This window comes from Mytilus trossulus, chromosome 5, assembly GCF_036588685.1.
Source record: "Mytilus trossulus isolate FHL-02 chromosome 5, PNRI_Mtr1.1.1.hap1, whole genome shotgun sequence".
NCBI lineage: Eukaryota > Metazoa > Mollusca > Bivalvia > Mytilida > Mytilidae > Mytilus > Mytilus trossulus.
The window spans coordinates 19,360,727-19,504,905 of NC_086377.1; the positions used below are offsets into that span (position 1 = coordinate 19,360,727).

At 31.7% G+C, this 144,179-nt stretch overlaps 4 protein-coding genes across 4 annotated transcripts; 3 read left to right on the forward strand and 1 right to left on the reverse strand.

Moving 5' to 3' along the window:
- Window positions 1–23,358: 23,358 nt before the first annotated feature.
- On the forward strand, window positions 23,359–26,896 carry LOC134718628 (uncharacterized). Its single transcript, XM_063581275.1, has 2 exons — window positions 23,359–23,698; window positions 25,857–26,896. Exons 1-2 carry the CDS (start codon window positions 23,372–23,374, stop codon window positions 26,577–26,579), a joined length of 1,050 nt encoding a protein of 349 aa, XP_063437345.1. The 5' UTR covers window positions 23,359–23,371; the 3' UTR covers window positions 26,580–26,896.
- Window positions 26,897–31,269: 4,373 nt separating this feature from the next.
- LOC134719487 (uncharacterized) lies at window positions 31,270–35,306 on the forward strand. Its single transcript, XM_063582477.1, has 3 exons — window positions 31,270–31,415; window positions 33,679–33,793; window positions 35,171–35,306. Exons 1-3 carry the CDS (start codon window positions 31,328–31,330, stop codon window positions 35,298–35,300), a joined length of 333 nt encoding a protein of 110 aa, XP_063438547.1. The 5' UTR covers window positions 31,270–31,327; the 3' UTR covers window positions 35,301–35,306.
- A 3,074-nt stretch (window positions 35,307–38,380) lies between these two features.
- Window positions 38,381–91,447, reverse strand: LOC134717703 (GTPase IMAP family member 8-like). The gene is made up of 7 exons (XM_063580196.1): window positions 91,417–91,447; window positions 84,092–84,129; window positions 77,180–77,696; window positions 44,022–44,054; window positions 41,336–41,373; window positions 38,803–39,319; window positions 38,381–38,388 (listed from the first exon to the last, which is right to left on the reverse strand). The coding sequence occupies exons 1-7, from the start codon at window positions 91,445–91,447 to the stop codon at window positions 38,381–38,383; spliced, it is 1,182 nt and encodes a 393-aa protein (XP_063436266.1).
- Window positions 91,448–117,598: 26,151 nt separating this feature from the next.
- Window positions 117,599–128,030, forward strand: LOC134717704 (GTPase IMAP family member 9-like). The gene is made up of 3 exons (XM_063580197.1): window positions 117,599–117,656; window positions 124,353–124,381; window positions 127,122–128,030. Exons 1-3 carry the CDS (start codon window positions 117,599–117,601, stop codon window positions 128,028–128,030), a joined length of 996 nt encoding a protein of 331 aa, XP_063436267.1.
- Window positions 128,031–144,179: the final 16,149 nt, after the last annotated feature.

Genomic DNA, 144,179 nt, shown 5'->3' on the forward strand with positions numbered 1-144,179 from the left:
TTTGTAATAAAATCTAAATGAACCAGAAAACTAAACGAGAACCTAAATTGGACTACCAATATTTCCAAAAATGCAACGTAGTCAAGAAGTCAAAATTAACACTAGGATTCCTGATAAGAAAGTTTTTCAGTGCTATAGAGCCAGACAATTAAAAAAAAAGCTCGTCCAAAAAATGACAATCAATTGCTGCCAAGGGCAAGGGCCCGATTGAACAATTATCAGTCAAGAAATGTATTGAAAAAAATTGCATATCAAGAACTTCATAAAGTGTTTTGAGATCTCAACGAGCAAAATACCACAATATTCCAACTTATTTTTCGTAAAAACAGTATTCGAGTGGAACCACCTTGAAGAAACTGTAGTGCGCAAACCGCGAGCGTTGACAGTCGTTCAGGAGCTGATCTCGTGCATCGTCAATACATCGACGGCTCTCTGTCTATCGTTATCCACAACGTTTTCCTACAGATACAGATACAAATCTAGATAATCATGGTACTAGATCGAAATATATTAGGAGGTTTTCCCTCTGGATAGTTTGTTAATGACCATGATCGTAAACCTATGAAACTGTTTATTTTTTACTACACGCGTCACCTACTTAAAATTGACAATGGAAATGGGGAATGTGTCAAAGGGACAACAACCCGACCTGGGATCATGGTTGACTGCTCGACAGAAGAGCCAGGCGGAATACAGCAAGGTTTGTCAATTGAGTTAGGATAATATTGTTACGAATTCATTGCAAATGATTTTTTTATTTTACATGACATGCACATTTAATTTTTTTTAGCTTTATTGATTAACCTCGTGAATCATTTCGGTTAATTAACGATCCGATCGACAAAATATAAGATTTGGTAAGGTTGCCGGGCTATAAGGAGGTGTGTCACCGGGTGGGGATCATATCGGGAATACTAGGCGTTAATAAGCAGCTGTTGCGATCGAGGGACTCGTGAATATTTTGATCTTTTTGGTTGTAGATTTTTATAGAACGGGAATCTGGTAGCGGCAATTTTTAAGCATCTTGACCAGAAAAATTCAGTAGGCATGTGTATCAATATATATATGTCAGCCCTTTTCCCTCCTGTCAGAATAAAATGAACCGATAATGGCATTTTAGGATTAATAGATACGTTTATTACTAGAACCTGGGTTTTCCAGTAATGATGTAGCCTTTTATAGGCGACTATTTGGTATTATGTTTTCTCATTGTTGAAGGCCGTATGTTGCCTATACTTGCTTACATCGACTTTATTTGAACTTTGGTTTGGTTGATAGTTGTCTCATTGGCAATCATACGGTTTATTACCACATTTCCTTATTGTATTTACCTGAATAATCCAGTCGTTATATTCCACGGACCAACGACTATTTCAATTACCTCGCAATTAGGAGAGATCGATTACGTCGAGGGACTTGACTAGACGGGATGTATTCTTATAGTTTCCATTCTCGAACGAAAGTCCACGTGAGTAAATAAAATAAAACTGGGATCCTGTAAACATGCAATTTTTGTTTTGCTTTCTTTTAGACGCATTTGCTGTAATTGATTGATTAAACTTACTTAGGTATATATATTCCATATGGAGGTGCTCCTACTTACAGAAGGCTTATACACCGAAGAAGAAACCGAGCGCCATCTGTCGTCATAATGATCGTTAGCATAATACAACGATGACATTTCACACATTGACAAATCACGCATTGACATTTAACGAATCGACAAGTTACAAAACATCAATATACAAATTGACAATTTACGAATCGACAAGTTTCAAAACATCAATACACAAGTTGACAATTTACAAATCGACATTTAACGAATCGACAAGTTACAAAACAGCAATATACAAATTGACAAATCACACAGTTACAAGTTACAAATTGACAAGTTACGAAGTAAGAATTTTGACCCCGTTGGCTTTCCATATGAGGTCACTCCGATGTGTTGTTATCGCTTAAATTTCCGTCATTCATAAATTATAGTCAAATTAGTTTTGGGTTTTCAACACCAGTGAAAAAAGTGCATTTTCATACCTGCGATTTCTGTTCTCCGGTTGTACGATGTTTCAACAAAATATGGAATCATTTCAGTTGTTGATTTAGTGGTGAAAATTTGACTGAATTATATTTTAATAAATACGATTTTACATGTTTAATTGGTGTTTCAGAAAGAGGTCAGGTGCTCTTGTTCAATAAAAATCACTACACAGGTTATACGTGTAGTGTAAATGACCACCTGTAATCTAAAAATAGCGGTCTCACTAATAACGACAAGAAGAATTTTAGCGACAAGAAGCGTCAAGAACGGACAAGAAGAATAAATTAAACGACAAGAAGACTATTTAGCGACATGAAAACCGTCTCGTATCGCATGAGGATGACACATATCAAATGAACAATTATGTGTGGGACTTAGTTTTAAGAAATGATGTCAAAGTAACACTATGAAAATATTTTTAGTAAGCTTAAATATATATTTATTTTTTACATGTTTATGTCTTGTAAGTTATTTTATTTCTGTCCCATTTTTCAACATTAGCGTCTCGAAAGGTGAAATGTTTTAATTGAATGGTCAATTTAAATTAATTATAAAAATTGTTAAAATTAAATAATTAAAAGTAATTATTGCCCAGTTACAAACACTACCAGGGGATAATCCATAATTACCCCCAAAACATTAACATGGCAGCAATTGCTTTTACAGCCTTTAAGGCTTTGATTTTTTTACAGAAGAGTGTCCACCATGCACTTGCACTGCACTATAATAATAGTAGAATAGAATTATCATATACAAATAGATGAAAATTATATATACATGCAATCGTAATATTAATAATATATATAACAACAAACCAGTGTATTCTCTACGACTATTCGATTATATAAGTATAATAGTCCAAGGTATACTGATTTCTTGCACTACAATATAATAGTTATTACGGTGAGGTTGAATTTCCTGTCATTTATTCATCATCCAAGCATGAACTTCTATCCGAAAAAAATATCTCTGTAAATTAACCCAAGTTTCAGGTATAGAGATGTGATCTGTTTCTGTGACATGCGCTTTTGACCATCCACAAGAACCTGCGGTCATCCGATGTTCAGTACTTCAGTACTTTGATTAAGACTATTTACACCGTCTACCGTTGACCAATTGGTGATTACATACATCAAGCATGTCTCTTTTAAAATGACAAAAAATAGATAGAGAAAGCTTTGTTTAAAACCTTTAGGTATTGAGGAAAGAATTAACGAAATAATACCCCGCCACTTCTATAGTCCATGTTTTGGAAAAAAATAAACCACCAGAAAAACTAAATTATAGGTACACAGGGGCATCATTTAATAACGAATATGAGAAAGTTTATACTTTTATTAATACTAGTACTAGTATATGGTAAGTTTTTGAAAGTTGCGTATAGTAAGCGGGTACCACCCAATAAGGTAGTGGAAAAGTCCATATCATGGAAATAAAAAACTGATGATTTTTCGAAAACCAAAATAAGAGGTACACAATTGAATTAAATGATAAGGAATCTGAAAAATATTCATTAATTTATGACAAGTGTCTTAAGGAAGTTGTGGATATAAAATAGGTACGCCCAATATGAGGTTATGACAAAGTCCGTATTTTAGATAGAGAAACATCAAAAATATTTTTACAAACAATTCGAAATAGAAGGTCCATAGTACATTAATAGATTAAAAATGGAGCGATTTTAGAAAAGTTTAATAATTCGTTTTGGAGGTCACAGTTGGAAATACCTGATGGGTGCCCCAATATAATGCAATGTTCAAGTCCGTATCTTATATAAAGAAACCCCTTAAAATATTTTTAATAAAATAAGAAATATATCCCTTTTTTTTTTATATAAATAAGGCCGTTAATTTTCTCGTTTGAATTGTTTTACATTGTCATTTCGGGGCTTTTTATAGCCGACTTTGTGGTATTGGCTTTGCTTATTGTTGAAGGCCATACGGTGGCCTATATTTGTTAATAGCTGTGTCATTTTGATCTCTTGTGGACGGTTGACTCATTGGCAATCATACCGCATCTTCTTTTTTATATTATAATTTATGATACGGAATCCAAGTAAAAAATAATTAATAGTTATACCAGTGACGGATTCAAGAAAATTGGGATCCGGCGGTTTGAAACTCTTTTTTAACTTTCAATGCATTTGTATGGGAACATATATTTGGAATCCTCTTTTCTCCTGGATTGGACCCCCTCTCCATTTAAAATTGTCTGGAAACCCCAATGTATATTAAATGGTTTATGAGGAGATGCGCTTGCAAAACCGGCGAAACATGTTGTTCCAGTCCAACGGACGAACGGAAGGACGGACATCATTATCACTATAAACCATCGCTTTACAAAGTGGTGTACAATTGAGTGTGAAAGAGACAGATCTACATCCAAAAACAAAGTGAAGGAACTGTGATCAATTATAGGCTACAGTACGGCCTCGAATGTTTGTAAATTAAGCATTTTTATATAGTAACAATTAAATCTGTGTGTTTGTACAATTTTAAGTATAACGGAGGACATTTCTGAAACTTCTATAAACAAACAAATGTTAACCTTCTTCTTATTTCAGCCACATTCAAACATCCTTATACTTAATGTAGTAAGTCGAGTACACCCTATCAAGCTAAAACATGTTTGAAAAGTTTACAGGATGTGCATTTATTAAAATATATTTGTGTTATTTAGAAAAATGACATCTTCTAATGTATAGTAAATAACTTTGAAATCACTACTAGAAAGACTGATCATACAGTTTCAAAATATACAAGCGAGACTGATCGTACAGTGAGAAATTCAAACAAGTGTAATTTTCTTATTTCTGGCTTCAAAGATCTGGCTGAAACTTTTACCATCACTTAAAATATACTCTATTTAGTAAATTAAGTCTGGATTTTACGTTAATTTGTACAGTAAGAGTGCAAAAAGATTGTATTTAGGTTCACCGACTGATTTTCCTTAGTGATGCACTTGGAAATCTCTTAATTAAGGCAAAGATACGAATAATGAATGTGCTAAATTTAATTATAAACCATTTGTGAATATCGATGTCAGCTGAATTAATCATTAAGCAATGTACAGATGAACATCTTACCGTTTAATATAGTATATCCGACAAATTTAAAATGTGATCCAAAACGTTCTCGCTTCGAAAATCGCGACTTCCGGAAAGCGTACAGAATAGTATCTACACTGTGTATAACAGTACAACATAAGAACAAACTATACAAATCAGTTCAAAATGACTTAACTCATCAAATGGACAAAAATACAAGTGGATGTGGCCAGGTACTTGTGTAAATTTTATGTATCTTTTGATGTACGAACACAGTTTGCAATTATGTTTTGTTTTCAATATTTCAAGCATTTGCATAGTTATATAATGTCATAATCTATGTTAAAGTGTCGGACCTAACACCCCACCTTAGGAAATTCCCGGCTAGCCTACGTATACCGACCTGCAGGTAAAGCTGTCAAGGCAGCAACCATTTGATTTTCGGGGGAAGGGGGGACGGGGTTATGGATTTTTGTTTGTGGACAAACTTGTTTCCTCCTTCGGCGAAAGACAATCTATTTATTTTGGCTACAAGTCGAAAACAATTTTTTTCTTTCAATTTTAGCATTACATATAGTGGCAGATGAGGGTGAAACAAGCAAATTTTTTTTCTCAGGGTTAAAAACAAATTATTTTTTCTCTCCAAAAACAGGAAACAAACTTTTTTTCCAAAAATATCCATAGCCCCCCTCCCCGAAAATCAAATGGTTGCTGCCTAAGTTTGCGAGAGGGCACGCTGTACTATGGTTGGTTGTGACAGTTTGGTTTGCCGAACAAGATGACGCTAAAGGGATATTGCGTAACTGTTTATTTGTTTTTCCTTATCGTGTGTTGATCTCAATGATTTTATTGAAACATAATGATTTATAACTTTAGGGGTCAAAATCTTTATAACCCAATAAACTAACCTGGTGTAAAATCATTTTAACACGATTATAACTGAAAATCTTATCGTTAAACCTCGTATTTTGAACATTTGTAATGGATATTTGCGAGATTGACAGGTAAATTGTCTAATTTACATGAGATCATGTTATTATAATGTCATTTCCGTAAATTTATTTAGAGGTAAATAATTTCTCTCAGTGGTTCACATTTCTTGTCGTTATTTTACTATAATTATTTAAAATATCTTTCGACTCTGATTTCTTGAGAAGAAGAGGAAAATGTCGCAGGATATTTATACCATCTGATACATATATGCAATTTCTTGTCATATTCAGACTCATTAGAGATGAAGTTATGATCCCTCTGGCTTCTTTCATAAAAGTTGCCCTAATTCCATTTTTTAGTGCCGGTTCTTGATTGTGTACATTTGTGTATACCGACGTCCGTGTCTGTATATGTTACACAATTGGTAACATTAATTAATTAACAAGGAGTATTAATTAGGAAATTTATTAAAAAGGAAATAAACAATTCAATGACAATCATGTACGCTTTGGACATTTAATAACTATCTGTTTTGTGTACCATTCATTAATCATCAGGAAGTTATTAATACGACAAATCCGAAACGTATATATAACCTTTAGACATTAATAACAATCCGTGTGCATATTATAGACATATATAGCCTGAAGCCAATAAATGACCAAGGTTACTATGAAATAACTTGTATCCGTCAGGGGTTAATTGCATAGTTTGACAATTAACCACAGATTAATATTACTCGAAAACCAGACGACTACGTAACCGGCCTACAGCTATGGACCGTGTGTATGAACCACTGGACTATATAAGATCTCTCAATGGACAACAAGGACACAATTCGAACACACAGAATTCGTCATATCTCGGCCAGTGTCTTAGTGAAAAACATTTATTTGAATTATTTAAATCGCTCTTTGAAACTTGTAAATTAAGCAATAAATTCTAATTGACAAGTATCACTTATTAACTTATTGATTGTGCCACATCAGTTAAATTGGTGCCGTGACCAGGATTTATCAGGACTAACCACTATACGATCCAAAGGAACCACGTAAGTTGCAATTACCATAGCTTTCATTCTTTTTTGATGGATAACCAAGATACTTCTATGTCAGCACAAAAAGTAGAATTAGCTTTCAATTCTGTCGCTAATGAAATACATGGGTTACGAGAGGTAGTTACGATTCAAGGCGATGTAGCCACGGAAATTAAAGGGTTAAAATCAGCCATTTGTTCTCAAAATGTAGTTCAAGGAATAACGCCTTTTGAAGGTAGTACGAAAGATTTTAAAGCCTGGATTAAGTCAATTGAAAAATATGCTTTACTTTTTAATGATAGGGATCGAATTAAGGAAATAGCTTTTCAAACATGTAAAGGGGCTTGTTCAGATTACATACAAAGGTATTTAAGAGACCATCAGGACACCACTTGGGAACAATTAAAAAAAGAATTAACTTCAAGGTTTGGGGAAATTACTGACCCTCAACATGCGTCGACACTTTTGAGACAATTAAAACAAAAAGGGGACGAATCTGTTCAAATTTATGCAGAAAATTTATTGAATTTGGCAAATGAGGCATATTCAGATTTAGATGGACATAACGAAGCTATAGAAAGGGAACTCGTAGGCATTTTTATAGATGGTTTAGCTCATTCGTATTTAAAAATGAAATTAATGCGAGAAAACCCAGCTACTTTTTCTTTGGCAGTTAAAAGTGCAATGACTGAACAAAATTTGAGAAAAAGATTTACTTTAAGAACGGAAAGGGTAGACGAACCAAGGTATAAAACGATACGACCAATGACATTAACAAGACCAAGACGGACTGAACCTTTGAACTCTCATGAACCAATGGAAATTGACCATTATCGTAACGCAAAACGTTGTCATTCTTGTGGTAAAATAGGTCATGTATCACGTGATTGTCGTTCTGGGGGAAATTTGAGACAAGTTAATGCCGTAGAAATGCAAACACATCACGGAAATTCGGGTAGAAACCGGGAATTTAATTGTTATTCTTGTGGTAGGGTAGGACATTTAGCACGAGATTGTCGTTCTAGGGGAAACTATAGACAAGTAAATGCAGTTGAAACGCAACAATATCAAGGGAATTCGGGAAGGAATAATGAGATAGTTTGTTATCAGTGTAATCAACGGGGACATATTAGGCCAAATTGCCCAAATAGAAAACCTAGGACTGTTAACATGGTCGAAAACTGGGGTGTATATCAGGAAAACTAAATCGCTCTTGTCACGTTGAAGCCGGTGATAAGAGTAAAATTGAAAAGAAATTACCTACTTATTCTATAAATGTTGCAGGGGCTCCAAATTCAACTTTAATTAAAATTCAAAATCAAAGATATAGAGCTCTTGTAGATTCAGGCGCTAGTGTTTCTTTGATACACAAAAGAATTTTTGAAACTTTGAGGGATAAACCAAAATTATTAAAGAAAACGGCTAATTTACAGTCCGTAAATGGGGGGTCTTTACATGTAGAAGGTTGTGCAAACCTTACTTTTAAAATAGGTAGTACAAAAGTTACTCAATTATTTTATGTTGTTAGAGACATGAACAGAAATGTTATTTTAGGAAAAGATTGGTTAGTACAAAATGGAGTTAGGTTATATTTTGATTTAGGATGTTTGAGAATTCAAAAAAATTATGTTCCATTAGAAGAAGATATTAATGTGGCTTCAGTTGTAAGATTAACCGTAAATGCCGTACTAAAACCACAATCAATTAATGTTTGTCCCGTAGGCCTTAAGAACAATCCAAGTTTTGGAAGTACTAAATTGTTGGAAATCTCACCTGTAGCTTCAGGGTATGTTAGTACAGAACCAGGCTTAATGATAAGTAATACGGTGGTTAATTTTAATAAAAATAGGAAGTTTCCTTTGATGATTGTAAATAACACAAACAAATCAATTAGGTTAAGAAGAGGTTGTGTAGTAGGTAAGGCTTCTCATTTGGCAGAAATAAATTTAGTCAATGTGAATCAATCTCAAGGAAATTCGGGGCTCAAAAAGTTAGATGAGTCTGAAATAAGTGTACCGCAAGAATTTAAAAAGGATATACTTAGAATGATAAGGGACAATGAAGATGTTTTCGCAACTTCAGATAAAGATTTGGGGTGCACTGATACAGTACAAATGACTATCGATACAGGGAATAACCCACCTATTAGATTAAAACCTTATAGGGCCCCACTCAATCAGAGAGAAATAATAGATAGGACAATTGAGGAACTATTAGAGGCTAAGATTATTAGGAAGTCTAGGTCGGCTTGGGCTGCGCCTATCATTATTGTTTCAAAAAAGGATAAAACTTCAAGGATGTGCGTTGACTATCGCAGGCTGAACGCAATTAGTAAAATTTATTCATTTCCGTTACCATTGATTGATGACTTGCTTGCTTCGGTAGGTAAAGCCAAAGTAATGACTTCGCTAGATTTAAAGTCAGGTTATTATCAGGTCAAGGTCAAGGAGTCAGATAAGGAAAAGACTGCTTTTGTATGTCACAAAGGATTATTTGAGTTCAATGTATTACCATTTGGTCTCGCCTCAGGGCCCAGTTTATTTAGTGAACTAGTTACAGAAGTATTACAAGGGTTAGAGCATTTTTCAACTGCTTATATAGATGATATTTTGATATTTTCCGAAACAGAGGAAGAACATTTAGGCCACATTCAACAAGTTTTTGATAGATTACGACAGCACAAACTAAAATTAAAATTGAAAAAATGTAATTTTTTGCAAAATGAAACCAACTATTTAGGCTTTATAATAAGTAAAGATGGATTAAAACCAGACCCTGAAAAGGTCAAGGCCATTCAAGGCATGAAAGCTCCCTCGAATGTAAGGGAAGTAAGAGGATTAATAGGTTGCTTGAGCTATTATCGCAGATTTGTACCTTCATTTTCAAAAATTGCAGAACCTATAGTTGCTTTAACTAGGAAAAACAAGGTTTTTAATTGGACCACAACTTGTCAGGTAGCTTTTGAAAAGTTAAGGGATGAACTAGTAAAAGTACCATTATTGGCATACCCAGATTTGAATAAACCCTATGTGCTGTACACGGACGCTAGCGATAGTTGTGTAGGGGCTTGTTTAACGCAATTACAAGAAAATCCAATCAAGGGTGAAAAGGAAGTGGAAAGACCGATTTATTTCCTATCTCATAAATTGAGTGATACGCAAACACGTTGGTCAACCATTGAAAAAGAAGCATTTGCTATTCATTATGCGTTACAAAAATTGAATCATTATTTGTATAATGCTGAATTTGTGATAAAGACAGATCACAAACCTTTGAAATACATTTTAGAATCCCCCATGCAAAATAAGAAAATTCAATTGTGGGCTTTGAACATAACGGGTTATAACTGTAAGATTCAGTATATTCCAGGGCCCCAAAACGTGTGTGCAGATTTCATGTCTAGATTACCTTCAGATGAAAAACCAAACAAAAATCCAGATCCTTATCCGGATATTAGTGACAATACTTACGAAATTAATGTGATTAACTCAAATAGATTTCATTTTACTGATTACGCAAATAATGACAAATTAGTTGAAGATATTCCAGAAAAAGAAAATTTTCAGTTTGAAGAATTTGATATGTCAATTGAACAAATGAAAGACAAAACATTACGCGAGTTAAAAGAACAACTTGTAGGTGATAAGGTACCCGAGGCAGTTCAAAACAAGTACATCATAATAGATGACATACTTTATTACATCTCAAATGTAGATAATGATCCTATTATAAGGTTGTACATACCTTCTCATATAAAACAAGCAGTTGTAGAACAGTATCATGATAAGAATGGGCACATGGGCATTGATAAAACATTTGATTCCATTCGTCAAAAATATTTTTGGCCAAACATGTTTAAGGAATTGTATAATTATGTCACTACTTGTGTACCTTGTCAATCACGCAATTTACAAAAAGTTAGAGCGCCAATTCAGGAAACAAAAATTCCGCCTTATCCTTTTTGTCATGTAGGGGTAGATTTGAGTGGACCGTATCCAACTACCATGTCAGGTAACAGGTACATTATAGGATTTATCGATTTATACTCAGGGTGGCCAGAAGCTTTTAGTGTCGCAACAAAAAGCACTGACAATGTCGCACATCTTTTGATTGAAGAAATTACTTCAAGGCATTCTGGGATTCAAATTCTAACAAGTGATAACGGAGGGGAAAACTGTTCTAAGGCGATGGAAGAAGTTTGTAAAGAACTTAATATAAAGCATATTAAAACTTCATTCTATCACCCTCAGGGTAATGCTAAAATAGAAAGATTTCATAGAACATTACATGATGTTTTGTCAAAATTAATAGACGATCATTCCACAACTTGGGATTTATACTTGAACCAAGCTTTAGCAGCAATTAGATTCAATATCAATGAGTCCACCCAACTTTCACCTTTTTATGCATTATATAACAGGGATCCAGTTTTACCCTTAGATAACATTTTACAGCCTAGGAGAAAATACAATGGGGAGGAATATCATAAAATTGCCTTACAACAACAACATAAATCATTTATGCTGGTTCATAAAACTATGAAAAAATCTAAACAGAAACAAGCTAAGTACGCAAACAAAAATAGCAAAGATATAAAGTTTGAGGTAGGAAACCCAGTTTTTTATAAAAATCATAGAAGAGCAAGCAAACTTTCAAAAAAATGGACTCCGTACTATAGGATTATAGAACAAACTTCACCTGTTAGTTTTATTTTAAAAAATCAGTTAGATGGGACAACCACAAAGGCTCATGCTGAACAAATTCGTTTGGCTAAGTTAGATTGGAAAATTCCTAACAACAATCAAGGTAGGACATTACGTAAAGCCGCGTATGTAGTTCCCATGGAGTCACAATCGGAAGACTCCTCTGATGATGAAAGCATAGATTCAGACACTCCGTTAAATCAAATTGCAAAAAGATATAAAAAAGAAAGGGAAAATTCTGAAGAAGAAGATGATATACCATTAATGGAATTATCTAAAAAATTAAGGGGAAAGAAATTTTTTTCAGAACAAGATAGTCAAATAGAAAATGATGATAATGATGATCAAGTCATTAAAGAAAAATTAGAAAATTCGCCTTCGGATTATGAAGTCTCTGACATTGATGATAACATGTCTAGCACTCATTCTTCGTCGGTAACATCTGAAAATTATGACATTGAAGATAACATGTCTGTAAATAGTGTTAAAATAAAAAATAATCAGAAATCTACTGATATTGGGGCTAATGAAACAAAATTAGTATCTAAGGAACATGTACAAAACTTAGTGAGGGCTTTAATAGGTATTATGTAGGTATCAATTGGCTTTATAGGTAGTATGTAGGATGCAAATCATTTAAGAATTTCTAAAACTTATAAAATATGTTATTTAAACCATTTGCAATTACAATTAAACATGTTGTCCTTAGGACACATGTCATCTAGTCTTATCTCACCCGGTAATTTAAGAGTACTATTGACTGACATAAAACGACGACTATCGGCGACATTAAAAATACCTTGTGACGAAATTAAAGATATTTGGAATTTTTTTATAACTTTTTGACTATTGCTGCAAACCAAAAAAAAAAAAAAAAACAACTAAATATATGCTGCTAATTACCAATGAAATTGACAAGTGTTCCAATCCTTTAGTTAATTTTTGTGAAATTAAAAGTCTAGTTTATCCAGTTAATTTAAGTAAATTATGTATCATAGCCTTATTTGCCAATAAAGAAAATTGGAAACCGAGATGTACAGTGAAGGTACGACCAAACACAATTTTGCCTATGGCAACTTATTTGACCGATAGTATATGGGCAGTTACTACCATTAATGAATTTAGAATCACTATTAGATGTGATGACAATACAAACATGTTGACGGATCAGATAATTAACCCTCCTACCACTATAATTAATTTAAAGCGAACTTGTACCGCTACGAGTGATCATTTGACCTTATTACCTACTTATCAAATGGAAAGTACATTTTTAACAGAAAAAAACGTTCGATAGGTTCTTAAATACCTTTCAAGTACTGAATACAAGTTTATGGGAACCCTTTCATGCTGCTTTACCAAATTTTACAAAGCTTGAACTACCAAGAGAACTAAAGGCGATTAAACAAATTCCTATGAACGCTTTGATTGAAAAACTTAGAAATTTAAGGGAAATTGAATCCATGTGTTTGGGTGCGATATTTATTGGAATAGCTATATTTTTGTACTGTAAGTTTTTTAGAAAAAAATCTTGGTTAGCCAAAAAGAAAGGTGTGAGTTCGGGTTCTAATGCCACGAACGATGGGTACCAAATGGTGACAACGCAAATGGTTGGGACAGATGTACCTGATTCCAGAGAGAAGCTTCCCTCTGCACCATTACTCAAAGACGATACAAGACCGAAGACCGATGCGACCAGTCTTTTGAGAAAGATGTACCCAGAGCTAGATACGTCGACTACTTCGTAAAAGGACTGGATTGTAAACCATACAACGTAGACGACCGAATCAACTAGCGGAAGACGAACCGTGTAAATAATTTTCAAAATGACTTTATGAACTGTGTAAATAGAATTGTATAAACATTTGCGTTCCTAATCAGTATTGAGGAACAACTTATTATGAGGGTGTTGGAAATAAAACATGAACTATGTATATCGAACTATTTTCAAATGAACTATGTGTAAATATATTCAGATGTTGGACTTGCCGAATTTTATGAACTATATATGTGGTGATGGTTACCAAAAAAAAACTTAACAATGGAACTACTGGATTTACAATAGCATAAATGAAGAAGGATTATCGTATTTTCCGAACTTTCGTTCTTATTGCGAGGGAAGGAATAATGTTACACAATTGGTAACATTAATTAATTATCAAGGAGTATTAATTAGGAAATTTATTAAAAAGGAAATAAACAATTCAATGACAATCATGTACGCTTTGGACATTTAATAACTATCTGTTTTGTGTACCATTCATTAATCATCAGGAAGTTATTAATACGACAAATCCGAAACGTATATATAACCTTTAGACATTAATAACAATCCGTGTGCATATTATAGACATATATAGCCTGAAGCCAATAAATGACCAAGGTTACTATGAAATAACTTGTATCCGTCAGGGGTTAATTGCATAGTTTGACAATTAACCACAGATTAATATTACTCGAAAACCAGACGACTACGTAACCGGCCTACAGCTATGGACCGTGTGTATGAACCACTGGACTATATAAGATCTCTCAATGGACAACAAGGACACAATTCGAACACACAGAATTCGTCATATCTCGGCCAGTGTCTTAGTGAAAAACATTTATTTGAATTATTTAAATCGCTCTTTGAAACTTGTAAATTAAGCAATAAATTCTAATTGACAAGTATCACTTATTAACTTATTGATTGTGCCACATATATATTTTGTAGTCTTGATCGAGTCGGTTCCCCAAAAAGGCTTATACTAACTGACTTACGATCAATCTTGAAGGTAATTTGTTGTATTTGTTGTTGTTTGATACTTCCTTAGCTTTGACGGAATATTTATGCATGGCCAAAGGTACTTTCCCAAAAATGACACCAAACATATCCTTGGGGACGTCCATGTTAGGTCAGAGCCCACTACCTTCAACACGTAGCCGTGGATCACACTGAACAGCAGGCTATTCATATGAAATTTATTACTTTATTGCAAAAAGTAAACACCACGACGAGTTAAAATGCAAGCATAATATACAAGAAACATTTTGGGAAAGGTTACATCATCATGCCACCGAAAGCTTTATTGGTTGGGTTATCTAGCGCGTCGGGCAAAATTCCATGTAAAAAAAAAATAATAAAAAAAAGAAAAAGCGCTTCGGGCACAGTGCAAGACGATTTAGTGCCACGATATCCCAGTAGCACGAGTTCGGAACCGGGAAGAACAAAACAACTGCAAAAGCAAATTTACAAATCTAACAATGTTGGGCTGATGTTAGACGAATACAAAGGGAGAAAAAAATATACATATATCGGATCGTTAAACAATACCCTCATATTCTGAGTGGAACGTAATATAGCCACAGCTTGTAATGATCGATTAGACTATAGATAATCATCTTTTAGGATCACATCCTTAATTGTTTTATTTATTGAATTTTGTGTACATAGAAACATGTGTACTTCATTAAGATAACAATGCTCAACTTTTCAGTAAAAACTGGTTATCATCTTCTACCTCGCCAGATGAGCAATGAACACAATATGTTTTGCCTGATAATACCTTGATATCTTCCTAACTCTCTATTTGAAGTTTATGAGCTGTTATTATGAATCCTATATTAAACTATATTCGTAAATTCATTCAGAGAAACGTGCCTGCATGTGGGTAGAGACTTCAAAAAAACTAAACGTCAAGTGTCCAGATTTTTCAGGATAATAAAAAAAAATTTTATATATGGAAAATCTATAAAAAACTCTGGTAGCCTCGAGCTCATTTTTGCTTAAAATTTCTAAAGAAGATTCAGATGAATTTTACATTTCTCGACACACATCTAAATGTTTGCTTATAACATAAGATCCTTGTAATATTCACGTAAGAGGAGACAAATTATAGGTCAAAATAATAAATGAAAACTTCAGAGAGGATCAGAGGTGCACTTCGATCTTTTGTGGTCGCGATACTGAAACAGCCGAGACATCGAGTACCCCTGGCAGCCTTTCATCCTTTAATTGCATTTACGACGGTAAAACCAAACTACATGCCATATTTTTACCACACAAATATACCTATAACATAGCTACACCGTAGCTATCATGCTTACTTTATTTCTTTGAAAATATCTGATGTATTTGTGAATATATGACAACTTTTAATCGCATCCAAAAAAATAGTAACAGTACTTTTGATACAATAAGGCACTCGGTCATATATTTCACCGTAAAAAAGTCTATACCACGCACACACATATCATCAGAACATATTTTGAAGCTGGGAAAACTACAAAATCCAGAGACGAACCCCTTTAACCACATAACGTAGAAAGTACCCCCCCCTTTTCACCGATGTAAATTTATTCACAGTACACTTTCACTTAATTATGATAACTATAAGTAATTTGGTGAAATATCAAATATCAGTACAATTTGGATTTTTGAACTGACATGACACTGCACGGCCTATACCAATTATATTAATGTATGCAAAAATCCAACACATAATTATTTTGTTTGTCCGTTAGGGGAAGAATGCCTTACGCCAATCGATTTCTGTGTAATGCGGTATATTTCTGCATGCATTGGTTTTTGTTGAGTGCGGTTGATTATTTATAGAATTCTACATCCTTCATACGAAAATGGTGTAATTTTTGTGTAACACTCACAGGGAAATAGCTAATTTAGAACATCATGTTATGTACATTGGATCGTGTACATGGTGTAAGTACACACATAATTATCTTTCTTAAATTTCACTTAGTATTCAATGATATCTTCAATGATTTATGGTATTGGGTTTTGGTTAAAACGATCTAAAAATGATAGGAATTTACTGCATGTACACAAAAGTTAAAGACAGTTAATAGTCTTGTGTATTGCAAACTAGTAGATTATTAAGAACATTTGTATTCATGATATTTATTTGCAAATTATCTTGAAGTCAGTGTGTTTATATATATACTATACAAGATATTTATTTTTCCAATTTAAAATCCACAGGGGAGAGGGGCATACACATATAACTAATGTTATCTTAATAGCATGCAGTATTTTGGTTATATAACATTTGTATAATACACACATATATATATATGTAAAGTAGTACATAAACAAGGCTTCATTTACATGCCGAAAGTTCAACGCCGGGAGAACATTTTTGAACATGTACATATCTTTGCCTGGAGACAACACACTATATTTATGATATTTGATTTAATATGACCATGATGACTCACAAATTAAGATTGATGACAAACTTAACCCTTTCAGTTGTTGTGAATGATGAAACTTAAAAGTATACAGTAGAAAAATGTTAGAGTATATATTGCATTGTGTGAACAAAAGATAACCTCACAAGGGGAGGGTAAAATCTTAATAAATATAATTGATTATCAGGTTAAAATCAGATCGGAATTTTCTCCCGACCCCAACCCTTTTCGCCCCAGAGTAACAGATGGTGATATACAATGGGTCAAACGGGGATGAGTAAGGGTGACAGGGGCGGATCCAGCTATGTTAAAGAGAGGGTTCCCAACCCAGGACAAAAAAGGGTGGTTATAACTAAATGTCCCCATTCAAATGCATTGATCGGCCAAAAAAAGAGGGGTTCCAACCCCCGGAACATCCCCCTCTCCCCTGGGTCCGTCAATGGGTGGCTACTCATCATTCACAAAAGTATGCATGTGTCGCTGTCATGCATTACCTTTAAGACATATCAATTATAATGAATGAATAAAATGAGAGAAATGTATAGGTCAAGTTGTTTAACGAAACTATCAACATTATCAAGGATTTGCATTAAATACTAGTTTGTTATGCAAAAAAATGTCTCAATTTCAAATGCCAAAAAGAGAACACAATATATATAAAACCAGGATTACTGGAAACAAGAAGGAACTTTTAAGAAAGCAAAATGTTCATTGACAAATTATTGTTTTGAATAATGGACCTAACAAATTTATGTCTTTTTCATTTATAGCTTCTTTGTGGGCTGAAATTGTTAGTTTGTGAATTTAAGTGTCAAATGATCCTTTCGCACTGAATATTTAATACAAAATGCAATGAGTTATTTATGCAAATAGCTAAACGACACGAGAATTTAGATAAGGCCAAAACAATAATAGTTGTTTACGGTTTCCCTAAATGCCCTTTACATATTGTTTAAAATCTCAAACACAACGTATATATATCTTGTTTGCAGTTTTGGTATTCAATTTATACAAACCAGGTGGTGTTTAATTGTCAAGGAAAACAATTTTAAAATAAGTAGAATCTACCAAATTACATTTGTACTATGCTACCCAGTTTAGACTGAGACTACTATAACACATGTGTTATAGAAGTCTCAGGTTTAGATTATCATTTGGTTGAAGGAGGAATTCCAAAACACCAAATTCACTGATTTTTAAAATGGATTCATAAACATGTTTAACCCCGCCGCATTTTTGCGCCTGTCCCAAGTCAGGAGCCTCTGGTCTTTGTTAGTCTGGTATTATTTTAATTTCTTCGGTTTATCACAACAAGATTAATACAAATGAATAATTAACTGTTTCGTGATAGAACAAATGAGATATAATGAATCGAATAAACATCCATTGGCGGATCCAGGTGAACGTTCCGGGGGTTGGAACCCACTTATTTTGGACGATCAATGCATTTGAAGTTGGACTAATAGTTGGACCCCCCTTTTTTGTCCTGGGTTGGGACCCCCTCCCTTTTTCAAATGGCTGGATCCGCCCCCGTGACATCACAATCAGTTCAACATTTATTAGGTCTTTCCACTTTTCGTGGAAAGACCTATTGTTTTTCTTCTGATTATTTTTTTTTTTTTTTTTTTTTTTTTTTTTCTTCTGCCGTCTGAGATGCTTTTTTGTTTTACAACATATCGAATGGATGTTTGGCCAATGATGTTGTTCAGTAATGGAGGTTTTAAAACTCACCCTGTGTGACCGAACACTTATTCTTATAGGAGTTATCTCCCCGCGTCCCCCTTTTCTTGTTATCGCTATATCTCAAAAACCGTATAAGATTTTTACAAACTGTTTTTCACCAAATTGTTCGTCTACTCTTCAGAATGATTTGTTTTACTTTGACTGGGGTGATCAGAAGACATCTTATGGGAGTTATTTCCCTTTGAAAATTTAAAATAAACGATATGTTGGGTTAATTCATACAGTATAAGTTGTAGAGGCCTACAGTCTTTTGATATGTAGTCCTTGGTTCATATAAAGGAAATTGAGGTCAAGGTCAAAGGTCAAGGTCATGTTATAAATTTTGAATTATGCTTGTTATCGTTATTCAAAAGAAACTGTAACAGTTGATGATATGATATGTTTGAAAAATAACTGTTTACAATAAGGCGCAACTTCAACTTATTCAGTCGAAGTGTTTTGATTAACCATTTTAGGAGTTTTCTCCCCTTATGTATTTGAAATCGTTATTTCTCAACAACCATACAAGTGATTGACCTCGGACCTTCTTATTTGAGTTCACTGACCCATGACCTTGAAATTGAGGTCAAGGTCAAAAGTCAAGGTCATGTTATAAATTTTGAGTTTTGCTTGTTATCGTTATTCATAAGAAACTGTAACAGTTAATGATACGATGTGTTTGCCTAATTACTGTTTACAACAAAGGGCAACTTCAACCCATTTAAGTCGAAGTGTTTTGGTCAAAACTTTTAGTAGTTTTCTCCCCTTTTGTTTTTGAAATCGATATTTCTCTACAACCATACAAGTGATTGACCTGGGGTCTTTTGATTTGAGATCAGTGACCTATGACCTTGAAATTGAGTTCAAGGTCAAAGGTCAACTTGACGTTCTAGATTTTGACCTTTGCTTTAAATTTGTTTTTGTTCATTATAAAAATAATTAAATCTTCTGTATATACCTATTAATCTTATTTTTCTATATCAGTTGAGGTACCAAATTACATAAACAAGTTTTTCTAATTTTCATTCTAATAATCGAGGTGGAAAGACCTTCAATTGTTCTCTGAAGAATTGGTTTTTAATTATATATAACTTTGGACTTAAAATAAACTTCTGCATGCCCTTCAACTACTTCTAGTCTTATTTTCGGACAATTCGATATAGGCTATAATAACTAAGCACGTTACGTTGCCAAATCATCAGAGGATGATAGAAGCTCGAATCGCCGAAATGCGAGTCACTACTTTTAGTAGGTTTCAGTCGATCCCGGCTTGTCTCTCCAAAACCAGAAATGTTCCACACCATCTAGGGCATTGTTACCAGTAAGTATAAAATGACGAGGTTTTGTTTCTACTTATAGCATTATGCTCACAGAAGTTGTTCTATTGTTGAGAGTCCGAGAGAAACACAAAGGCATACCATGTAACAACGATATCAATATAGATAATTCTTAGTACAATATAAGTTCTCTTCTGCCAAGCATGGACGACTTAATAACCGTATATTTGGCAAAACCTTTGTTTTGAAATTCAAGACCCTCAATCATGACACATTTTTGTTTAGCAAATTCCATCGCCAAAACATTGACCTGGCGACAGTATTGCAAGGGTTATATATTATATGGTAAAAAATAGCTTATACAAATTCACTAATAGTGCACCTTTTCAATATAATGTTAAATATGTTAATAAGAAAGTCGTGGATAAATGGTCGATGTCAGTGGTCCTGGTCAATGAAACACAACTAATTATGAATAACGTAGCATAATACGATTGCCATTTGGACTCGTTAAATTTCTTTAAATTTTCAGCCTGATAAACGGGACTACATCTGCTTCAATAACACCGGTTCATATCCTCGGTCATGACGTTATTCAAATATGTGGTAAGAATTTATTAAATCTTAAAATTAGCATGTTTACAGATAGGCCGAAATTGCTCTAAAGTGAAGGATCTTTTTTTTTTATTAGTGAGGACCTTAACAAGTTCCCTTAAATTTAAGACCACAAATATGAGAGCAAACGAAACACAGAACTGGCTTACACAATGATGATTTCGGGTGCATGGGTGGGCGGTGGAAAGTGTGTGTCAAAGTCCGAGAAAAAAAGAGAGGTTCAAACGCCGCACCATTTGAATCAACTATATATATACACGGAGAAAACCACCGACCATTGATAGGAACACTATTTAGATTGGAGACGGACGAACTAATAATGTTACCCCAAAGTTGTCAAGCTGGTGGTCACTGTAGATGACCATCATCTTGATGATGACATCATTGTAAAGTCAGAAACTGTGTTATTTATTTTGACGGTTTATATTTTTAGATTTAAAAGTAGAAAGACGATAATGCTGGTCACAATACAATATGTCCAATGAGATAATTGGTAAGATATATTTTATTAATTAATAATACTTAGACCAATTAACTAAAAACAAGATCGGTAACACATGTTTTATTTTTGATTTTATTTATTGATGCTAACTCCGACAATACTGACAATATAATACAGTATCGACTATTATTAAGGATGGAAAAGATTTCATTGAACCTAAAGATATTCCGTATGTAGTTTCTCGGCTTAAGATATTCAGAAACATACCACTGTGCCGATCGATGTCTCCTTGAGATATTTCCATTCGTCAAAAATGGCCTTGCTAAAAGCTAGAAATAAAGCATTAAGTATTGACCTCGCTGCGTTAAAGACCCATTGGTGGCCTTCGGCTGCTGTTTGTTGTTTGGTCGGGGTTGTCTCTTTGGTATATTCCCCATATATTCATTCTATATTTTTATTCATATCTTTATTCAAACTTGACGGAAGTTATTGACGTGGCCTAGGTTATTTCCAGTTTTATGTTGTAGGCTATAGTTAATTATTGCCAGATTATTTATTAAAATATCAATATATGTGCATGTAGAAATATAACGATACTGAACAGCCTTGCCGGGACTGTTTACAGCTCTATGCCGGTCGGGTTGTTCGATACTTCCGTTTTCAATTTGATGTAAATGTGTAATATTATCCGTACTTAATTAATGTAAGTTTGAAGAAGAAATATAAACGTCATTTAGATACTTCGTCTTCCATCAAGGTGGTAAACAAATGAAATCATTATAATCACGTCCATCTCGTTGAATCAAGGTTTCTATTATAGGCACTGCGTGGTCAGTATATTTATACTTAATCTTGCACTAATATTTGCGAATGGCAACTCGGTTGGTTCGACTCGAATAAAAACTCCACAAAAGACAACATGGTCAAATGCCAGTCTTATGTATCGCTTCCTCATGTCTTTTAAAAAACGCCAACTGAAATATACGGAAATGTTCTCGATGTTGGTCAAACTATTATACTTTTTGTTTACGACGTCATGAAGAAATCATTTCAGAAAATTGTTTTTAAACATAGGTAATGAACTGATGTCTGGTATTCAACTCTATTTAAAAGTATGATTTGACAAAGAACATAATCTGTATAACTGAAATTAAGATTAACATGACATGATTAAAGAGATAAAAACGTGCCAGAAAAATATCTAGCACGTCGACCCAAAGAAAATAAGATGCGGTATGCTTAAAGACCAAAGAGACAAAAGTGGAAACATATATGAAATCAAAATAAGTTAAATCAAAATATTAGAAAAATAACACGGAAAATAAAACATTGCTCTAAAGGTCATAAATGTTAAAGGACTAGATAAATTCTTAATTCATACATGTAACAACTAATTACGAAAAATATAAAAAGCAATGAACAACTAATGACGACCCCTACTGAGGCTAAGCTTAAATCCTACATTTGATTTTTTTTTATGATATTTGTTAAATTCATTTTATTATCCTGGAGCGTCTAATAGGCTAGCTAACTTCATTGTACTTTATGGTAATAAAAAAAAAGATTTTTGGTTTGAGTGTTGGAGGTTAAAATGAATATCCTACGATTTCGCCTAAAGGTAGGATGAACATGAAAAATCAGCAAAACAACATTCGGGAATTTACTGTGAACAAAATTAACTTTTCGCAAGATCCTGGCCACAGAGAAAAAGCGTAGCAAAAGATGTAAAGTTGAATAAATGGAAAAACCTCCTACACCAGAATTTACTTTATATAAATACCGGGCATTATACGCAGTAGCGGATCCAGGGGCAGGATTCCGGGGGTTGTAACCCCTTATTTTGGACGATCAATGAATTTGAATGGGGACATATAGCAGGAACCTCCCCTTATGTCCTGGGTTGAGCCCCACTTTTTTTTTAAAGTGCTGGATCCGCCCCTGATACGAACAGTGAATTCGTTTTAATTTTCAAACCACAAATTATTTTCATGTTCGGTACGCATCGTTGAAGACATAATAATTGACCTCTGGTGGATAGCGGATATTTGCCTCATTATTGTAATACATGTATTGATAAAGACATTATATAGTCCGTTGGTTTTCCCGTTTGAATGGTTTTACACTAGAAATTTTGGGGCCCTTTATAGCTTGTTGTTCAGTGTGAGCCAAGGCTCCGTGTTGAAGGCCGTACATTGACCTAAAATGGTTTACTTTTATAAATTGTTATTTCGATGGAGAGTTGTCTCATTGGCACTCACACCACATCTTCCTATATCTAATATCTGCATTACGTGACATAATTGCCAAATTTTATTGTTTATTTTGATTTCAGATTTAGTTTATCCATATCAGAACGGATATAAACCATGAGGCAACTAAAGTCATCAGTTCTGATTCTATTGGTGGTAGCAGTCGCTTTATTCTTAATGGCATACACCCTGCTGTTTGACGACAAAAGCTACCGTAATTCAGTTCAAAATGTCGTAAATTTTCCCGACGAAAATCAAAGAGATACCAACATTAAACCAACCTTCAACTCATCTATGCCTTTCGGACAAGAAATTGCTGATGTTCTAAATGTGGCGAGACAAATGAATGTTAAACCTTTACTGGTTACCCTGATTAATGGAGCTTACCTACAGTTTGCCTTGAGTTGGTTATGTAACACAGAACACATGGGAATTCACAAACAGGTAAGAATCAAGGGGATCTCATTGGGGGGTTCTGATCCGGGATCCCGCTTACTGTTTTGACAGATTCCCGTATCCCGCTTACATTATGTCATTTTTTTGGTAATTTTCCAGGTCCCGCTAGACTGGCCCTTTTCCGTTTTCACGGCACAATAATTCGACTTTTACGTGTCACGTTTACAAAAAATCGGTAATCTCGCGTCACGCTTGATAAGACCCCAATGAGACCTACAATCAACGTCAACCACTTCGGTTTGAACTTAGGTGGATAGTTTTTTCATTGGCAGGCATACCTTATCTTCTTATCTTTATAATGAATATCAAGCTTAGAGAGATATGTATTACTGTTATTATATATAACAATACTTTACAAATAATGTAAATGTTTTACATTTGTAGTTTCGTGAATCAATTCAAATGAGAAAAACAACGGCCTTATTCTTAAGACAATTATTGATTAACAAATATGACTACATGTAACAACGACGACCGCTATAAATGGACTCGAGCGTCACTGATGAGTCTTTTGTAGACGAAACGCGCGTCTGGCGTATACTTAATTTAGTCCTGGTATCTATGATGAGTTTATTTACAGGCTCATCAGGGATATAGCACATTCTTGAATATAACTTGCAAATTACAATTGTTTAATCCAAGTTATTGTCTCGTCAGCAGTACACGATGATTATTATGCATAGCAGAGTCAGTAAACACGTCTGTTTAAAACATGATACAAAAGAATGACAAAAATCATCACAGTTTGGAGAAAAAATCTAAATATTTATATAAACCACTGTATGATAAGTAGTCTACACAAAATATTTTTCAATGACAAATTGATTCGGGAGTAAAATCTTCTAAAAAATACGACGATACGATCACGGCTGTCGTCACATTGCCTTTGTGAAACATAATGAAAAATCAAAAGCAAATGATCTCATTTCAAATCGATATCTTATTTTGTGTTTATCAATCCTATAATTTCTATCTTGGATAAGAAACCAATTATATGTTCTTAGATTTTACTGACAATACACTCCAAACTATTTATATATAATCAATTTAAGAATCAACAAACTGGATGCCTAATTAGAGAGCACGGGAACCGTTTTATACATAAATATGCGTTGGCGGATCCAGGGGGTGGGGGTTCCGGGTGTTGGACCCCCCCTTTTTTGCCGATCAATGCATTTGAAATCTATATTTTCGCTGTTATTCTCGAACACTTCAAAACAATTTTTACTCCAGACGCTCGTCTTGTCTACAAAAGACTCACCAGTGACGTTCGAATCGATAAAGTTATAAGGTCAAAAAAGATTTTACCAAATAAAGCTAGGGTTATCTTTTCCTGGTTTAGAAAATCCTTAATATTTCGGACAATTCTAGGGATTGTAAACAGGTAATTTAGTGATAATTCATATCAATAAATTTATAAAAGTCGAGCTTCTTTTGAAACAAGTTTGGTCTATACTTTCATTAACAAAATATATATTTTATGAAACGAATTAAGTGAGTTATATATAGTTTGTAATTTGATTCGACTGTCATACAAGTGAGAGGTTTAGCTAGATTTAAAGTTAGGTTTTATCCACAACTTTCTTCATACGAAAATGCCTGTACCGAGTCGGGAATATGACAGTTCTTTTCCATTCGTTTGATGAGTTTGAGATTTTGATATTGCCATTTGATTAGGGACTATCCGTTTTGAATTTTCCTCGGAGTTCAGTATTTTTGTGATTTTTTTTGGTAAGACTTAGTTTTTAATTCGACACTGATAATTTCGGAATATTCAGTAACCACAAATTCATTGTCTTTAATTGACATGAAAGATCATGAAAAGTTCACAATAAGGTCCCCACTCAAAATAAGTCGAACTTGATTCAGTTAAAAAGGTTAACCTGTAAACGATAAGGCTACTTTGAACCCTTTGTTTGCGAGGACATAGGTCATTGTGGTTACTCCTTATGATATAATACTTTGACTATTTGTGGAGTCTATAATCCGCAAATAATTGAATAAGTCAAAAATATAATAAGGACATTATAAAAGTTACGGTTCCGCACTATGTGGTTTAACCAGAAGTCAATGAAAGCACGTGCAATGTATTTTGCATTTCAGTGTTGATACAATTTGCATTTAAATGATTTAATCTTTATTTTAGGTATTGATTATCAGTACAGACTTGGACACAAAAGATACGATAAAGAAGCAATGGCCGAATGTAAATGTAGTAGCTATTTCCGGTATGCCATTAAATGGCGACCAATCATATAGCCATGCAGGATACGTTAGGTTAACAAACTTTCGAGCACATGTATTGTTAGAATTATTGTTGATCAATCAAGAGGTTTTTTTATTTGAAGTGGACGCATTGTGGATAAACAATCCAGTTCCGGTTTTATCCAGTACTAAAAACGCCGATATTCTTGCAAATCCTGTGTCCGAGAGACCTGGTTTAACAGCCATTGGGTTTCTATATTTATTCCCAACAAACCCTACGATTCTAACATGGAAAGAATTGAACAGAAGATTGTATGAGTTGGATAAGAAAATTAAATCTCTACCCGCGGGAAAACTAATTTCTGAAGGAGACAATGACCAGATATATGTGTCTGGGATAATAAACAAACGACTGGGAGGATTAACAAAGAAAGAGTTACCGCTAGCTGATTATCCAGACGGGAAATGGTATGTGATGTCAGAAGCGAAACGGAAGGCATCACGACCATATGTAATCAACAATAACTGGGTGATTGGGAACAAAAATAAAATATTACGCGCCAAAAAATGGGGACATTGGTTTTTAAGTGACGAGGGTAATTGTAACATTTCAAATATCCAACGAATTACAGAAGACTTCTGGCATCCTCTAGAGAAAATCTGAATTCTCGAAAATATTGTAGCATGAGCTATTTTGATCCTTCAAGGAGTCCTTACCAAAGGCGAGAACGACCGTGATATGAGATTAATATGTGCGCACGAAACTGCGCACTGTCGCAAACAGTGTCGTTTAATGTTAATGATACATTATATTTCGAAAAGAAAGCTGTTTAATATGCGATTAGGATTGTACAACATAAAAGCTGAGCTCATTGACAGATCATATCAATGTCAAACTCTGTCAGATTTTATCTACATATACGTACATAAGTAATTAAAGTTTATTGAAGTAGTGACGTTTTTTTTTAGTTTTAATTTTTTTATTTTAGATTTTTAGTTCGTTTTGTTAATCATGTTTAAATTCATGATGTATAGTATAATCCTAGTTTTTCATTTATGACCATTCAATGTCTAATGAAGTTTGATTTTTCGTTATTTTGTCTCCACTACCAGATTGGTCTAATCATAAGTTAACATAAATTACATTACTACACATGGACTAATATATACACATGCTCTCTTGCAATTTTTACATACACATTTATATGATATTATTTTGACTGGCACCGCCCACTATATTTGTGAAAACTTAACTCTGTGTTGTCATTTATATGTTTGTGCAGGTGTTTACATATGCTATGTTTGTTGCCCAACCCAATTCAATTTATTTGAACAAAATATTGTTTGAACTAAATTAAACTGGCACCATATACTTTATTTTCATGTTTTGCTTGTATTCATTTAGGATTTAATTATTTGTTAATTTTTTTTTAAAACGCTATGTTAACCTGCATGCACTGAAATGCATTTCCTGGTTATTTTTTTGTGAACAATCTGAATTATTTGCTTACAATTAGCACATGATTATTATGGTGTTAAACACATACCTTTACACAAGAATTTAAGCATTTGTTTGATGAAACAACTATTACTTGATATGTGAAAAGCTGTAAGACGTATAACGTCTTTGTACCATATATTATCCCGTTGTAATGGGTTTTGTACAAAAAATCGCAATTGTTTTGTTGAACAATATGTATATATTTACAATAAAACAAAACACAAAATAAAGATCTTTTACACATTTAACGAATATTCATTGTTTTTAACTTTCTTGTTGAATTCGATAGAGCCACCCGAAAAAAGTTAACCTTTCAAGTTTGTTAAGATGCAAATTTGCAAAGTTTGGTATCAATTATTTATTGGTATTAAAATATTAGTTAAAACAACATTATCGATTATGAACAATGATGATACAAAATACATAATGTAGTATAAAACACATGTTTAACCCTGTCCTATCTTCCTTATTTATGAAACCATCGAATGTGGCATATCACAGGAAGTGTACCCGCCAGCAGCAATGTGGCCTATCACAGTAAGTGTACCCGCCAGCAGCAGTATCCGTATTCTGAGTATTATCACTTCCTGAGTATCTTGACTTTCAGATTATTTGCTCTTCCTGATTATTTTCTCTTCCGGAGTGTTTACTTCCTTCATGGGTCGCAGTAAGTTATTGAGTATCACTATCTCTTCCATAATCTGTGATCGTTCTATGAGTTATAAGCTAATTAAAATCATTGTTTCTGAGATATATTTATGTTCAGGTTATGCTAGCCTTGTGTAGCCTACCGTTTAAAAAAAAATTACTGAGACTTACAAAAATAGTTTACACTGCTACACAAGTCTACTTACACGTTTAAATATCCCTGTAGTGCTATAACAAGCCCAACGCCTGTTTTACAGTGGTTTCCGTTGGTTTTGTCTGTCGTACACATGAATTTGTTCTTATGCCCCCGCGTACTGGTAAGAGCTTTAAGTTTACCCCTGTCCGTCCGTACGTTCGTCCCAAAATTGGTTGCCGTTCATTACATAGACCTATAATGGTTTACCTTTATAAATTGTTATTTGGATGGAGAGTTGTCTCATTGGCACTCACACCACACCTTCCTATATCTATATAAGTTTAGTCTGGCTCGACCAAATGTTATTAAACTTATTCACAATGCTTATTCCGACAAAACGTAGATCAGGATTGAATTTTGGTGGCGTCACTTTTGCCGTTCTAGAGTTTAAATTCTTTGCAAATGGAAAAAAAAATGCTGAATTTCTCGTTTCCGTTCTCTTTCTTTAGTTTGCTTCAACCAAATCTTATTAGATTTTAATATCAGTAACTGAACCTACACATATAAAATCATTCCGTCATATATTCTAATATTGGTGACTGAACATGTTAATATACAACAATTCCGTCTTATATTCTTATACCAGGGACCGAACCTGGTAGTATGAAATCACTACGTTCTATATTTTAATAGCCTTGCCTTAGACTGCCCTTGGATAAAACAATTCTGTCCTACAGTATAATATAGGCGGCTGTACGTCCAAAACGATTTATACCAGAAAGTACTAAACAGTGATAACAGGACGATTGATTGATTGGTGTTTAACGCAATTGGCAGGATTAATGAGTATTTTGTGGCGGTCATTATTTCATTATTCATTGACGGAGGAAGCCTGAGTGCCCTTACTTAAACTCATTGTTGACAGGAAAGTGATTTGGGTAGTTTAACTTTTAATACCAATTAACCAACTACACAGCAACTTTTGCATAGGTACTATTTCTGTACTAAACATATGTAGTGCTGGAAAATTACTTTTAATATTCAGTACTATTTCTTAACGTGTTTTACAGTACTTGTCGATTTGTACTAAATAGTTTAGTACAGAAATAATACAATATTCCATGTTTGACAATCATGATTTTAAATGATTTGGCATATAAAAACTTTAAAAATGCTGAAAATGTAACGGTAGTAACAATAATTTTAAAGTAACAAAATAGTACTGAATATTTAAAGTAGATTTCCAGTACTACAGATTTTTAGTACAGATATAGGTACCTATGCAAAAGTAGCTGTGTAGGCCATCTTACAGAATGACATATCAGCATAACTTAGAGCAAACTACATCTTCTTTTTTATACAAAGAAATAAAAACTAAGAAATTAACAATCAAGTTGAAAAGCCAACATGCTATTAGCATTACTATCAATCAAAGAGTGAAGAGAAAAAGTAAAATAAAAAAAAACTTATCTCTAAGGAAAACTAAAAACGGAAAGTCCCTTATCAAATGGCAATGGCAAAGCTAAAATAAATCAAACGAATGAATAACAATAGTCATATACTTAGTACCTGATTTAGTACAGGAATTTGTATGTAGAAAATGGTGGATTAAACCTGGTTGTATAGCTAGATAAACCTTGCACTTGTATGACAGTCGAATAAAATTCCATTATATTGACAACGATATGTGAAAAAAAGACATATTAGGTAAAATGTCAAAATGGGGAAAAGCAGTCAACACTGTGTTATAATGTTAATCAATATAAAATAAAAAAAAAAATAAAAACCAACTATGTAACAAAGAGGCACAAAGTGGCATTTACACAAAGCAACAGTCGCAAATGCTAAAGACAATAATACAAAAATGTACCATAGCATAATAACACAATTGATGGAAATTTAGGAGGATAGTTTAATATAGATAGTTGTTTAATGTCCAGAGGCAAATAGTTGATGTATGTATAGAAAGACCACTGAGATACGAAAATTAAGTTTATCATATATATATATATATACTAGTATTCGCAAATCGATCAAATATTTTCATTGATTCTAGTATCAAGGTAAATTGAGAAAAAAACGTTTATGTTGGCAAGCGCTGTTGTTAAATTGTGATAGTTGCCTGACTTACTCCACAGCAGTAAAATAACATAAATTATTTGTGGTATGAAATATCGTAAAAGCACGACATCTCCACTCTCCGGCCAATTTCACATAAAGAAATTACCCACATGTAAAATGCAAAAACACCAATATTCGGTATGTTTGGTGTTTATTCATAACGTAAAAATTATGTGATATCTTTCTTTGATCATGCACACAGTAAAATATTAAAAATCAAAAAAAAAAAAAAAACACAGAAAATAGTTCTAACAGTACAGTAATACAAACTACACCAAAGAACTACTGGAATTACTATATTTGATGTGAATGAGATTTTTTGATAAACTTTAAATCTTGCTATGTGAAAAGTTCCCACGTTACTGACATCAAATAGATACTGGATAGTCACTACTGCTTAGCGGAGATGTGTTTCCTCAGGGGCGGATCCAGCAATTCTAAAGGGAGGTCTTAACCCTGGAAAAAGAGAGGGGTGTTCCAATTACATGCCCCCATTCAAATGCATTGATCTTCCAAAAAAAGGGAGTATTCCAAACCCCCAAATTGGAACATACAAAAGTACATTAAAAAATTAACGAGGGTGTGATGAGATCGTGCTATATTACCTGAAATACATGTAGTTTATTTACAGCATCTAACATGGTTGCATATCATCTGCCCCTCAAAAAGAGAACAACAACAGACAACGAAGGTCAAATTGAAACGTGGAAAAATACATACAAATAAAACCCAAATTAGGCATAAAATCAGGTACTACAAGTGAAATACATAGAAAAACTACTAACATAAGTAACGATTTTTATATATTTACAATCAACATACGCCCTTTGTTCTTGTAGAACGTATATTCATGTTTCTAATTACATCCGTTTTAAACTGTTTCAAAAGCTAATTTTATCTTAGTGACCATATAATTAAGTATTAGAATTTTAAGTGTTTTCATAAGTTTGTATTGAAAGGTTTAAACGACTTTATAATTTGATAGCTGTAGTACAGACGTATCACTATGGGGAATATTGTCAAATTAGTTTTCTTGGTGTATATCTTGACAACCTATAACTGTGAAGCGGGTTGCTACTACAAGAGAGTTAAATGTGAGTAGAATTCTGTTTACTTTGAAGAAAAATTCGCAAATTTTAGCAATGAATTAATTTTTGCGAAAATTGCGAGGGGATAGGCTTCGCGTATTCTATTTGAAATTTAGTGAATATATGATCTGCTTTGGATAAAAATAGACCTTTTTACATGTCCACGTATTCAAGTACGTGCATAATACTTTTGATTTTCAAATACGAAATAAATAATAAACTTCCGTCTGTTTTGTATGATTTTTATGTCAGCTCAATTTTCAAAAAGTTGCAGACTTTTAGCTCTCAGATGTTATGACATTGCGCATCTGCATAAGGTCAATTTCTATCCGATTACATTATTAATGCCCATGTAATAGCAGTACATATGAATGATGGTATGGATCATAGGTGATCTTTCATTCTGTATTCTTTACATTTCTTGCTCGTTATTCTCTATACCTTTAAAAGTGATGGCTATTCTACAATTACTTGAAAACTGTATTCTGGACATTATTATTTTCTGTAATCGGTATATATTTATCCAATTTCTTCATTTATAATTGTCTGTTATCTTACTATAGTAGGGCATATACTGTAAACCTACTAATTTTTGCGAGCGATTAATTTTTCAAAATTTCGCTAGTAGAAAAAAACGTGTATATAAATTGTGATGATAATGTTAAAAGGACTGAACATTTAATCTTTCCCTTTTTTTTTACTCCATGAAACAATTTGACAATCGCGAACTTATATATCGCTGCGAAAAGGGCTAGAAAGGGCTAAACGCGAAATAAAGTATCCTCGAAAGTAAGTTGGTTTACAATACCTTTATAAAAGTCACGAATAATACTTATCCCTAGTGTGATGCATGGTATGATGGTGTGAATAGACCACTTTCGAGTTCATCCGTCACCGGCAAAAACTCGTCAATTATGCACGCCTTTATGACGTCATTTACCAGATAGAGGGGGTCGCCTGTATCCCTGCACTATTTACGTTCATCAAGCTTCTTAGTGACCGTCTTTGTGCAGGATAAACTAGAAATAATGGTTGCTCTGTAGGTACTTACTGCCTAGACCACTTTCGAGTTCATCCGTCACCGGAAAAAACTCGTCAATTATACGCGCCTTTATCACCGTCATCTGTGCGTTTAGGGGCGTCGTCACTTCCTTACAATGTTGAGCGAGTGGTTGGAAAATTATAATTCTATATTGTACGAATTAATCGGCAAATTGAATTCTGAAAATAAACAATCAACACTGCTGTCATTAGGGAATTGTCAGTAAGTACCTACAGAGCAACCATTATTTCTAGTTTATACTGCACAAAAACGATCACTTAGACGCTTGATGAACGTAAATAGTGCAGGGATACAGGTGAGCCCCTCTATCTGGTAAATGACGTCATAAAGGCGTGTATAATTGACGAGTTTTTGCCGGTGACGGATGAACTCGAAAGTGGTCTATTCCCTAATGACAGCAGTGTTGATTGTCAATTTTGAGAATTCAATTTGCCGAATAATTCGTATAATATAGAATTATAGTTTTCCAACCACTCGCTCAACAATGGAAGGGACGTGACGACGCCCCTAAACGCACAAATGACGGGGATAAAGGCGCTTATAATTGACGAGTTTTTTCCGGTGACAGATGAACTCGAAAGTGGTCTAATGGTTAACATGATAGAGAATAATGGGCGAACACATAGGGAACAGAGAAAATGTTCCCGACAAATAAAGAATTTAGAATAATTGGATGCTACAGTATCAAGAAAACATGTAACTGATATGTCTTTTTTTTTGAATAGACAATGAGGCTTGATCACATCTATAAATGTCTGAGTATATCTTTTGCGATGTTATACCAAGGGAGATAATAGGAACTTTGAACAAAAACTGATTTGCAAGTTGCAGTTGTCTCCCATTTGATTCAATCGTAAATCGCTTTCTCCCTTTCAAATTTTTGCGTTTAGTTTTGTGAATGGTTTTACACTTATTATTTTGGGGCCCTTTATAGTTTGCTAGCCAAAGCTTCGTGTTGAATACCGTACCTTGACCTAAAGTATAATGACCTTTAATGGTTTACTTTTATCTCGCAGCTCATTGGCCTGAAATAAAATGATAAGTCTATTATTTCAATGCTAAGTTTAACATTGTTTTATTCTAAAGTGGAACAACGGTAGACTTTATGATGTTGTAATAAGTCATTGAAACTTATAAAAACAATGCTTATCCAGAGTATCTATTGACTGTTATTTATAAAACACATATTATCTATATATTTTGTAGCTGGTCAAGGATTAGGTTGTTCAGAAGGAAACCAGTTCATTGCACGTGGAGCCTCCGCACGTGTCGGATGTGACATTTGTAGATGTGTACTCCCTAGACTTGTTCAGTGTTGTTCGTAAGTATATGTTTAGCTTAAACCAGGGGCGATCAAAATACATCGTTTTAGCAGAGGCAGATTTAGGGGATGGTACGAGGATTCCTGAGATGCTTTTGCATAAATTAAACTATGATGGTTTGAATAAAACAATTTACAGGATGATACTATGATTCTCAAACCACATCTGCTTGTTCTTTGCTATTAAAAAAACTTATTGTACTAGTACGGTGAGTTTGTAAAGTCTTATTTATAAAAAAAATAATAATATAGTTTTCAGACATGGATGAGTGTCCCTCGTGTCTTTTGTACATTATAATATCGTTCTTTATGTTGTTGTTGTTTTTTTTTAATATTGTTTTTATGTGTATTATTTTTGGAGGAGGTATGGGGTTAAGGTTTTTGATATATTTTCATGCCTCTTTTCTCGGCAGGATTTGTTTTGAATGTTACATACAGATACAATCTTAGTGCGGTTCTCTTCCAATCAAGCCTTTTATTGTATCCCCTCCTGACGAGTTTTAAAAAGTTAACCTTTTGTATAATAGTATGACCCAGGAGTCTGTAATTCAGTGATTGTTGTGTATTGATGTATATCATATTTGTTTCTGTTCATTATTTTGTACCATAATCAGGTCGTTAATTTTTCGTTTAAATTGTTTTAATTAGACAATTGTCAATGTGTCACTTTTGGGGCCTTCATTACTGACTATGCGGTATTGGTATTACTCATTGTTGAAAGCCGAACAGTGACCTATAGTTGTTATAATTTCTGTGTCATTTAGTTTCTTCTGGAGAATTAGGCCATTCCAGTTATTTTCTAACAGGTGGGGATGGATGGGGAGATTTTTCATACCTATCAAATAAAAACATCGTGAAAAACTTCCTATCAGATCTATAAATTAAGACCTATAGAGATTCTGTTCATATTGGGTGGATGGGCTTTCATGGGAAAAAATTACCTATCAGAATTTTTTACTGCAAGGATTGTACCCATCAGAATTTCAAATACAATACCAGATAATGCATGATACGAAACTGTCTCCATTCCAAAACAAGCCTAAGATCTGAAATAGGTATTTTTTGTAACCCCTAAGATGTAATTATTTTTAATTATTTACTGCTGCAAGACCCTCAGAAATTTTTGTATATAAGTGTACGTGTCAGATGAAAAAAACTAAAATTTCACCCCTAAGATGTATAAATTTTACACCCCTCAGAAAGGACCATCCCTTTAGCAGATATTAACTGGAATGGCCCATTGTCTCATTGGCAATCATACCACACTTTTTTTTATATGAACATACCAAATCATCCAAGTGTAATATAAAGAAGTAGTAATTGTATAAAGATGAATATAAATAGATACCATGTTTAAAGTGATAATTTTTATTACAGAACGGGTATGAGAATAACAAGCCATCCAGATGATTGTAAAGTTATAGTACAGGGATGTACAGAAGTAGCGGTCAAGATTAACGACGAGTCCATTCACTGTGTAGAGGGGATAGCTGGAGTCGGACGATGATGGAATTTGTGTATACGTATGCGCGCATGCACATATGTAATAACACATAAAACTTGGAATTCTTTATTTTCTATAGACTTTGATATAAGGGAACGACAATGTGGTGTTAACTCAAACCTTAAAACTTTGGATTGTCATATGTACATGTGTATACAGGTACACACTCGCCTATGCACATATGTAATAAAACTTAAAAATTTGAATTGTCATATACATGTACACATTCGCCCATGCGCATATGTAATAAAACTTAAAACTTTGAATTCTTAACTGTCCTTAAGCTTTGAGATAAGGGAACAATTTGATAACTGCACTGGTGTTGAGCAAGAGGCCAGCATTAAAAGGCGAAACTGTAATGATGTATTTTATTTAGCAAAATGAAAAAAAATGCAGAATCTTGTCTGATCATTTATATCGTTTTCTTGATATTTTGTCTTAGATCTGTTGAAAATAGAATTGAGAATGGAAACGAGAGGAAGGCATCGACGAATCAAAAACCTAATCAAAGAGCAGACAACGGACTAAGGCCACAAACGGGTCTTCAACATAGAGAAAATATACTGCTACCTGAGGCGGGCTTAATCTGGCCCCTTAACAATAATACACTGTTAAGCGTAAATTGCAAAGCGATAACTAGCAAAGGCCAGCTGTGCTCATAAATTGTAATTAGATATAACCTAATTTGTATTTTTATGCTGGAGATCCCATTTCCGAGTTAAGAACTTACACCGCCGCAATTATGTTTAATGACACATCGTTGCATTGCTTTTCCTGTCACACACAAAACCGCTATACGAATAACTACTTGTTTAAATTTTAGTAACCTCGAATTTTATACAACCGCAATATTTTTAGCGTGATATTCAATTCTTTTTCATTGCAACCAATTTCAGATTTAAAATTAAACCGATTTTAGACTTTACGCTGTACATGATCACACTATACTTCCCTGACACTACACTGATACAACATAGTAATGATGACGAATGACTAAAATCGACACAACATACTTTTTGCGGTTACCATCACGATTTGATTGATCGATTGTATCATTCGATGTATCGGTGTATCATTGTACTTGTGATATATTTTCGCGGTCTAGGATTGTCATATACATAAACCACTACAGCCTCATGATTTCAAATTTTATTGATAGTGTCCTATTTAAGTTTGACAATTGCCAATACAATATCATAGGAAAGAAGTCAATATACAGTTATAACAAACCAAAAAACAAACTTTCAATTTTTCCATTTTCTGTGAAAAATTGCAAAGGAGAAGGTCCGATAAGACCCCTTTTTGGCCCCAAATTATAGCAGTTTTACAAAATTGTTAAACAATAAACTTTTAGTTATTTATTGAGCAGTAGAATGCTTCTGCTATATAAATATGGGCTGTTTTTGACGATAATTATAGATTATTTATGTTTTTTTAAACTCGATGCATTTTCTCATTCTCATCTCATCTCAGGGCTCCGCCCTTCGATGAGATGAGAATGATAAAATTCATCTCGTTTAAAAAAACATAAATAATCTATTTATCGCTATTATTTGTATTTTCGAATATCACTTAATTCAAATTTCAGTAAAAAAACGTATCTTATACGATTATAATGCATTTTCTTTTGTGGTACTATTTTTTTTGCGGAGGCTTATATGATATAAATTTGTAGTCGCTCAGGAAATTCATTCATTTGAAAAAAGATGTCTCATCTGACCATCCGGCATGTTCAAATATGGCAAAGACCATTTTCACTGTTCAAGTGTTGATAAGCTGTAATTTGGTGTTTCTACGTATCAAAATGAAGTGAACGGTTGAATATATAATGTATTTTCAAATCAGACGAAGAAATTTACATGCATGAAGAAATGTACATGCAGACAGACCTACGATGATTTGTCTAATTGAAATAGACATAATATGTAAAAAAGGACATTTTTTATTTGTTAAAAACATGATTTGATAACTTTTATTACCTTCCAATAAATTATTTAACGGCGAAATTCACGGTAATATATTAAAACGTGAAATCATCTTGTGTTGTTGACATTTCAACATTTTTTTGTATAGTTCCGGCTAATCTTTTCTGATTGGTCGACACTCTAGCGCATGAATTAGATTAATACGCTGTTGCTAAGGACCTTAGAAACTAGCGATAATTTTCATTCTCACTCTACACGAGTGATATGAAAATTATCACAAAAAAACATCAAAGGAAAAATACAGATAATAGCGATAAAGTGCACATATATCGGGTACTAGCACCATTAAGTCATGCTAAATCACTGAACTCTTCACAATTTTAGCATTTTAGTTAAATTTTATACGGTTTTCGTGTAAAGCGAAAGTGGCTGCATTCGTGTTCATCCTTCATATTAAAATGTAAGTTGTATTTGATGATTATACATAACAAATATAAAGGTTGAGGATGAATACGGATGCGGTCAATTTCATTTTTGACAAAAACCATCTGAAAAGTGACATTTTTCGGCATATTTTGTAGATTTTTTCTATTTGAGCTTGCATTGGATCGTTTTTTATGACAAAATCAGTAAAAATCTTTAACATAAACTAATAGAATCAAATAAAATAGACATTTAATTGTTTAAAAAGTGGTCAAAATCTTTTGTCAGATGAACCTGAAATTTGAGGCCAAAATCGGTCCTTACCGGACCTAGTCCTTTGTACATTTCCCGTATGTGTATATTAAGTTACATTATTTCTTGTTTCATTTTCATGATATCGAACATAAATATTTGGTTATTGCTATGGGAATTTGTAAGGGTCGAAAAACTTTTATGAATGAAGCACAAATCCATTTTGCAAGATCAAATAACACGTTTTGAAGACCTGATGTTGAAGGGTCATTCTCAGAAATTTTCCATTGTAGTAGTGCACGCGTTTCATTTACTACTGCTACTTGTGCATGTTGTGGCGACCCCGTATTTGTCGGTAGCATTTTTCTCTTTTCTAGGGTTTCCTGTATTGCTTGAAAAAGAACATTGCTGTAATAAGAACCATTATTTTGGTTATGAATTTTTTCAATAAAAGTATTTATTTGTTCCCATTGATCATCGATTTCACCTGGCTGTGTTAAAAAAAAAGTAAAATCACAAAAATACTGAACTCAGAGGAAAATCAATTTGGAAAGTCCATAATCACATGGCAAAATCAAAAAACAAAACGCATCAAAAACGAATGGACAAGAACTGTCATATTCCTGACTTGGTACAGGCATTTTAAAATGTAGAAAATGGTGGATTAAACCTGGTTCTATAGCGCTAACCCTCTCACTTTAATAACAGTCTCATCAAATTCCGTTACATTTACATGATGCGTTAAATAAACAGTCACAATCAATAAAATAGTCAAAATATGGGAACATCAGTCATCATCGTATAACAATTTAACAGGACACAACAACATCTACTATCTACGAACACATGGATTGATTTGAGTGTCTGACGTCAGAAAAATTATATACGTCACATAAATTTGTAACGATTATTTACAAATAATACATTTCCTTTGCACCGACTTATCAATCTTCCTAGATGACTAGTACAATCTTGCAAAAATTCGTTTTCGGTTACTCCATCAAATTTTAAATCATCTTTCCTAGTAAAGCATATGACCATATGACTGTAGGGACTTTCTTTCAACAGATCCATGACTTGATTAGTAGTCTTTATTTCTTCTTCTGTATACCTTTGTGCTTTTAGTACATATAAAATGACATGCGGTCCAGGTGACAACATACTAAAACACCTGACTAATTCTAATTTCAGTCTATCTTCTGTCATTTTAGTGTCAAATAATCCGGGGGTATCTACGACTGTATAGACTTTTCCTTTCCATCTCATTTTCCCCATTGTTGCTTCAGATGTAACTGAATTTGATGAAGATTTTGAGGAAAACCATTTCTGACCTAAAATAGTATTGCCTGTTGCACTTTTCCCGTTTCCTGTTTTGCCAACCAGTAAAATCCTTATTTCCTGAAGATTGGCATACGTGCTGACCTAAAGTATACAAAATAAAATCATGAAATAAAGAAAGATAAATAAAAAAAGTCAAATCAAAATGTGTTATATTTCCCACTAGACGTAAGATTTTGATAACACTGAAGAGCGATGATGGCATTATAACGCTATCGTGTTGACAGCTACGCCGAAGTGCGATGGTCTACACAAACAACGTTTCAAAATTGTTCAATGCAGAAGTCAATCTGTACTATGTTAGAAGCAGTTTCAAGGGTTTTTAGTTAATAAAGGGTTTACAAATTTTAAAACTACGAGAAACGGAGATAATTTGTAGATAGGGATAAACTAGTAACACACGAGAGAAACAAAGAAAAGTAACATGTTTACTTTGTTATGTCTAGATGACGATATCTTCATTTGTAAGCAACTGAACTTAAAAACAGACATTGGCTATTGTGAATTTAAATTTATATACTGCCTGCTAAATAATTCTCAATCTAATGAAATTGCACATCTGTAGATTTTGAACTAGCCATCATGCGTCAAATAGACCATCACACTTCAGTGAAGTCCTTCGAGCTGCAGCGTGACCATTGCATTTCAGCGTTTTCATCGTACCTCCTAGTGTTGCACATACACAAAGTTATCGGTAACCAATATTCCACGTGTTAAATTTGAACAGATTTGATTAGTAACACACGCAGCATGATTTTTGTTGATTGTTATTCTATGTTTGATTTTTTGCATTTATAGATTATCATTGTTTATCTCAACGAGATTGATTTTCTCGCTTGAGCCGGTCCTGGCGAAAGCGAGTTAAGCAATCGAGTTGAGATGACCAATGATAATCTGTTTATTGTTATTTTACCTATGACGATGTGTCAATTTCATGTCAATTTCATTAGCAACGCCACGTGGCTCCTAAGTTCCACAGGAAAAGAATAAAGCAAAAAATGCACAAAATAGCGATAATTATAGATTATCGTTGATTATCTCAACGAGATTGATTTTCTCACTTGAGCTGGTACAGCGAAAGTGAGAAAAGCAATCGAGTTGAGATGACCAATGATAATCTGTTTATCGCTATTTTACCTATGACGACGTTGTCAATTTCTATGTCAATTTTGTTAGCAACGCCACGTGTCTGCTTAGTTTCAAGCGATAATTTTCCATCTCAAGCGAGAAGCGTGATATGAAAAATCACAAAAAGATCAAAGGAAAACTGCACAAAATAGCGATAATATCAGTTCCGTCAAAAGTCTTCCATCTGGTAAGTATAATAAGTGAGTCCTTTGAAATTATTTAGTTTCGTAATCATTGTTTACAAAGACGAACTTTTGCCTTATCAAGGAGTATTGGATGTCGCGAAAAAACTACTACATATGTCTATAATGGTATAAAAAATTTGAAATTCAAGATATATGTCCAGCAAGATTGAAACATTTTTTACTTCATCAGCATCGGCATACCAATTGTAAATTAAAAAAACAAAAACACCAGTATAAAGAAAGATGTCGAGAAGACGAATTATAAATGCTGCATTAACGTATTTACGATTAAAAGGTAGACATGAGTGTTATTTTGAAATAATAATTGGTGTCACCGATTCACTTTATATTAACCTGCTAAAGAAGAATCAATAACATACACATACATAAACATATAATATCCGGGAAAAAATTGACAAACCTTTAGTAGATAGTTATCAAAGGTACCAGGATTATAATTTAGTACGCAAGACGCGCATTTAGTCTACACTCATGAGTGACGCTCATATCAAAATATTTATAAACCCAAACAAGAACAAAGTTGAAGAGCATTGTGGATCCAAAATTCCAAAAGGTTGTGCCAAATACGGATTAGGTAATCTATGTCTGGAACGTTGGCAACAAAACATCATGACACATGTAGTGATGTTCACTTCCATCGTGTGAACGATTCATGTGTATGCAGCAACAATAAATTTTCTTGTTGTCTTGTTAGGACTAGCGTGATTTAAAATGGTGAAAATAAAATTAGTCTAAATGTCAACGACAATTATCAATCAACTTTTACCTCAGTTTCTTTCGTGATTGGATATCGTCTTTCGTCACCTGAAAAAAAAACCGCCAATAGATGCTAAATATTAATAGAATATTAATTTAATATATGTATCAAAATATTGAAATTTAACATCCAAGTAAAAGCACACAAAATATTTTAGAAAAAGGAAGATAGATACAAATTGACCTTTTTAGCTCACCTGTCCCAAAGGGCCAAGTGAGCTTTTCTCATCACTTGGCGTCCGTCGTCCGTCGTTATCTTTTACAAAAATCTTCTCCTCTGAAACCACTAGGCCAAATTAAACCAAACTTGGCTACAATCATTTTTGGGGTATCTAGTTTAAAAAATGTGTCCGGTGACCCAGCCAACCATCCAAAATGGCCGCCATGGCTAAAAAAAGAACATAGGGATAAAATGCAGTTTTTGGCTTTAACTCAAAAACCAAAGCATTTAGAGCAAATCTGACATGGGATAAAATTGTTAATCAGGTCAAGATCTATCTGCCCTTAAATTTTCAGATGAATCAGACAACTCCTTGTTGGGTTGCTGCCCCTGAATTGGTAATTTTATGGAAATTTTGCTCTTTTTGGTTATTATCTTGAATATTATAATAGATAGAGATAAACTGTAAACAGCATTAATGTTCAGCAAAGTAAGATTTACAAAAAAGTCTGCAAGACCAAAATGGTCAGTTGACACCTTTAGGAGTTATTGCCCTTTATAGTCAATTTTTAACCATTTTTCGTAAATCTTAGTAATCTTTTACAAAAATCTTTTCTTATGAAACTACTGGGCCAAATAAATCCAAACTTGGCCACAATCATCTTTCGGGTATCTAGTTTGAAAAATGTGTCCGATTACCCAGCCATCCAACCAAGATGGCTGACACAGCTTGAAATAGAACATAGGGGTAAAATGCAGTTTTGGCTTATAAATCTGGCAAGGTTAAATTGTTTATAAGGTGAAGATCTATCTGCTGTGAAATTTTCAGATGGATCATACAATCTGTTGTTAGGTTGCTGCCCCTGAATTGGTTATTTTAAGGAAATTTAGCCGTTTTTGGTTATTATTTTGAATATTATTATAGATAGAGATAAATTGTAAACAGCAATAATGTACAGCAAAGTGATACCTTAAAATAAGTCAACATGACCAAAATGGTCAATTGACCCCCTAAGGAGTTATTGTCCTTTATAGCAAATTTTTAACAATTTTCATAAAATTTGTAAATTTTTACTAACATTTTCCACTGAAAGTACTGGGCCAAGTTCATTATAGATAGAGATAATTGTTATTTGCAAGAATGTTCAGTAAAGTAAGATGTACAAACACATCACCATCACCAAAACACAATTTTGTCATGAATACATCTGTCCTTTGTTTAATATTCACATAGACCAAGGTGAGCGACATAGGCTCTTTAGAGCCTCTAGTTATGATTACCAAGGACCGGATTTGTAAATTAACATGACAGTGTTTCGTGTCCAGATATTTTACTATTTTTGTCAGTACTTGTCATCTGAGAGCGGAAGAAAAAAACCCAATCTAAACAGAAATAAAATGTGTAATTGCAGTTATAAACAAAGACAGCAAGTTTTGATTTTTTTAATAGGTAAAAAAACTTTTAAACATCTATATTCATTTACCATGTTTTCCTCATAATGAACAGAGTAGGAAATAATCAATTTTCTGTGTATTTTAGTCAGCTTACTCAGATACATTTTATTATCGGAAATGGGAACAATTTTTGTTCGATCTTACTTATAATACATTCTAATATGACTTTCTTCTTTAGCTTTGGGTACAAAGCCATGTTCTAATTTGAATAGAACATGGGCTGCACGTGATTGACGTCACAATTGAAATTGCAACGTCAGATGAATTTTGAACAACGCCAGAGATCAAAATGGACATTTTTGTTGGTGTTGCTCGCTAGGAAATTAAATAAAAACATTTTAAAAGTAAGTTTATATGTGTCTGTTCTTTTTTTTTATTGATAAACTGTTGATTTTTCTAAAACGTTTTTGTTCATCAAATCAAAATGGCGACATTTCGAGCGTCACTATAGGTCCGCTTCGAAGAACAAAACTTCAAAATATTGCTATTAGAATCGAAATAATTCTATCATGCCATGCTCTATGCTCATTTTAACATGGGTAGGCATTATATTTGTAAACATTTAATACCTCGCTAACGCTCGGTATTAAGATATTAACAAATATAATGCCTACCCATGTTAAAATGAGCATAGAGCATGGCATGAAAGAATTATTTCTTATTTTTTTACGGTTATGGAATTGATTCTTGAAAATATTAAGTAATGACGTCACGAAGGGTTTGCTTGACATCCTTTCTGATCAAATCAATATTAGAGCAAAACCAAATAATCCTAAATATGAACACACAAATGTATTTTATGCATAAACATATGTTAAAAATTAACTGTTAAATAAGAAAAATTGAAACCGGAAGTTAACGTCTAGTACTAGCCCATATGCCAATTTTCCGTATTGGCACTGTACAAAAAGCAATATTATATCCTTAATTTTGGTACTTAATTGAACTTGATGACTAAAATATTTTTTTGCATGTATCAATATTTGCGCAAAAAAAAGATGATTTCCCATATATTTTACAAAGAAATTAAGATTATATGTTTTTTTTATTCAAATAAACATTAATTTACGAAGTAACTCACCTTTCATCGACTCTTTGTTATTTGACGCCATGCCTATAATTTACAATACGTAAAAGTTAACTGTTATAGGCGAGTGACATTCAGACCTAAAAAATATTTTTAATGCACCTATCTAACACACGGCTATATTATATATCATTCAAAAGGAAAAAATGTGTAGATTCCATTTTTCCCGGTCGTAAAAATGAAATATGGTGCAATTTTTTTTTAAATTGGAGTCAAAGGTCATTCATAAAAAATCGAAAGCAAAACACTTTTGTAGTATTGTTGTTTTATTTGAAGCAGCTGGTAATATAGCTTATCCCAATTTTACTTTACACGATACTGTGATAACGTCTCTCTGATTCTTAGTTGCATATCGTTCATGGTTTGGCGATAATTTACGTCATTTTGACGTTTTCACTCTGCTATAGGTAAAACGGTACTTTCAACAAAAACGACGTATAATAACAAATATTTGACCTTACATGTGTTAATATTTACTTAAATTGATGGTGTGCCATGCAAAATAAAAAAAATATGATGAAATATTTGTAAGTTGGACGAGTAAAAGGGAGAGAAAACAACGCAATAAAGAGAGTAAATAGTAGACGTCTTTGTCACACCAATAGTGACAATAGTCTTTTGTTTGTTAACAACCTACAAACCGTGTCAAGATCGGAAATCACTATCTTACATGTTTATACAACCACAAGCAAAGTTTAAAAGGATATATGAATCACATTTTAAGTCTGTCCGTCCGTCAGTCTCCACTTGTTTGCGGCCCGTGTCGAATTAAATCAGGTAACTTAAACATGTTTACAGATATACAGTTGATCCAAAAACCAATGATTTTAAACATAAAATGCATTGCCTTGAACTATAGAACTGATGTTTAACACACTTAGTTCAGAGATGTATTATGGGATGGCACGTGGTTCTTCGTAAATTAAATCAGTTCATTTTGACAGTGGCATTGACATTTGAGCCGTCAAGTTTTCAAACATTGTTTGATTCGTCCTTGTCTGGTTTGTGTCCGGTCCATATATTTTGAACCTTTGAACCAGTGTTTTCCAATCTAAGTATGCATATACATCATATAATAGGGGATGGTCATAAACTAAAATCAGGTCACTATGATATGGATCCAATCATAATGGAGTCCTGTCCACGACATACATAGCTGCAAAACTAAGGTTTTTACATTGTTAAGGGTTTTTTATAGCCGACTATGGAGTATGAGTTTTGCTCATTGTTGAAGGCCATACGGTGACCTATAGTTATTAAGGTATGTGTCATTTTGGTCTCTAAAGGACAGTTGTCTCATTGGCAATCATACCACATCTTCTTTTTTTTTATATTTACCAAACTTCAGATACAGAAGTCGGTTTTACCAAAAAACTGAAGACAAGATTAATCGCAGGTAAACTGAACTATTCCTGACTTGCGACCAGCTTAAGTCGTAAGATTTGTTGTGAAACTGATCACAGATGCAAAATTAGAATGCAGTGATTTATAAACTAATTTTAAGTCCCACGGTGACCTTTGTTTTGACACTTGGGATTATATACTTTACAAACACTTTAATTTCTTAACGTGTTTTTTTTTTTATTACGACTGCATTTATTTTCACTCACGTTTGTGCAGTCAAAAGTTTTGCAGTAAAAAATGCAAGCATTAATGTCTTACCAGTATTCAAAACTTAGATATATATAGATTTTCATCAATTAATACGAATTTGCGGGATATAGTTCGGCTAAACCTATATATAGTTTTTTTTGTCATTCTGGAGGATTTTCTGTGAATAATTTATTTCTTTAAAAGAAACGATGATGCACTTGCTGGTAGGCGTGACACGATGGCAATCTTTTGGTTAGAAGTCTAAAATTATGTAGCTTGCTCAAATCGTCTTGATTAGACTTATACATACGTATTTTTGGACACTAAAAAGTTTTCTTTCAGCACCGATTTAAATGTCAATATGAATTTTGTTTTACTTGTGAAAGACCCGCTATCTATTGATGATTTCGAAAGCGTTAAAAGAGAGTTTTCTTAAAAACACAGATAGATGATGAGCTATATAACTTGTAAAACATGAACTGCTGGTAAAGGTACATATATTTAATAAAAGAAACTATATATGCACAATAAACATGGTGCATCGCCACTGGTTATAGAACTCGTAAACACCACACAATTGTTCCATGTCTACAATACACTGAAGTATCAGGTCATCGTCGACCCTCTGACATTACTCCTTTTAAATTGTTAATCCGTATTTAGAATAAGAAGCCCGATGATATCATATTATAAGCCCGGTACCTTTGATAAGTATGATTAAACGGACACTATGATCTCTGTATACCAGAGGTAAACAACTATATATAGCTTATCGTATGGCCTAAAACAAGAAGCAATAGCCAACACCGTACAAGCTATAAAGGTTCTAACACAATTTTAATTAGATACCCAAAAGTTTGATTCATGCTCCAAACTTCAAACAAAAGCAAAAATCATCAAAAGCAACTAACGACAACCATAATGAATAACAAATCTATTTGCAAGATATTATGTATATGATCGCTTGTTTACGTTAGACACCTGTTTCGTCGACATAAGACTCATCAGTGACGCTCGAACCAAGTAAAACTTCGAGGAATATTTAAAAACACGTAATCCTATTCAAAATACAACTTAAGTAATATATACTCCTTGAGGTAGAACATTTATTGCATTTCAAATATATACGAAGAATTCAAAATTGTCAACTGAATGAATAGATATCTCCATATATTAAAGTATTTATATCATGTCAACATACAGGTTCTGGATGTGGCCCTAGCACATACGCTATGCTTCCTCTAAAATACTGACCAAATTTGCACCATCGATAAGTCTACCGTATACGATAGTTAAAACGGTAGGAAATTTAAACGGTGGACATATCTCACGTTCAAGTTTATGGTAACAATATCAAATTTGACACATTTTTGCGTACTTTTAGTTGCAAAACTAAAATGTGCATTGATCCAATTGAGAAAGAAGTATTTTTCAATAGTTATTCATAATCTCTGCTTTTTGTAATTGCAAATTGACTAAGAACAGTAAGATAATGGTTTTCTACCAAGAAAAAACGTTGACATCTCAGCTTCTATGGTCCTTTTAATTTATTTGTTTATACTTTGCGTAATATAAGTACCAAAAAAAAATGCCTTCATGGTTATTCATACTCTTTTTCGAAGCGTTTAGGTCCATTAACTTGAGGGAAATTAACAGATAAAGCGATTTCAGAAATTTGAATGAAAAGGGGGAGTGTGTAAAAAATGTATAAAATCCAGAATAATACTGTGATAATGATATGTATTGAAGAAGTAATGAACTCTTGAATAATACGAACAACATTAATTGTGGTTTCGAACTGAAAATATCTAAGAAATGAAAAAAAATATGAAAATTGGCACCATTTTTATAAAAAAAAATCCAATTTTTTTTTCGCAAAGATTACTTCTTTTATTTTTGAAATGTATTTTTTTATACATTGACATGTTCAACGTACATAATTTTTGCATTGTGACAACAGGAAATAAAGCTACATGTTAATTGTTTCACGCTTCAACACTGTTGGTCATTTTTCAATTTGGAATTATTTCTCGATTTTAATTCAATTTTTACAAAAATTGCACCGTACGATTTTTTTTACGACCGACCAAAAAAGGAAGTTCAGATAGTATACTATAACATATAAAAAAATCAACTGTGTGTTAGGTGGGTGCATTAAAGTCACTTACTAAGCGTCTTTTCTGAAAATGTCACTCGCCTATTAGCAGAACATGTATAAATATTCAAGTTTCAAAAAAACATTATGCGAAGAAGTTTGATAAAGGTTTTGTTGGCTTGTAAAATACAATAAATTGGCACAGAGGTGAAATAGTACATCATCTTCTTGAGAGAACATAATGATATATATATATATATATTATATTAAATTATATTATATATAATAAAAACTGTAACACAAATTCCCAAACGTTTCGGCCATTACGACCTTCTTCAAAATACTTTGGTTTCATTTATGTTTGAGCATTATGCATAATGTTTACCGCATGGTCCACATCCGTTAGTTTGTTTTATTACATCGGAATGGGAGCGGAGGGAATTTTTGTTTTATAATGTATACATGAACGATCATACATTGCCATGTCTGATCTTTCAGGTATACTTTCTTTCAAATCAGTTAACAATTATCTACGAAAAGATATAAAAGCATGCAAAAGATGCGGAATTTCCGTAGCGAATTGTTTAACCATCACGTGTTTAGTCTAAAAAATCATATTGCATTTTGTTTAAAATACTTTCTACATTTAGTTAAAACCATATGGACACAAAAATATTGAAAATAGAACCTATCCTTTTGTTCATTTGTTTATGATTTAGGCATATTTAAAGATGTTATATACTAGTACTCATTTCTTAATTTATAATGGATTTGTGTTGATGACCGTACGAGAAATATGTTATATGCAATTAATTTTTCTAGTGTGGTGGTATAAAAATACACAAATTGAATGTGAATATTTTTGTCTACTAGTATATATAACTGAATGATATGCTGCTGTTTCTGTTTCTAAGTGATCAACAATGTAGATGATGATTTATAATGGTTGCACAGAACAAATCAACATTTACAACATGTGTCCCGAAAGCTTTTTGCAGAAAAAAAAACACTTTTGTGTGATTATGTAATTTTCTAAAATTGTTACACTTATGCATGCTATCATTTGCATGAATGCAATTGTTGCTGAGTGAAATATATGTTTTAACCAACATAAGTACAAATTGTTTTAGAGTTAATATTCTACATACTATTTATATCTAATTGTTTTGATTATTGTAAGTTACAGTTATGTAACGATAATGTCAATCGGTTCATACGAGAATGCAGTTTAAGTAAACAAAAGCAAACAAAGCACACACATATCTTCCTTGACACGATGAAGTAATTTGTTTGCTTATCATTACAGCCAAATTACTTACGTGAGTAGGTTCAAACACAATATTTTGTTACCATATTTACTAGGTGAACCATGTTTACTACCCTACTTTGATAGTAGACCAGTCCGACAAATAACCAGTGTACAATGTACCTGTCCGTAGGACTAGAATACTCCGAAAGGAGGATAATATACATAACTTAATTATTGTTATGGTTCAGTAAGCAAGCAAGCCTTCCAATACATCACCTTTAACTGCAAACTCAAGTCATTTTGCTGTAACAAGCATTATAAATTCTAGAAGACGAGACAATCTCTTGTAGCTATTTTCATTACGTTCATTTTGCAGTATAAATGAAATTTGAAAATGTGAAATAAACACGTTAATTGAAAAAAAGGGTTTTTACTTTAAATTTATATATTTATATGGTTTTGAACTTTGAAATCTGATCGTTATCTTAGTTGTCCCCAGAGGATATCACCAATCGAGGTTAGCCATTTCTTCGGAAATGACATAAATAAACAGAATTTGTTCTAATTACATTTACTGTAAGATAATTTTCAAATGTTTCTACCACATGCATAATTAGGATAACTTTTTTTTAAATCATCTTTATTAACCAAAATTCACCTTTACACAGGGATGCTAGTTTTAAAAAAAATCGTTAAAACCCGATTTTGGTTATTTTCCCACGTTAATGTCGATGTATGAATACTTTTATACTATTGCGTAACAAAATATTACATAATAAGTTTCCAGATCATTTATTTATTTGTATTTGTGTATATTATTTATCTGTTATATGTAAAACATTGTCCTTTTTACTCTAAACTGATGTAAACGTTATTTGCTTTATCAAAGACGGATTTTGTTAGTAATTTTTTATTAATTTTCTGTTTCAAAATCTTTGAATTTTTCGAAAAACTAAGGATTTTCTTATTCTAGGCATATATTATCTTAGCCGTATTAGAAAAGACTTTTCGGAATTTTGGATCCTCAAAACTCTTCATCTTTGTAATTGTTTGGCTTTTCAAAAGATTTTGATTTAAGCGTCACTGATGAGTCTTATGTTGACGAAACGAGCATCTGGTTTACTAAATTATAATCCTTGTACCTTTGATAACTATTTGGCAAAATGAAAACGTACAAAGAGAGCAAACCAAATTTGCAAAATTTAAACATGTTAAAGGTAAGATAATTGACTGGTTGAGAAAAGGGCATGACAGAAGAATGTACTATCGTTGTATATTTGTTAAAATCCACCTAAAATAAAATCGACATATCCATTAACCTTTATATTTTTGTTGGTGAATGTCGGCTGATAACTTCTGAAATTGTTGAAACAAAACCGTCATTGTTACGATTGAACTATCCAGGATATTTTCAAATGTTATTTCAGAATACTTTTGTTTTTGTAATTTGATGTATATAAAACTTACCTAATTCTTCAAGCAGTAGTTTCGAGACATTCAAATTATCCAATTAAATGTTATATAAGAAGTACCTGTCAGTGAATTGATATGTCAGAATTTAGAGTGAAACGAAGGAATAAACAATGCCAAATTGGTTGGCAAAATACCAAAAGTACACGTATCGCTTAATTCCTGTCAGTCAAAAGATAACTTGAGATTTCAATAGAGTTTAGTTTTATTAAAGTCATAAGAAACCTCAAATCAAAATTGCATATGTTTTTTATAACTCAATGGATAGTTTTCATTGTTAAATTTATGTACATATACTTTTTTTTGAAGAAAATTCTTTAATTTATTCATATTTAGAAGAAGTTTACTTTATTTGAATTGCTTCCTTCCAGCAAGCAATTCCCCCGATATATTTTCCGTATGCAAGGTGACCTCAGTGTGACCCATCTCGTAAAAAGCCGGTGACCACAATACGCATGGATGTCCTTAACATAAACTATTATCTGAATTTACATGTTAAACACGTGCTCGATTTCCATGCTTTTTTGTTTATTTTTCGTCAATTGTTGACAAACAGGTGACAATCGTTAAACTTCGGCTTCAAAACACGAACTTTAATTACCTGCCATATTTTCACAACAACACTGACCGATTGATAAAAAAAATTGACGATATACGAAATCTACACGAAAAAAATGATATCTTCGAGCACAGAAGACTAAGTTTATGATGTTTGTATGCATTGGTTTAAGAATTGGAAGAACATTATTTTTCACCGATCACTCGTTTCTTATGACTTTAATAGTAAATAAGAAGCCAGTGAAATAATATGAAATATAAATCTATAACATGTATATCTTCTCATGATTATACATTTTAACCTAACCACTTATTGTCAAACGTTTACAAGGAAATGTGAGGTGTACATGTGTCAACTAAAAATAACACAGACACACAACAATTTGTGAATGTGTAACTGATATCATGTTGTCCCCAAATCGGATTCCGAATGTCGGTAATTAACTGTAATTAAAACTTTAAATTTTGAAAAAACTATGGCTTTTCTACTTAAGGAATAGATTACCTTAGCTGTATGTGGCATAACTTTTAGGTATTTCTAGTTCCCAATGCTCTTCAACATCGTACTTTATTTGGCTTTTTAATAACTTTTAGGTATTTCTAGTTCCCAATGCTCTTCATCGTCGTACTTTATTTGGCCTTTTAAAATTGTTTTGATAAGAGCATCACTAATGAGTCTTTTGTGTTACGTGCGTCTGGCGTAAATATAAAGTTTTGATCCTGGTATCTATGATGAGTTTATTTGAAACCACTGGGTCGATGCCTCTGTTGGTGGAGATTTATTTCTTCGAGTATATCACAAGCCCAGGAGTCAGCACTTCTTTTTTGACTTGTGTTATTTTTGATATGTTCACAATTATAAATCAACTGTAAACAAAACTATGATTTTTTGGAAAAAAAAAACTAAGGCTTTGCTACTACAGGAATAAAAGAGATTAGCCGTATTTGGCATAACTTTGAGGAATTTCTAGCCCTCAATGATCTTCAACTTCGTTTTTTGTTTGTCCTTTTGAATATTTGTTTTATTCGAGCTTCACTGATCAGTCTTTTGTAAACGTTACACGCATCTAGCGTTAATATAAAATGTTGGTCCTGGTATCTATGATGAGTTTATTATAAAGATTGATTTTAAATGGTCATTTAAGTATAATCCCATCTAATCGACGCCTTTCTTTCTCACTCTATCAAGTTACATGTATATGGTTACTTGACTTCGTTTATCCGGATTTTTTTGCAATGATGTCGTATTTGTCAACATTTTATTAGTGTTTAATTTATTTCAGTTTGATGACCTTAATATCGTCAACCAGTTAAATCACAGGACATTTACTTTCCATTAAAAAGACATATTTAACTATCAATATTTGATTATAACTTCTCAAATAGACACCAAGATCAACGACGATTCAATACACTGTGCAGAGAGGGTAGCTGGAGTCGGAATGTGACTGCGAACCTCAAACACATGCATGAGAGAAGACATAATTTTCTCTAACTGTTTGCCTTATATGGGGACGAAGTCCCCAATTACGATAGAAAATTAAAAAAAAAAAAAAAAAAAGAAAATCGGGAAAATTTCCCGAATTTTTCATTGTACTAATGAACTCAAAATCGTTTACTTTTTTTTTTCAGATCTAGTTCCTGTTCCGGTTTTCCCGCATTTGCGCAGAAATCTGTCTTGTTTGCATGAGACTTTGATTTTTTTTTTATATTTACCAGTCTAGTAAAACATAAGATTGGATCTCAATACAAATTCAATTTTAATAATTGTTTGATATGAAAAAAACCTTACGTTTCCTGATGAAAGCGTTTCTTTTGTTTACATCGAATATGACGTCATAACTTAAAGAACGTCACAGCTAATTCCCTAACAACAGAACCAAAATCGGGAACGTAACGCACGGTATTTCCTTCTCTTTTATCAACATTTTGAATTAAAAATATAATACATGCAGACTTCGTCCCCATTCACAGGTTATGCCTGCCTCATATTATTTCCTCTGAACAGTCCTTAGCCAAAACGATTTCAATTATATTTCCCTTTGATATCTTTTATTTAAAAGAAATATGAAAATGTTTGTTTTTGTTGTTGCCGTATTTGTTTGTTTTAAAGTGATCAAGATTATGATACAATATTGACTGCTGTATACCAATTCTTAACATTTTTTTCTTATTTGCCTGTTAATTTTGCATTCACATCTTAATAATTACATTCGATGTATGTTTCATTATAATACTTTAATTTGATTGGCCAACTGTTATTCCGTAAGCAGTTGCATCACTCAATAAAACTTTTCATTCATGATAACACGTGATCCCACAAAAAAGTGCACAGGTGAATAAAATAAAAAAAAATGTAAAATTCGTGTTTTTATGATCATAGCTTCCGCGCTTCATACAAAATGAACTTCGGTCAACGCTTTTAGACCCCAATAAATTTACAAAAAGAAGCATTCAATTCTTAAATATAAAAAAAATATTCTATACGACGTACATATAAATGAAAATTTATCTAGCTATAAAATAAAATTAAATCCAACATGTACTGCACACAGAAATATGACAATTGTTTTTCATTAATAGAGATTTACTTGATGAGTTTGACAGTTTAGATTTGCCTTTGAAAATAGAATGTCTGTTTTCGATCATTATTCACGTATTAGGAAAGTACCATGCTTCACATAACTTTATATTTAATACCAGGCAAAATGACGTACTTGCAGACCAGCAATATTGTTGAGCGATAATTGTTGATTTAAATACGATTCTCTTAAATTACAGTGTAATTCGTCCTCCCCCTTCTTTTTTTTTATAATTTCTCTGTTTTCATAGCGTGTAAATGACACATGTGTGCTACGATCGATTTTGGAAAGTGTTTTACAATCAATTTTGGCAGGTTTTTTTCCTAACTGAATTGATGTTATTATTTCTTGTTGTTCGATGCCTGTGCTTGATATCTTAATTTTGTTGTTTCAAGATGTATGTTTTGAAGTGATATACTCAGTGCAATTTTAAAATTAAAACCAGTGATTTTTATTGTTTTCATATGCTATTAGTCGTGTTTGTCAAATATATATTTTTTTAATATTAAACATATTTTATTAATAATCACATGTCACATCAACCCTCAGTTGCCCAGGGAAGCAACTAATAGGGTCCCGATTTATTCGGGAAGAAAGCAAATGAGAACAAAAAACCACTATAAATTATTCACATCAACGTTTATAAATCTATCCTCGTACAAATGTAAATGCAATTATTACCGATCTATATATATACCTCACACCATATACAATTATTTGAATAAATATTTTGTTTTATCTTTATTTATATCTCACAAAGATAACCTGTATTTATTAAGCAGTTTCCATTTTATCGTACATCATGTCGTTCTTTTGTTATGTTAATTTCAATTACATTCAAATAAAGGTTAATATAATCAATTTGCAATAAAATTACCTATTAAAAATATTTCCAGGATGCAATCTAAAACATCCCTATAGAACAATCATGAGCTCGTATAAACATTTATAGAGTCCTTGTATGATTGGTCATTAGTACGTAAACTATTATATTTTTCCAGCAACTATACACCATTTGTTTACAACGACTTTAAAAGTTTGCGGTTGTTATATCAATAGCACATAACTGGGAGGGTGAACAAGCAGTTTGTTACCCCGAGGACACATTTTCAACCTAGGCGAATGTTATGGTACTGATTTTCCTATCATAATTATCTTTTACAGATGAATTATATTTTGATTATTTTCTACGACGTTACGAGCATAACAAGGTTAAGGATATGAGAAAAATCAACAGAAGTAATATGTTTTATTTTTTATTTTGATAGTCAAATAATAAAATCTGACCCAAAACGTAGAACTTAAGCATTGTCTTAAATTACTTGATGTAAATTAAATCCATTGTACTTTATTTTATCGATATTTCATATCTAGCTATAAAATAAAATTAAATCCAACATGTACTGCACACAGAAATATAACAATTGTTTTTCATTAATATAGATTTACTTGATGAGTTTGACAGTTTGAATTTGCCTTTGAAAATAGAATGTCTGTTTTCGATCATTATTCACGTATTAGGAAAGTACCATGCTTCACATAACTTTATATTTAATACCAGGCAAAATGACGTACTTGCAGACCAGCAATATTGTTGAGCGATAATTGTTGATTTAAATACGATTCTCTTAAATTACAGTGTAATTCGTCCTCCCTCTCCTTTTTTTTTTTATAATTTCTCTGTTTTCATGGCGTGTAAATGACACATGTGTGCTACGATCGATTTTGGAAAGTGTTTTACAATCAATTTTGGCAGGTTTTTTTCCTAACTGAATTGATGTTATTATTTCTTGTTGTTCGATGCCTGTGCTTGATATCTTAATTTTGTTGTTTCACGATGTATGTTTTGAAGTGATATACTCAGTGCAATTCTAAAATTAAAACCAGTGATTTTTATTGTTTTCATATGCTATTAGTCGTGTTTGTCAAATATATATTTTTTTTAATATTAAACATATTTTATTAATAATCACATGTCACATCAACCCTCAGTTGCCCAGGGAAGCAACTAATAGGGTCCCGATTTATTCGGGAAGAAAGCAAATGAGAAAAAAAAACCACTATAAATTATTAACATCAACGTTTATAAATCCATCCTCGTACAAATGTAAATGCAATTATTATCGATCTATATATATACCTCACACCATATACAATTATTTGAATAAATATTTTGTTTTATCTTTATTTATATCTCACAAAGATAACCTGTATTTATTAAGCAGTTTCCATTTTATCGTACATCATGTCGTTCTTTTGTTATGTTAATTTCAATTACATTCAAATAAAGGTTAATATAATCAATTTGCAATAAAATTACCTATTAAAAATATTTCCAGGATGCAATCTAAAACATCCCTATAGAACAATCATGAGCTCGTATAAACATTTATAGAGTCCTTGTATGATTGGTCATTAGTACGTAAACTATTATATTTTTCCAGCAACTATACACCATTTGTTTACAACGACTTTAAAAGTTTGCGGTTGTTATATCAATAGCACATAACTGGGAGGGTGAAAAAGCAGTTTGTTACCCCGAGGACACATTTTCAACCTAGGCGAATGTTATGGTACTGATTTTCCTATCATAATTATCTTTTACAGATGAATTATATTTTGATTATTTTCTACGACGTTACGAGCATAACAAGGTTAAGGATATGAGAAAAATCAACAGAAGTAATATGTTTTATTTTTTATTTTGATAGTCAAATAATAAAATCTGACCCAAAACGTAGAACTTAAGCATTGTCTTAAATTACTTGATGTAAATTAAATCCATTGTACTTTATTTTATCGATATTTCATATCTAGCTATAAAATAAAATTAAATCCAACATGTACTGCACACAGATATATGACAATTGTTTTTCATTAATATAGATTTACTTGATGAGTTTGACAGTTTGAATTTGCCTTTGAAAATAGAATGTCTGTTTTCGATCATTATTCACGTATTAGGAAAGTACCATGCTTCACATAACTTTATATTTAATACCAGGCAAAATGACGTACTTGCAGACCAGCAATATTGTTGAGCGATAATTGTTGATTTAAATACGATTCTCTTAAATTACAGTGTAATTCGTCCTCCCCCTCCTTTTTTTTTTATAATTTCTCTGTTTTCATAGCGTGTAAATGACACATGTGTGCTACGATCGATTTTGGAAAGTGTTTTACAATCAATTTTGGCAGGTTTTTTTCCTAACTGAATTGATGTTATTATTTCTTGTTGTTCGATGCCTGTGCTTGATATCTTAATTTTGTTGTTTCACGATGTATGTTTTGAAGTGATATACTCAGTGCAATTCTAAAATTAAAACCAGTGATTTTTATTGTTTTCATATGCTATTAGTCGTGTTTGTCAAATATATATTTTTTTAATATTAAACATATTTTATTAATAATCACATGTCACATCAACCCTCAGTTGCCCAGGGAAGCAACTAATAGGGTCCCGATTTATTCGGGAAGAAAGCAAATGAGAAAAAAAAACCACTATAAATTATTAACATCAACGTTTATAAATCTATCCTCGTACAAATGTAAATGCAATTATTATCGATCTATATATATACCTCACACCATATACAATTATTTGAATAAATATTTTGTTTTATCTTTATTTATATCTCACAAAGATAACCTGTATTTATTAAGCAGTTTCCATTTTATCGTACATCATGTCGTTCTTTTGTTATGTTAATTTCAATTACATTCAAATAAAGGTTAATATAATCAATTTGCAATAAAATTACCTATTAAAAATATTTCCAGGATGCAATCTAAAACATCCCTATAGAACAATCATGAGCTCGTATAAACATTTATAGAGTCCTTGTATGATTGGTCATTAGTACGTAAACTATTATATTTTTCCAGCAACTATACACCATTTGTTTACAACGACTTTAAAAGTTTGCGGTTGTTATATCAATAGCACATAACTGGGAGGGTGAAAAAGCAGTTTGTTACCCCGAGGACACATTTTCAACCTAGGCGAATGTTATGGTACTGATTTTCCTATCATAATTATCTTTTACAGATGAATTATATTTTGATTATTTTCTACGACGTTACGAGCATAACAAGGTTAAGGATATGAGAAAAATCAACAGAAGTAATATGTTTTATTTTTTATTTTGATAGTCAAATAATAAAATCTGACCCAAAACGTAGAACTTAAGCATTGTCTTAAATTACTTGATGTAAATTAAATCCATTGTACTTTATTTTATCGATATTTCATATCTAGCTATAAAATAAAATTAAATCCAACATGTACTGCACACAGATATATGACAATTGTTTTTCATTAATATAGATTTACTTGATGAGTTTGACAGTTTGAATTTGCCTTTGAAAATAGAATGTCTGTTTTCGATCATTATTCACGTATTAGGAAAGTACCATGCTTCACATAACTTTATATTTAATACCAGGCAAAATGACGTACTTGCAGACCAGCAATATTGTTGAGCGATAATTGTTGATTTAAATACGATTCTCTTAAATTACAGTGTAATTCGTCCTCCCCCTCCTTTTTTTTTTATAATTTCTCTGTTTTCATAGCGTGTAAATGACACATGTGTGCTACGATCGATTTTGGAAAGTGTTTTACAATCAATTTTGGCAGGTTTTTTTCCTAACTGAATTGATGTTATTATTTCTTGTTGTTCGATGCCTGTGCTTGATATCTTAATTTTGTTGTTTCACGATGTATGTTTTGAAGTGATATACTCAGTGCAATTCTAAAATTAAAACCAGTGATTTTTATTGTTTTCATATGCTATTAGTCGTGTTTGTCAAATATATATTTTTTTAATATTAAACATATTTTATTAATAATCACATGTCACATCAACCCTCAGTTGCCCAGGGAAGCAACTAATAGGGTCCCGATTTATTCGGGAAGAAAGCAAATGAGAAAAAAAAAACACTATAAATTATTAACATCAACGTTTATAAATCTATCCTCGTACAAATGTAAATGCAATTATTATCGATCTATATATATACCTCACACCATATACAATTATTTGAATAAATATTTTGTTTTATCTTTATTTATATCTCACAAAGATAACCTGTATTTATTAAGCAGTTTCCATTTTATCGTACATCATGTCGTTCTTTTGTTATGTTAATTTCAATTACATTCAAATAAAGGTTAATATAATCAATTTGCAATAAAATTACCTATTAAAAATATTTCCAGGATGCAATCTAAAACATCCCTATAGAACAATCATGAGCTCGTATAAACATTTATAGAGTCCTTGTATGATTGGTCATTAGTACGTAAACTATTATATTTTTCCAGCAACTATACACCATTTGTTTACAACGACTTTAAAAGTTTGCGGTTGTTATATCAATAGCACATAACTGGGAGGGTGAAAAAGCAGTTTGTTACCCCGAGGACACCTTTTTAACCTAGGCGAATGTTATGGTACTGATTTTCCTATCATAATTATCTTTTACAGATGAATTATATTTTGATTATTTTCTACGACGTTACGAGCATAACAAGGTTAAGGATATGAGAAAAATCAACAGAAGTAATATGTTTTATTTTTTATTTTGATAGTCAAATAATAAAATCTGACCCAAAACGTAGAACTTAAGCATTGTCTTAAATTACTTGATGTAAATTAAATCCATTGTACTTTATTTTATCGATATTTCATTGGTCTAGACTAAAAGGTGATGTAAAAAAAAAAAACAGTTGTCCCCCGCTCAGCAATAGGATAGAGCCAATTTTCGCACTTGTATTAGCCAATCGTATATGGCATTTTAACGTTAAGTACAGTGAAGAGTAGTTAAATTGGATGTTTAAGCCTACTTGACACAATGTACTGAACATGCTAAATAAGAATTACAAATGAATTCGAACCTGAATGTATTAAGCCTTCGCTTTTAAATACATGTAACATGGCCTTTTGTATTCGAAAAAAAACCCATTGAAATCTGCAACATTTATCGTGATATGAAAAGTTGTTATATAGCGGTGTGTCAAATGTGTAAGATGCAGTAGTTTGCCACACGTTTTGTTAACGTCATATAGTAAAAGTCATATATTACAAACATGATACATTAACGTTTAAATTTAGATAAAAGTGTAAAATAATCAATGCAATATCAATATTTTAAAAATTGGAACGTTTTGATGACGAATTGCACTTTGTAAAGTGTGCCCATCATGATCAATTATAAATATTGACATAACCATAGCTATTAATACATCAGATAACATAATCTATATTGAATTGGTGGTCTTTTCTGCAGCGCAATAACACTCTTGCCAAAGTTTACCTAAAAGCTTTTAAATAAACTAGTTCAATTCTTTTACGTTTTTCACATTAGGTATATTTGGATTTATTAAAAAAAGGTAAGTTAGAATGACCAGTACAATACTTGGATTTAGATAAATAAGGATTGCAGTAAATTAAACAATCTTTAGATTTACAAGAATCTAAACACTTGAACTAAAAAAGGAAACTGACAAATAAAAACTAGCAAAGCATAACCAAAAAAGGACGTTAAACAGTAAGGCTTTACAATAACGATTGTTGACGAATTTGAATATGAAGTCTGCTCTTTGGTCGAGTTGGTGTCTTCTTAACACATTCCCGATTTCCATTTTCTATTTTAAAGATACAACCAAAGCGCTAAGTTATATTATAATGTTTTTAAGTATAGTTTTATTGAGCGTATAAGCGTTGTCTAGAATATATGTTCCATTCGGTACTGTCATATAATGTGTACGCGATCTTTGGTCGTTACAACTATATGGAACTAAAAAAGAAACATAATAGTATTAAAGGAACAATTTTTACACAACAGAACATATTGAACAATACAATTTTTTTTTATAATAATTAAAAAAAAGATTTTCGTAGTACTTTTTTTTGTGTTGTTTGTTTTAAAAAGTATCATTTATAGTACTAATCCTATCTTTTGAAATTGACTGTGTGTTAGTCGTCTTTCATTTATTACTTTCTGATAATGTTATTCGTTTTAACATATTGTAAGATTATTCATTTATATTGGTATTTGGTATAATATTTCGGTATTGTTTTAGTATAACACTCTTTGATGGGCTGTTTTGCAGTAAACATTTACATGGGATATGGGATTACATTAAGCTCATATGATACAGTATTATGCTTTCAGTGATTGTTATGAAATTTAGACATATGCTTACATGTATCTTCAAGATCTAAAAATAGGATCAACAGTTTTAATCTTATGCATAATTATTTGCTATTTTTTTTATGCTTATGTTTTGTACTCTTTTAATGCGTCTTTCAACTGCGAGTATGATGTAAAAAAAAATAAATAAAAAAAATAAAAAAAAATAAAACAGGCTATTATTTGAACTTGGAATTATTTCAATTATGGAATTTGCTTGATTTCTTGTTATTGATTTTTTTTTATAAATGCCATGTTTATTCTGTACTGAAATGTTCTGTGCTGTGCACAACACTTTCTATTACAAAGAAAATATTATATTTTCAATAGAATGTACTGTGCCGCGCACAACACTATCTAACCAAAATACAATGTATGGAAAATGTTATGAACCGCTCAAATGATCATAATACCAAATAAATATGGAATCTATTAAAAAATTTAAACACAAGAAATTATGCAAATTCCATAATTAAAATAATTCCAAGTTCAAATAATAGCCTGTTATAACTATTTTACTTAAGTTATATATCTATCAGATAATTGACGTCCTTCCATGATATTTGTACAAACACGTCTAACTTATGCCCAGAAAATACTAATTTATTTCGTTTATGAAATTAACATTCATGAGCCATTTTCAAATCAACGGTTATAATATCATTTCGTTATAACAATCGCAACATTCTTTCGAAAATTACCTTCAACGGTATTTCCTTATTTGAAATTATTTCCAACACATTTCAATGAAAGATTATTCGGATTGATATAACCAAAATCCATGCAAAACAATTTGATTTACTATGAAACTGACATTTTAAATTACTCATCTTTAACTATCATAACGATTTCAATTTTAGAGTTTCTTGGTTACAACCAATAAACTGCATAAGAATAAGGGCGTAGCATATGAATTTCAATATATTCAGTATTTTCTTTATATATATTTAAAAAAATGACAAAATGAATATAGACAAATTTGTTATTGTAAAAACGGTACTTGCATTTACGAAAGTGTTAATGGTCAATAAAGTTTATCAAAGTTTGTCAATATAGACAGCGTGGTCAAGTATTTATAGTTTGTCACGCCGTGGTCACATTGTTTGTCACGATAACAATTCATGATTCAAATATATGCGTTTGATAAAATGAGGTTAAATGTTATATTTTCAAAATAAATAATACATTGTTTTGATATCTTTATTCGGATAAAAAATATGTAGTATGTATCAAACACCAATTTAAACACCAACATAACTAGACAAAAAAATGTTCAATGACAATCAATATGAACAAATTAATGGATGTTTTAACATATGTACCTCATAAACCGTAAATTGAAGAAATGCTTATTTGCAATGGTGCAGTTCAATTTGCGGTGTTCATGCATGCTCATTAACAAAATACTGATTGATCATCAATGTAAAAAAAATATATACATGCAGGTTAGTTTACTTAAATGTCTTCCTATAACTTATAGAATTAAAAACCAATTGTTCAGAGAACAATTGAAGGTCTTTCCATTGAAAACAATGTATTTTAATATGAAAGTTGTAAAATTAAGTTTAAAATGTCATTTCAATCGTCAACTGATAGGTTATTGTACGCTGATTCCAGAAATATATGGTTTCTAAACAATATTTTTTTAAATAAGGGAGATAATTTGTTACTTCCGGTTTGAAAAATGTTACTACCGATAATATTTGAATATTTAATTGACACTGATTCCAAAATGATCTGGTTCTATATACTTTTTTATTAATAAAGTACAAAAAATAGCTACTTCCGGTTTACACAAGGTCACTTCCGGTTGTTTTTTTCAAGGTTAAATGGTTTGATACCTTTTGCCAAAAGTCTCATGGCTATATCATGTATACATATGAGCTGAAAGCAAAGGTCAAAAACTAGAACGTCAAATTAATTTATGACCTTGAGATCAATTTCAAGGTCATAAACCAAGGACTTCAAATCAAAAGACCATAGGTCTTAATAATATTTGATTAATCAGTTATATCACCAAACGCGTATTTTTAAATACAAGAGGGGAGAAAACTCACTTTTACGTTTAACGTACTCTTGCAATCAAAATTTATGTGTTACGACATGTCGCAACTAACAATTTAGAAAAAATAATATGTCGATATCTTATACGGTTTCTGGAAATTAGTGGAAATAAGCCAAATTCAAAAATTAAAATATGACCTTGACCTTTGACCTTGACCTAATTTTTATTTTTTTGGACCAAGGACCTCAATTCAAAAGATCCTTGGTCTCTAGCACTTATGGTTTACAAGATAGAAATGCATATCACTTATATCAAATGCATAAGGGGAAATAACTCTCATATGGAGCGTTCATATCACTTCGGTCAAAATAGGACAAATCATGCGAAGGATATAACGAGCAATTTTGTAAAATAAATTTGTCATAATATTTTACGGTTGCGAAGGAGATGCGCTAACAAGGAAAACAGTGTTTGGGGAGATAACTCCTACAAAGAAAAGTATTCGTTTACGCAGGGTAAATTTCAAAAGCGCATAAACTGTTCGATATCATATACCAAATATCTAAGCGACATATTGCGAAACAAATGTTTTAATCGCAAAAAGAAAATTAGGCGGAAGAAAAAAAAAAAAAAAAAAAAATAATCAGAAGAAAAACAATAGGTCTTTCCACAGAAAAGTGGAAAGACCTACTAATAAAGTAGTATTCACAAAAGTCTTACTGCAGATTTTGAGCAAGCATACTGTTAGATCTATTTTTTTTTCACACTGGATTGAAGAATCTTCCACAAAGTAATAAATGCTGATTCAGGAGATTTTGAAGATTTATTATGAAACACTGGTTTCTGACATCCAAGAAATATGAACGTCAGGACTAATATATCCGGAACAGTTGAAATGTTTTCTTTTGTAGAATGTATACTCCTACAGCTTTAGAATACGTTTAAAATACAAAAAATATTCTGTTTGAGGAAAGATAAAATCTATTCTGTCATAATGTAATGGTTGACTTGTGTTCACACACTCATAACCATTTTATATTAACATTGAACACAATAAAATGTCAAAATTTTAAATACATTGACTTTTAACCGGAACCAATATAATCAAGTTATTGTTCAAGGATCTCAGCTACGGAAATGTGCGATTTGAAATTTCTGACGAATTATATAGTTAGCGATGATAACTGTGTCGATGGATTAAGATCAATGTAATAATGATCTTCAAGTAGTTGAAGTTGAATCCACACTCTACATGGGTAAAAATGAAGGAGCTTGTCGTCTAGCTGCAAATATTACACACATTATACGATCAATATTTACTGCATCAACATAATTAGCACTGACAATTACCTGGTTTCAGCTACTTTATATATCATATAATCCAGCAAACGTAACGCAACAACAATATGAATCGTTTGATGAATATTTCTTTATCGTACTTATAAATGTCTTAAATGATAATCTATATCAGTGGCATATCCCTCGCTTGAACTGATATATCACTATTTATATAACAGTTCTTGAAAAACTGGTCATTATCGTGATATATAGGCTGTCAAAAAGTGAAGACCAGTCGTAGTAATACTGTCATTCATTTTAGTGCAACTTTTCAGTACATAAATACTCAATCAAGTTCTCTTTAATTTTAAAATAAACGAAAAAATAATATAATAAACAATTCAACAACTTAAATATAATTTTAAGAACAGGAAAATGTTTTGTAAAAGTTACATCTCTCTAAACAGAAAAACAACGCCCCGCCGTTAATTAACAGAGAAACCACGCCCCTATGGTAATTATCATGTAAAAGTTCGTTAACGACCGGTTTTCTTGTCGGTTGTGTTCTGTTAATGACCGATGGAATTTATTACTGAAGATTAATGAAAGTCATGTGACCCCTTTTTATCCAATAAGAGAATCTTATTCTCAACCGATATGAAATAAAATATGTTACAATTTCAAGATTCATCACACGAGTCATTAGAACGAAAAGCAAGGGTGTAATTTGTATCATAATCTAGTCCTGAACTGTTTAGTTTACCTGATAGTCATTCGTGTCAATATTTCAAAATTATACTTAATTATTTAGAGCTAATTCAAACCCAAGAAAAGTTTTTGATACGGATGTTCAAAGTATAAATATATACCACAATTTTATTATAAAGATTATAATCGTAATGTTAGTAGGAACTGGTAGGTATAACGTCGCGTATGGCGTTGGTAATAATACGGGTTTTGCTTCTCAGTACGGTTTTTGCATTTGTTCGAAGTTCGGAATTCACAACTACAGGAATGTATATATCAAAATGTACGTAATTTATGGAATATGCCTTAAAATCTATACTTTTATATATTTTGTTACTCGAATGATCCCTAATAGTCCAGTCAAACTAAGATGTAAAAAGTAAAATCACAAAAATACTGAACTCAGAGGAAAATCAATTTGGAAAGTCCATAATCACATGGCAAAATCAAAAAACAAAACGCATCAAAAACGAATGGACAAGAACTGTCATATTCCTGACTTGGTACACTTAGCAAATGAGACTTAGAATTATTGATTTTTTTTAACATCAAACATTTAGCAACAGAAAATGTGTTATTTCTGATCTATAGCATTATGCCCTTTATATACACAGAAAAAAGTCCCATAAAATCTAACTTGAGGAAAACTCAAAAACTCAAAAACAATGAAAGGGGAGATAACTCTTGCAAAAATGAGTCTATTTTGGTCAGGTTTTGGTTGTTTTTTCTTGCAATTTATGTAAAGTATGATACTTTGATGGGGCTATAAGTGTGTATTTCACTAAATTATATAACCTACTTCTCATGGTATGTACAAAACCCAATTGTCAAGAGTAGATTATTTTTTTTCGTGCATTTTTCATTGAACAAATTGCAAATTTGAAGCTTTGAAACCATATTTTAAAAAAAAGTGAAAATTTGGTATTGTTTATATGTGTATATTATATTTTTTCAGCAACTTACTTATCTAAAGAAACTTTAAACCACAAAGCAATGTAAAAGAATAATACACGCTTAATTATTTTTTTCAAAAAATTTGAGATTCTTTGACACATGTTGAAAAATTCAATAAATGGTTAACTAATGAATTACGAAATCTAGATTATAGCTTGAAAAAATATATGAAAACACCTTTAGAGTTGTTTGTTATAATCTAAAGACCGCTAAAAAATCAAGAATCAATTTATTCTGATTAATAGAAGCGGTGAAGTTACAATTTGTATCAACTCTTATTGATATTTCTGTTTTGTTTGCAAGAGTTATCTCCCTTTTCAATGTAAATCCCCATAGGAAATTTAAATGGTGATTTTTTTAAGTTTTCCTCAAGTTAGATTTTATGGGACTTTTTTCTGTGTGTATTTGGGGTATATTGATCAAGAGTAAAACTTAAAAATCTTTGTTGCAATTACTTACGGGTAAGGGTAAAATTTATGCTAGATTGACTGGACTATAATAACACAGATTTTGAACGTGTAGACAAGTAACACAGGGACATATGTTCAGCGTTGCTTTGCAGTTATTCTTTTTTAAAACTTATTTAGATGAAGTTGTACTCCTAGCAAGGGCAGTCTTTGGTGTTAGTTTTGTATGTTTTATTTACGACGTCATCGTTATCTGGAAGCGTCTGACCAGGACGAAAAGTTCACTTTGTTTTGTAGCCAAGCCGACAAAAGTAAAATATGGATAGGGCAGAAGTTACGATTGATTTTGAAAAGTAAATCAAATTGATTATTTCGAAAATGATATATCATTTTATTTCGTATATGACAAGAATAAAAAATAAAAAGTTTTTTCCCAATATTTCAAAAGATCGTGGCAGAATTATTGATTTTTTGAAATTTGTATTTCTGTCACAAAACCCAAATCTCGCATATTTAAAGAGCTCTTTAAAATTCAAACGAATGTTGCGGAATCAAAATTACAATTGACATATCCACCCTTCCTGTGTCATAATTATACAATAAATATATAACGTTATATGTCTTTAATTAGTACGTTTGGTTTAGATTTTGTCCTAAATAGTTCATTTGATTAAATCCGTTGAAATGTCACACTCGCCGTTTTCTGACGATTTTGCGTATTTGCTAAGTGTATTATGAAAAGCAATAGGCATTTGCAGCATTTTCTACGATCCAAAATTGTATTCTAAAATGAAAATGTCTTTTTTTAAGAGTATGAGAAAAAAATTGTGTCCAAGTTTCAAGAGAAAATTAAAAAAAAATAAATAAACGCGACCTTTTTTTTCTTCGCCTTTTTACATTTTTGTTACAAGTATGATAAGTCACATTATACAGTTTTGGAGTGGTGACAGTTTGAAATTATAATAGCATAAAAAACACTATATAACATTAAAATCTATTTTTAGGGATTTATTACTAAAATAAAAAGTCTGTCAAATAAAAACTAGCAAAGCATAACCAAAAAATTACGTTAAACAGATTCGCGGTAAGACTATATCATAACGATTCTGAACGAAGTAAAAGATGAAGGTTGCTCTTTGGTCAAATGGCGCTGTCTTCTTGACACATTCCCCATTTCCGTTTTCTATTTTAAAGATATAACCAAAGCACTAAGATATATTTTCATAAACACGGTACTTTCATTTTCGAAATAGATAATGGTCAATATATGTTATGAAAGTTTGCCAATACAGATAGCGTTATCACATATTTATAGCTTGTCACGCCGTGGTCACATAGTTTGTCATGAGAACAGTTCATGATTCAAATATATGCGTTGTATAAAATTCGGAAAAAGGTTATTTTCAAAAAAGAAAAGTATATTGTTTTGTTATCTTTATTCGATATTTTATCAAATACCAATTTAAACAACAACGTAACTAGAAAAAAAAAATAAACGTTCAATAAAAATCATTATGAACAATGGTTGAGTTCATAAACCGTAAATTGTAGAAATGTTTATCTGCAGTAGGGTTTTTTTACATGCTCATTACCAAATACTGAATGATCATAAATATTAAACAAAAACTACACAATATGTTAATTTATTTAAATGTCTTCCTGTTATTTATAAAAAAAATGAAGTGTTCATAAAATTCATTAATGCACATTTTGAGCTAGCATACTGTAAGAGCTATTTGCAAACTGATTTGAAAAATCTTCCAAAAAGTAATAAAAGCTGAATCAAGAGATTTTGAAGATTTATTATGAAAACACTGGTTTCTGACATCCAAGAAATATGAACGTGAGGGCTAATATCTCCGGAACAGTTGAAATGTGGTCTTTTATAGAATGTACACCCATACAGCTTTAGAAAACGTTTAAGTTAAAAAAAAAAATCTGTTTGAAGAAATGTGAAATCTATCCGGTCTTAATGTAACGGTTTACTTGCTTTCAAGCTATCATAACCATTTTAGAACAACATTGAACACAATAAAATGTCAAAATTAAAAAGACGTTGACTTTTTACCAGAACCAATATTATCAAGTTCTGGTTCAATGACCTCAGCTGTTGAAAATGTGCGATTTTCCATTTCTGACAAATTATATAGTAAGCGATGATAATAGTTATCAAAGGTACCAAGATTTAAATTTAGTACGCCAGACGCGCGTTTCCTCTACATAAGACTCATCAGTGACGCTCATATTCAAATAATCATAAGGCCAAACAAGTACAATGTACAAAGTTGAAGAGCATTGAGGATCCAAAATTCCAAAAAGTTGTGCTAAATACGGCTAAGGTTATCCATGCCTGCGATAAGAAAATCCTTAGTTTTTCGAAAAATTCAAAGTTTTGTGAACAGGAAATTTTTTAAAATGACCATATTATTGATATTCATGTCAACACCAAAGTGAATACCATAACCGTGGCGATGGATTAGGTCAATGTTTTAATGAACTTCAAGTAGTTGAAGTTGAATGCGTACTTTGAAAGGGTTGAAATGAAGGAGCTTTACGTCTAGCTGCAAATATTCCACGCATCATAAGATCAGTATTTACTGCACCAACATAATACGCACTGACATTTTCCTGGTTTTAGCTACTTTATAAATCATATAATCAAGCAAACGTAAAGCAACAACAGTATCAATCGATTTATTAATATTTCTTATAAATGCGATAAATTAGAATCTATATCAGTGACACAACCCTAGCTTGAACTTATAAGGCACTATAAAAGGTTACAATTTCAAGATTCTTCACATAAGTCTATAGAACGAGACATCTTTTTCTATCAATTTTTTTTTATAAATTCAATAAGCAAGGATGTAATTTGTATCGGAATCTTGTCATGAGCTGTTAATTTTATCTGACAGTCTTTCGTGGACCAATGGAAAGTTATGGATGTTCAATGTGTAAATATATACCACAATTTGATTAAACAGATTATAATCTTAATATAAGTAGAAACTGGTAAGTGTACGATTGCTTCCATTGCATCAATTGTGACAGTTCTTTTGGTGAATTGTCTTCTATGTACCAATAACATATATTTTATACAAAACTTGCATGTTTGTGTTCCTCTTATGGGCTTTACATGTGATTAAGGTTTTGAATTACATTGATAACAAACAGTTTGGTTTGATTCATCAATATTCTAAATTATTTCAGATATGGCCAGCAGTAATCAACCATTGGATGACAAAGGAGACAAATATGACAGAAATCATGGTAAGAACTTCTTTCCAATAGAATTGTATTGTACCGGTCGCTGTGAAATTACTATGTTTCGTTTGGTTTAACTGATGATGGGCGCTTTGAGCAAAACATATGTAAATGATATAAGAGCAGTTGCACAATATATTTGAAACTAAGATTTATCAACAGTGTTGTGATGAAATAAATATTTTCTTAAACACAAATGTTTGAATTATAATGTTGAATTTATACCCAACTTTAAAATTTGACGAAATATTCGTGCAGCAGCTGTGTTTTATTTGAGATTGAATGTGTATATGTCGATGTCTTTATGCTTTTGTCGTGAAGTGTTTCCTCTGTAAATGATATTTATCTCATAAGGATAATCAAAATTAATAATTCGAAATACTTTAACTTTAACTCCGCTATTTCTTTTGTTTATATTTTTATATCCTTTAAAAATTCTCCAGGAATGTGTTCATTTGATATTTGACTAGTCTTTGTTATGTACAATTTCATTGAACGAAATTTACTTGTTTTTTTTTTAAATTTATATACACAACTATGCTGTGCCTGTGCAATCTCTAATATTCTCATCATTCAAAGACAGAGCAATTTCAATTACCAACTATTTCCAATTACATATCGGTAATGCCCGCGTCACACTGTCCCGACTTTGATATACGATGGACACCCGAATGCGGAAATTGTAAGTTCGTACGAAGTTGGTCCCAATCTCGTTAACATACCAAAAAGTGACCGAAGCAAGTACGATAAATAACGAAGTCCATACGATGGTGCCGAAATTATATACGATAGCAAAAGATAGACATACGAAGATTAACCGAAGACGGGTATTTAAGCTTCATATCTCAGCCGAAGCCTACACGATGGATCACGAAGGCTACACAACGGATTACGATGATGGCGCGATGGCCATACGATGTATAAAAGACGTCGTGTACAGCTTATGATGCATTTGAATCATATGCCGAAGGCATCATGCGTTTTAAACAAGATAAATAAAGGTTAAATAAATGTATGTCCATATTACAAGTATACAAACGATCTAAAAATGCGTTCTACCTGTTTTGATTTTTTTTTATGATAAGAACAGAATTTCGACAACATATCGTTTCTGTACAATATAAAAAAGAAGATGTGGTATGATTGCCAATGAGACAACTATCCACAAAAGACCAACATGACACAAACATCGACAACTATAGGTCACCGTACGGCCTTCAACTATGAGCAAATTGCATACAGCATAGTCAGCTATTAAAGGGCCCGATAAAACAATGTAAAATAATTCAAACGAGAAAACTAACGGCCTCATTTATGTAAAAAATGAAATGAACGAAAAACAAGTATGTAACACATGAACAAACGACAACCCCTGAAACACAGGCTCCCGACTTGGGACAGGTGCATAAATAATGTGGCGGGGTTAAACATGTTAGTGGGATCCCAACCCTCCCCTAACCTGGGACAGTGGTATAACAGTACAACATAAGAACGAACTAAGTGGACGTGGTCGGGTACTTATACATTCCGACACAAAAAGACACTATGAACAGATCTGAGAGTACACGCAGTTATCTGACAGCTAGTTCAAAGCCACTAAAAACTAATAAAAATGCATGCCTCTAAGACTAAACGATCAATCCTTACACATCCAACATACAATGGATTTAGTGTAAAGACGTCATAAACAGCCAGAGAAAAACATGATCTTGTGCAATGCATGCATCGCGGGAAATCGATCTTTTTGTCTAATTCCTATAAAACTTAGTTTATTATCCCCTCGCCTACTACATGTAAGTTGCGTGTAGATGAAATTGTTCTGGACACTCCAGAACCAAATGCTCAAAACTTGGTATGGTGTTACTCGTTAAGAAAATCTTAAGCGCTATTGACTTTAAATTTTAAAGGTCAAGGTCATAGTGGCAGTTGTAATACAAGGCAATATCACCCTTGTGGACACTATGAAAACAATATGCTTCAAAAGATTTCAACCACATTTGGTATATTGTTCCTCCTTGTAATGATCTGACATTTTTTACGTTCAAGGCCAAAGGTCAAGGTCATGCAGATGGACTTGTTTTTTCTCCTTGAAATAGCATATTACACAGGAAGTTGGTTGATCCTTTTTTTACCTGCTGGTTCGAAAGACAATATTTAAGGTATTTTCAGTTACTAAATGTTTTGGCTGATTTCTAAAAAAAAAGGTTTATGCATCAAATATGCATATTCAATTTACCATTTTCTGTATGTGTCATATATAAATAAAGTGTCCGTATTTGTCCCCAATATGGTACATACAAGGGGATGCCATGCTCGGCATTGCATTGTTCGAACTGTAAAATGTGTGCCCTAGTCTTAATAATCACTCATAATTATGCCCATGTTTACTGATCTATCTTAAAGGTAAGGTAATGGGTTCGTTGATCCCTTTTATTCAAAAAGAGCTCTTTCCAGAAGAATATCATAATAATATAAACAAATGGAAGGATGCAGGGAAAGTAGCAACAATGCGGCAAAATTTGACATATAGAAAAACAAATGGTTATGGAGTAAACATCAGTGTGACAACAACTCAGACGATACATAAAAAAATCAGAATAAAGAAGAAAAGGTTGGTCTCCCTATATACGTGTACCTGCAGTGTTGGTGTACGAGGCGCGTTTACTTGATATGAAAAATTGACAAAAATTAATATTTTACTTGTAAAAGTAAATCCTGAGCCTGTAATAGCTGCTCTTCTTGTTCCATTTGAATAATAGAAACAACGCAGGTCTTTCTTGTTCTCATAGAATCCTATGATATGAGCTCCATGTTTTGTGAACCGTCTTTCTTAACTGTCGTATTAGACTGACCAGTGCATATCGCGCATGGTACATTAAATGTATTTTAGCGCGAAAATTAACTTACATATAGCTGAATTTATTGCTGTCGTTGTTCCATCTTGTCGTCTTCGTACCTATATTCGATGGCAACACGACGTGCTAACGAGAACTTCACGAAGTCGTGTTGCCATCGTAAGAACTTTGGGTAGGTTCGTGATTCATTCGGATAGACATCGTTATTGTAAAACTGCCCGATGTAGACGATGGAAACACGAATGCAATACGAAGTTCAAAGATGCATTTCCGGTGACATTACGATGGTGAGGATGGTGATACGAACTCGATACGAACCCTCAACATCGGACGCACCTTCGGGGATTTTTTAACATGTTAAAAAATGAAAAACCCTTCCCGAAGTTGTCCCCGAAGGCTAGAAAAAGTGGCCGACGTTTAAAGATTGTTAAATATGGCACTACGAATAGCCCGATCTGGATACGATCAGTGCCGATTTTGAAAATTTCCATAATCGTGTTGTCATCGGCGTTAAAATCGGGACAGTGTGACGCGGGCATAAATGGCTGCATGTTCAAGTATTGATAAATATAATTGTTTTTATCATATACTTAGCATTACTATGATAGCTTTTGCATATGTGTAACGAACGGAAGTACAAAAGCCATAATTTCCCACCCAGGCTGATAACCCATATCAGCCCGGTCTGATAACCCATATTAGGGGCGTCTCGTGCAAAAACCCATAACAGTGCTTCTCGTGCAAGTTACTATCGGTTTTCCGGTATCAATTGTTTACTTTTTCATTGTGACGTCAGATATTTTTTATGACGACGTCAAAATTTACGTGAACTTTTGTGGGGATAGTTCATAGTTAATTTAAAAGTACTTTCTAACAAATGCCATTGACAATTATGAGTCATTTTTTAATACAACAAATCTGGAAAAACTAATGATCATACAACTCTTCCAAAATTTCAATGTTTAAAAATGCCTCTATAGGAAATGTTACCATACATATATTTGGAGGTAGTGATGCTGTTGTTAGACAATTATAGTATATTTGATTCATAACTTAACTTCTTTATGAAGTTTTTGACTGTTTTAGTAGTTGCATTTGTCTATTTGACTTACATAAAACTACTGTCGGAAGTATGCGATCAATACATGGCCTTTTCCACTCTGTTTCGGGCTGATATGGGGTCTCGGGATGATACCCAGGCTAATATTGAAAAGGCAATGTATTAATCTCTATGTAGTTATCATCAGAAAAAAGTAAATCACAGCGATATAGGTATGGCTAAGATTGTAAATTATCGCACACAGAACAAGTAGTATTTCATCAACCATACAAAATAAAATATAGCAAAGTATCAACTAGATTCAACGTAATCATAAAAGGCTATTATGCATCTTTACTTCAACAAAAATGCTGAAAATTCTTATTTAACAAGCTAACAAGGATATTCATTGAATATACAACAATGATTATAAAAACTGCATTAACATATCAAACTAAAAATAATTAAAAGGATTTTTAAATACATTTTATACTCCAAATCGACATAACTAGAAAAACAACACGTATATAAGAATGATCCTTTTTTTCCAACCCTATTTCAAATTTGAGTTTAATTCAAATGAACCAAAGTCTCTCAGCATGTACTAGAATACCCGTTTAGCGGTAACCTACTTCAACACTTGAATAATGCATGTTAAGCATAAAAGCTGTGAGCTGGGAAACTACAATCTATATGTAACAGGGAATTCCCAGAAAAAAAAACATCTCACGTTTGAAAAGCAGTAGTTCAATTTTCTATAAAACTATACAAGCCCTGTGTAACATTTTAATTTCTTAACTCAACTTTCAAGCATCCTGATTAACCTTTTGCGTTTAAATAAGTGCTTGGCATTTTGAAGGAGCTTTATATCAGGAAAGCATATTGACAAGTATAATATTTAAAAAAAAAACAAAAAGAAAAAAAACCAGAACTGAATGAAAAATTCAATACGAAAGATACCATATCAAATGTTAATCAATTAGTTAATACTTTAGATTCATTATGCATATCTTTTATATTCGTTTGATAAAATTTACTGTTTGCAATAGCATTAATTGTTCTAAATAATAACGATGTTCTTATCCCATTAAAAACATAGACGTATTGACACAACCTTTTTCAACTTTTGATCTTCAGTGCTGTACAACTTTGTACTTTTTTTTCACTTTCTATCTTTTATATCTGGGCGTCACTGGTGAGTCTTGTGTGGACAAGGCGCGTTGTTGGCGTATTAAGTTTTAAACCTGATGTTTTTTGTTATCTATTAATCATGTGTTTGTTTGTCTACTACGTTCTCCTATTTATTTGTATTGTAGTCCTGTAATATTATGTTGTCATTTCAATGTAACGTTCTCCTATTTATTTGTATTGTAGTCCTGTATATTATGTTGTCATTTCAATGTTATATTTAACATTGCCATTAAAGTGCGAGGTTTGACATACCACAAAACCAGGTTCAACCCATCATTTTTATCATTTTAAAAATGTCCTGTACCAAGCCAGGAATATGGCCATTGTTATATTATTGTTCGTTTCTGTGTGTGTTACATTTTAACGTTGCGTCGTTTATTTTCTCTTATTTTTTAGTGTAAATTCACATTGCGATAAGGCGTGTCACGGTACTTCATGTATTTGGTGTTGATGTTATATTTGTTATTCTCGTGGGATTTTGTCTGATGCTTGGTCCGTGTGTTACATTTTAGTGTTGTGTCGTTATTCTCCTCTTATATTTAATGCGTTAACCTCTGTTTTAGTTTGTAAACCCGGTTTTGTTTTTTGTCCATGGATTCATGAGTTTGAACAGCGGTATACTACTGTTGCCTTTATTTAAATTCAAAAGCTCAAAAACATTAAGCTAATCGAAAACAGCTGTCATACTGCTAAATTGGTGCAGACATTCCTATGTAGAGTATTTTCGAATATCACTTAATTCAAATTTCAGTAAAAAAACGTATCTTATACGATTATAATGCATTTTCTTTTGTGGTACTATTTTTTTTGCGGAGGCTTATATGATATAAATTTGTAGTCGCTCAGGTAATTCATTCATTTGAAAAAAGATGTCTCATCTGACCATCCGGCATGTTCAAATATGGCAAAGACCATTTTCACTGTTCAAGTGTTGATAAGCTGTAATTTGGTGTTTCTACGTATCAAAATGAAGTGAACGGTTGAATATATAATGTATTTTCAAATCAGACGAAGAAATTTACATGCATGAAGAAATGTACATGCAGACAGACCTACGATGATTTGTCTAATTGAAATAGACATAATATGTAAAAAAGGACATTTTTTATTTGTTAAAAACATGATTTGATTACTTTTATTACCTTCCAATAAATTATTTAACGGCGAAATTCACGGTAATATATTAAAACGTGAAATCATCTTGTGTTGTTGACATTTCAACATTTTTTTGTATAGTTCCGGCTAATCTTTTCTGATTGGTCGACACTCTAGCGCATGAATTAGATTAATACGCTGTTGCTAAGGACCTTAGAAACTAGCGATAATTTTCATTCTCACTCTACACGAGTGATATGAAAATTATCACAAAAAAACATCAAAGGAAAAATACAGATAATAGCGATAAAGTGCACATATATCGGGTACTAGCACCATTAAGTCATGCTAAATCACTGAACTCTTCACAATTTTAGCATTTTAGTTAAATTTTATACGGTTTTCGTGTAAAGCGAAAGTGGCTGCATTCGTGTTCATCCTTCATATTAAAATGTAAGTTGTATTTGATGATTATACATAACAAATATAAAGGTTGAGGATGAATACGGATGCGGTCAATTTCATTTTTGACAAAAACCATCTGAAAAGTGACATTTTTCGGCATATTTTGTAGATTTTTTCTATTTGAGCTTGCATTGGATCGTTTTTTATGACAAAATCAGTAAAAATCTTTAACATAAACTAATAGAATCAAATAAAATAGACATTTAATTGTTTAAAAAGTGGTCAAAATCTTTTGTCAGATGAACCTGAAATTTGAGGCCAAAATCGGTCCTTACCGGACCTAGTCCTTTGTACATTTCACGTATGTGTATATTAAGTTACATTATTTCTTGTTTCATTTTCATGATATCGAACATAAATATTTGGTTATTGCTATGGGAATTTGTAAGGGTCGAAAAACTTTTATGAATGAAGCACAAATCCATTTTGCAAGATCAAATAACACGTTTTGAAGACCTGATGTTGAAGGGTCATTCTCAGAAATTTTCCATTGTAGTAGTGCACGCGTTTCATTTACTACTGCTACTTGTGCATGTTGTGGCGACCCCGTATTTGTCGGTAGCATTTTTCTCTTTTCTAGGGTTTCCTGTATTGCTTGAAAAAGAGCATTGCTGTAATAAGAACCATTATTTTGGTTATGAATTTTTTCAATAAAAGTATTTATTTGTTCCCATTGATCATCGATTTCACCTGGCTGTGTTAAAAAAAAAGTAAAATCACAAAAATACTGAACTCAGAGGAAAATCAATTTGGAAAGTCCATAATCACATGGCAAAATCAAAAAACAAAACGCATCAAAAACGAATGGACAAGAACTGTCATATTCCTGACTTGGTACAGGCATTTTAAAATGTAGAAAATGGTGGATTAAACCTGGTTCTATAGCGCTAACCCTCTCACTTTAATAACAGTCTCATCAAATTCCGTTACATTTACATGATGCGTTAAATAAACAGTCACAATCAATAAAATAGTCAAAATATGGGAACATCAGTCATCATCGTATAACAATTTAACAGGACACAACAACATCTACTATCTACGAACACATGGATTGATTTGAGTGTCTGACGTCAGAAAAATTATATACGTCACATAAATTTGTAACGATTATTTACAAATAATACATTTCCTTTGCACCGACTTATCAATCTTCCTAGATGACTAGTACAATCTTGCAAAAATTCGTTTTCGGTTACTCCATCAAATTTTAAATCATCTTTCCTAGTAAAGCATATGACCATATGACTGTAGGGACTTTCTTTCAACAGATCCATGACTTGATTAGTAGTCTTTATTTCTTCTTCTGTATACCTTTGTGCTTTTAGTACATATAAAATGACATGCGGTCCAGGTGACAACATACTAAAACACCTGACTAATTCTAATTTCAGTCTATCTTCTGTCATTTTAGTGTCAAATAATCCGGGGGTATCTACGACTGTATAGACTTTTCCTTTCCATCTCATTTTCCCCATTGTTGCTTCAGATGTAACTGAATTTGATGAAGATTTTGAGGAAAACCATTTCTGACCTAAAATAGTATTGCCTGTTGCACTTTTCCCGTTTCCTGTTTTGCCAACCAGTAAAATCCTTATTTCCTGAAGATTGGCATACGTGCTGACCTAAAGTATACAAAATAAAATCATGAAATAAAGAAAGATAAATAAAAAAAGTCAAATCAAAATGTGATATATTTCCCACTAGACGTAAGATTTTGATAACACTGAAGAGCGATGATGGCATTATAACGCTATCGTGTTGACAGCTACGCCGAAGTGCGATGGTCTACACAAACAACGTTTCAAAATTGTTCAATGCAGAAGTCAATCTGTACTATGTTAGAAGCAGTTTCAAGGGTTTTTAGTTAATAAAGGGCTTACAAATTTTAAAACTACGAGAAACGGAGATAATTTGTAGATAGGGATAAACTAGTAACACACGAGAGAAACAAAGAAAAGTAACATGTTTACTTTGTTATGTCTAGATGACGATCTCTTCATTAGTAAGCAACTGAACTTAAAAACAGACGTTGGCTATTGTGAATTTAAATTTATATACTGCCTGCTAAATAATTCTCAATCTAATGAAATTGCACATCTGTAGATTTTGAACTAGCCATCATGCGTCAAATAGACCATCACACTTCAGTGAAGTCCTTCGAGCTGCAGCGTGACCATTGCATTTCAGCGTTTTCATCGTACCTCCTAGTGTTGCACATACACAAAGTTATCGGTAACCAATATTCCACGTGTTAAATTTGAACAGATTTGATTAGTAACACACGCAGCATGATTTTTGTTGATTGTTATTCTATGTTTGATTTTTTGCATTTATAGATTATCATTGTTTATCTCAACGAGATTGATTTTCTCGCTTGAGCCGGTCCTGGCGAAAGCGAGTTAAGCAATCGAGTTGAGATGACCAATGATAATCTGTTTATTGTTATTTTACCTATGACGATGTGTCAATTTCATGTCAATTTCATTAGCAACGCCACGTGGCTCCTTAGTTCCACAGGAAAAGAATAAAGCAAAAAATGCACAAAATAGCGATAATTATAGATTATCGTTGATTATCTCAACGAGATTGATTTTCTCACTTGAGCTGGTACAGCGAAAGTGAGAAAAGCAATCGAGTTGAGATGACCAATGATAATCTGTTTATCGCTATTTTACCTATGACGACGTTGTCAATTTCTATGTCAATTTTGTTAGCAACGCCACGTGTCTGCTTAGTTTCAAGCGATAATTTTCCATCTCAAGCGAGAAGCGTGATATGAAAAATCACAAAAAGATCAAAGGAAAACTGCACAAAATAGCGATAATATCAGTTCCGTCAAAAGTCTTCCATCTGGTAAGTATAATAGAGGTTTCCAGATTTGCTACCGTACCAACCGTAGTACGAAGTGGGAGCCGTCATTTAACTTTTGAAAATTATTGATGTATACACTTTATATCAACAAATGTTTTAGGAATCATATGCAGAATTGTTTTGAGAATTTTTAGCTGTAATTTGGGACTTATTTCATGTGTTTTTTTCTTGTATTCGTAGGAAACAATAGTGTGTGCACTCGATTATGCTTTCAAGCAACCGTTGCAAGTAACCGTCGGTACGAAAGGTTTATAGTTAAGAGTTATTTCCCCGTGAAACTACATAGATACAAAGAAGCTAAATTACAAAACAAATTTAAAACTTTATAAATGTTGTTTGTAATAACTTTATGTATCATTATAAAATGTTAAAGTTTTGTATTATTTTGGTTAGTTTTTAGAAAACATGATCAAATAAAATGTATTTGAACAAAATAAATTGACCTTAATAACAAATGAAAAATGACGAAATTAATATAAAACCAAATCTTTGTTCAGGTAGTACGCGGGAAGTCAATAGCACTTGTCAAGGAATATAGAGAATAAAGATAAAAAAAACACTTGTCAAGGGATATAGTTTGAAGATTAAAAAAAGTCCAGGGAGACATACTTTCTATAAATTAATATTCTGTTACAAGAAACCGAAGGTGTCAAAACGTTTCATTTGTAATTACTGTACTGATTACATATGTCATTATACTTAAATAACATTGCCTTGTGATAATTTTGTGTTATATGTAATATATCTGTTGTATATATATATATATGTCCTGAAGAATTGAATAAAGATAAAATAAAAATAGACGTCCGGAATGAAGTTATAAAAAATACAAGGTCGTTTACATCTTCAATTGGAACAATTATTGCATAGAGATATGGCTGATATCGTATTTACTTGGCATCCTTCCTTTTTGGACAATTATCTTTACCGTTGGGTGAAGTTTTTCTTTATAAAAAATACCCTCATAAAATCAATATGCTCTTTAAATTTTAGAAACATGCCCTTTTTTAAAACACAACTGTTCATATATCTTTTTCGCAGTAAGCCGAGAGAGAAAACTCAGAAAAACTGGAGTTAAACTATTTTTAGTCCAGTCAATCTAGCATAAATTTGACCCTAACCTGAAAGTAATTGCAACAGAAGATTTTAAAGTTTTAATCTTTAGCATTATACCCCAAATATACACAGAAAAAAGTCCCATAAAATATAACTTGAGGAAAACTAAAAAAATCACCATTTAAAATTCCTATGGAGATTTGCATTGAAAAGGGAAATAACTCTTGCAAAAAAGGCAGAAATATCAATAAAAATTGATACAAAATTATAACTTTACCGCTTCTATTTATCAGAATGTATTGATTCTTGATTTTTTAGCAATCTTTAGAGTATTACAAACAACTCTAAAGGTGTTTTCATATATTTTATCAAGCTATACTCTAGATTTCGTAATTTATAAGTTGACCATTTATTGAAATTTTTAACATGTCAAGGTAAAGAATCTCAAATTTAATAAAAATAATTAAGCATGTATTCTTCTTTTTGTGGTTTAAAGTTTCTTTAGATAAGTAAGTTGCTGAAAATATATAATATACAGATATAAACAATACCAAATTTTCACATTATTTTTTCAAAATGGTTACAAAGCTTCAAATTTGCAATTTCTTTAATGAAAAATTCATGAAAAAAATTTAACTACCCATAACATTTCGGTTTTGTACATTTCATGAGCAGAAGATTATACAATTTAGTCAAATACAAACTTATAACCCCATCAAAGTATCATATTATACATAAATTTAAAGAAAAACAACAAAAAACTGACCCAAAAAGACTAATTTTTGCAAGAGTCATCTCCCCTCCCAATGTTAATTTCCATAGGAAATTTAAAATGCTGATTTTGAGTTTTCCTCACGTTAGATTATATGGGACTTTTTTCTGTGTATATAAAAGGCATAATACTATAGATTAGAACTAAAACATTTTCTGTTGCAATTAGTTTGAGGTTAAATCTTAGTTTGACTGGACTATTTAAGTAATATCGTATTCATGATACTATTACATATAAACCTGAATTAATTACATAGAAACATTCACCAACCGATGAAAATTATCCTTAATTTTATTTGAGTCCATAAATCAGTTGTAAATGGTGCAAAAGACATTTTATAGCAACATAGAATTTTCCGTAGAACATTACGAAGAGTTAGAAAGACATATTCATATTGCATTAGACTAAGTGTAAATATAGCGTCAAATTATTACCGTTATCAGTGAACAAAATACGCTGTGTTGTATGAAGTTTTTCTGGCAATGCTGTACGACAGAAGATTAAAGGATGGATATTGGTTTAACATTACCCCTCGTAGATTATATTATACTACTCGCAGGCACGTGCAATACACAATTTTACTCGCGACAATATTTGCAAATATTAATGTAATAACAATATCTAGTGACATAATAATAATAAGCGAACACGATGAAGTAACATCGTGATGATAAATATTTCGACTCAAAAAATGGTTTTCGTTAGTGTCATAAAATTTATATTCATTTTAAGTAATTAATAAGTGACAAAATATAAGGAAAAAGATAGACCGATAGTTTTATAATGTGTGTTGCGTTTTATGAAAAAATGATTCTCCAATGATCTAAAAGATAGCTTAATTAATAAAAATTTATTTTAATGAGAAATCAACACAATTTTGAACTTAATTTTGCCATTAACACGTGTACTAGTTTAGTGACGCATCCAGAACTTTTCATAAAAGGGGGGGGGGGTCCATTCATGCTTCAGTGATTCCCTATATAATCAACCAAATTTTTGCCACGAAAAGGGGGAGCGGGCCCTAAGCCCCCCTCCCCCTGGGTCCGTCTATGTAGTCATTAACGACACCAGTAAGGTACTAGTAAGATATTATTAATGAGTAATTTCTAATTATTCCAATTTATATTTAAGTATTAGAAAACATTCTTTATTCTAATCCTTTTCTTAATATACAGAAAACAAAAACATAGCCATGATACAGAAACGCAAATCTCAATCTATATTCAAAAAATAAAGGTCAAGGCAACTCAGTTCCAGTAAGGACTGTTTGATTCATTCTCTTGTGAACAAAATAGATTTTATCGTATAAAATCACGTGCAAGGTTTTCTAGAAGCAGTGAAATCGTAATAAAATGAAAGATTAAGGTTTTTATCACTGATATGCAATTTTGGTTCTCTTTTTTCATCATGATACATACAATAATCTCATGCATTAAATGAAACCTCCCAAACAGCACCAACGGTTGTGTTACGTACCAACCGTACCTGATACGTAGCAAATCTGGAAACCTCTAATAAGTGAGTCCTTTGAAATTATTTAGTTTCGTAATCATTGTTTACAAAGACGAACTTTTGCCTTATCAAGGAGTATTGGATGTCGCGAAAAAACTACTACATATGTCTATAATGGTATAAAAAATTTGAAATTCAAGATATATGTCCAGCAAGATTGAAACATTTTTTACTTCATCAGCATCGGCATACCAGTTGTAAATTAAAAAAACAAAAACACCAGTATAAAGAAAGATGTCGAGAAGACGAATTATAAATGCTGCATTAACGTATTTACGATTAAAAGGTAGACATGAGTGTTATTTTGAAATAATAATTGGTGTCACCGATTCACTTTATATTAACCTGCTAAAGAAGAATCAATAACATACACATACATAAACATATAATATCCGGGAAAAAATTGACAAACCTTTAGTAGATAGTTATCAAAGGTACCAGGATTATAATTTAGTACGCAAGACGCGCATTTAGTCTACACTCATGAGTGACGCTCATATCAAAATATTTATAAACCCAAACAAGAACAAAGTTGAAGAGCATTGTGGATCCAAACTTCCAAAAGGTTGTGCCAAATACGGATTAGGTAATCTATGTCTGGAATAAGAAAATGCTCAGTTTTTCGAAAAATTCAAAGTTTTGTAAACAGGAATTACACAAACAATTTACATCGGACAGGACATGGCATCATTATAAGAACGCATATTTATGAAAAGAAATGACACAGATTTTTGACGAAAAATTCAAAGTTTTGGAAATTTATAAAAATGACCACATTATAGATATTCATGTCAACACCGAGGTGTTGACTACTTGGCTGGTGATACTCATGGGGACGAAACGTCAGCCAGCAGTGGCATCGATTCAGTGGTGTAAATAGTTATCAAAGGTACCAGGACTACAATTTAATACGTCAGAGGCGTGTTTCGTCTACACAAGACCCATCAGTGACGCTCATATCAAAATATTTATAAAGCCAAACAAGTGCAAAGTTGTAAAGCATCGAGGATCAAATTTCCAAAACTTTGTGCCAAATACGGCTAAGTTAAGCTATGCCTGGGAAAATCCTTAGTTTTTCGAAAAATTCAAAGTTTTGGAAATTTATAAAAATGACCACGTTATAGATATTCATGTCAACACCGAGGTGTTGACTACTTGGCTAGTGATACTCATGGGGACGAAACGTCAGCCAGCAGTGGCATCGATTCAGTGGTGTAAATAGTTATCAAAGGTACCAGGACTACAATTTAGTACGTCAGACGCGCGTTTCGTCTACACAAGACCCATCAGTGACGCTCATATCAAAATATTTATAAAGCCAAACAAGTGCAAAGTTGTAAAGCATCGAGGATCCAAATTTCCAAAACGTTGTGCCAAATACGGCTAAGTTAAGCTATGCCTGGGAAAATCCTTAGTTTTTCGAAAAATTCAAAGTTTTGTAAACAGGACATTTATAAAAATGACCGCATTATTGATATTCATGTCAACACCGAAGTGTTGACTACTGGGCTGGTGATACTCTCGGGGACGAAACGTCCACCAAAAGTGGTATCGACCCAGTGGTGAGGATCCAAAATTCCAAAACGTTGTGCCAAATACGGCTAAGATAATCATACGCGACAATTAGGGAACGTTGGCAACAAAACATCATGACACATGTAGTGATGTTCACTTCCATCGTGTGAACGATTCATGTGTATGCAGCAACAATAAATTTTCTTGTTGTCTTGTTAGGACTAGCGTGATTTAAAATGGTGAAAATAAAATTAGTGTAAATGTCAACGACAATTATCAATCAACTTTTACCTCAGTTTCTTTCGTGATTGGATATCGTCTTTCGTCACCTGAAAAAAAACCGCCAATAGATGCTAAATATTAATAGAATATTAATTTAATATATGTATCAAAATATTGAAATTTAACATCCAAGTAAAAGCACACAAAATATTTTAGAAGAAGGAAGATAGATACAAATTGACCTTTTTAGCTCACCTGTCCCAAAGGGCCAAGTGAGCTTTTCTCATCACTTGGCGTCCGTCGTCCGTCGTTATCTTTTACAAAAATCTTCTCCTCTGAAACCACTAGGCCAAATTAAACCAAACTTGGCTACAATAATTTTTGGGGTATCTAGTTTAAAAAATGTGTCCGGTGACCCAGCCAACCATCCAAAATGGCCGCCATGGCTAAAAAAAGAACATAGGGGTAAAATGCAGTTTTTGGCTTTAACTCAAAAACCAAAGCATTTAGAGCAAATCTGACATGGGATAAAATTGTTAATCAGGTCAAGATCTATCTGCCCTTAAATTTTCAGATGAATCAGACAACTCCTTGTTGGGTTGCTGCCCCTGAATTGGTAATTTTATGGAAATTTTGCTCTTTTTGGTTATTATCTTGAATATTATAATAGATAGAGATAAACTGTAAACAGCATTAATGTTCAGCAAAGTAAGATTTACAAAAAAGTCTGCAAGACCAAAATGGTCAGTTGACACCTTTAGGAGTTATTGCCCTTTATAGTCAATTTTTAACCATTTTTCGTAAATCTTAGTAATCTTTTACAAAAATCTTTTCTTATGAAACTACTGGGCCAAATAAATCCAAACTTGGCCACAATCATCTTTCGGGTATCTAGTTTGAAAAATGTGTCCGATTACCCAGCCATCCAACCAAGATGGCTGACACAGCTTGAAATAGAACATAGGGGTAAAATGCAGTTTTGGCTTATAAATCTGGCAAGGTTAAATTGTTTATAAGGTGAAGATCTATCTGCTGTGAAATTTTCAGATGGATCATACAATCTGTTGTTAGGTTGCTGCCCCTGAATTGGTTATTTTAAGGAAATTTAGCCGTTTTTGGTTATTATTTTGAATATTATTATAGATAGAGATAAATTGTAAACAGCAATAATGTACAGCAAAGGGATACCTTAAAATAAGTCAACATGACCAAAATGGTCAATTGACCCCCTAAGGAGTTATTGTCCTTTATAGCAAATTTTTAACAATTTTCATAAAATTTGTAAATTTTTACTAACATTTTCCACTGAAAGTACTGGGCCAAGTTCATTATAGATAGAGATAATTGTTATTTGCAAGAATGTTCAGTAAAGTAAGATGTACAAACACATCACCATCACCAAAACACAATTTTGTCATGAATACATCTGTCCTTTGTTTAATATTCACATAGACCAAGGTGAGCGACATAGGCTCTTTAGAGCCTCTAGTTATGATTACCAGTGACCGGATTTGTAAATTAACATGACAGTGTTTCGTGTCCAGATATTTTACTATTTTTGTCAGTACTTGTCATCTGAGAGCGGAAGAAAAAAACCCAATCTAAACAGAAATAAAATGTGTAATTGCAGTTATAAACAAAGACAGCAAGTTTTGATTTTTTTAATAGGTAAAAAAACTTTTAAAATCATGAAATAAAGAAAGATAAATAAAAAAAGTCAAATCAAAATGTGATATATTTCCCACTAGACGTAAGATTTTGATAACACTGAAGAGCGATGATGGCATTATAACGCTATCGTGTTGACAGCTACGCCGAAGTGCGATGGTCTACACAAACAACGTTTCAAAATTGTTCAATGCAGAAGTCAATCTGTACTATGTTAGAAGCAGTTTCAAGGGTTTTTAGTTAATAAAGGGCTTACAAATTTTAAAACTACGAGAAACGGAGATAATTTGTAGATAGGGATAAACTAGTAACACACGAGAGAAACAAAGAAAAGTAACATGTTTACTTTGTTATGTCTAGATGACGATCTCTTCATTAGTAAGCAACTGAACTTAAAAACAGACATTGGCTATTGTGAATTTAAATTTATATACTGCCTGCTAAATAATTCTCAATCTAATGAAATTGCACATCTGTAGATTTTGAACTAGCCATCATGCGTCAAATAGACCATCACACTTTAGTGAAGTCCTTCGAGCTGCAGCGTGACCATTGCATTTCAGCGTTTTCATCGTACCTCCTAGTGTTGCACATACACAAAGTTATCGGTAACCAATATTCCACGTGTTAAATTTGAACAGATTTGATTAGTAACACACGCAGCATGATTTTTGTTGATTGTTATTCTATGTTTGATTTTTTGCATTTATAGATTATCATTGTTTATCTCAACGAGATTGATTTTCTCGCTTGAGCCGGTCCTGGCGAAAGCGAGTTAAGCAATCGAGTTGAGATGACCAATGATAATCTGTTTATTGTTATTTTACCTATGACGATGTGTCAATTTCATGTCAATTTCATTAGCAACGCCACGTGGCTCCTTAGTTCCACAGGAAAAGAATAAAGCAAAAAATGCACAAAATAGCGATAATTATAGATTATCGTTGATTATCTCAACGAGATTGATTTTCTCACTTGAGCTGGTACAGCGAAAGTGAGAAAAGCAATCGAGTTGAGATGACCAATGATAATCTGTTTATGGCTATTTTACCTATGACGACGTTGTCAATTTCTATGTCAATTTTGTTAGCAACGCCACGTGTCTGCTTAGTTTCAAGCGATAATTTTCCATCTCAAGCGAGAAGCGTGATATGAAAAATCACAAAAAGATCAAAGGAAAACTGCACAAAATAGCGATAATATCAGTTCCGTCAAAAGTCTTCCATCTGGTAAGTATAATAAGTGAGTCCTTTGAAATTATTTAGTTTCGTAATCATTGTTTACAAAGACGAACTTTTGCCTTATCAAGGAGTATTGGATGTCGCGAAAAAACTACTACATATGTCTATAATGGTATAAAAAATTTGAAATTCAAGATATATGTCCAGCAAGATTGAAACATTTTTTACTTCATCAGCATCGGCATACCAGTTGTAAATTAAAAAAACAAAAACACCAGTATAAAGAAAGATGTCGAGAAGACGAATTATAAATGCTGCATTAACGTATTTACGATTAAAAGGTAGACATGAGTGTTATTTTGAAATAATAATTGGTGTCACCGATTCACTTTATATTAACCTGCTAAAGAAGAATCAATAACATACACATACATAAACATATAATATCCGGGAAAAAATTGACAAACCTTTAGTAGATAGTTATCAAAGGTACCAGGATTATAATTTAGTACGCAAGACGCGCATTTAGTCTACACTCATGAGTGACGCTCATATCAAAATATTTATAAACCCAAACAAGAACAAAGTTGAAGAGCATTGTGGATCCAAAATTCCAAAAGGTTGTGCCAAATACGGATTAGGTAATCTATGTCTGGAATAAGAAAATGCTCAGTTTTTCGAAAAATTCAAAGTTTTGTAAACAGGAATTACACAAACAATTTACATCGGACAGGACATGGCATCATTATAAGAACGCATATTTATGAAAAGAAATGACACAGATTTTTGACGAAAAATTCAAAGTTTTGGAAATTTATAAAAATGACCACATTATAGATATTCATGTCAACACCGAGGTGTTGACTACTTGGCTGGTGATACTCATGGGGACGAAACGTCAGCCAGCAGTGGCATCGATTCAGTGGTGTAAATAGTTATCAAAGGTACCAGGACTACAATTTAATACGTCAGAGGCGTGTTTCGTCTACACAAGACCCATCAGTGACGCTCATATCAAAATATTTATAAAGCCAAACAAGTGCAAAGTTGTAAAGCATCGAGGATCAAATTTCCAAAACTTTGTGCCAAATACGGCTAAGTTAAGCTATGCCTGGGAAAATCCTTAGTTTTTCGAAAAATTCAAAGTTTTGGAAATTTATAAAAATGACCACGTTATAGATATTCATGTCAACACCGAGGTGTTGACTACTTGGCTAGTGATACTCATGGGGACGAAACGTCAGCCAGCAGTGGCATCGATTCAGTGGTGTAAATAGTTATCAAAGGTACCAGGACTACAATTTAGTACGTCAGACGCGCGTTTCGTCTACACAAGACCCATCAGTGACGCTCATATCAAAATATTTATAAAGCCAAACAAGTGCAAAGTTGTAAAGCATCGAGGATCCAAATTTCCAAAACGTTGTGCCAAATACGGCTAAGTTAAGCTATGCCTGGGAAAATCCTTAGTTTTTCGAAAAATTCAAAGTTTTGTAAACAGGACATTTATAAAAATGACCGCATTATTGATATTCATGTCAACACCGAAGTGTTGACTACTGGGCTGGTGATACTCTCGGGGACGAAACGTCCACCAAAAGTGGTATCGACCCAGTGGTGAGGATCCAAAATTCCAAAACGTTGTGCCAAATACGGCTAAGATAATCATACGCGACAATTAGGGAACGTTGGCAACAAAACATCATGACACATGTAGTGATGTTCACTTCCATCGTGTGAACGATTCATGTGTATGCAGCAACAATAAATTTTCTTGTTGTCTTGTTAGGACTAGCGTGATTTAAAATGGTGAAAATAAAATTAGTCTAAATGTCAACGACAATTATCAATCAACTTTTACCTCAGTTTCTTTCGTGATTGGATATCGTCTTTCGTCACCTGAAAAAAAACCGCCAATAGATGCTAAATATTAATAGAATATTAATTTAATATATGTATCAAAATATTGAAATTTAACATCCAAGTAAAAGCACACAAAATATTTTAGAAAAAGGAAGATAGATACAAATTGACCTTTTTAGCTCACCTGTCCCAAAGGGCCAAGTGAGCTTTTCTCATCACTTGGCGTCCGTCGTCCGTCGTTATCTTTTACAAAAATCTTCTCCTCTGAAACCACTAGGCCAAATTAAACCAAACTTGGCTACAATCATTTTTGGGGTATCTAGTTTAAAAAATTTGTCCGGTGACCCAGCCAACCATCCAAAATGGCCGCCATGGCTAAAAAAAGAACATAGGGGTAAAATGCAGTTTTTGGCTTTAACTCAAAAACCAAAGCATTTAGAGCAAATCTGACATGGGATAAAATTGTTAATCAGGTCAAGATCTATCTGCCCTTAAATTTTCAGATGAATCAGACAACTCCTTGTTGGGTTGCTGCCCCTGAATTGGTAATTTTATGGAAATTTTGCTCTTTTTGGTTATTATCTTGAATATTATAATAGATAGAGATAAACTGTAAACAGCATTAATGTTCAGCAAAGTAAGATTTACAAAAAAGTCTGCAAGACCAAAATGATCAGTTGACACCTTTAGGAGTTATTGCCCTTTATAGTCAATTTTTAACCATTTTTCGTAAATCTTAGTAATCTTTTACAAAAATCTTTTCTTATGAAACTACTGGGCCAAATAAATCCAAACTTGGCCACAATCATCTTTCGGGTATCTAGTTTGAAAAATGTGTCCGATTACCCAGCCATCCAACCAAGATGGCTGACACAGCTTGAAATAGAACATAGGGGTAAAATGCAGTTTTGGCTTATAAATCTGGCAAGGTTAAATTGTTTATAAGGTGAAGATCTATCTGCTGTGAAATTTTCAGATGGATCATACAATCTGTTGTTAGGTTGCTGCCCCTGAATTGGTTATTTTAAGGAAATTTAGCCGTTTTTGGTTATTATTTTGAATATTATTATAGATAGAGATAAATTGTAAACAGCAATAATGTACAGCAAAGTGATACCTTAAAATAAGTCAACATGACCAAAATGGTCAATTGACCCCCTAAGGAGTTATTGTCCTTTATAGCAAATTTTTAACAATTTTCATAAAATTTGTAAATTTTTACTAACATTTTCCACTGAAAGTACTGGGCCAAGTTCATTATAGATAGAGATAATTGTTATTTGCAAGAATGTTCAGTAAAGTAAGATGTACAAACACATCACCATCACCAAAACACAATTTTGTCATGAATACATCTGTCCTTTGTTTAATATTCACATAGACCAAGGTGAGCGACATAGGCTCTTTAGAGCCTCTAGTTATGATTACCAAGGACCGGATTTGTAAATTAACATGACAGTGTTTCGTGTCCAGATATTTTACTATTTTGTCAGTACTTGTCATCTGAGAGCGGAAGAAAAAAACCCAATCTAAACAGAAATAAAATGTGTAATTGCAGTTATAAACAAAGACAGCAAGTTTTGATTTTTTTAATAGGTAAAAAAACTTTTAAACATCTATATTCATTTACCATGTTTTCCTCATAATGAACCGAGTCGGAAATAATCAATTTTCTGTGTATTTTAGTCAGCTTACTCAGATACATTTTATTATCGGAAATGGGAACAATTTTTGTTCGATCTTACTTATAATACATTCTAATATGACTTTCTTCTTTAGCTTTAGGTACAAAGCCATGTTCTAATTTGAATAGAACATGGGCTGCACGTGATTGACGTCACAATTGAAATTGCAACGTCAGATGAATTTTGAACAACGCCAGAGATCAAAATGGACATTTTTGTTGGTGTTGCTCGCTAGGAAATTAAATAAAAACATTTTAAAAGTAAGTTTAAATGTGTCTGTTCTTTTTTTTTATTGATAAACTGTTGATTTTTCTAAAACGTTTTTGTTCATCAAATCAAAATGGCGACATTTCGAGCGTCACTATAGGTCCGCTTCGAAGAACAAAACTTCAAAATATTGCTATTAGAATCGAAATAATTCTATCATGCCATGCTCTATGCTCATTTTAACATGGGTAGGCATTATATTTGTAAACATTTAATACCTCGCTAACGCTCGGTATTAAGATATTAACAAATATAATGCCTACTCATGTTAAAATGAGCATAGAGCATGGCATGAAAGAATTATTTCTTATTTTTTTACGGTTATGGAATTGATTCTTGAAAATATTAAGTAATGACGTCACGAAGGGTTTGCTTGACATCCTTTCTGATCAAATCAATATTAGAGCAAAACCAAATAATCCTAAATATGAACACACAAATGTATTTTATGCATAAACATATGTTAAAAATTAACTGTTAAATAAGAAAAATTGAAACCGGAAGTTAACGTCTAGTACTAGCCCATATGCCAATTTTCCGTATTGGCACTGTACAAAAAGCAATATTATATCCTTAATTTTGGTACTTAATTGAACTTGATGACTAAAATATTTTTTTGCATGTATCAATATTTGCGCAAAAAAAAGATGATTTCCCATATATTTTACAAAGAAATTAAGATTATATGTTTTTTTTATTCAAATAAACATTAATTTACGAAGTAACTCACCTTTCATCGACTCTTTGTTATTTGACGCCATGCCTATAATTTACAATACGTAAAAGTTAACTGTTATAGGCGAGTGACATTCAGACCTAAAAAATATTTTTAATGCACCTATCTAACACACGGCTATATTATATATCATTCAAAAGGAAAAAATGTGTAGATTCCATTTTTCCCGGTCGTAAAAATGAAATATGGTGCAATTTTTTTTTAAATTGGAGTCAAAGGTCATTCATAAAAAATCGAAAGCAAAACACTTTTGTAGTATTGTTGTTTTATTTGAAGCAGCTGGTAATATAGCTTATCCCAATTTTACTTTACACGATACTGTGATAACGTCTCTCTGATTCTTAGTTGCATATCGTTCATGGTTTGGCGATAATTTACGTCATTTTGACGTTTTCACTCTGCTATAGGTGAAACGGTACTTTCAACAAAAACGACGTATAATAACAAATATTTGACCTTACATGTGTTAATATTTACTTAAATTGATGGTGTGCCATGCAAAATAAAAAAAATATGATGAAATATTTGTAAGTTGGACGAGTAAAAGGGAGAGAAAACAACGCAATAAAGAGAGTAAATAGTAGACGTCTTTGTCACACCAATAGTGACAATAGTCTTTTGTTTGTTAACAACCTACAAACCGTGTCAAGATCGGAAATCACTATCTTACATGTTTATACAACCACAAGCAAAGTTTAAAAGGATATATGAATCACATTTTAAGTCTGTCCGTCCGTCAGTCTCCACTTGTTTGCGGCCCGTGTCGAATTAAATCAGGTAACTTAAACATGTTTACAGATATACAGTTGATCCAAAAACCAATGATTTCAAACATAAAATGCATTGCCTTGAACTATAGAACTGATGTTTAACACACTTAGTTCAGAGATGTATTATGGGATGGCACGTGGTTCTTCGTAAATTAAATCAGTTCATTTTGACAGTGGCATTGACATTTGAGCCGTCAAGTTTTCAAACATTGTTTGATTCGTCCTTGTCTGGTTTGTGTCCGGTCCATATATTTTGAACCTTTGAACCAGTGTTTTCCAATCTAAGTATGCATATACATCATATAATAGGGGATGGTCATAAACTAAAATCAGGTCACTATGATATGGATCCAATCATAATGGAGTCCTGTCCACGACATACATAGCTGCAAAACTAAGGTTTTTACATTGTTAAGGGTTTTTTATAGCCGACTATGGAGTATGAGTTTTGCTCATTGTTGAAGGCCATACGGTGACCTATAGTTATTAAGGTATGTGTCATTTTGGTCTCTAAAGGACAGTTGTCTCATTGGCAATCATACCACATCTTCTTTTTTTTATATTTACCAAACTTCAGATACAGAAGTCGGTTTTACCAAAAAACTGAAGACAAGATTAATCGCAGGTAAACTGAACTATTCCTGACTTGCGACCAGCTTAAGTCGTAAGATTTGTTGTGAAACTGATCACAGATGCAAAATTAGAATGCAGTGATTTATAAACTAATTTTAAGTCCCACGGTGACCTTTGTTTTGACACTTGGGATTATATACTTTACAAACACTTTAATTTCTTAACGTGTTTTTTTTTTTATTACGACTGCATTTATTTTCACTCACGTTTGTGCAGTCAAAAGTTTTGCAGTAAAAAATGCAAGCATTAATGTCTTACCAGTATTCAAAACTTAGATATATATAGATTTTCATCAATTAATACGAATTTGCGGGATATAGTTCGGCTAAACCTATATATAGTTTTTTTTGTCATTCTGGAGGATTTTCTGTGAATAATTTATTTCTTTAAAAGAAACGATGATGCACTTGCTGGTAGGCGTGACACGATGGCAATCTTTTGGTTAGAAGTCTAAAATTATGTAGCTTGCTCAAATCGTCTTGATTAGACTTATACATACGTATTTTTGGACACTAAAAAGTTTTCTTTCAGCACCGATTTAAATGTCAATGTGAATTTTGTTTTACTTGTGAAAGACCCGCTATCTATTGATGATTTCGAAAGCGTTAAAAGAGAGTTTTCTTAAAAACACAGATAGATGATGAGCTATATAACTTGTAAAACATGAACTGCTGGTAAAGGTACATATATTTAATAAAAGAAACTATATATGCACAATAAACATGGTGCATCGCCACTGGTTATAGAACTCGTAAACACCACACAATTGTTCCATGTCTACAATACACTGAAGTATCAGGTCATCGTCGACCCTCTGACATTACTCCTTTTAAATTGTTAATCCGTATTTAGAATAAGAAGCCCGATGATATCATATTATAAGCCCGGTACCTTTGATAAGTATGATTAAACGGACACTATGATCTCTGTATACCAGAGGTAAACAACTATATATAGCTTATCGTATGGCCTAAAACAAGAAGCAATAGCCAACACCGTACAAGCTATAAAGGTTCTAACACAATTTTAATTAGATACCCAAAAGTTTGATTCATGCTCCAAACTTCAAACAAAAGCAAAAATCATCAAAAGCAACTAACGACAACCATAATGAATAACAAATCTATTTGCAAGATATTATGTATATGATCGTTTGTTTACGTTAGACACCTGTTTCGTCGACATAAGACTCATCAGTGACGCTCGAACCAAGTAAAACTTCGAGGAATATTTAAAAACACGTAATCCTATTCAAAATACAACTTAAGTAATATATACTCCTTGAGGTAGAACATTTATTGCATTTCAAATATATACGAAGAATTCAAAATTGTCAACTGAATGAATAGATATCTCCATATATTAAAGTATTTATAGCATGTCAACATACAGGTTCTGGATGTGGCCCTAGCACATACGCTATGCTTCCTCTAAAATACTGACCAAATTTGCACCATCGATAAGTCTACCGTATACGATAGTTAAAACGGTAGGAAATTTAAACGGTGGACATATCTCACGTTCAAGTTTATGGTAACAATATCAAATTTGACACATTTTTGCGTACTTTTAGTTGCAAAACTAAAATGTGCATTGATCCAATTGAGAAAGAAGTATTTTTCAATAGTTATTCATTATCTCTGCTTTTTGTAATTGCAAATTGACTAAGAACAGTAAGATAATGGTTTTCTACCAAGAAAAAACGTTGACATCTCAGCTTCTATGGTCCTTTTAATTTATTTTTTTATACTTTGCGTAATATAAGTACCAAAAAAAAAATGCCTTCATGGTTATTCATACTCTTTTTCGAAGCGTTTAGGTCCATTAACTTGAGGGAAATTAACAGATAAAGCGATTTCAGAAATTTGAATGAAAAGGGGGAGTGTGTAAAAAATGTATAAAATCCAGAATAATACTGTGATAATGATATGTATTGAAGAAGTAATGAACTCTTGAATAATACGAACAACATTAATTGTGGTTTCGAACTGAAAATATCTAAGAAATGAAAAAAAATATGAAAATTGGCACCATTTTTATAAAAAAAAATCCATTTTTTTTTTCGCAAAGATTACTTCTTTTATTTTTGAAATGTATTTTTTTATACATTGACATGTTCAACGTACATAATTTTTGCATTGTGACAACAGGAAATAAAGCTACATGTTAATTGTTTCACGCTTCAACACTGTTGGTCATTTTTCAATTTGGAATTATTTCTCGATTTTAATTCAATTTTTACAAAAATTGCACCGTACGATTTTTTTTACGACCGACCAAAAAAGGAAGTTCAGATAGTATACTATAACATATAAAAAAATCAACTGTGTGTTAGGTGGGTGCATTAAAGTCACTTACTAAGCGTCTTTTCTGAAAATGTCACTCGCCTATTAGCAGAACATGTATAAATATTCAAGTTTCAAAAAAACATTATGCGAAGAAGTTTGATAAAGGTTTTGTTGGCTTGTAAAATACAATAAATTGGCACAGAGGTGAAATAGTACATCATCTTCTTGAGAGAACATAATGATATATATATATATATTATATTAAATTATATTATATATAATAAAAACTGTAACACAAATTCCCAAACGTTTCGGCCATTACGACCTTCTTCAAAATACTTTGGTTTCATTTATGTTTGAGCATTATGCATAATGTTTACCGCATGGTCCACATCCGTTAGTTTGTTTTATTACATCGGAATGGGAGCGGAGGGAATTTTTGTTTTATAATGTATACATGAACGATCATACATTGCCATGTCTGATCTTTCAGGTATACTTTCTTTCAAATCAGTTAACAATTATCTACGAAAAGATATAAAAGCATGCAAAAGATGCGGAATTTCCGTAGCGAATTGTTAACCATCACGTGTTTAGTCTAAAAAATCATATTGCATTTTGTTTAAAATACTTTCTACATTTAGTTAAAACCATATGGACACAAAAATATTGAAAATAGAACCTATCCTTTTGTTCATTTGTTTATGATTTAGGCATATTTAAAGATGTTATATACTAGTACTCATTTCTTAATTTATAATGGATTTGTGTTGATGACCGTACGAGAAATATGTTATATGCAATTAATTTTTCTAGTGTGGTGGTATAAAAATACACAAATTGAATGTGAATATTTTTGTCTACTAGTATATATAACGGAATGATATGCTGCTGTTTCTGTTTCTAAGTGATCAACAATGTAGATGATGATTTATAATGGTTGCACAGAACAAATCAACATTTACAACATGTGTCCCGAAAGCTTTTTGCAGAAAAAAAAACCACTTTTGTGTGATTATGTAATTTTCTAAAATTGTTACACTTATGCATGCTATCATTTGCATGAATGCAATTGTTGCTGAGTGAAATATATGTTTTAACCAACATAAGTACAAATTGTTTTAGAGTTAATATTCTACATACTATTTATATCTAATTGTTTTGATTATTGTAAGTTACAGTTATGTAACGATAATGTCAATCGGTTCATACGAGAATGCAGTTTAAGTAAACAAAAGCAAACAAAGCACACACATATCTTCCTTGACACGATGAAGTAATTTGTTTGCTTATCATTACAGCCAAATTACTTACGTGAGTAGGTTCAAACACACTATTTTGTTACCATATTTACTAGGTGAACCATGTTTACTACCCTACTTTGATAGTAGACCAGTCCGACAAATAACCAGTGTACAATGTACCTGTCCGTAGGACTAGAATACTCCGAAAGGAGGATAATATACATAACTTAATTATTGTTATGGTTCAGTAAGCAAGCAAGCCTTCCAATACATCACCTTTAACTGCAAACTCAAGTCATTTTGCTGTAACAAGCATTATAAATTCTAGAAGACGAGACAATCTCTTGTAGCTATTTTCATTACGTTCATTTTGCAGTATAAATGAAATTTGAAAATGTGAAATAAACACGTTAATTGAAAAAAAGGGTTTTTACTTTAAATTTATATATTTATATGGTTTTGAACTTTGAAATCTGATCGTTATCTTAGTTGTCCCCAGAGGATATCACCAATCGAGGTTAGCCATTTCTTCGGAAATGACATAAATAAACAGAATTTGTTCTAATTACATTTACTGTAAGATAATTTTCAAATGTTTCTACCACATGCATAATTAGGATAACTTTTTTTTAAATCATCTTTATTAACCAAAATTCACCTTTACACAGGGATGCTAGTTTTAAAAAAAATCGTTAAAACCCGATTTTGGTTATTTTCCCACGTTAATGTCGATGTATGAATACTTTTATACTATTGCGTAACAAAATATAACATAATAAGTTTCCAGATCATTTATTTATTTGTATTTGTGTATATTATTTATCTGTTATATGTAAAACATTGTCCTTTTTACTCTAAACTGATGTAGACGTTATTTGCTTTATCAAAGACGGATTTTGTTAGTAATTTTTTATTAATTTTCTGTTTCAAAATCTTTGAATTTTTCGAAAAACTAAGGATTTTCTTATTCTAGGCATATATTATCTTAGCCGTATTAGAAAAGGCTTTTCGGAATTTTGGATCCTCAAAACTCTTCATCTTTGTAATTGTTTGGCTTTTCAAAAGATTTTGATTTAAGCGTCACTGATGAGTCTTATGTTGACGAAACGAGCATCTGGTTTACTAAATTATAATCCTTGTACCTTTGATAACTATTTGGCAAAATGAAAACGTACAAAGAGAGCAAACCAAATTTGCAAAATTTAAACATGTTAAAGGTAAGATAATTGACTGGTTGAGAAAAGGGCATGACAGAAGAATGTACTATCGTTGTATATTTGTTAAAATCCACCTAAAATAAAATCGACATATCCATTAACCTTTATATTTTTGTTGGTGAATGTCGGCTGATAACTTCTGAAATTGTTGAAACAAAACCGTCATTGTTACGATTGAACTATCCAGGATATTTTCAAATGTTATTTCAGAATACTTTTGTTTTTGTAATTTGATGTATATAAAACTTACCTAATTCTTCAAGCAGTAGTTTCGAGACATTCAAATTATCCAATTAAAATGTTATATAAGAAGTACCTGTCAGTGAATTGATATGTCAGAATTTAGAGTGAAACGAAGGAATAAACAATGCCAAATTGGTTGGCAAAATACCAAAAGTACACGTATCGCTTAATTCCTGTCAGTCAAAAGATAACTTGAGATTTCAATAGAGTTTAGTTTTATTAAAGTCATAAGAAACCTTAAATCAAAATTGCATATGTTTTTTATAACTCAATGGATAGTTTTCATTGTTAAATTTATGTACATATACTTTTTTTTGAAGAAAATTCTTTAATTTATTCATATTTAGAAGAAGTTTACTTTATTTGAATTGCTTCCTTCCAGCAAGCAATTCCCCCGATATATTTTCCGTATGCAAGGTGACCTCAGTGTGACCCATCTCGTAAAAAGCCGGTGACCACAATACGCATGGATGTCCTTAACATAAACTATTATCTGAATTTACATGTTAAACACGTGCTCGATTTCCATGCTTTTTTGTTTATTTTTCGTCAATTGTTGACAAACAGGTGACAATCGTTAAACTTCGGCTTCAAAACACGAACTTTAATTACCTGCCATATTTTCACAACAACACTGACCGATTGATAAAAAAAATTGACGATATACGAAATCTACACGAAAAAAATGATATCTTCGAGCACAGAAGACTAAGTTTATGATGTTTGTATGCATTGGTTTAAGAATTGGAAGAACATTATTTTTCACCGATCACTCGTTTCTTATGACTTTAATAGTAAATAAGAAGCCAGTGAAATAATATGAAATATAAATCTATAACATGTATATCTTCTCATGATTATACATTTTAACCTAACCACTTATTGTCAAACGTTTACAAGGAAATGTGAGGTGTACATGTGTCAACTAAAAATAACACAGACACACAACAATTTGTGAATGTGTAACTGATATCATATTGTCCCCAAATCGGATTCCGAATGTCGGTAATTAACTGTAATTAAAACTTTAAATTTTGAAAAAACTATGGCTTTTCTACTTAAGGCATAGATTACCTTAGCTGTATGTGGCATAACTTTTAGGTATTTCTAGTTCCCAATGCTCTTCAACATCGTACTTTATTTGGCTTTTTAATAACTTTTAGGTATTTCTAGTTCCCAATGCTCTTCATCGTCGTACTTTATTTGGCCTTTTAAAATTGTTTTGATAAGAGCATCACTAATGAGTCTTTTGTGTTACGTGCGTCTGGCGTAAATATAAAGTTTTGATCCTGGTATCTATGATGAGTTTATTTGAAATCACTGGGTCGATGCCTCTGTTGGTGGAGATTTATTTCTTCGAGTATATCACAAGCCCAGGAGTCAGCACTTCTTTTTTGACTTGTGTTATTTTTGATATGTTCACAATTATAAATCAACTGTAAACAAAACTATGATTTTTTGAAAAAAAAACTAAGGCTTTGCTACTACAGGAATAAAAGAGATTAGCCGTATTTGGCATAACTTTGAGGAATTTCTAGCCCTCAATGATCTTCAACTTCGTTTTTTGTTTGTCCTTTTGAATATTTGTTTTATTCGAGCTTCACTGATCAGTCTTTTGTAAACGTTACACGCATCTAGCGTTAATATAAAATGTTGGTCCTGGTATCTATGATGAGTTTATTATAAAGATTGATTTTAAATGGTCATTTAAGTATAACCCCATCTAATCGACGCCTTTCTTTCTCACTCTATCAAGTTACCTGTATATGGTTACTTGACTTCGTTTATCCGGATTTTTTTGCAATGATGTCGTATTTGTCAACATTTTATTAGTGTTTAATTTATTTCAGTTTGATGACCTTAATATCGTCAACCAGTTAAATCACAGGACATTTACTTTCCATTAAAAAGACATATTTAACTATCAATATTTGATTATAACTTCTCAAATAGACACCAAGATCAACGACGATTCAATACACTGTGCACAGAGGGTAGCTGGAGTCGGAATGTGACTGCGAACCTCAAACACATGCATGAGAGAAGACATAATTTTCTATAACTGTTTACCTTATATGGGGACGAAGTCCCCAATTACGGTAGAAAATTAAAAAAAAAAAAAAAAAAAAGAAAATCGGGAAAATTTCCCGAATTTTTCATTGTACTAATGAACTCAAAATCGTTAACTTTTTTTTTCAGATCTAGTTCCTGTTCCGGTTTTCCCGCATTTGCGCAGAAATCTGTCTTGTTTGCATGAGACTTTGATTTTTTTTTTTATATTTACCAGTCTAGTAAAACATAAGATTGGATCTCAATACAAATTCAATTTTAATAATTGTTTGATATGAAAAAAACCTTACGTTTCCTGATGAAAGCGTTTCTTTTGTTTACATCGAATATGACGTCATAACTTAAAGAACGTCACAGCTAATTCCCTAACAACAGAACCAAAATCGGGAACGTAACGCACGGTATTTCCTTCTCTTTTATCAACATTTTGAATTAAAAATATAATACATGCAGACTTCGTCCCCATTCACAGGTTATGCCTGCCTCATATTATTTCCTCTGAACAGTCCTTAGCCAAAACGATTTCAATTATATTTCCCTTTGATATCTTTTATTTAAAAGAAATATGAAAATGTTTGTTTTTGTTGTTGCCGTATTTGTTTGTTTTAAAGTGATCAAGATTATGATACAATATTGACTGCTGTATACCAATTCTTAACATTTTTTTCTTATTTGCCTGTTAATTTTGCATTCACATCTTAATAATTACATTCGATGTATGTTTCATTATAATACTTTAATTTGATTGGCCAACTGTTATTCCGTAAGCAGTTGCATCACTCAATAAAACTTTTCATTCATGATAACACGTGATCCCACAAAAAAGTGCACAGGTGAATAAAATAAAAAAAAATGTAAAATTCGTGTTTTTATGATCATAGCTTCCGCGCTTCATACAAAATGAACTTCGGTCAACGCTTTTACACCCCAATAAATTTACAAAAAGAAGCATTCAATTCTTAAATATAAAAAAAATATTCTATACGACGTACATATAAATGAAAATTTATCTAGCTATAAAATAAAATTAAATCCAACATGTACTGCACACAGAAATATGACAATTGTTTTTCATTAATAGAGATTTACTTGATGAGTTTGACAGTTTAGATTTGCCTTTGAAAATAGAATGTCTGTTTTCGATCATTATTCACGTATTAGGAAAGTACCATGCTTCACATAACTTTATATTTAATACCAGGCAAAATGACGTACTTGCAGACCAGCAATATTGTTGAGCGATAATTGTTGATTTAAATACGATTCTCTTAAATTACAGTGTAATTCGTCCTCCCCCTTCTTTTTTTGTTTATAATTTCTCTGTTTTCATAGCGTGTAAATGACACATGTGTGCTACGATCGATTTTGGAAAGTGTTTTACAATCAATTTTGGCAGGTTTTTTTCCTAACTGAATTGATGTTATTATTTCTTGTTGTTCGATGCCTGTGCTTGATATCTTAATTTTGTTGTTTCAAGATGTATGTTTTGAAGTGATATACTCAGTGCAATTCTAAAATTAAAACCAGTGATTTTTATTGTTTTCATATGCTATTAGTCGTGTTTGTCAAATATATATTTTTTTAATATTAAACATATTTTATTAATAATCACATGTCACATCAACCCTCAGTTGCCCAGGGAAGCAACTAATAGGGTCCCGATTTATTCGGGAAGAAAGCAAATGAGAAAAAAAAACCACTATAAATTATTAACATCAACGTTTATAAATCTATCCTCGTACAAATGTAAATGCAATTATTATCGATCTATATATATACCTCACACCATATACAATTATTTGAATAAATATTTTGTTTTATCTTTATTTATATCTCACAAAGATAACCTGTATTTATTAAGCAGTTTCCATTTTATCGTACATCATGTCGTTCTTTTGTTAGGTTAATTTCAATTACATTCAAATAAAGGTTAATATAATCAATTTGCAATAAAATTACCTATTAAAAATATTTCCAGGATGCAATCTAAAACATCCCTATAGAACAATCATGAGCTCGTATAAACATTTATAGATTCCTTGTATGATTGGTCATTAGTACGTAAACTATTATATTTTTCCAGCAACTATACACCATTTGTTTACAACGACTTTAAAAGTTTGCGGTTGTTATATCAATAGCACATAACTGGGAGGGTGAAAAAGCAGTTTGTTACCCCGAGGACACATTTTCAACCTAGGCGAATGTTATGGTACTGATTTTCCTATCATAATTATCTTTTACAGATGAATTATATTTTGATTATTTTCTACGACGTTACGAGCATAACAAGGTTAAGGATATGAGAAAAATCAACAGAAGTAATATGTTTTATTTTTTATTTTGATAGTCAAATAATAAAATCTGACCCAAAACGTAGAACTTAAGCATTGTCTTAAATTACTTGATGTAAATTAAATCCATTGTACTTTATTTTATCGATATTTCATATCTAGCTATAAAATAAAATTAAATCCAACATGTACTGCACACAGATATATGACAATTGTTTTTCATTAATATAGATTTACTTGATGAGTTTGACAGTTTGAATTTGCCTTTGAAAATAGAATGTCTGTTTTCGATCATTATTCACGTATTAGGAAAGTACCATGCTTCACATAACTTTATATTTAATACCAGGCAAAATGACGTACTTGCAGACCAGCAATATTGTTGAGCGATAATTGTTGATTTAAATACGATTCTCTTAAATTACAGTGTAATTCGTCCTCCCCCTCCTTTTTTTTTTTAATTTCTCTGTTTTCATAGCGTGTAAATGACACATGTGTGCTACGATCGATTTTGGAAAGTGTTTTACAATCAATTTTGGCAGGTTTTTTTCCTAACTGAATTGATGTTATTATTTCTTGTTGTTCGATGCCTGTGCTTGATATCTTAATTTTGTTGTTTCACGATGTATGTTTTGAAGTGATATACTCAGTGCAATTCTAAAATTAAAACCAGTGATTTTTATTGTTTTCATATGCTATTAGTCGTGTTTGTCAAATATATATTTTTTTAATATTAAACATATTTTATTAATAATCACATGTCACATCAACCCTCAGTTGCCCAGGGAAGCAACTAATAGGGTCCCGATTTATTCGGGAAGAAAGCAAATGAGAAAAAAAACCCACTATAAATTATTAACATCAACGTTTATAAATCTATCCTCGTACAAATGTAAATGCAATTATTATCGATCTATATATATACCTCACACCATATACAATTATTTGAATAAATATTTTGTTTTATCTTTATTTATATCTCACAAAGATAACCTGTATTTATTAAGCAGTTTCCATTTTATCGTACATCATGTCGTTCTTTTGTTATGTTAATTTCAATTACATTCAAATAAAGGTTAATATAATCAATTTGCAATAAAATTACCTATTAAAAATATTTCCAGGATGCAATCTAAAACATCCCTATAGAACAATCATGAGCTCGTATAAACATTTATAGAGTCCTTGTATGATTGGTCATTAGTACGTAAACTATTATATTTTTCCAGCAACTATACACCATTTGTTTACAACGACTTTAAAAGTTTGCGGTTGTTATATCAATAGCACATAACTGGGAGGGTGAAAAAGCAGTTTGTTACCCCGAGGACACCTTTTTAACCTAGGCGAATGTTATGGTACTGATTTTCCTATCATAATTATCTTTTACAGATGAATTATATTTTGATTATTTTCTACGACGTTACGAGCATAACAAGGTTAAGGATATGAGAAAAATCAACAGAAGTAATATGTTTTATTTTTTATTTTGATAGTCAAATAATAAAATCTGACCCAAAACGTAGAACTTAAGCATTGTCTTAAATTACTTGATGTAAATTAAATCCATTGTACTTTATTTTATCGATATTTCATTGGTCTAGACTAAAAGGTGATGTAAAAAAAAAAAACAGTTGTCCCCCGCTCAGCAATAGGATAGAGCCAATTTTCGCACTTGTATTAGCCAATCGTATATGGCATTTTAACGTTAAGTACAGTGAAGAGTAGTTAAATTGGATGTTTAAGCCTACTTGACACAATGTACTGAACATGCTAAATAAGAATTACAAATGAATTCGAACCTGAATGTATTAAGCCTTCGCTTTTAAATACATGTAACATGGCCTTTTGTATTCGAAAAAAAACCCATTGAAATCTGCAACATTTATCGTGATATGAAAAGTTGTTATATAGCGGTGTGTCAAATGTGTAAGATGCAGTAGTTTGCCACACGTTTTGTTAACGTCATATAGTAAAAGTCATATATTACAAACATGATACATTAACGTTTAAATTTAGATAAAAGTGTAAAATAATCAATGCAATATCAATATTTTAAAAATTGGAACGTTTTGATGACGAATTGCACTTTGTAAAGTGTGCCCATCATGATCAATTATAAATATTGACATAACCATAGCTATTAATACATCAGATAACATAATCTATATTGAATTGGTGGTCTTTTCTGCAGCGCAATAACACTCTTGCCAAAGTTTACCTAAAAGCTTTTAAATAAACTAGTTCAATTCTTTTACGTTTTTCACATTAGGTATATTTGGATTTATTAAAAAAAGGTAAGTTAGAATGACCAGTACAATACTTGGATTTAGATAAATAAGGATTGCAGTAAATTAAACAATCTTTAGATTTACAAGAATCTAAACACTTGAACTAAAAAAGGAAACTGACAAATAAAAACTAGCAAAGCATAACCAAAAAAGGACGTTAAACAGTAAGGCTTTACAATAACGATTGTTGACGAATTTGAATATGAAGTCTGCTCTTTGGTCGAGTTGGTGTCTTCTTAACACATTCCCGATTTCCATTTTCTATTTTAAAGATACAACCAAAGCGCTAAGTTATATTATAATGTTTTTAAGTATAGTTTTATTGAGCGTATAAGCGTTGTCTAGAATATATGTTCCATTCGGTACTGTCATATAATGTGTACGCGATCTTTGGTCGTTACAACTATATGGAACTAAAAAAGAAACATAATAGTATTAAAGGAACAATTTTTACACAACAGAACATATTGAACAATACAATTTTTTTTTATAATAATTAAAAAAAAGATTTTCGTAGTACTTTTTTTTGTGTTGTTTGTTTTAAAAAGTATCATTTATAGTACTATTCCTATCTTTTGAAATTGACTGTGTGTTAGTCGTCTTTCATTTATTACTTTCTGATAATATTATTCGTTTTAACATATTGTAAGATTATTCATTTATATTGGTATTTGGTATAATATTTCGGTATTGTTTTAGTATAACACTCTTTGATGGGCTGTTTTGCAGTAAACATTTACATGGGATATGGGATTACATTAAGCTCATATGATACAGTATTATGCTTTCAGTGATTGTTATGAAATTTAGACATATGCTTACATGTATCTTCAAGATCTAAAAATAGGATCAACAGTTTTAATCTTATGCATAATTATTTGCTATTTTTTTAATGCTTATGTTTTGTACTCTTTTAATGCGTCTTTCAACTGCGAGTATGATGTAAAAAAAAATAAATAAAAAAAATAAAAAAAAATAAAACAGGCTATTATTTGAACTTGGAATTATTTCAATTATGGAATTTGCTTGATTTCTTGTTATTGATTTTTTTTTATAAATGCCATGTTTATTCTGTACTGAAATGTTCTGTGCTGTGCACAACACTTTCTATTACAAAGAAAATATTATATTTTCAATAGAATGTACTGTGCCGCGCACAACACTATCTAACCAAAATACAATGTATGGAAAATGTTATGAACCGCTCAAATGATCATAATACCAAATAAATATGGAATCTATTAAAAAATTTAAACACAAGAAATTATGCAAATTCCATAATTAAAATAATTCCAAGTTCAAATAATAGCCTGTTATAACTATTTTACTTAAGTTATATATCTATCAGATAATTGACGTCCTTCCATGATATTTGTACAAACACGTCTAACTTATGCCCAGAAAATACTAATTTATTTCGTTTATGAAATTAACATTCATGAGCCATTTTCAAATCAACGGTTATAATATCATTTCGTTATAACAATCGCAACATTCTTTCGAAAATTACCTTCAACGGTATTTCCTTATTTGAAATTATTTCCAACACATTTCAATGAAAGATTATTCGGATTGATATAACCAAAATCCATGCAAAACAATTTGATTTACTATGAAACTGACATTTTAAATTACTCATCTTTAACTATCATAACGATTTCAATTTTAGAGTTTCTTGGTTACAACCAATAAACTGCATAAGAATAAGGGCGTAGCATATGAATTTCAATATATTCAGTATTTTCTTTATATATATTTAAAAAAATGACAAAATGAATATAGACAAATTTGTTATTGTAAAAACGGTACTTGCATTTACGAAAGTGTTAATGGTCAATAAAGTTTATCAAAGTTTGTCAATATAGACAGCGTGGTCAAGTATTTATAGTTTGTCACGCCGTGGTCACATTGTTTGTCACGATAACAATTCATGATTCAAATATATGCGTTTGATAAAATGAGGTTAAATGTTATATTTTCAAAATAAATAATACATTGTTTTGATATCTTTATTCGGATAAAAAATATGTAGTATGTATCAAACACCAATTTAAACACCAACATAACTAGACAAAAAAATGTTCAATGACAATCAATATGAACAAATTAATGGATGTTTTAACATATGTACCTCATAAACCGTAAATTGAAGAAATGCTTATTTGCAATGGTGCAGTACAATTTGCGGTGTTCATGCATGCTCATTAACAAAATACTGATTGATCATCAATGTAAAAAAAATATATACATGCAGGTTAGTTTACTTAAATGTCTTCCTATAACTTATAGAATTAAAAACCAATTGTTCAGAGAACAATTGAAGGTCTTTCCATTGAAAACAATGTATTTTAATATGAAAGTTGTAAAATTAAGTTTAAAATGTCATTTCAATCGTCAACTGATAGGTTATTGTACGCTGATTCCAGAAATATATGGTTTCTAAACAATATTTTTTTAAATAAGGGAGATAATTTGTTACTTCCGGTTTGAAAAATGTTACTACCGATAATATTTGAATATTTAATTGACACTGATTCCAAAATGCTCTGGTTCTATATACTTTTTTATTAATAAAGTACAAAAAATAGCTACTTCCGGTTTACACAAGGTCACTTCCGGTTGTTTTTTTCAAGGTTAAATGGTTTGATACCTTTTGCCAAAAGTCTCATGGCTATATCATGTATACATATGAGCTGAAAGCAAAGGTCAAAAACTAGAACGTCAAATTAATTTATGACCTTGAGATCAATTTCAAGGTCATAAACCAAGGACTTCAAATCAAAAGACCATAGGTCTTAATAATATTTGATTAATCAGTTATATCACCAAACGCGTATTTTTAAATACAAGAGGGGAGAAAACTCACTTTTACGTTTAACGTACTCTTGCAATCAAAATTTATGTGTTACGACATGTCGCAACTAACAATTTAGAAAAAATAATATGTCGATATCTTATACGGTTTCTGGAAATTAGTGGAAATAAGCCAAATTCAAAAATTAAAATATGACCTTGACCTTTGACCTTGACCTAATTTTTATTTTTTTGGACCAAGGACCTCAATTCAAAAGATCCTTGGTCTCTAGCACTTATGGTTTACAAGATAGAAATGCATATCACTTATATCAAATGCATAAGGGGAAATAACTCTCATATGGAGCGTTCATATCACTTCGGTCAAAATAGGACAAATCATGCGAAGGATATAACGAGCAATTTTGTAAAATAAATTTGTCATAATATTTTACGGTTGCGAAGGAGATGCGCTAACAAGGAAAACAGTGTTTGGGGAGATAACTCCTACAAAGAAAAGTATTCGTTTACGCAGGGTAAATTTCAAAAGCGCATAAACTGTTCGATATCATATACCAAATATCTAAGCGACATATTGCGAAACAAATGTTTTAATCGCAAAAAGAAAATTAGGCGGAAGAAAAAAAAAAAAAAAAAAAAATAATCAGAAGAAAAACAATAGAAAACAATAGAAAAGTGGAAAGACCTACTAATAAAGTAGTATTCACAAAAGTCTTACTGCAGATTTTGAGCAAGCATACTGTTAGATCTATTTTTTTTTCACACTGGATTGAAGAATCTTCCACAAAGTAATAAATGCTGATTCAGGAGATTTTGAAGATTTATTATGAAACACTGGTTTCTGACATCCAAGAAATATGAACGTCAGGACTAATATATCCGGAACAGTTGAAATGTTTTCTTTTGTAGAATGTATACTCCTACAGCTTTAGAATACGTTTAAAATACAAAAAATATTCTGTTTGAGGAAAGATAAAATCTATTCGGTCATAATGTAATGGTTGACTTGTGTTCACACACTCATTACCATTTTATATTAACATTGAACACAATAAAATGTCAAAATTTTAAATACATTGACTTTTAACCGGAACCAATATACTCAAGTTCTGGTTCAAGGATCTCAGCTACGGAAATGTGCGATTTGAAATTTCTGACGAATTATATAGTTAGCGATGATAACTGTGTCGATGGATTAAGATCAATGTAATAATGATCTTCAAGTAGTTGAAGTTGAATCCACACTCTACATGGGTAAAAATGAAGGAGCTTGTCGTCTAGCTGCAAATATTACACACATTATACGATCAATATTTACTGCATCAACATAATTAGCACTGACAATTACCTGGTTTCAGCTACTTTATATATCATATAATCCAGCAAACGTAACGCAACAACAATATGAATCGTTTGATGAATATTTCTTTATCGTACTTATAAATGTCTTAAATGATAATCTATATCAGTGGCATATCCCTCGCTTGAACTGATATGTCACTATTTATATAACAGTTCTTGAAAAACTGGTCATTATCGTGATATATAGGCTGTCAAAAAGTGAAGACCAGTCGTAGTAATACTGTCATTCATTTTAGTGCAACTTTTCAGTACATAAATACTCAATCAAGTTCTCTTTAATTTTAAAATAAACGAAAAAATAATATAATAAACAATTCAACAACTTAAATATAATTTTAAGAACAGGAAAATGTTTTGTAAAAGTTACATCTCTCTAAACAGAAAAACAACGCCCCGCCGGTAATTAACAGAGAAACCACGCCCCTATGGTAATTATCATGTAAAAGTTCGTTAACGACCGGTTTTCTTGTCGGTTGTGTTCTGTTAATGACCGATGGAATTTATTACTGAAGATTAATGAAAGTCATGTGACCCCTTTTTATCCAATAAGAGAATCTTATTCTCAACCGATATGAAATAAAATATGTTACAATTTCAAGATTCATCACACGAGTCATTAGAACGAAAAGCAAGGGTGTAATTTGTATCATAATCTAGTCCTGAACTGTTTAGTTTACCTGATAGTCATTCGTGTCAATATTTCAAAATTATACTTAATTATTTAGGGCTAATTCAAACCCAAGAAAAGTTTTTGATACGGATGTTCAAAGTATAAATATATACCACAATTTTATTATAAAGATTATAATCGTAATGTTAGTAGGAACTGGTAGGTATAACGTCGCGTATTGCGTTGGTTATAATACGGGTTTTGCTTCTCAGTACGGTTTTTGCATTTGTTCGAAGTTCGGAATTCACAACTACAGGAATGTATATATCAAAATGTACGTAATTTATGGAATATGCCTTAAAATCTATACTTTTATATATTTTGTTACTCGAATGATCCCTAATAGTCCAGTCAAACTAAGATGTAAAAAGTAAAATCACAAAAATACTGAACTCAGAGGAAAATCAATTTGGAAAGTCCATAATCACATGGCAAAATCAAAAAACAAAACGCATCAAAAACGAATGGACAAGAACTGTCATATTCCTGACTTGGTACACTTAGCAAATGAGACTTAGAATTATTGATTTTTTTTAACATCAAACATTTAGCAACAGAAAATGTGTTATTTCTGATCTATAGCATTATGCCCTTTATATACACAGAAAAAAGTCCCATAAAATCTAACTTGAGGAAAACTCAAAAACTCAAAAACAATGAAAGGGGAGATAACTCTTGCAAAAATGAGTCTATTTTGGTCAGGTTTTGGTTGTTTTTTCTTGCAATTTATGTAAAGTATGATACTTTGATGGGGCTATAAGTGTGTATTTCACTAAATTATATAACCTACTTCTCATGGTATGTACAAAACCCAATTGTCATGAGTAGATTATTTTTTTTCGTGCATTTTTCATTGAACAAATTGCAAATTTGAAGCTTTGAAACCATATTTTAAAAAAAAGTGAAAATTTGGTATTGTTTATATGTGTATATTATATTTTTTCAGCAACTTACTTATCTAAAGAAACTTTAAACCACAAAGCAATGCAAAAGAATAATACACGCTTAATTATTTTTTTCAAAAAATTTGAGATTCTTTGACACATGTTGAAAAATTCAATAAATGGTTAACTAATGAATTACGAAATCTAGATTATAGCTTGAAAAAATATATGAAAACACCTTTAGAGTTGTTTGTTATAATCTAAAGACCGCTAAAAAATCAAGAATCAATTTATTCTGATTAATAGAAGCGGTGAAGTTACAATTTGTATCAACTCTTATTGATATTTCTGTTTTGTTTGCAAGAGTTATCTCCCTTTTCAATGTAAATCCCCATAGGAAATTTAAATGGTGATTTTTTTTAAGTTTTCCTCAAGTTAGATTTTATGGGACTTTTTTCTGTGTGTATTTGGGGTATATTGATCAAGAGTAAAACTTAAAAATCTTTGTTGCAATTACTTACGGGTAAGGGTAAAATTTATGCTAGATTGACTGGACTATAATAACACAGATTTTGAACGTGTAGACAAGTAACACAGGGACATATGTTCAGCGTTGCTTTGCAGTTATTCTTTTTTAAAACTTATTTAGATGAAGTTGTACTCCTAGCAAGGGCAGTCTTTGGTGTTAGTTTTGTATGTTTTATTTACGACGTCATCGTTATCTGGAAGCGTCTGACCAGGACGAAAAGTTCACTTTGTTTTGTAGCCAAGCCGACAAAAGTAAAATATGGATAGGGCAGAAGTTACGATTGATTTTGAAAAGTAAATCAAATTGATTATTTCGAAAATGATATATCATTTTATTTCGTATATGACAAGAATAAAAAATAAAAAGTTTTTTCCCAATATTTCAAAAGATCGTGGCAGAATTATTGATTTTTTGAAATTTGTATTTCTGTCACAAAACCCAAATCTCGCATATTTAAAGAGCTCTTTAAAATTCAAACGAATGTTGCGGAATCAAAATTACAATTGACATATCCACCCTTCCTGTGTCATAATTATACAATAAATATATAACGTTATATGTCTTTAATTAGTACGTTTGGTTTAGATTTTGTCCTAAATAGTTCATTTGATTAAATCCGTTGAAATGTCACACTCGCCGTTTTCTGACGATTTTGCGTATTTGCTAAGTTTATTATGAAAAGCAATAGGCATTTGCAGCATTTTCTACGATCCAAAATTGTATTCTAAAATGAAAATGTCTTTTTTTAAGAGTATGAGAAAAAAATTGTGTCCAAGTTTCAAGAGAAAACTAAAAAAAAATAAATAAACGCTACCTTTTTTTTCTTCGCCTTTTTACATTTTTGTTACAAGTATGATAAGTCACATTATACAGTTTTGGAGTGGTGACAGTTTGAAATTATAATAGCATAAAAAACACTATATAACATTAAAATCTATTTTTAGGGATTTATTTGAACCCACATGTAACATGAAATTTTTATTCGAAAAAAAGCAGTGAAATCTGCTACATTTATCCTTATATGAAAAGTTGTTAAATAGCCAATTGTCAAATGTGTAAGATGTTGTAGTTTGCCACATGTTTTGCAAACGTCATATAGTAAAAACATTTTGTAAAAGTCATATAGTACAAACATAATACATTAATTTACGTTTGAATTGTAAATAAAAGTATTAAATAATCAATGCAATATCAATCTGTTTCAAATTGGAACGTTTTGATGACGAATTGCACTTTGTAAAGTTTATCCATAATGATCAACAAAAATATTGACATAACCATAGATACTATTAATATATCAGATAACATAATCTATATAGATCTGGTGGTCTTTTCTGCAGCGCAATAACACTCTTGCCAAAGTTTACCTAAAAGCTTTTAAATAAACTAGTTCAGTTCTTAAACGTTCTTCAACGTTTGGTTTATTTGGATTTATTTATTAAAAAAAGGTAAGCTAGAATGACCATCACAAAACATGTATTTGGATTGAGACACAGTAAATTAAAAAATCTTTGGATTTTCAATTAGATAAACACTTGAACTAAAATAAAAAGTCTGTCAAATAAAAACTAGCAAAGCATAACCAAAAAATTACGTTAAACAGATTCGCGGTAAGACTATATCATAACGATTCTGAACGAAGTAAAAGATGAAGGTTGCTCTTTGGTCAAATGGCGCTGTCTTCTTGACACATTCCCCATTTCCGTTTTCTATTTTAAAGATATAACCAAAGCACTAAGATATATTTTCATGCTTTTTAGTATAGTTTTATAGAGCGTATAAGCGTTGTCTAGAACATTGTTTCTTTTCGGTTCTGATATCTAAGCAGTACGCGATCTTTGGTCGTTACAACTATATGGAACTGAAAAAAGAGGCATACTAGTATTAAAGGAACAATTTCTACAAAACAGAAAATATTGAACTGTATACACATTTTGGTAACGATAAAAAAAGTGTTCGGAGTACATATATTTTTTGTTTCAAGATGTATCATTTATAGTACTATCCCTATCACTTGAAACTGGCTATATGTTAGTCGTCTTTCACTCATTACTTTCTGATAAGGTTATTTGGTTTAACCCATTGTAAGATATTCATTTCGTTTTGTATTTGAGATAATATTTCGGTAATGGTTATGTATTTCACTCATTGATGGACTGTTTTGCTGTTAATATTTACAAATAATCTGAGATTAAATTTAGCTGACATGATACAGTAAAGCATCTTCCGTAATAGACCACTTTCGAGTTCATCCGTCACCGGAAAACACTCGTCAATTATGCGCGACTTTATGAAGTCATTTACCAGACATAGGTGATCGCCTGTATCCCTGCACTGTTAACTTTCATCAAGCGTCTTAGTGATTGTCATTGTGCAGGATAACTTAGAAACAATGTTTGTTTTGTAAGTACGTAACTAGAATTCCCTATAGACAGCAGTGCTGATTGTCCATTATGAGAATTTGATTTGCCGAATAATTCGTGCAATATAGCATTATCGTTTTCCAACCACTTGCTGAACATTGGAACGGATTTCACGATGCCCCTAAACGCACGAATGATGTTCACTGAAATAAGAGTTTTTGACGGAGATGTATCGAAATCGAAAGTTGAAACTTGGACAAATGCTTATTTTCAAAATCTGAAAATAGCCTTAACAGTTTTAACTTATGTATAACTTTTGTATTGTACGAATAGATAAACTGATCTGTTTTTGTTGATGAAGTTCACATTCAAGAGTCAGTTTTAAATCAACGGTTATAATTTCGTTATAACAATTGCCACATTTTTCTAAAATTAACATCAACGGTATTTCCTTTATTTGAAATTATTTTCAACCCATTTCATTGAACTATTATTCGAATCGATATAACCAAAACTCTTGCAAAAATATCATACAACCAATAAACTGTATTAGGACAAGGGCGAAGCATCTGAATTTTAATATATTCCGTATTTTTTTTTATATAATTTTAGACATTACGACAAAATGGATATAGACAAATTTGTTATTGTAAATGTTCCGGACCATATGAGTATTTGGACCATACGCGTATGGTCATGACCATATGCGTATACTCATATGGTCCGACCGTACGCGTATGGTCGGACCATATGAGTATTATACTCGTTTGATTATTAACGGGCCGGACCATATGAGTATTTTGACCATATAGGTATTTTTTCAAATATACAATGGAAATAATACGTATTAATTTTACATTTCAAAAGCTACATAAACATTAAATATTGATGCCACAGTCAGTTGCGTGCAGAGATATCGACTCGGACAATTCCGATGTGTCTATGGTGTTTTTAAGAAACTCTAGATCTCCAATATCGTATCACAGATCCAATTAAATAAAGACAGTAGCTATTTCATGACTCTTAAATGCTATTTTACCGGTCTTATAATTAAGATTAAAATAGAAGCTTAGAAATAAAGAATAGAAAAAAATAAAGAAACATACACTTTTAATATTTTACTAATCAAAAATGTCTTAAAAATATCATTATCTTTAAAAAATATCGTGATCCTTGCCGGTGATGTTTCCTTCTCGTGCTTCTTTAAACAATAAAATTTCTTTTATTACTCAATTTATTTCACTTGACTGGGCGGAGTTTAACCGGTTCGCTCATAATAAACCAGTCCATCTATAGATAGGTATTTTAGAATTAACTCATCAATGAAGTGTCCAGTTATTCTTTTGTAAATTCATTTGATGACACTGATAGGTGATTCGAAATCGTTTATAGGTATAACGGCAATCATCCTTATCACACACATCTTCAAATAGACTGTTCTTATGCAAATTAAAACGTAAGCTCCGCACGATCAGTTGAAATATCATTGGTAATACAATATGTTCATTTGATTTTGACATGTTCTTATAAGTGTACTTACAAATAGTAAGTAATATTAACTGTGTGAAACTGTTTTTTATAAGTTTTTTTAATATATAATAAAATGACATTATAGTGACGTAATAACCAGAAGGGTCACACCTAATGAAGAGTTTAAAAGTAAACGTGTTTTTTTTTTAACAACATAATATAATATTTATTTCAAATATTGGCTTGTTACAATATCTTTCAGGAGTCCAAGCTCCTCCTGATGTTCCCTGTTACAATCGACTAATCACTCAGGGTAGTGAATAGTTGTAAAATACATATAACATTTGTATATCAAATATATATTACATTTGTATATCAAATATATATTAAATAATATCACTTAGTATGACTATTCATATGTTTTCTAATAGTTGCTAAAAAATTCCTTTTAAATTTTCAAACATACTCTTCTATTGAACTCATTGAGAAAAATTGAGAAAACATTGACTTTTTTCGTCTTTTGATCAGATATGTAATAGGCTTTATAAGTTGAAAAACCAACAATTGTTAAAAAATAGTTAAAGTCAAATTATTCTTTGTCAGAAGTTTTATATCCAAATACCAAGTGTCTTAGTTTTATCTTAAACATTATTTTACTGTTCTTTAAAACTTGATCTATTTTATTCCAAAAAGGTTTTAAATACGGACACAGTATAAAGAAGTGATCATAATCCTCTTCCTGTGTACAAAAATTACAAGAGCTATTGGTTACAATTTTCCACCTGCATAAAAGTTTCTTTGTAGGTAGAATATGTTGTAGTAATTTCCATCTGAAAATTTTAAGTTAATTTTCTTTCAAATATCTGAATAAAAAATTGTTTAAATTGTTTTGATATAATACATCATCTATATTAAATATACGTGTTGATTACCCCGACCATACGCGTACAGTCCGACCATACACGTATGGTCGGACCATATGAGTATATACCCATATGGTCATGACCATACGCGTATGGTCCAGATACTCATATGGTCCGGAACATAAACACGGTACTTTCATTTTCGAAAGAGATAATGGTCAATATATGTTATGAAAGTTTGCCAATACAGATAGCGTTATCACATATTTATAGCTTGTCACGCCGTGGTCACATAGTTTGTCATGAGAACAGTTCATGATTCAAATATATGCGTTGTATAAAATTCGGAAAAAGGTTATTTTCAAAAAAGAAAAGTATATTGTTTTGTTATCTTTATTCGATATTTTATCAAATACCAATTTAAACAACAACGTAACTAGAAAAAAAAAATAAACGTTCAATAAAAATCATTATGAACAATGGTTGAGTTCATAAACCGTAAATTGTAGAAATGTTTATCTGCAGTGGTGTTTTTTTTACATGCTCATTACCAAATACTGAATGATCATAAATATTAAACAAAAACTACACAATATGTTAATTTATTTAAATGTCTTCCTGTTATTTATAAAAAAAATGAAGTGTTCATAAAATTCATTAATGCACATTTTGAGCTAGCATACTGTAAGAGCTATTTGCAAACTGATTTGAAAAATCTTCCAAAAAGTAATAAAAGCTGAATCAAGAGATTTTGAAGATTTATTATGAAAACACTGGTTTCTGACATCCAAGAAATATGAACGTGAGGGCTAATATCTCCGGAACAGTTGAAATGTGGTCTTTTATAGAATGTACACCCATACAGCTTTAGAAAACGTTTAAGTTAAAAAAAAAAATCTGTTTGAAGAAATGTGAAATCTATCCGGTCTTAATGTAACGGTTTACTTGCTTTCAAGCTATCATAACCATTTTAGAACAACATTGAACACAATAAAATGTCAAAATTAAAAAGACGTTGACTTTTTACCAGAACCAATATTATCAAGTTCTGGTTCAATGACCTCAGCTGTTGAAAATGTGCGATTTTCCATTTCTGACAAATTATATAGTAAGCGATGATAATAGTTATCAAAGGTACCAAGATTTAAATTTAGTACGCCAGACGCGCGTTTCCTCTACATAAGACTCATCAGTGACGCTCATATTCAAATAATCATAAGGCCAAACAAGTACAATGTACAAAGTTGAAGAGCATTGAGGATCCAAAATTCCAAAAAGTTGTGCTAAATACGGCTAAGGTTATCCATGCCTGCGATAAGAAAATCCTTAGTTTTTCGAAAAATTCAAAGTTTTGTGAACAGGAAATTTTTTAAAATGACCATATTATTGATATTCATGTCAACACCAAAGTGAATACCATAACCGTGGCGATGGATTAGGTCAATGTTTTAATGAACTTCAAGTAGTTGAAGTTGAATGCGTACTTTGAAAGGGTTGAAATGAAGGAGCTTGTCGTCTAGCTGCATATATTCCACGCATCATAAGATCAGTATTTACTGCACCAACATAATACGTACTGACATCTTCCTGGTTTTAGCTACTTTATAAATCATATAATCAAGCAAACGTAAAGCAACAACAGTATCAATCGATTTATTAATATTTCTTATAAATGCGATAAATTAGAATCTATATCAGTGACACAACCCTAGCTTGAACTTATAAGGCACTATAAAAGGTTACAATTTCAAGATTCTTCACATAAGTCTATAGAACGAGACATCTTTTTCTATCAATTTTTTTTTATAAATTCAATAAGCAAGGATGTTATTTGTATCGGAATCTTGTCATGAGCTGTTAATTTTATCTGACAGTCTTTCGTGGACCAATGGAAAGTTATGGATGTTCAATGTGTAAATATATACCACAATTTGATTAAACAGATTATAATCTTAATATAAGTAGAAACTGGTAAGTGTACGATTGCTTCCATTGCATCAATTGTGACAGTTCTTTTGGTGAATTGTCTTCTATGTACCAATAACATATATTTTATACAAAACTTGCATGTTTGTGTTCCTCTTATGGGCTTTACATGTGATTAAGGTTTTGAATTACATTGATAACAAACAGTTTGGTTTGATTCATCAATATTCTAAATTATTTCAGATATGGCCAGCAGTAATCAACCATTGGATGACAAAGGAGACAAATATGACAGAAATCATGGTAAGAACTTCTTTCCAATAGAATTGTATTGTACCGGTCGCTGTGAAATTACTATGTTTCGTTTGGTTTAACTGATGATAGGCGCTTTGAGCAAAACATATGTAAATGATATAAGAGCAGTTGCACAATATATTTGAAACTAAGATTTATCAACAGTGTTGTGATGAAATAAATATTTTCTTAAACACAAATGTTTGAATTATAATGTTGAATTTATACCCAACTTTAAAATTTGACGAAATATTCGTGCAGCAGCTGTGTTTTATTTGAGATTGAATGTGTATATGTCGATGTCTTTATGCTTTTGTCGTGAAGTGTTTCCTCTGTAAATGATATTTATCTCATAAGGATAATCAAAATTAATAATTCGAAATACTTTAACTTTAACTCCGCTATTTCTTTTGTTTATATTTTTATATCCTTTAAAAATTCTCCAGGAATGTGTTCATTTGATATTTGACTAGTCTTTGTTATGTACAATTTCATTGAACGAAATTTACTTGTTTTTTTTTTAAATTTATATACACAACTATGCTGTGCCTGTGCAATCTCTAATATTCTCATCATTCAAAGACAGAGCAATTTCAATTACCAACTATTTCCAATTACATATCGGTAATGCCCGCGTCACACTGTCCCGACTTTGATATACGATGGACACCCGAATGCGGAAATTGTAAGTTCGTACGAAGTTGGTCCCAATCTCGTTAACATACCAAAAAGTGACCGAAGCAAGTACGATAAATAACGAAGTCCATACGATGGTGCCGAAATTATATACGATAGCAAAAGATAGACATACGAAGATTAACCGAAGACGGGTATTTAAGCTTCATATCTCAGCCGAAGCCTACACGATGGATCACGAAGGCTACACAACGGATTACGATGATGGCGCGATGGCCATACGATGTATAAAAGACGTCGTGTACAGCTTATGATGCATTTGAATCATATGCCGAAGGCATCATGCGTTTTAAACAAGATAAATAAAGGTTAAATAAATGTATGTCCATATTACAAGTATACAAACGATCTAAAAATGCGTTCTACCTGTTTTGATTTTTTTTTATGATAAGAACAGAATTTCGACAACATATCGTTTCTGTACAATATAAAAAAGAAGATGTGGTATGATTGCCAATGAGACAACTATCCACAAAAGACCAACATGACACAAACATCGACAACTATAGGTCACCGTACGGCCTTCAACTATGAGCAAATTGCATACAGCATAGTCAGCTATTAAAGGGCCCGATAAAACAATGTAAAATAATTCAAACGAGAAAACTAACGGCCTCATTTATGTAAAAAATGAAATGAACGAAAAACAAGTATGTAACACATGAACAAACGACAACCCCTGAAACACAGGCTCCCGACTTGGGACAGGTGCATAAATAATGTGGCGGGGTTAAACATGTTAGTGGGATCCCAACCCTCCCCTAACCTGGGACAGTGGTATAACAGTACAACATAAGAACGAACTAAGTGGACGTGGTCGGGTACTTATACATTCCGACACAAAAAGACACTATGAACAGATCTGAGAGTACACGCAGTTATCTGACAGCTAGTTCAAAGCCACTAAAAACTAATAAAAATGCATGCCTCTAAGACTAAACGATCAATCCTTACACATCCAACATACAATGGATTTAGTGTAAAGACGTCATAAACAGCCAGAGAAAAACATGATCTTGTGCAATGCATGCATCGCGGGAAATCGATCTTTTTGTCTAATTCCTATAAAACTTAGTTTATTATCCCCTCGCCTACTACATGTAAGTTGCGTGTAGATGAAATTGTTCTGGACACTCCAGAACCAAATGCTCAAAACTTGGTATGGTGTTACTCGTTAAGAAAATCTTAAGCGCTATTGACTTTAAATTTTAAAGGTCAAGGTCATAGTGGCAGTTGTAATACAAGGCAATATCACCCTTGTGGACACTATGAAAACAATATGCTTCAAAAGATTTCAACCACATTTGGTATATTGTTCCTCCTTGTAATGATCTGACATTTTTTACGTTCAAGGCCAAAGGTCAAGGTCATGCAGATGGACTTGTTTTTTCTCCTTGAAATAGCATATTACACAGGAAGTTGGTTGATCCTTTTTTTACCTGCTGGTTCGAAAGACAATATTTAAGGTATTTTCAGTTACTAAATGTTTTGGCTGATTTCTAAAAAAAAAGGTTTATGCATCAAATATGCATATTCAATTTACCATTTTCTGTATGTGTCATATATAAATAAAGTGTCCGTATTTGTCCCCAATATGGTACATACAAGGGGATGCCATGCTCGGCATTGCATTGTTCGAACTGTAAAATGTGTGCCCTAGTCTTAATAATCACTCATAATTATGCCCATGTTTACTGATCTATCTTAAAGGTAAGGTAATTGGTTCGTTGATCCCTTTTATTCAAAAAGAGCTCTTTCCAGAAGAATATCATAATAATATAAACAAATGGAAGGATGCAGGGAAAGTAGCAACAATGCGGCAAAATTTGACATATAGAAAAACAAATGGTTATGGAGTAAACATCAGTGTGACAACAACTCAGACGATACATAAAAAAATCAGAATAAAGAAGAAAAGGTTGGTCTCCCTATATACGTGTACCTGCAGTGTTGGTGTACGAGGCGCGTTTACTTGATATGAAAAATTGACAAAAATTAATATTTTACTTGTAAAAGTAAATCCTGAGCCTGTAATAGCTGCTCTTCTTGTTCCATTTGAATAATAGAAACAACGCAGGTCTTTCTTGTTCTCATAGAATCCTATGATATGAGCTCCATGTTTTGTGAACCGTCTTTCTTAACTGTCGTATTAGACTGACCAGTGCATATCGTGCATGGTACATTAAATGTATTTTAGCGCGAAAATTAACTTACATATAGCTGAATTTATTGCTGTCGTTGTGCCATCTTGTCGCCTTCGTACCTATATTCGATGGCAACACGACGTGCTAACGAGAACTTCACGAAGTCGTGTTGCCATCGTAAGAACTTTGGGTAGGTTCGTGATTCATTCGGATAGACATCGTTATTGTAAAACTGCCCGATGTAGACGATGGAAACACGAATGCAATACGAAGTTCAAAGATGCATTTCCGGTGACATTACGATGGTGAGGATGGTGATACGAACTCGATACGAACCCTCAACATCGGACGCACCTTCGGGGATTTTTTAACATGTTAAAAAATGAAAAACCCTTCCCGAAGTTGTCCCCGAAGGCTAGAAAAAGTGGCCGACGGTTAAAGATGGTTAAATATGGCACTACGAATAGCCCGATCTGGATACGATCAGTGCCGATTTTGAAAATTTCCATAATCGTGTTGTCATCGGCGTTAAAATCGGGACAGTGTGACGCGGGCATAAATGGCTGCATGTTCAAGTATTGATAAATATAATTGTTTTTATCATATACTTAGCATTACTATGATAGCTTTTGCATATGTGTAACGAACGGAAGTACAAAAGCCATAATTTCCCACCCAGGCTGATAACCCATATCAGCCCGGTCTGATAACCCATATTAGGGGCGTCTCGGTCAAAAACCCATAACAGTGCTTCTCGTGCAAGTTACTATCGGTTTTCCGGTATCAATTGTTTACTTTTCCATTGTGACGTCAGATATTTTTTATGACGACGTCAAAATTTACGTGAACTTTTGTGGGGATAGTTCATAGTTAATTTAAAAGTACTTTCTAACAAATGCCATTGACAATTATGAGTCATTTTTTAATACAACAAATCTGGAAAAACTAATGATCATACAACTCTTCCAAAATTTCAATGTTTCAAAATGCCTCTATAGGAAATGTTACCATACATATATTTGGAGGTAGTGATGCTGTTGTTAGACAATTATAGTATATTTGATTCATAACTTAACTTCTTTATGAAGTTTTTGACTGTTTTAGTAGTTGCATTTGTCTATTTGACTTACATAAAACTATTGTCGGAAGTATGCGATCAATACATGGCCTTTTCCACTCTGTTTCGGGCTGATATGGGGTCTCGGGATGATACCCAGGCTAATATTGAAAAGGCAATGTATTAATCTCTATGTAGTTATCATCAGAAAAAAGTAAATCACAGCGATATAGGTATGGCTAAGATTGTAAATTATCGCACACAGAACAAGTAGTATTTCATCAACCATACAAAATAAAATATAGCAAAGTATCAACTAGATTCAACGTAATCATAAAAGGCTATTATGCATCTTTACTTCAACAAAAATGCTGAAAATTCTTATTTAACAAGCTAACAAGGATATTCATTGAATATACAACAATGATTATAAAAACTGCATTAACATATCAAACTAAAAATAATTAAAAGGATTTTTAAATACATTTTATACTCCAAATCGACATAACTAGAAAAACAACACGTATATAAGAATGATCCTTTTTTTCCAACCCTATTTCAAATTTGAGTTTAATTCAAATGAACCAAAGTCTCTCAACATGTACTAGAATACCCGTTTAGCGGTAACCTACTTCAACACTTGAATAATGCATGTTAAGCATAAAAGCTGTGAGCTGGGAAACTACAATCTATATGTAACAGGGAATTCCCAGAAAAAAAACCATCTCACGTTTGAAAAGCAGTAGTTCAATTTTCTATAAAACTATACAAGCCCTGTGTAACATTTTAATTTCTTAACTCAACTTTCAAGCATCCTGATTAACCTTTTGCGTTTAAATAAGTGCTTGGCATTTTGAAGGAGCTTTATATCAGGAAAGCATATTGACAAGTATAATATTTAAAAAAAAAAAAAAAGAAAAAAAAACCAGAACTGAATGAAAAATTCAATACGAAAGATACCATATCAAATGTTAATCAATTAGTTAATACTTTAGATTCATTATGTATATCTTTTATATTCGTTTGATAAAATTTACTGTTTGCAATAGCATTAATTGTTCTAAATAATAACGATGTTCTTATCCCATTAAAAACATAGACGTATTTGACACAACCTTTTTCAACTTTTGATCTTCAGTGCTGTACAACTTTGTACTTTTTTTTCACTTTCTATCTTTTATATCTGGGCGTCACTGGTGGGTCTTGTGTGGACAAGGCGCGTTGTTGGCGTATTAAGTTTTAAACCTGATGTTTTTTGTTATCTATTAATCATGTGTTTGTTTGTCTACTACGTTCTCCTATTTATTTGTATTGTAGTCCTGTAATATTATGTTGTCATTTCAATGTAACGTTCTCCTATTTATTTGTATTGTAGTCCTGTATATTATGTTGTCATTTCAATGTTATATTTAACATTGCCATTAAAGTGCGAGGTTTGACATACCACAAAACCAGGTTCAACCCATCATTTTTATCATTTTAAAAATGTCCTGTACCAAGCCAGGAATATGGCCATTGTTATATTATTGTTCGTTTCTGTGTGTGTTACATTTTAACGTTGCGTCGTTTATTTTCTCTTATTTTTTAGTGTAAATTCACATTGCGATAAGGCGTGTCACGGTACTTCATGTATTTGGTGTTGATGTTATATTTGTTATTCTCGTGGGATTTTGTCTGATGCTTGGTCCGTGTGTTACATTTTAGTGTTGTGTCGTTATTCTCCTCTTTTATTTAATGCGTTTACCTCTGTTTTAGTTTGTAAACCCGGTTTTGTTTTTTGTCCATGGATTCATGAGTTTGAACAGCGGTATACTACTGTTGCCTTTATTTAAATTCAAAAGCTCAAAAACATTAAGCTAATCGAAAACAGCTGTCATACTGCTAAATTGGTGCAGACATTCCTATGTAGAGTGTGGTTAACATGTAAGTCTGTGTCTATAGCTAGATAAAACCTCGCACTTTCACGCCAGACACACAATTCATTGATATATATATAACAATGTGTGAGTAAACTCGGAGCAAAAGGTAAAACAAACAAAAAAACTCTTTCCTCAGTTCAAACTTAGATGTCCCCTAACACCATATTCAGCGGATTTCTTTAGCATGTTAACCCAGTTACTAAATGTGCCCAAATTGTCGACAGAATAACACGTCAATAATCCTAAGTTCATTTTTTAGTTTAAAAATAAATTCTCACATTAATTTCTGTAACATATTGGAGGTAACTCTATCTGCGTTTTATGATTTTGTTTTTAGACTTCTTGTTGTCAGTAACATTAATAGTTTGTTTCAAAGACATTTATGAATATGACAACATATATTTGACTGAGCCACTTACATCATTGATATCACGTATTGCATCCCATTTTAAAACTAGTATATGAAACAATATTTTTCTACTGGAGTATATATTTATTACGATTTAAAAAAAAAATAGTAATGCATAACAATAGTATGCCAATCAAGTATCGAATTAAAATACCGTTCTCACAGAGAGGCACATAACTTTGTCGATGACCAGAATAATTAGTGGAATGGGTATGCATATCATTCATTATAAAAAAAAACATCGTTTTGAGAAAAAAAAATGAAACATCATTTTGAAATTAAATAATCTGGTCATGTGTTCGATTAGGTTAATTGTTACAGAGCATCAATGTCGATATTAGTGTAGACATTTATACGCCTTAAATGTTTGTTTGGACCTTTCTGTGTATATGCGTTGAAAAATTACCTCACTTTTGATCAGAAAACACTTTATCCTTTAAAATACATGACTCCATATAGTATTATCATTTTTTTTTACAGATAATGAAAGACTGTTAACTGAGAATGAGGTAACGTATGATATATTGATTGAAAAACATCATAAAGAACACATTCATGTTTTCCAATGTTTTTATGATGAGTAGAGATCTGAGAAAACGAATTACTTTAGATAAGTGAAAATTGAATGGCGTTACATTTTTTCTCAACCTTGTATTTCCAAAATGGCTTTATGCTAGTGTAAACTTCTTTAATCTGATAACATAGTTTCTGTCTTCATGAAACAGTCCTTAAAAAAAAAAAAACTTAACATAGTTTAGGGGCCAGCTGAAGGACGCCGCCGGGTGCGGGAGATTCTCCCTACATTGATGACCCATTGGTGTCGCTCTGACACATTCTTTATTTCCATTCTCAATTTTATTTGAATGGTTTCGAGTGACTTGTTTTGAATTGTAATATGTTCACGAATTTAACAATATGGTCGTGATTATCAATTTCCACATCATTTTAATTCTGACCTTAATTGTTTCGAAAAAACATTATAAAACAGCTAAACATAATAAAAGGGATGGTCTAGAGGATTTGTTTGTTTTTATAGTGATTACATAAGGACAGAAATTGGAAAACATGATTAAAAACGCATTCCGTAAATTAGCGGCTCAACTGCATGTTGACCAAATAAGTGACCACTAAATTGACAAACTGTTAAACTGCTTACTCGCAAAGGGATATTTACAATATTAAGATGGTGCTAAAACTGTAAAGAACTTCTGGATGTTTTTGAATCTTGCATTTTTTTTCCGAAATATTTTATATCAAAGCTTTTGATTGTTCGATCCTTTAAGCCACCATTCCCCATGTGAAATAAAAACAATCCTGTGATAGAAATAATACACAATGCTTTTCAATATAAAAATTTCAGCATAGTTACGCTATAAATTTAATACTGTAATACACTATGGCATATTTTATAAAATATGAAAAGATTAACTATGCTACACATATTTGTTAAATTTGGAGTTGGAATGTTCATCAAAGTGTGATATTCCTATGGGAACAAACTGTGTGTTTCTCATTGCTGACCTCTTCTTATTTTTATAAGCGACGGAGGTCCTTTAGACACTTGTAAAAAAACAAGAAGATCAAAGATGCCAGTTCATTTAAATTTACATTCAGATATAAAGATGATGTTCTTTCATTAACAATACAACATTTTTCTGAGTATGTTTCATTCAGAAATAACAGACAAGGCTTCTCCGTCTCCATAAAAAAAAAACAACATATTTTTAAAGTTACATGTTTATTTCAATTTTTGTCATACTCGGCCATCTGAGTACCAAAACCTATTATCATGATTATAAACGATACGTTTTAAGTTTTGAAATTATAAATATCTCAAAACTCAGTAGCAATATACCAATAATATGTTGATACAAAAAAATTATTAACAATACATTCTTTACTTAAAGAGGGAATCTCAGTTAGAACTAGTCTAATTGTCATTGAGGCCCTCAAACAAAATGCAGTTATACACTAAGATAATAAAATACAATATATATTACTAGTATAGACACGATTCAAGCATTCGAATATACAACTGGCATTAATTGAAAAGTTTTGATTAAGTTTTTTTTTATTTAATCATAAAAGAAATACAACAAATTAATCGAATTGCATAGAATTTCAAGAAAATGATTAAATTTGAATTATTCCACATTATACACTTTATATTGTGAGTGGTAAATTTCTCCATTCCTTGGTTGCAAAATCTTGGTTGCATAATAATGAAAACCTTTTTTTTTATAAATGTATTTAGTCTTGAAACATTAAAGATAAGTATTAGAGACAGATCGTAAGCTGTTGTGTTGCACATAATTCATATTTAGCATTGCTTAGTAATAATGTTTTAGTCCATTTACCATTGTTTACATTATAATTGAGTTTTGGTATTTCATTCTTTTTGTAAAAGATAGTCATATAAGAGACGAACACATAACATTAGATGGAACAGGAATATGACATACAAGTATATTTCTTCCTACTTTTATGAAAAATTAATATGTAATTTTGATGTGTTTTCAATTTTGTTGTGTTTCGGATTTAGCCGCTACTCAGACTTTGTAAAACATCACTAGTGTCTGAGCAGAAAGTTGATTAACCAGGGGCATGTCGTCCTTTTTATAAAAAAAATCATCGGAAGGTACCAAGACTTTGTTGATTAATATTCCCTATGAACTTCAAAAATTATACATGATTGTCTTGAAGTTTAGTTTTTAGGTAATGACGTTTTTAATCAACTTTAATCCGTGTATTAGTACTCTTGTTTTATGTCATTGTGAAAAGTACTTTTACTGTTTGGTAATTTTTGGTAATATATATTTGACGTGACTTGGTACTTTTACATCTCGTTATTGTGTTATTGTGCTATGGCAAAGATTTGTATTCCTGTCTTTCATTTTTGCTTATGTGCTTAACCTTTGTGGCCTTTTGTACTATTTGTTGGCATAAGTCTTTTTTTATAGTGTTTAGGATTATAACGCAATGTTGACTGCTGTATTCCTACTTTAAACATTGTTACCCTTTATGACTGTTTGTTTAGTTTACCCATTGTTGTCAGTATAATGGAATTTCATGCGATTTTCATACAAGTGAGAGGTAAAGCTAGCTATAAAAAACAGGTATAATTTACCATTTAATACATACATAGTCGGAAATACGAGAGATGTTGTCCATTCGTTAAATATTTTTGAGCCTTTTTCTTTTGCCATTTCATTCGTATTTGTTGTTATTTTACTTCCATTTTTTATGCAGGCTTCACAATTTGATGGGAAAAAAGGAATTCGAATTCTTATAATTGGAAAGACAGGGGACGGTAAAAGTGCCACCGGAAATACAATGATGGGTCAACAATGGTTTGAATCAGACAGTTCCGGTAAATCAGTTACTCAAAAAGGAAAAGCTGGCAGAATAAAATGGAAAGAACAACATATCAAAATTGTTGATACCCCGGGATTATTTAACAACAGAATGACAGAAGAGGATCTCAAGCGTGAAATAATAAAGTGCATGACTTTGATATTACCCGGACCACATATCATTATGTACGTGATAAGAATTGGGAGATATACGAAAGAAGATATTGAAGGTGCTGACAAGTTTTTACAGATTCTTGATGGCAATATATACAATAATGTAATTATTGTTTTAACTGGACGAGATGACCTAGAATTCCATGATAAATCACCGAATAACTATTTAGAGACTGTAACCCCCAAATTCGGCAATTTTGCAAAGAAATGTAGTCAGCGATATATCTTTGTCGACAATCGATCGAAAAATAAGAAAGGTGAATGGATTAACATGTACTCTGCAATTGATAAAATGTTGTTCGAAAACAATCATTCTTATTTTACCAACCAGCTGTTGAAAAATCTTGATGAAGCGTTTGGTGATATAAAAGATGAATGCGTTGAAGACGACAATAGCCTACCGAAAGAAGAAATAATTGCCACTTTAGAAAAGAAAATCGAAAACGAAGGAAGTGCACTTATTGTCTTGTTAAAAAATGCATCCGTTGGAGCAATAGCTTGTGGACTATTTAGTGCGATGTTTTATCGTTCTATTGTTATAGTGAGTGCTGGTGCAATAATCGGTGCAGGAGGAGCAACAATATATACAGGCGGTACATACGCTTATAAGAAATTATGCACAATATTATAGATTCTAAATTTAACTGAACGTAATATATTGGTGGAATACCGTAAATACTACAAAGACGTTCTTGATAATAAAATTTTGGATTGTACTACAACATTTCAACTAAAGTTATCTTTAAGTGCTTTTAACTAGTTCCCTAACTACTACTGTATCAAAAAACCTATCATGACATTACAAAAACAAGTAGCAGACTTGTTCCTGTACTGTAATATGGAGACGAAGTCCCCAATAACAGTAGAAAAATCAATAATTTTTTTTTTAAAAATCGGAAAAAATGTCTTGAAATTTTCATTGTACTAATGAACTTTAAATCGATCAATTTTTTTGATGTCATGTTTTCAATATCTGCATCTGTGCAGAAATTTACAATGTAATTATTTTTTTCGGTCTCGTTTGAATAAAAAAAAAAATATTTATCAGTCTAGTATAAAATAGGAAGGATCGCTATACCAATTTCATTTTTAATAATTCCTTGATATGAAAAAACGTTACCTAATGATAGCGTTTGTTTGTTGTCATAACTTAAATAACGTCATAACAAAAATCCCTAACAACAGAACTAAAATCGGAAACGTTACGGTATTTTCGTTTCTTTTTTTTTAACAAATATTTCAGTTACAAAAAAATAATTCATACAGACTTCGTCCTAATTTACAGGTAATGCCTGCCTCATATTAAATCACAATATATGTCCAAACTCAGGATAGACCATGATCTTGATAGATTTTGTTGTCGAATTATAAAGATTTTTCTAAATTTCAGAAATTTGCTCAAAGGAACTTACTTTGAATTAAAAAAAAACCACAAACGATTAAAACAGTTCGTCTTAAATCCAAATCTAAATTAAATCTTTTAGTTTTACTTTTGGAACTCTACACTAAAATTAATAACAGCACAGAAGATTGTTCATTCCCTTTTGTTACCTTTCCCTTTTGGATGATCATGTTCCTTTGGCATTATCTTACAATGTTTCTATAACATATCTAGTTCTGTATGTCCGTGCACTCAAAACAATAAATTACTTGAATTACTTAAAATAAGTATTAAATTTACTCAAATTAAGTAAAAAACAAGTAAAAATGTTTTTTCAAAAGATGAGTAATTGCTAGTAATGCCAAGTAATTGCAAGTAATTACCTAGCAATTAAATTCGAGTAATTTTTAATGTATCTTAGGTAATACTTTTAATTCAATTCAATTCAATGTTTTATTTACGTCTCACCTTATGTATAAAATTACACAATACATTTATAAAAGATACATTTTGTATACATAGGCCAATCTGTACAAATTTATGAGAGACGATAATCACTTAAAAGAATATGTTTATGTACATAATAAACATTAAACCTGAATGGTAAAATTAAACAACAAAAGTATTTAATTATTATTTACAATATAAAACTTCTCGGCGTCGTTTAAGAATAAAATTACAGGTTTTGGCACATAATCTTATAATATCTTGATTCGAAAATAAAAAAACCATGTTCTGACAATCTGTAAACTATTAAATTGTTCATCAATTTTAAGAGACTCAGTGAAAAGAACTTGTCTAAGATCATTATAAACAGGACAATGTAAAATAACATGATATTCATCTTCGACAGATACAATTAAACAATTAAAACAACATCTCTGTTCCAGCGGCAAATTTTCATAACTCCCAGTTTCCAGTCTAATAGGAGCCACCCCACGTCTTAATTTTGCAAAGGCGCTTCTTTCACAAAAAGACATTAACAGTTTGCAATAGTTTTCTACAACACACTCCTGCTTAAAAATATTATAGGTTTTCAATTTATTACGCCAATTTCCCCGTCTGGAAGAGGATGAACTACCAATACTTTTCCATTCTTCAATATAAATATCAAACATTTTTGACATGACTGTATCAATAAACATATTTTTATAAATATTAGTGTTTGTATTACAAAAGTCAACTAATTCAAGTTCCGTGAAATGTTTTTTAACAATGAAATTCCAATTTTTCACAATTCTATGTTTCAGACTGACCTCATCTGCCTATATGCATATTTTCCTATTAATACGATCTTGCTCCATATTTAATAATCTGTGCCAGTGTCTTGGAATTATTTTCCATTGAGTATGGTAAATTGGAATCCACCCCATATCTCCCATAATAGCTGGATTAGGTGTATATTTACCAACACCAAGGACGAACCTACACGCTCTCATTTGAATCGCATTAATAAATGAGAAATTATCGCATCCCCAAGTCGCGGCACCATATTCAACAATAGGACTTACAAGTGCATCACATAGCTTTTTATAGACGTCATATGACATGCCACTTATAGCTTTACACTTAGCTATAACCAGACCTAGAGCTCTGTTTGCTTACCTAGCAATTGCCTTTACAGTAATACTAAAGTCTAGAGACTCATTTAAAACAAGGCCTATATGAGCATATTCACTGCTAGTAGCACTATTCATATCCCCACACTTAAAGACATGACTTGATCGTTCAAATGAGGTCAGTCTGAAATGGACAACATTACTCTTACATGAATTTATAGTCATTTTACTGTCAGTACACCAATGATATAACTCATCTAAGAGGTTTTATAACTCATTCTCAGTATTTGCTAACAGTACGATATCATCAGCATACAATAAAATACAGACTTTTTCTCCTCCAATGTCAACACCAAAATCAAATGATTTTAAGTATACAGCTAATTCATTAATAAAAATGTAAAAAATAATAGAGGAGAAAGTGTACAATAGATATAGGAAGATGTGGTGTGAGTGCCAATGAGACAACTCTCCATCCAAATAACAATTTAAAAAGTAAACCATTATAGGTTAAAGTACGGCCTTCAACACGGAGCCTTGGCTCACACCGAACAACAAGATATAAAGGGCCCCAAAATTACTAGTGTAAAATCATTCAAACGAGAAAACCAACGGTCTAATCTATATAAACAAAACGAGAAACGAGAAACACGTATATATTACATAAATAAACGACAACTACTGTACATCAGATTCCTGACTTAGGACAGGTGCAAACATTTGCAGCGGGATTAAACGTTTTAATGGATCCAAACCATCTCCCTTTTTCTGAAACAATAGCATAACATCACAACATAGAAAACCATACGATAAAATATCAATTGGCAGACTTAACTCAATCAAAAAACGTATGATTACACAATGAACGAATAAATTTGATCTGCGATATCTGAATACAAATGCACAGTTAATTAAATATTAGAGACAAACATTCATGACCAAAAAGCTAACAAACAAATTCAAACACAGGACACCTTGTTTTAAACCACAGTTCACAGTTAACCAATTTGTATTGAAGCTATTGATTCTGATCGAACACCTGACCGCATTATAAAGGGACTTAATAGCCATAAACATTTTTACATTAACCCCCAGAGATGTGAGTTTTTCCATAACAATGTCCTATTAATCGTATCCTACGCCTTCTTAAAATCGATAAATGCAAAAAAGGTGGATTTTCGTAGTTTTTTACGAACATCGACTAAACTAGTAAGTGAATATATTTGATCTATGGTACACCTTCACTTCCGGAACCCATTTTGATCATCAACTAAGGACTTATTATCTTCAACCCATTGAAACAGCCTCAAGTTTAATATGATACAATTTAATTTATATGAAGCTGGGGGTCTCTTTTATCTGACATGTTATTTTTGGGTATCGGATTAATAATTATATTATTCTACATCTCTGTGATTTTACCAGTTTTAAAACACCAATTAAACAATCTATGTAAAAATATAATACAATTCTGGTTACATAAAACTACAGCTGGAATATTATCTACACCAGAGGCTTTTGCTTTTACATACGACATTCAAAACCTCTTCAAAAGAAATTTCTTCTGTTAAAAGAAAGTCACTTTTTGTCAAAACGGCAGGGCTATGATCGACTGGAATGTTCCTCTTCGTAGTAAACTTTTCTGCACAACACATATCATTAAAAAAAACACTTCAATTATAATTCCACCAAGGTTTTTTAATTCTCTTTCTCTTATCACAATACGTACTATCAGACATGACAATTACTTTTGAATGCAATTTCTGATTCATTCTTCGCTGACAATAGCACAAAAATCAGTATAAGCTTGATCAATATTACATTGGGATACTTCATTTGTTTCAAGACCATTGATAGTATATAAAAGTCGTAAATGTATATCATAGCCGTTACAAAAAATTTGAAGGTATGTTTTTTTTTTATATCAAACTTAATAAATTCAGGTCTACGCTTTCCTGAGGTATGACACGACAGTAATTAGGCACATATATTTAACTCACAATACAACAAAGAATGGTCGGGTATCGATCTCGCATTCAACCCAGTCGTTTTAAGCTTAGATTTTATAATTAAGTCCGAAGCTCTAATAACTTTGAAGTCTAATCAAAGTTAGTAATTCTTTTGATTAAAGTAAGTAATTCTTTTAATAAAAGTAAGTAACTAATTCTTTTAATAAAAGTAAGGAACTAATTCTTTTAATAAAAGTAAGTAATTCTTGTAATACAAATTAAGTATTTGTAGTTATAAAAGTAAGTAATTCTGTTAGTTCACATTAAGTATTTGTATGAATAAAATTAAGTAATTCTTTAAATATTTATTGAGTATTTCTACTTAATGCAAATAATTTTGAGAAATACTATTACTTGAAACAGAAAATTTATATGTAGGTTTGGAGTAATTCTTTTACATATAAATTAGATATATTTGTAATATATTTACATATTAAGATAAAAATTCTACATTGTTTTATTATAAATGCATATAAATTGAAAATGTAACATACCTTTTAAAGAATTATCATTTACTTTATCCTTTGTCATAACCCCTTTCTCTTCTTGTTTGTTGTAAGTTAACATGGGCTACCTCCCCAGCAACTCTTTGTGTTACATTTTCATTTAATTGAATTAGTACACAAAATAGTGCCAGAAACATAAATACCCACAAAAAGTGTCTTTTCTGTAAGGTTCTCCTTTCCTTTCAGGCATGTAACTCGTGTAAGTATTTTAACAAACTCAGTAAACGTTTGTTCAAATTCAAATCTGAATGAGGTCCAGCCAATTTTCAAAAATAGCTTACCAAAATCAGATGCAACCTTAATTCTGATTGGCCGAAGATTTGTTCAGTCTCAAATTAAAAACTACTTAATAAAAATACAGGAAATATTATACAATTATTTTGTATATTTATAATAAATGGTTAATTATTGATTTTAGTAAAACAAGGTCATGCTTACATTATACAAATTATATTAAAAATAAAAAAATGATAATTTGAAGATAATTTGATATGAACATAAGTTTAAGTAATGACTAGTAATTCCAATCTATTATTTTTTAAGCATTTCAAAGTATTATCTGAAAACAGGCAATTTGTTTTCAATATGGAATTATTTTTAATTATATAATTTGCATGATTTCTTGCGCTTGAAATTCCATGTTTATTCTATATTATAATTTTTTAAGCATTACATAACACTTTCCATACAATGTATATGGTATATTAAAATAAAGAATCAACATGGAATTTATAAAAAAAAAATTCAATCACAAGAAATTATGCAAATTCCATATTTAAAAATATTTCTAAGTTAAATTGTTATCCAAACATAGAATTTTCTAACTGAAACCTACATATTGTTGAAATTGCTAAATTACGGATTTCATAGAAAACTTTTATTATTATATATGATGTAGTACCTTAACCCACTTAGTTAATACATATTTTATATCCATGTTATCACAAGTAATTCCAGTAACTTTCATACAGCATATACGTATAAATAAAAAAACATGTGTATTTCTTGAAAAAAATAACTTAATCTACGTTATGTATTTCTACTAAATCAGTAAGTTATTTCTTAAATAAAGACTTAGTTATTCATTTACTCAAGTGAGTAAAATCATTATTAGTATTTGTTTTAATTTTAGTATTTTTTTCAATACACACACATTTTCAGTAAAACAATTTCTTGTTTCAAGTTACTATTTTCATATCTAGTAAAATATAAGTAATTGCTAGTAATAGTGAGTAATTGGTAAGTCATTCCTAGTAATGAGTAATAAAAAAATTTACTTAATTCAAGTTAAATATAATTACTTTGTAATATTGGTGGCATGGTTGTTTTATAATAACAAAAATAAAACATGTCTGTTGCCTTGTTATACAACTCTTCATCCAAGTCACAATCTATAAAAATAAATTGTTATTGATCAAGGTGAGGTCTTCTTCTTTAAAAAAAACCCCACTGAATGGAACGGAACTAAACATAGCATGAATCCTTATAATGTACTGACCAAGTGTTGTCGATCCAGCATATAAGATGGCCGCCAGTGTCTTCTTTAAGAGATCTACTGAATAGAATGAAACCAAACATAGCATGAATGTTCTTTATGGCATGCTGACCAAGTGTTGTAGCAGAACCATCATCCGAGATTGCCGCAGGCGTGGACTTTGTTTAACAAGGACCCTATGGGAAATATATACAAATACTCTTTTAGAGAACAACTGAACAGAATAAAACCAAACATAGCATAAATGTTCCTTATGAGGTATTGACCAAGTGCTGTTACTTTGTAGCTGATCCATCATCAAAAATGGCCGCCAGCGGGGGACTTTGTCTAACATAGGACCCTTTGGGAAAAACATGCAAATGTCTTCTTTTTAGAGAACCACTGCTTGGAATGAAAAAAACATGTCATACATTGTCTTTTTTATATGATTTCAAAAACCCAAGTAAAGTCAGGTGAGCGACACAGGCTCTTGAGAGCCTCTTGTTATTTTTACGGATAAGTTGACTGGGCATTGATTTCGGTAGACTTATTAATCCATTAAATAGACTTATTCTGAAAGTCAATTCAACACTGTAATTAGATCTTCAAAAACTGTTTTTTTTGGTATTAACATTGCCTTTGTTATAAGATCCCAACTATATATTGGCCTAATTAAAATATAACTGCTGATAGATATTTAAGTCTCAGATGCATGATCAATTTTATATATAATATCGGTTTTAGTCTGGCGATCAGTAACTGCGAGTACCCTCCGAGATGTACTAATTGTCTTTCAGTTGTGTAGATGTACCTGTCCCCATCCACTCTGTGTTGTTGCCAGATGTCGTTATAGCTGTATGCAACTGATGTCTATATTTTGAATTCATATTGTTCTGCTAAACGAATGTCACAGGTAAGGGGAAGGTTTTACGCCGTCAAGACATTTTAACACTTCAACATTCGTTATTTACCTGTTGCAAGTGAGGAGCATCTATATCAGTGGTAGTCTTTTGTTGCGTGAAACCTGTTTGTTTTTAGTTCCTTATTTTGCACATTTGTTTTCTCGTTTTATTTTTTTTTAACATTTGTCATTTCGGTGTCCTGCGGTTAGGGCAATGTTTAGTGTAAGAGGTCTTATGGTGACCTTTATTTGTTACTATCTGTGTCATTTGGTCTCTTGTGGATAGTTGTCTCATTGACAATCATACCATCTTTTTATTTTCTATATAAGATGTCTGTTTAAGTGTTCTTAACATTTTATAATTATTCAGATGACCCTCTATTGTGCGTCAAAATGTCAAGGTAGATGTGATATCAAAGCTTGTATTTTCACTTATTATTACACTATCAAATAAACAATACATGTAAGATAATGAGTTTTGATCTTACTAATAGCAAATTATAACTTAAAAACCGAAGCAGTTAGACCAAATCTAACATTGAGGTAAAATTGTTTATCAGGTCAAGATCTATCTGCCCTGAAATTTTCAGATGAATTGGACAACTGGTTGTACGGTTGCTGCCCCTGAATTGGTAATTTTAAGGAAATGTTGCTGTTTTTGGTTATTATCTTGAATATCATTATAGATAGAGGTAAACTGTAAACAGCAAAAATGTTCAGCAAAGTAAGATTTATAAATAAGTTAACAAGACCACATTGGTCAGTTGGCCCCTTTAGGATTGATTGCCCTTTATAGTCAATTTTTAACCATTTTTCGTAAATCTTAGTTATCCTTTACAAAAATCTTCTCCTCTGAAACTACTGGGCCAAATAAAATTAAACTTGGCCACAATCATCATTGGAGTATCTTGTTTAAAAATTGTGTCCGTTGTCCCGGCCAACCAACCGAGATGGCCGCCATGGCTAAAAATAGAACATACGGGTAAAATGCAGTTTTTGGCTTAAAACTCAAAAACCGAAGCATTTAGAGCAAATCTGACATGGGGATAATTTGTTTATTAGGTCATATATTTGATATATCTGCCTTGAAATTTTCAGATGAATTGGACAACTGGTTGTTAGGTTGCTGCCCCTGAATTGGTAATTTTAAGGAAATTTTGCTGTTTTTGGTTATTATCTTGAATATTATTATAGATAGAGATAAACTGTAAACAGCAAAAATGTTCAGCAAAGTAAGATTTACAAATAAGTCAACAAGACCACAATGATCAGTTGGCCCTTTTAGGAGTGATTGACCTTTATATTCAATTGTTAACCATTTTTCGTAAATCTTAGTTATCCTTTATAAAAATCTTCTCCTCTGAAACTACATAAAAATATAAGTAATTGCTAGTAATAGTGAGTAATTGGTAATTAAGTCATTCCTAGTAATGAGTAATACAAAAAATTACTTAATTCAAGTTAAATATAATTGCTTTGTAATATTGGTGGCATGTTTGTTTTATAATAACATAAATAAAACATGTCTGTTGCCTTGTGATACAACTCTTCATCCAAGTCAAAATCTATAAAAATAAATTGTTATAGGTCAAGGTGAGGTACCTTTAGGAGTGATTGCCCTTTATAGTAAATTTTTAACCATTTTTCGTAAATCTTAGTTATCCTTTACAAAAATCTTCTCCTCTGAAACTACTGGGCCAAACAAAATCAAACTTGGTCACAATCATCATTAGGGTATCTTGTTAAAAAATTGAGTCCGGTGTCCCAGCCAACCAACCAAGATGGCCACCATGGCTAAACATAGAACATACGGGTAAAATGCAGTTTTTGGCTTATAACTCAAAAACTGAAGCATTTAGAGCAAATCTGACATGGATTAAATTATTTATCAGGTCAAGATATATCTGCCTTGAAACTTTCAAATGAATTGGACAACTGGTTGTTAGGTTGCTCTCCCTGAATTGGTAATTTTAAGGAAATTTTGCTGTTTTTGGTTATTATCTTGAATATTATTATAGATAGAGATAAACTGTAAACAGCAATACTGTTCAGCAAAGTAAGATTTATAAATAAGTTAACAAGACCACATTGGTCAGTTGGCCCCTTTAGGAGTGATTGCCCTTTATAACCAATTTTTAACCATTTTCCGTAAATCTTAGTTATCCTTTACAAAAGGGTATCTTGTTTAAAAATTGTGTCCGTTGTCCCGGCCAACCAACCAAGATGGCCGCCATGGCTAAAAATAGAACATAGGGGTAAAATGCAGTTTTTCGCTTATAACTCAAAAACCAAACATTTAGAGCAAGTCTACTTTGGGGTTTATATTGTTTACTAGTTCAAGATCTATCTGCTCTAAAATTTTCAGATGAATTGGACAACTGGTTTTTATGTTGCTGCCCCTGAATTGGTAATTTTAAGGAAATTTTGCCGTTTTTTGTTATTATCTTGAATATTATTATAGATAGAGATAAACTGTAAACAGCAAAAATGTTCAGCAAAGTAAGACCTAAAAATGAGTCAATAGTCAATTTTTAACCATTGTTCGTAAATCTTAGTTATCCTTTATAAAAATCTTCTCCTCTGAAACTACTGTGCCAAATAAAATCAAACTTGGCCATAATCATCATTGGGGTATCTTGTTTAAAAATTGTGTCCGTTTTCCCGGCCAACCAACCAAGATGGCCGCCATGGCTAAAAATAGAACATGCGGGTAAAATGCAGTTTTTGGCTTATAACTCAAAAACCGAAGCATTTAGAGCAAATCTGACATGGAGGTAACATTGTTTATTAGGTCAAAATCTATCTGCCTTGAAATTTTAGATGAATTGGACAATTGGTTGTTAGGTTGCTGCCCCTGAATTGGTAATTTTAAGGAAATTTTGCTGTTTTTGGTTATTATCTTGAATATTATTATAGATAGAGATAAACTGAGACAGCAAAAATGTTCAGCAAAGTAAGATTTACAAATAAGTTAACAAGTCCACAATGATTAGTTGGCCCCTTTAGGAGTGATTGCCCTTTATAGTAAATTTTTAACCATTTTTCGTAAATCTTAGTTATCCTTTACAAAAATCTTCTCCTCTGAAACTACTGGGCCAAATAAAATCAAACTTGGCCACAATCATCATTGGGGTATCTTGTTTAAAAATTGTGTCCGTTGTCCCGGACAACCAACCAAGATGGCCGTCGTGGCTAAAAAAAGAACATACGGGTAAAATGCAGTTTTTGGCTTATAACTCAAAAACCGAATCATTTAGAGCAAATCTGACATGGAGTTAAATTGTTTATTAGGTCAATATATATCTGCCTTGAAATTTTCAGATGAATTGGACAATTGGTTGTTAAGTTGCTGCCCCTGAATTTGTAATTTTAAGGAAATTTTATGTTTCAGAGGAGAAGATTTCTCAGAGGAGAAGATTTTTATAAAGGATAACTAAGGTTATTATCTTGAATATTATTATAGATAGAGATAAACTGTGAACAGCAAAAATGTTCAGCAAAGTAAGATTTACAAATAAGTTTACAAGTTCACAATGATTAGTTGGCCCCTTTAGGAGTGATTGCCCTTTATAGTAAATTTTTAACCATTTTTCGTAAATCTTAGTTATCCTTTACAAAAATCTTCTTCTCTGAAACTACCGGGCCAAACAAAATCAAACTTTGTCACAATCATCATTAAGGTATCTTGTTAAAAAATTGAGTCCGGTGTCCCAGCCAACCAACAAAGATGGCCGCCATGGCTAAACATAGAACATACGGGTAAAATGCAGTTTTTGGCTTATAACTCAAAAACTGAAGCATTTAGAGCAAATCTGACATGGATTAAATTATTTATCAGGTCAAGATATATCTGCCTTGAAACTTTCAGATGATTTGGACAACTGGTTGTTAGGTTGCTGCCCCTGAATTGGTAATTTTAAGAAATTTTGCTGTTTTTGGTTATTATTTTTTTTTTTTTTTTTATTGATCAAAGTTTTATTGCACTTTTGCTGTTAACAATTTACTCAATCTACAGCTTCAATTAAGTATCCCTTAAATTAGTCATTGAATATTCAGGGAAAAATATTCAATAAGTATATTTATAAAGTTAGTTGCATTTTTTACATACATAATAGTCATAATAGCAGTTCTACATAATATAATTTCATACCGGAATACGGTACGTTTCTTAACCTTAACTGTATATAATTTATTTATTGAAGCTTCACTGAACCGTAAAATTGATGATGATCCTTGATACTGGCAGCATGACTTTTCAGCCGACAGTAGAAATTTTGTTGTTTGCCTACGTCTTGTAATTGTGAAAAGGAGTATTAAATGATTAGGTAAGACCGTTGTTTTTTCCACATATTTATATGAACAACATATTTTTTTCAGTAAATGGTATTTTTTGCGATCAAACCAAAGATCAAGAGAAAAGATCGAAAGTACACGTGGTATAATTAATTATGCATGAATGCAGTATCCAAGCATTGTATTGTGTAAACTAATAACAATATTAATTCAGTGTAGCTTTAATAGATATGATAAATAATATATAAATATGATAAAAGAGTAGAATAGCGAATTTCATTTGATGCGTAAATTCCTGACCGGACACATGCATGTCCTGTGCAGTCATGAACTAACTAGGTCACAGCTTGAATTCATTCACAATTATAAAAAATCGAAATATTCGAAAGTTTTAAGTATGATTCTCTGATTTTTTTCCCCTCTAATTTTATTTATATTAATTATGTCCCTGATTTCATTTTGGAATATTTTAAAAATATCAATGACCTTGTCTTTCTTGTCAGACATGTTATATGCTTTATAAATTGAAAAGTAAATTATAGTTAATAAATAGTTCATATCAAAATAATCTTCATCTTCAATTTTATAGCCAGTTACTAAACTTTGAAGACTGAATATATGCTTTTCAATTTTTAATAGTGCTAAAAGCTGTTCAACTTTGTGCCAATACTGAATATTATATGAACAGGAAAAAAAGAAGTGTTCATAATCATCATGTTGTTTACAATGTAAGCACAAACTACTGGGTACTATTTTCCATTTATAAAGTAATTCATTACAGGCTAATATATAATGCATTATTTTCCATTTAAACATTTTAAATTTGTTGTTTTCAAGGTAGTTAAAAATAAAGTTGAATGTGGATTTAAATTTTGTAGACATTTTTTTATGCAGAATTCTTTCCCATATTAAAATTCCTGTTGGTTTATCATTTGTAAATTGACTTTGTAGGAACGTGTATATTTCTTTATTGGTCGAGTCTGGTGAAATTTCATGTTTTAGTAGGATAGTTAAGTTTACTGGTTTCTTTATATTGACATCAGTTTTATAAGAACTTTCTTGTTTTAAAATATTTTGCCAGTGCTTTGGTATAGCAGTTTTAACTATAGAAAATTTTCTAATCCAATCTTGTTTATTCTTAAGATTTTTTAAAACAGTTTTTGATGAGATGTGTCCGTTTTCGTCTATTATATCATTGATGTACAAAATATTACTGTTAATCCAATTTTTAAAAAACAGACATTTTCCATTTTCTTTGACAAGATTATTCCCCCATATAATTTGTTTTCTAACTTCAAGAAAGTGTTTAGGGGTGATAGTTTGACCTCCTTTTACTTCTACCCAAGTTTTAATTAATTGTTTATAGAATTCAGGCAAGGATTTATACTCTATTTTATTAAGCAAATTTACATTTGTTAAGTTCATTCTGAATAAAAGAAAATCTTTCCCAAATTCATTAAGATAAAATCTTGGAATAATTTTCCAGTTATCATTATCGTTTTTTATTAGTTTTGAAACCCATTTAATTTGCAAGGATTTTATATAGGATTCTAAATCAATCATTTTTAATCCTCCATCAGGGTATGGCTTACATAATATAGAGCGTTTAATTCTGTCTTTTTTACCGCTCCATATAAAACTATATATTAAATTTTTAAACTTTTGTTTTATTTCATGTGTTATTGTCATACATGATGCTGTGTATGTTAGGTTTGGTAAAATTAGGGACTTTACTACAGTAATTTTTCCTAATAATGTTAAGTTGCGTTTGTTCCATCCTTGAATCAATTTTTCACATTTATCTATTTGTTTTTCCGTGTTTAATTTTTGACATTCCTGATAATTGTATCCAAAGTATATTCCTAGACTTTTAATGTGGTCTTGTTTCCAGTTTATATTTTCAAATTTATCTTTTGACTTTTTAAATTTGCCAAGCCATAAGCCTTCTGTTTTGTTTCTATTCAGTTTGAGCCCAGAAAGGCTTCCAAAAGTTTTAATGATATTAAGGGCAATACTTATATCTTTGTGTGTTTTTAAAAACAATTGAGTATCATCTGCCAGTTGACATATTTTTAGTGAGCAAGATTTTCCATCTAATTTGATTTCAAATCCTTTTAATTCTTTATTTTCTCTTAATTTAATTGCCATTATTTCAACACACAATACAAAAATTAACGAGGATAACGGACATCCTTGTCTAATCCCACGAAATGTATTGAAGGGGGCAGACACCCATCCATTATTTAAAATACATCCTTTTATGTCTGTATACATAGTTTCAACCCATTTTATGAATTCTTTTTTAAAACCAAATTTTTTTAAAGATTCAAACATAAAGCACCACTCAAGTGAGTCGAAAGCTTAAGTAAAGTCTAAAAATAAAATTGCACCATCTACTTTAAATTTTTCAGAATAATCAATAATGTCTTGGATTTGTCTTATGTTAAAACCTATGTATCTGTTTTTTATGTAACCTTTAGTTGAAGTGTATAATTTAGTATAATAATTGACTTCCAAATTTAGTATTTTGTTTTGGTCATATGTTACTTGATTATTTTCATCATTCAGTTGAGTTATAGTTTTTTTACTTTGTCGTGTTTTTTCTAGACCAAGAAAAAAAGATGTGTTTTTCTCCCCTTCTTCTAGCCATTTTACGCGTGATCTAATTTTGTTTCCTTTAATTTTTTCATTATATAAACTTGCTAATTGTTTTTCAATGTTTTCTTTTAGGTTGGCTTTCTTCTTATTTATATAATTATCACAATCAATTTCTTCAGATAAGGTTTTTAATGTATCTTCTAAAATTTCGATAGAATCTTTTTTTATATTCGCCTTTAATTTGCAGTATTGGATGGTATAATCCCTTACCTCAACTTTAAAGTTATCCCATAAAATATCTAGGTTGAGAGATGTTTCTGATTTTATTTTATATTTATCAATCAATTTGGAAATATTTTTTTGATACTGTTCATCATCCAGGATGCTGCTATTTAATTTCCAGTAACCTCGCCCTTTTGAGGTTCTATTTATGTTGATTTTTAATGACACCGCGTAATGATCAGTGTGTTGTAGAACTATTGGTCTTATGTCACATGTAATGCAATTTTTATTAATTTCATCACTTACTAAAAAGTAATCAATTCTTGTAGATTCTGATAAGTTTTTCCTTCTCCAGGTAAATTGGGTTTTATTTATGTTTTTGCTTCTCCAGACATCAGTTAGTTTAAGATTCTTGATAAACATTTTAAGGTTATGAACTGGTTTATCAAATTTTGTATTTCCTACTTTTTTCTTTGTGTCAATTTTAGATAATATGTCGTTGAAGTCGCCCCCAATGATTAACTGGCCAATACTGTGATTTACAATTAATTGTTTTACTGATTTAAAAAAGGTGTTTCTTACTTTACAATTATTAGGTGCATATAGATTCACTTATGTATATATATTGTCATCTATTTCTATATTAATTAAAATGAATCTACCTTCAGAATCCTTATATTGGTCAATAATCTTAAAGTTTAATCTGCTTTTTATCCATATGGCAACCCCTCTTGCATTACTTAACCCGTTACTAAAGATTACTTCACCTTTGAATTCTTGTTTTAGCTTTGGTTCTTAAATTTGAGTGAAATGTGTTTCTTGTAGGAATACTATATCACATTTTTGTTGGTTAGCCCATTCAATAATTCTATTTCTTTTTTCAGGTTTTTGTAACCCGTTGGTATTTACAGTGCAGACATGGATACAGTTTTTGTTTGTCATTTTGTGTTATAAATATTAGGAAGGTAAGTTAGGTAATTACAGAGTTCTGTTGTGTTTGAAAGTACATTTAACTTGTAAATCAGCAATAATTTAGATTTTATGATTTTATCTTTATCCTTGCTTTGTTGATTTTTCTTTTTATATGATATCTTTATCAATATTAAATTTGTTCTATATTTACATCTATGTACAATTACATGTACATGTATAATACTCATGATTATAAATGTGTAAACATAACACAACATTTCAATTATTGACCTCAATATATAGGTCATGATTTGGGTCAACAATGTGACTTCAGATACAGACTTCTCTGTGTCCCAAAAAAATATTTTGGACTCATTAAGTTTGTAAACATACATAAAAATACAATCAATAGCAAAATATATACAGAGATAGTTATTGGTTATTATTTTGAATATTATTATAGATAGAGATAAACTGTAAACAGCAATAATGTTCAGCAAAGTAAGATTTATAAATAAGTTAACAAAACCACATTGGTCAGTTGGCCCCTTTAGGAGTGATTGCCCTTTATAATAAATTTTTAACCATTTTTCGTAAATCTTAGTTATCCTTTACAAAAGGGTATCTTGTTAAAAAATTGTGTCCGTTGGCCCGGCCAACCAACCAAGATGGCCGCCATGGCTAAACATAGAACATAGGGGTAAAATGCAGTTTTTCGCTTATAACTCAAAAACCAAACATTTAGAGCAGTCTTATTTGGGGTTTATATTGTTTACTAGTTCAAGATCTATCTGTTCTAAAATTTTCAGATGAATTGGACAACTGGTTGTTAGGTTGCTGCCCCTGAATTGGTAATTTTAAGGAAATGTTGCTGTTTTTGGTTATTATCTTGAAGATTATTATAGATAGAGATAAACTGTAAACA

Excerpts from the sequence above, each read along its gene's own strand:
- LOC134717703 (XM_063580196.1), bottom strand. The coding sequence starts at position 91,447 with ATGGCGTCAAATAACAAAGAGTCGATGAAAG. Across the intron at positions 44,055-77,179 it reads TGTATTATTTGTAAATAATC|GCATGGCGTCAAATAACAAA; the intron begins GTTACAAATTTA and ends TGTAAATTATAG. Across the intron at positions 39,320-41,335 it reads CAATCACGAAAGAAACTGAG|GTCAGCACGTATGCCAATCT; the intron begins GTAAAAGTTGAT and ends TGTATACTTTAG.
- LOC134717704 (XM_063580197.1), top strand. The coding sequence starts at position 117,599 with ATGGCCAGCAGTAATCAACCATTGGATGACAAAGGAGACAAATATGAC. Across the intron at positions 117,657-124,352 it reads CAAATATGACAGAAATCATG|ATAATGAAAGACTGTTAACT; the intron begins GTAAGAACTTCT and ends TTTTTTTTACAG. Across the intron at positions 124,382-127,121 it reads GACTGTTAACTGAGAATGAG|GCTTCACAATTTGATGGGAA; the intron begins GTAACGTATGAT and ends TTTTTTATGCAG.
- LOC134718628 (XM_063581275.1), top strand. The coding sequence starts at position 23,372 with ATGAGGCAACTAAAGTCATCAGTTCTGATTCTATTGGTGGTAGCAGTC. Across the intron at positions 23,699-25,856 it reads ACATGGGAATTCACAAACAG|GTATTGATTATCAGTACAGA; the intron begins GTAAGAATCAAG and ends TCTTTATTTTAG.
- LOC134719487 (XM_063582477.1), top strand. The coding sequence starts at position 31,328 with ATGGGGAATATTGTCAAATTAGTTTTCTTGGTGTATATCTTGACAACC. Across the intron at positions 31,416-33,678 it reads CTACTACAAGAGAGTTAAAT|CTGGTCAAGGATTAGGTTGT; the intron begins GTGAGTAGAATT and ends TATATTTTGTAG. Across the intron at positions 33,794-35,170 it reads AGACTTGTTCAGTGTTGTTC|AACGGGTATGAGAATAACAA; the intron begins GTAAGTATATGT and ends TTTTTATTACAG.